This window comes from Eubalaena glacialis, chromosome 3 (assembly GCF_028564815.1).
Source record: "Eubalaena glacialis isolate mEubGla1 chromosome 3, mEubGla1.1.hap2.+ XY, whole genome shotgun sequence".
Lineage (NCBI taxonomy): Eukaryota > Metazoa > Chordata > Mammalia > Artiodactyla > Balaenidae > Eubalaena > Eubalaena glacialis.
In genome coordinates, this window is record NC_083718.1 from 74,582,406 (window position 1) to 74,726,584 (window position 144,179).

The window sequence follows — 144,179 nt, forward strand, 5'->3', positions numbered from 1 at the left end:
TAACCTGGAACATGGTAGTTAGCAACATTTTTGTTTATCTTTCATTATTGACTTGAATATACTCCCACCTCATTTATTCCATATAATTAACTATGAATTCTTTCTCAAATCACCTATTCACTTTCTTAAGGAAAAGTTGACATCTTACTTTACAAAACCAGTCTGGATCATCAGGCATATTCCCGCACACATCTCAGCATATACTCACCGACCCTCTCAAGGTTTTCCTTAATCCTCAAAAATTGATCCCATCTATATAAGAATGCCTCAATGCCAAGTCTTCTCTAAGCAAAGTAAACTATGTTTTATAAAGTATTATCAAACTCTTAATTCATTCAGCTTACTGACATGTACCACAAGATTCAAAGCTGTGCTCCTCATAATTTATATACCTCCAGGTTGCACAATGGAACCTCTATTTGCCCACATAAAAGGAAAGGTACACACACAAGGAAATTTGGTAAAATTAAGAAGTCATTCAAGTTTGTCTTCAACTTTCTCCTCCACATCTTTTAGATATTCTGACTTCTATTCAGCCTATAGTTCCATGAAAATCAGAAAAGTACTTGATACTCTTTGTTTATTTAAAAAACAATTTGCTGAGTACTTACTGTGTGCTAGTACTGGGATTACAAAGATCAATCAAATATCCTATGCAAATCAAGGAGACCACAGTCTAGTTAGGGCAAAGAGTGAAGCAAATTAATAAGGTGCAATAGGGCTGCATATACCAGTTTGGGACCAGTATAGCTGAGGGCAGAGATATTGGTCAGTCCTTTGCTCCTATGATCTGTTTCTACTCACAACACTTCTGACACCAAATATGTGGGGTTTTTTCCCCTTCCACACCAACCATGTCTCCAACTCTACAGACCAACTGAGTGTTCTACAATTCAATTCCAACACTAACTACCCAGAGTTAGTGCAGAACTCACAGGTTAAGGCCCCTTACTTCAGATAACCAGTCTCAAGTTCTAGGTTGCCACCTGTACTTCTAACCAAATGGCTATAAGTTGAGGGTTCCCACAACCCCCTCCTCAGGTTTGATAATTTTCTAGAAGAGCTCACAGAACTTAGGAGAGTGCATTATTTACTATTACTAGTTTATTATAAAGTAAACAAATGAACAGACTGATGAAGAGATACATAGGGCAAGGTCCAGAAGCTTCCTGAACACAGGAACTTCTATTCTCATAGAGTTGGGATGTACCACCCTCTGGCATGTGAATGCATTTACCAAGACAAAATTTCCTGAACTCCACGATTTTTAGGGGTTTTATGGGAGTTCCGTCACAGGGGCATGATTGATTATTAACTTAATTACCATCACCACTCGCCTCCCTGGAGGTTGGAGAGTGGGGCTGAAAGTTTCAGGCTTCTAATCATGGCTTTGTTTTTCTGGTGACCAGCCAGCATTCTGAAACTATCTAGGGACCTGCAAAAAGTCACCTCATTAGAACAAAAGATGCCCTTATCACTCATGAAATTCCAGGGGATTTAAGAGCTCTGCGTCAGGAGGAAAACATGGGTTTTAGGACCACTGTGCTAGGAACTGGGGGCAAAGAACAAACAAATATTTTTTTATTATACCTCAACATTACAGCCTGTGAGGATGTGACAATTGCACCGGGTTCTGAAAAACAGTCAGATGTTTTCAAATGTGTAACATGAGTAGAAAAATATTTCAGACAAGGAACATTGACATGCCTGTGCTTTCAGGGAATAGCACACTGTTTAAACCACGAGGTAAGGTGGGAGAGAGAATCCGAGTCCTTTCTCTGGTCAGGCAATTATCAGATATATTAGGCTAAGGAATATGGGCTTTTTCCTGCAGGTGCTGGGAGGCTGTTTTGTGTGGTATTTGAATCTTGGGAGTGACACAGTCTGATTTGTGTTTTTGAGAGATACCTCTGGTAGAACTGGGATAAGAAGGTAAGAGTCAAAACCAGGAAATAAATAAAGAGATGAGGTATATCTGAACAAAGGCTATTGTAGTGAGGAGGGAAATGAGAGAAGGTAGAGGTATGGGGAAAGAACAACCAACCACAAAGCTCTGAGTGCAAGGGAGGATCATAGGTAGGAACACAGGACAGCAGGTTGGTTTGAGGAGAGCGTTGTTCCTTGGATAGGGCAACATTTGTCTGGAGGAGGAGATGCTTGGAACACTGTACTTTATTCCTCTTTTCTGAATATCACCAAAATTTAATTTAAAATTTTCTGCCTTTACATTTTTTGAAGAACCAGTTCTTTGTTTCTTTGATCCTTCCAGTTGTTTTTCTGGCCTCTATTTCATTTATCTCTGCTCTGATCTTTGTTATTTCCTTCCCTCTGTTAACTTTGGGCCAATTTGTTCTTGTTTTTCTAGTTCTCTGAGGTGTAAAGTTAGGTTGTTTGAGATTTTCTAATTTCTTAATATATATGTTTATTGCTATAAACTTTCCTCTCAGAGCTGCTTTTGCTGCATCCCACAATAGTTAGATATGTTGTATTTCCATTTACATTTGTTTCAAAACAAAGATAATTTTTTCCCTCTTTGATTTCTTCTTTGACCAAATTGTTGCTTAGAAGTGTGTTGTTTAGTTTCCACGTATTTGTAGATTCTCTCACTTTTCTCTTGTTGATTTCTAGTTTCATACCATTGTGGTCAGACAAGATAGTTGGTATGATTTCAACTTTCTTTAACTTGTTAATATTTGTTTTGTAGCCTATCATATGACTTATCCTGCAGAATGTTCCATATGCACTTGAGAGGGAAGTTCATTCTGTAGCTGTGGGATGGAATGTTCTGTATATGTCTATAAGGTTCATTTATTCTAAAGTGTGATCCAATGTTTCCTTATTGGTTTTCTGTCTGGACCATCTATCCATTGCTGATAGTGGAGTATTGAAGTTCCCTACTAGTATTGTTTTCTAAGGGGCCTACAAAGGATGAAAATAGTGCAGCTTTTTAAGGTGTGATTATCTTGAGCAGGTCTCTCCCTATGTGCTTCAGGTCCTCCATCCTTCTAGGAACTCTCCTGAAACACAGTCTTCTGGATGATGATTCACTTTTGGCCAAATTGAGCCTAAGTTATCTGAGCACCATTAATGGAAATGTTCGTGAGGTGTTGGGAGTTGTATACATATACAAATATACATATACAAATATACATATACATACAGTATATTTATTATATTGCCTGTGTTAGTTTTGATTTTTTTGTAAATAACCATGGGCAAAAAATCCAACCCCTAACATTTATTTTCATGACTTAAGGTAAAAATACAAACCACAGACATTTTTTCAAGTAATAATTATGTTTCATGGAAAAAAGTGGGTCTAATTCACCTTCCAGCTCAAACGATTACACAAGTGCTATTCCTTGGGGCAACCATTGTATTTCAGTACACAGCAGAAGTGCTTCATGCAAAATTTCCATTTCATCTTACAGGATATTTAAAAGATATGCATTCAAGGCTTGTTTTAAGAAAATTAATAATTTTACTGCTTACAGTTTTTATAAAGAATATTTTTAAGAGAAATTGACTTTTTTCTGTAAGTGAAGAATATAATGACTACAAGCACAGTTTAGTAATTTGATTCATGCTAAAGTGCTAGAAGTTTTACCTCATATTTCTTTTACAACATCAGTTCAAATGACAACATAATTTTTGCCTGAAAAAAATGACTAACATAAAAAATTTGGCAATTCAGACTTGGGTATTTGGTAGACATTTTCTCAAAAATGAACTAAATGAGCCTATCATTTCATGGAAAAGAACTGACAGTATTTGTTGCCAAAGAAAAAATTGGAGCTTTCAAGTGAAAATTAAAATTTTGGAAAACTAGTATCAGCCACCATGAGCTTAACAGCTTTCCAATACTTAATGACTTTTCTGATGAGATGAGTGGTAATATTAATGGATTTTTAAAATAGTGTATAAGGAAATATGTCAATGTTTGGAAGATCTGCGTAACTCAGGGAACCAATATTTTCCAAAAGACCAAAATCATGCATAGCTAAAACAATCATTCAAAGTGCAAAAATGGCGAATGGATTTTAATGTAACAAAGTGTTAAAATCGCTTTGATATGGTTTCAGAATTTAGGCTGCAAAAAAATCTCTAAGAAATTACCACCCATCAAGTTTTGGTATAGAAGCAAAGAAGAATATCAACAATTATGTTTAAAGGTTATTAAAATTTTTTTTTTCCAACTACATATCAAGTCAGTTTTCTTTCAGAGGCTTCAATCAGGACCATTTATTATGATAGACTGAATGTTAAAGGAGATAGAATCTAGCTGTCTTCTTTTAAACCAGACAATAGAAATATTTGTAAAAATGTAAAACAATACCACTCTTCTCCTTAATTTTTGTTTTGAAAAATGTAGTATTTTTCATAAAACTGTTATTTATGCTAACAGTGATGGGGTTTTAATTGTTATTTTAAAAATATAAATATTTTTAAAGATTTTAGTTTTAAGTTCTAAACTAATTTGAAAACAAAAAACACTAAAAATTTAAAGATGCACTACTGGGCATATACCCTGAGAAAACCATAATTCAAAAAGAGACATGTACCACAATGTTGACTGCAGCACTATTTACAATTGCCAGGACATGGAAGCAAAATAAATGTCCATCGACAGATGAATGGATAAAGAAGATGTGGCACATATATACAGTGGAATATTACTCAGCCATAAAAAGGAACAAAATTGAATTATTTGTAGTGAGGTGGATGGACCTAGAGTCTGCCATACAGAGTGAAGTAAGTCAGAAAAAGAAAAACAAATACCATATGCTAATGTACATGTGTGGAATCTAAAAATACAGTACTGATGAACCTAGTGGCAGGGCAGGAATAAAGACGCAGACGTAGAGAATGGACTTGAGGACACAAGGAGGGAAGGGGAAGCTGGGATGAAGTGAGAGAGTAGCATTGACATATATACACTACCATGTGTAAAATAGATAGCTAGTGGGAGGCAACTGCGTAGCACAGGGAGATCAGCTTGATGCTTTGTGATGACCTAGAGGGGTTGGATAGGGAGATGGGGGAGAGGCTCAAGAGGGAGGGGGTATGGGAACATATGTATACATATAGCTGGTTCACTTTGTTTTACAACAACTAACACAACATTGTAAAGCAATTACACTCCAATAAAGACCTAAAAAAAAATAAAGATACATTAAGTGAGATTGATAGAAGAGAACCCCTTCTAAACTGAAATGGAGAGACTAAAGCAACTCTGTCCAACTCTTCCTTCTTACTGATCTTAAATTCCAAATATCAATGAGAAAACCTTTCCCCCCACCCATAATTTTTCCTTGTTAGTCCTCTCTGTCAAAGGAATCTTGGTGAAAGACAGTAAAGGGGTGCAAATGTGTCATCAGAAGGGTAATAAAGTATGACTAACCTTATTCAGCCTCCATACAGCCTACTCTGAAAGTCAGTCCTGCTTCTGCTGCTGGCTTGGAGTGAGAAAAATAATTCAGTTGTACGTAAGTGTAGCTTAGTGCAGTAATTCATTTGCATCTATCTTCACCTCTGGAAATAACCTCCCCTGAATTCTTCCTCTAACTCCCTCACCTAAATCAAAACTAAACTCCCTTGCCTCTATGCTTCTATAGCACCTTATACTTCTATTAATAACATATAACAATTTTTTCCTTTGTAAGTCTTATTTTTACATGTCTTTCTCATCATTAGATTATCAACTTCTTTAATATGATGACTGTGTTTACATGATTTCTTTCTTCCCAATTAACTGGAATGCATTCAATGTTTGTTGGATTGAATTAGCCATATGATTTCCACTGATTGTAACTGTGAAATTTCTGTGATGAGGATGCTGTTGCACATTAAATTATCTCAAATAAATACTAGAGATGATCCCACCTTGTCCACTTGGCAAATATCTACTCATTCTTTAAGACTCACTCATGGATCTCTACTTCCTCCAGTATAATAAACCACACTGTCCTTTGTACATTTCATGCACAAGGAACTTTGGACCATCAAAGACATTATCTCTCCCTCACCAGGCTTTTACAAGGAATCTTTGTGATGCTAGAATTTAAAGCTGAATCTTCCTAGAAAAAATGCTTTATAACAGCCTTTTGTAGCCTGTATTCTACAGAACATTTGAGCTGTTTCTTGAAAAAGGCATCTATAGTCAGGTAAAATCTGGAGGTGCTGCATATTACATCCCTCTCTTAGAGATTTTCCACATAGAATACTATTGTGTGAAGTTAGTTTAAAGAGAAATAATGAAAACTGTTTAAATTTCTTTGGCTAGAATTTTTTGCCCAAGGATTTTTGTTTTTATTTTTTTCCTTTCCCCTTATGCCTATTAACATACCAAGGAATTCCGGTTCTGTGGAAAACACTCTGGAAAATGGATAGGAGAAAAAAATCAACATTTTTTGTTAATGGTTCTATAGCACTTCCTATTCACACGTCATAACCAGTAGTAATGATAGGACTGAATGTGATCTCTCTGCAAATAATTTGGCAGGTGACTAATCAACTAACCATCTGGTGTGGTTTCCTTTATTTTTTTCGTCATCTCATTAAGCCTTGACTTAATTCTGTTCCCAGGGACTACCAAGAGATGGAGAGTAAAGTATTATTATCTCTATTTTATAGAAAAAAAAAAAAGATTCGCTAGGGTTAAGTGACATCTCCGTGGTCCCCCCAATTTGCAGGTGGCAGAGCCAGGGTTACAGCACTGGCCTTCTAACTCCTAAGGGGCTGCTTTGGGGTTCCATGCTGCTTCCCATATGGGGCATGTCAGTTTGGGGAATGTACATTTTATTTCTTTTTCTTTTACTTCCAGCTTTAATGTCTATTTAGTCACAAGGAAAATCTAGTGTTGGCTTTAGAGTCAGACAATCTGGTTTGAAATCTCAGCTGTTTAGCTGGTGTCTGGTGTATGACCTCTACAAATCATGTCACCTTTCAGAGACTTGGTTTCTCATCTAGAAATGGATGATAGTGTTTACTTGCAGGGATTGTTGTGAAGTTTCAGATCACGTTCATAAACAACTTGTCCAGTTCCTGGCACAAAGTTTCTGTTAGGTAACTATTTGTTCCTCTCCTCTTCTTCCATTTCTGAGGAGTCCTAGACATTATGGGAGTGGAAAGCCTCCTTTTTTTTTTTTTTTTAACATCTTTACTGGAGTATAATTGCTTTACAATGGTGTGTTAGTTTCTGCTTTATAACAAAGTGAATCAGTTATACATATACATATGTTCCCATATCTCTTCCCTCTTGCGTCTCCTCCCTCCCACCCTCCCTATCCCACCCCTCTAGGTGGTCACAAACCACTGAGTTGATCTCCCTGTGCTATGCGGCTGCTTCCCACTAGCTATCTATTTTACATTTGGTAGTGTATATATGTCCATGCCACTCTCTCACTTTGTCACAGCTTACCCTTTCCCCTCCCCATATCCTCAAGTCCATTCTCTAGTAGGTCTGTGTCTTTATTCCTGTCTTACCCCTAGGTTCTTCATGACCTTTTTTTTTTTTTTCTTAGATTCCATATATATGTGTTAGCATACTGTACTTGTTTTTCTCTTTCTGACTTACTTCACTCTGTATGACAGACTCTACACCCATCCACCTCACTACAAATAACTCAATTTCGTTTCTTTTTATGGGAAAGCCTCTTTTAATGCATGCAACTATTTTATATTAAAGCATCTTCAAGCCAAGAAGCCCACTTCTAAACTTCAATACTCTGAAATACTTGAGTGGTGTAGAAATCTGACAGCTGCCTTATCCTTATTGGTAGTGATAAAAGTTGAACATTTACAAGGCAGGGAATGGAGGGGTTGGTTCATATGACGTGAATCCCTCCACCCCCCTCCAGCCTGATGTTGTAATGAAGTCATCCAGTCTATGGATGGGATGAGGAAAAATCAGATTTCCTGAGAATCATAATAGCTGTCATTTACTGAACATTGACTATACTCAGACATTCTTCCAAGACCTTTAAGTACATCATCTCTAATGCCTTTTATTTGGAGTTGTCTTTTTGGTTGTTTGCAAAGACAATTTGACTTTGTCAAGTATTTGGCAAATATGTTTGTTAATTTAAAACAAACTGAAAACAATCTAAGTTTCCATCAATGGGAAATAAATTCATAATTTATGATATATCCATACAATGGGATTCCATGCAGTTATTAAAAAGGAAAGGCAAATTATCTGCATTGATTTGCAAAGAGGCCCGAGATACATTGTTAAATAGACTAGAAAATGGCAGAATTATACATATAATAGACTCCCCACTATGGCACTTATGTATACACATATACATGTTTGTAAATTCCTGTATAACAAAAAGACCTGGATGTGGAACTTTCTAGTAAATACGAATGGCCTTGAGAGAAAGAGTAACTTACTTTTCACATTTTTTGTACAAATGAGCATAATTATTTTTATAATAAAAATAATTATTAGTAACTTTGTAAGATTGGTTTTAAAAACTCACTTGCTTTTTAGGTGACACGGTTTTTAACAAGTCAGCCAGGCTCCCCATTCTACACCATGTTGCCCTGAGCAGAATCAAGACTCTTCTGCAGCATATGGACATTTCCAATGACAGGCTTTGATGGCCTTCCTGCTTTCAGTCAGACAAAGGGAAATCTCTGTGAGAAGTGGGGAAGAACCACTGAAGGGAGGGTGGGAGGCTGAAGAGTTATCTGAAGATGCAGCATCATAAGTGATGAGGTGCACATTGCTTTCTCTTACTGATGGTGATGACATCAAATCTCATTATCTTATAAAACTGAGGCTTTTCAGAAGCTGCATTTCCAAGGCTGAGGTCAAAGTATGTCTGCTGTGAGGAAGAACAAACAGACAGGAGGGGGCAAACCTTCCAGAAAGCAGAAATGAGGTTAGTGCCAGAAGCAGAGGTTAAGTTAATCATGGGCTGATGATTCAGTAACAAATCACCCTTGGGGATTGTCCCACCTACCAGAGGCTGATTGTTTTGCAAGGAACTTCAGGGGCAAGAGAATCACCTGTACTCCTCAGGAGGTAGTAGGGTAAAATCCCTTGCTTTACAAACTTTGCTTCTTAAGAATCCCTAACATCATTGGCCAGACCAGATGCATTTCCTTATAAATTAAATATGAAGTATCATATTTTCTTAATATCCATATAAATTTTAAATTCTATTATATAATTCATCTGTGTTGGTTATAATAAAAATTACTGTTATTCTCCATATTTTCAAGGATACCTGTTGACGAGAAAAATGAACTGTGTACTCCCTGAAACGTGTACAATACTGACTGGAAAGAGGAGAGATCTTGGACCAGGTATATCTGGCTTTGATCTGCTTGTTAGCTGTCCTTGTTCATGACATTTAGTCACTGAGCTTCAACTACCTTATTTATCTGTACAAGAAAAACAGTAATCCCATCTCACATTGTATAGAACAATGTGAGAACTAAATGAAAACAAAAAAAAATGTATTCCAGTACTTTTCACTGCAGTGATATACTAATAGCTAATGCTTACTGAGTCGCTGCAATTAAAGTAAGCATTTAGGGCCCACGATGTAGGTACTTTGTCTTTCATTTTAGGTATGAAGTATTCAATGACAGAAGCTTAAAGAAGTTATGTTAATAAGTAGCAAAGCCAGGATTTGAACCAAGCAGGGTTTCTGCAGAGCCAGCTTACTTAAGTGAACTGCCTACCAGTACCAGGGTTGGAGACTGTCACGTATAATTTTGATGAATTTTCTAAATACCAATAGGAAAGTTTGAACTTTAAAATGGAATGTTGATACAATCAGTTGTGTGTTTAAAGACAGAGGTTTTACTAAAGGGATTGGATTGTTGGCTATCATTTCATTCACTAAAGCCTAGTCAAATACAGTCTCAAGGCTTTATGTCACTGATATTTTGCCCTTGAGGGAGAAACTTCCTTCTGGCTTAAAGGTGGTTATGTATATCCCTTCAATTGTGCATTCGTCATTCACTGTCCATTAAATTTTGGGATTGCCCACTGTGTGCTAAGACTAGGTTCTATTCAAGGCCCTGGGAATACAAAGATAAATAAGGTAGAGTCCCTACCCTCAAAGCTCATAGTCAGAGCACTAGATTTTAAGCAGTTCAACCACAACCCAAAGTAAGAAGTGCATTTTACATGGTAACACTGTACAACACACACACACACACCCCTACACAAATGCACACACAATACAGTTAAATTTCATAAAATAATACTTAATCTTACCGTATGCAATGTGATATTTTCTATTTGTTCTACTTTACTCCACTCCTAGTCTATTCTGTTTTGTTTTATTAAAGGTTGAACACCCCAACTAAAATTATTTCAAGACACTAATGGATTGTGACATGTAACTTGAAAAACACTAGTCTACGGAAAGAGAAAGGAAGTTAAATGAACAAGTTCAATATAATATGGGAATACTCCAAGAGCCATCTAGACAAAGAGCTCTTGGACCTTAATGAAAGAGACAAATTCTTCCTAGGGGATGTTAGGGCAGGTAACTCTAGAATGAAATGAACTGAGCCTTGAGAAATGAGAAGGAAATTGTCAGGTGGAAAATGGGAGGAAGGACATTCCAAATAAATGAAATAGCATGTGCAGATGTGAGAGGAAATGGTAAAAAGTTAAGCAAATGAGGGCAGTTTGCTAGTTTGGATTCATTAGACAAAGGACAACCATGCCATGAAAGAGCCTAAATTTACTGGAGACCCTGTCAGAGTTCAGAAGCAGCCGATTCACACTCATTAGAATGGTTTCCACATCTGGCAATGATGTGCACTGACTAACTGCTTGGGGCTAGTCACTACATTCTGTGCTACACTCACAGAGAAGAGGAAGACTGCACTTTGAACTTGAGAGAGTCAGTTTAAAGAAGGAGCCAGACATATACACAAATAATTCTGATACCACGTAATTAGTTCCGTAATAGCAGTATACACACAGTGTAGTAAGTGTGCAGAGTTAAAAAATATGGGTTCTACTTGTGAGAGTTGGGGATGGCTTCACAGGTCTGAGTGTAGGAACACACGTATGAGGAATTTCAGCTTGTTTTAATTGTCACTGGCTGTGAGAGTGGGAGTCTAAATTAATATAACATTTCTGGAAAGGAACTTGGCAATATGTTACCATAGACTTAAAAATGTTCACAGCGTTTGGCCAAACAATTTTGCTTGTAGGAGGCTATCTTAAATGCAACTCAAAGAGTGACCCAGCCCTCATATAATGGCTTCATCTCACCATGGTGTTGTGTTCAAAGAAATATAATCTGGCAACCAAATATATTTGAAACTGGTCCCAGTCTTAACTACATCTCCGGAAGAACACTAAAGGGAATCCAGCATAGCTGTAGTTAAATCTGCTGTCGCACATTGGAATGATGTGAAGGGGTTTATCTTATCTGTGTATACATCCCGGAAAAGGCCTGTGCTCCAGGCCAGAGTCAAAGCATGGGGAGGGGGAGGCATGAAAAAGGATGGGAGGAATAAAACAATCTAAAATTAAACTAACTTGGTACAAGTAAGAGCAGAGAGCCAGAGCTGGACTGCCATGAGAATGTGATCTCCATGAAAATAGGTCCAACATTGGGGGAAAGGATTTTAATTTCCATATGCTGTAAAAATAGGGAGAGAAAATTTTTTAAAGTTATTTAAATTTTCCCAAGTAACATCTGGATTTCATTTACAAAGATGAAAAATTCTCCAAAAGTTAGAAAGTAATGATTAATTAAATGATATATTCTTATGGTACATTTGCATTTATTGACTGTCATATGGTAGAAATAATTGTTAAGGAAATGGAGAAAGCAGAATATAAGAACATAAAAAAGAATAGTAAAAAGTATACCAAAATACTAACATGGAATATTTTTATTTCATTCTTTTTACTTTTCTGTATTTTCCACATAGCCTATAATGAACATGTATTCCTTTCTGTATGCAGAAATTTATTTTTAAAAACCATTGGTTGGACAAGGAAAATTATTAAAATTTGGGCTTAGGAAATAATTATAGGAACCGGTTTTAACATTCTAGATGCCTGCTAGGTTTTGCAATTGTGTTTCACTGTTGGAGAAACTGGGACCCAGGAAGCTGGCAAGATAATAATAATTATCGAATGTAAAATTTGAGTATGGAAACTTAGCTGTGCAAAGTACTAAACGGTGTTATTTTAAAAGGGTCCTAGAGGGCTTCCCTGGTGGTGCGGTGGTTAAGAATCTGCCTGCCAATGCAGGGGACACGGGTTCGAGCCCTGGTCCGGGAAGATCCCACATGCCGCAGAGCAACTAAGCCCGTGAGCCACAGCTACTGAGCCCACGTGCCACAACTACTACGCCTGCACTGTAGAGCTCACGCTCCACAACAAGAGAAGCCACGACAAGGAGAAGCTCGTGCACCACAACAAAGAGTAGCCCCCGCTCGCCGCAACTAGAGAAAGCCAGCGCGCAGCAACTAAGACCCAATGCAGCCAAAGATAAATAAATTTTAAAAAGAAAATTTAAATAAAGTGTCCTAGAGTCAAGTGTTTATTTGCATAGGTTACATAAAAACAGGACTTCGTGGAGCCTTTGTCATTAATAGTCACAATTACAGCAACTAAACTTACAGCAATCCTGGGAGTTGAATATTGTCTACGTGTTTCAGACAAGGAAACTTAGTCTTGTGGTGATTAAGACATTTATCCAGATCCACAGATAACCGATGGAACCAGGATGCAAGTCTGCACTTGTCCTTTCTGCCACACTTTCCCTTCAACTAAGTAGTTACACTAGAGGAAATGTCAGAGCATTGCAATATGAGAAAAACAAAAGGCCCAGAAATAAGCAGATGTAATATGGGCCAAAATTTCACAGAAAAGCAAATCCCTTACAGCTTCCTTTTTTACTTCTTCCTTCCATTATGCAATGGCACCAATTAAGCTGAAAAATCTATTCTCTAGAGCAGTGTGGAATAAGAAGCATAAAGGTCTGTCTAAATTTTTACATAATCCTTGAGAGCTCCCTGGTATTTTTTTAAATTAATTAATTAATTTATTTATTTTTGGCTGTGTTGGGTCTTCGTTGCTGTGTGAGAGCTTTCCCTAGTTGCAGCGAGCAGGGGCTTCTCTTCATTGTGGTGCGTGGGCTTCTCATTGCGGTGGCTTCTCTTGTTGCGGAGCACGGGCTCTATGCACAGGCTTCAGTAGTTGTGGCACGCGAGCTCAGTAGTTGTGGTGCATGGGCTTAGTTGCTCCGCGGCATGTGGGATCTGCCCGGACCAGGGATTGAACCCGTGTCCCCTGTATTGGCAGGCAGATTCTTAACCCCTGCACCACGAAGGAAGTCCCCTAGTATTTTGTTTTTTAATGGAAAATGTTCTGTTAGCACCACAGATGTTGCAGGCAGGTTCTAAAAGACTTTGTGAAACTCGATAGATTGAAAGTGTAGCTTATAATTCACCTTGGAAGGAGCCAGAGCTGATTATTGCTACCAGTCCCTACCTTCCTAAGACACGCAGCTCTAATCACTGAGGCCTATTCGATTAAGCTCTGTCCCACTCAGTAATTTAAGCATATCATGGCCAGCAAAAAAGAACAGCAACCTCAGCTCACCAGCCAGAGATGCTATCCAGCCTGACAACTGAGAGTCATGCACATGACCACCAAATTGGTTCTCTTTATCCCCTGCCTCCAAATGGTATAGGTCCAGTCGAGTTTGTAAGGTTCAATTCTGACTTACTTTTGTTTTCCAAATTCAGCTTCTTTTCTAGGATTTCCTTCAACTCCAACCTGGCTGAAGCTTGACTTTTTTCTAGCCTCTTCTCAGCCACCACACTCAGCAAAGATTGTCCTTTGTCATTGCTTGCCTGCAAAGGTTCACTGCATGACTGGTATTCCTTTTAGGAAGCTCACACAGTACCAACATCCCTCAAGATATCACTCTCAGCCTTGCCATGCCATGATGTTCTAACACCTGACTTTTAATTTTCCTGCCTTGGAGACCACCTGTCAAGACCACACATTGCTCTAATATGCCTCACCCTAATGATTAGTCCTCTCCTTAGTGGCCCTCTCCAGAAATCTTCTCAATTTGTTCCCTAAGTTTCCTCGATAGGATCATTGCTAATCTCCATTATTGCTTCTCATTCTCACGAATTGGAATTGAGGCATAGCCTTAACTTTCCATAAATATCTTTTGATTTTCCACTCTGATCTAGACATTGTGCTAAGTCCTATGATATGTGGAAATTCTCATGACATACTCTTACCCTTATTGTATGGAATTTATTGACTTTTGAATAAGGAAAATATGGGTAAAAATAATTCTAAGATAATTTGAAATGAGGTATGTGCTAAATAGAGCAATGAGGTTTGGAAATGAAAAGCAAAGAATAATTGTTTTGTCTGCAGCTATCAAGAAAGCTTTCTGGAAAAGGAAGAATTTGAGCTAATCTTTGAAGAAGGAGGAAATTATATACAGGTGGAGAAAGATATTCTAAACTCTGGGAATGAAAAAGATGAACATATAAGACAGTGTATGGTAGGTTTTAGTTTTAAGAATTTTCTGTGTGGTTGGGTGTGAAGGGCTCTTGCAGGGAAATTGGAGGAGACATCTGGAAAGTTAGCTTCATGCTTGATCTTGTAGAAACTTAAATTATGATAAGGACTCTGGACTTTGTTATTTAGTGGAGTTACTGTCAGGTTTTGAGCAGTGGCTGTATGTGATACTGGCCTAATCATTTTCTCTGGCCTTTATACTCACTAATAGGAGTCATGTATAGGTAGGTGACTTGGGATATTGGAGAAGATGGATGGGAGCAAGGGAGAGGAGAGACAGGAAACCCAGCAAGAAATCTGCTCCCTTAAGTGAAATGAGAGGATGAGAGTCTCTATCCAAGCAGAGGTGGTGGGAAGATAAAAGCTATGACTGCACTGGGTAAAGAATCTCTACAGCCTACAGCCTGACTTAACAGATGCTGCAATTAAGGATACAAATCATTTTCCATTATAGTCCTCACTTTTGACTACTCACACTTACTTATCATGGTCCCAATTTCTGAAAGGTAATCTCAGATCCAGGACAGTTTTTGGAAATACTTTGGGAAAAATTCCATTTGCATCATGTCAAAAAGAATCAGAACTGCATTTCAATTAGGAGAAAAAAAAAAAAAGAAAGAAGGAGAAAATGTTATTTTTGTTTAAATATCCAACATCTGAAAGTCTTCTTTTAATACATCACACTCACACTGCCTTAAGCTGGGTACAAAATAAGAAGTAAGATTTGGTGGATTTCATTCCAACCAATAGTTTAAAATAAACAGCAATTTAATCTTGGATTTTGTTGTTGTTTGTTTTAAGACCACTGAAACCTGAACTTGAACAAGTTCTTAAACGACCACTTGGTATTAATAGGACTCTTTCCTTCCCAGAGGAGCTTGGAACTCTCTGGGCTTAGGTCCAGTGTCCCAGATGAGGGATACCCTCCTTTAAGTTAGAACTGCCACATGTTTTAAATCCAGAAGGTAACTTGGTTAGATGGATAAGAGAGATGTGTTAGAAAAAAAGACCCTCCAGCTTGGAAGAACCGTTAAAATCATCAGCTTCAATCTTTTCATTCTAGGGATGATGAAACTCAGTTCAAAAAATTAGACAACTTGCCCAAAGTTCAATATGAATTTATTGCAGAACCAGAGCTAGAGTGTGGGGTTTCTTTATTTCCAGATTGTATCACTCTTATGTTTAAAATTATTCATCACTCCACACCCTCCCTGAAGCTTCTCAGAGCCCAAAGCAGTAGGATGTTGGGAGAAGCACTTTCCACACCGTGACTACCAGTTGGCAGGATGCTGGGAATAGAAGATGTGGATCCTTGAGATCATATGAAAAATGCTGAGACTCCTCTAAATACACACAGTCTATAAAGTTCCTCTCACGAAGTTCCCCTTCCTCCATTCTCATATCCCTTCCCACAAGCTACTTCTCTATGACTTCTTTTGACTTCGAATTGACCTTAATGTTCATTTCCATTTTAACTTGATTTCACCTTCTTCTTCCTAATCTTTCTTCCCCTACTTTCATGCCCAAATCCCACCAAACCAAACCAATGTCTGAATTCTTCCAATTCGAGAGTGACTGCTTGCTTGGAAATCTCTAGAGCTTTTCCCACACTGATGGGAGGCTAAGGTTGTAAGCATTGGGGAAGTTTACAGGCATCAACTTTTTGAGTAGTTTGGAGACTGGCTTCCTAGATGACAGATGTAAAAACAAGAACATAATGAATAGGCTTACATGAATCATTTCTTATAGCTGCATCATGAATTCCCCTGCCACAAACTGTTAAGTACAGAAGGGCCTTAGAGAATACAAATGAAAAAATACAATATCACGCTTGCTCCTTCTTGTTGAGGTGGCAAAATAATATATCTATCAAAGATGGATGAAAACTAACTACATTCCTGTGAGTGGACAAGACAAGGAAATTCATTACCACAATTTTGGTTGTCTATGTTCCTAAATACAAGAACTGAATGGTGAATAAGCAAAGAAACAATGGTATGTCTCAGGAATATGAAGCACCACAACATGCCAAGTTCTGCGAGGTATTTCCACATGCCATATCTCATTTAATATTCACTCCAAATCTTAGTAGTAGGTTCTTAATTATTGCCCTTCACTTTTACAATTATTAGGAAAAAAATCAGGGAAGGGAAGAATTGTTCCTAAGCTGGTGAATGTCAAAGAGGAGAGTCAACACTCAGTTTATTTTATTGAAAATTCCATGTTCTCTCTACTATACTCTGATGCCTCCTAGATCAATTCTTTAAGTACAAACTGTAATAGTTATTGAGCACTTATTACAGTCTAGGCACTAGACTAGAATGTGCTTTGAATGTTCAGTTCCTTTCATCTTCAAAACCACCCCCATGAGGTAAGTACTATTATTTTCCTCATTTTACAGATGAGGAAACCAAGGCACAGGGTAGTTGAATAATGTGCCCCAATCACACAGCTATTACATGATAGCCACACCATGATTTAAAACCAGCTACTCTGGCTCCGGAGTACAAAATCTTCACCATAAGCCATAACACCTCACTTAATTTTCTTCTGTTTTGTTCTTTTCCATTCCTTTATTTTCCATTTGTTCTTTTCCATTTTATTTTTCTCCCCACCCCTTTTACCTTCCTGCTTTCCTTCCACCTCTCTTACTTTTTGCTTCCAAACAGTCACTGAATACCTACAATGTGCAAGGGGATCATGCATAAGATGAGTGATCTAAGGTTAAGGAACACAGAGGGAGAGACATGTAAACATATCATTTTAATGAGTGTCATAAATATGAATGCAGAAATCTATACCCAGAGATACATTATACACATGCACAGCTGGAGTTACCATCTGATTTCCTGCTCTTTTTTCCTCCCACACGAAGCCATAGTTTACTCCTAGAAGAGCAACAAGAGCTATTCTGTTACAATGCTAAGTCAGATCACGCCACTTCCTCTCTTCAAGATTGTCCAAAGCCTTCAGATACAACTTAGAGGAGAAGCCAAACTCTTCAGTAGCTGCAAAGTCTTGCAAGATCTGTTCCTCATGACTACATCCCCTGTATCTCTTGCTGCTTCAGCCACACTGGTCACCTCGATATTCCTTGTACATGTGAAGCCTGCTTTGACCTTAGGGCCTTTGCCCTTGCTATCCCCTGGAATGCCCTTCTCCCAAATACATCTGCATGGTTTATTCCCTTCCCTCCTTTTAGGTCTTTGCTCAAATGTCAATTTCTTAGTGAGGTCCTTTCTGATGAAAGGTCTTCACTGAGAAAGTCCTATTTGAATCTAAATTCCACCCTATCCTAGTACTCTATTACACTTTGCTGCTTTATTGTCTTATAGAGCACTTACCACCATAGAATTTATTATTTATTTTGTATCTTGTCAACATCCACCCCACTTCATTCCCCATAGAATATAAATAATTATATTTTATATATATCCTATATAAAATCCCTAAATAACAATGGGATTTTTATCTGTTTTGTATATTTATGCATCCCTAGCACCTAGAATAATGTTTGCCATATGGGTGCTCACTAAATTATTTATCGAATTCATGAAAAAAATATTTAATAGGAGAGGAGAGGAAGCAGAAATAGTTAGGAAATTCTTCACAGAGATTGAGACATTTGAATTGAGTGTTGAATGATGAGTAGGAAATCTGTTGGCTAGATAAGGGTGAGGAGGAAGCACTTATATAAAGACATGCAAATAATAAATAACATGGCTGACTTAGGAGACTGTGAGTAGTTTGGCATAACTGGATTTGAGTATGGAGTAGTAGGAACAGAAGTGAGAGAGAGAGAAAGAACAGATGATGAAAAGCCTCATACATGATGGACAGGAACACCATTGTTGTGTGATGGGGCATTGTCAGTGAGTTGTAATCATGGGAATGACATGATATGATTTTTACATGTCACAAGGTAGAGCCTATGTTTTTTCTAAATATAGTTTTTTAAAATATTATAGTAAATGAAGAAATACTAGCATAGCTTAGGAATAAAGAAAACAACATATATTTTAGCGCTCACAATGTGAACTAGGGAAAGGACAGTGGAAATCAAGTGAAAAGGAGTTGATTTGACCACCACTGAAAAGAAAGAACATTCATGAAATCGTGACCAATCAGCAAGGAGACTGTGTAAAGAGGAGCCAAAGGTAATGCCCAGAGTTCAGGCTTGATAACCTGATGGACCTAGAAAGCAAGAGGAAGAGGGTCAAAGTTAAGCATAATTAGCTCGGAGTGAGGCATGTTAAGATGGAAGTTCTTGTGGTATATTTAGGATAAGAAGGAGTGAGTACAGTTTTCTGATTAATCAAGAATGAACTGAGACCCACTACAAATAACGCAGCCCCATTAATTCACCTTCTACTGGGTGGGAATTGCCTAAGTCCATTTTGGAAGACTTTCAGTTTTACTGTATCTAGATAACTTACATTAGAATCACCTGTGATGCTTGCTAAAAATGCACATTCAGTAGGTCTGGGTTTGAACTGGCATTGTTAACAAGCACTTTTAGGTGATTCTGATGTTTGTGGTCCATGGGCCATACTTAGGGAAATGTTATTTAGACAAAACTGAAATCACTCATAATGGCTCAAGTCTGACCAATTGCAGGGCAATGTGTGACTCTTCCTCATCAATCTGTATCCTGCTGTCTATCAAACCTTTCTGTCCATTTCTAATACTACCTCCTCATGTTTAATTAGCATCCACTGAGCATACTTTGCAGTAATTGTCACATTTAATTCTCACAGCCATGAGAGGTAGATATCATTTGCTACATATTGAAGATAAAGGAACTGAGCTCAGAGACTTTCAATAACATGCCTGAGATCCTTGAATTAATCAGTAATAACAGAGAATCATACTTCCATCATCAGATTCTAAGGCTTGCACCCTTTCCACTGTAGTACAGCATCTCTTCCATAAAGCCTTTACAGGTGAGTCACTTCCCTTTTTAAAAACTTTAAGTGCCACAGTGTTCAGCACTATTTAACATGCAGTGTACTGTGGTGTATTATTAACTAGCTGGTTTCTACATATTAGAATTATACCCTTAACTCTACAGTCTACAGCCACAGACTATCCTTTAGCTTTCTCTCTACCCCAAACGGCCTGGCACTCATAATGGTATTTAGTAGGAGCTCAACAAACACTGTACTTAATTCCCCTGAGGGGCCAGCTGCTCCAAGGAGGTGGCAGATGTGTACTTCCTGTGTGCTCTTGGGTGATTCACTGTCTTAACATCCTCCTCTTTAACATGAGGAAACTCATACATTTTTTGGCACTTGAGTCACAGGAATTTGGGGAAGAGTAATGATATGCCATGGCCAATCTGCAGTGTATCAGGGTAAGTAGATTAATTTGCAAGTACAATACTAACCAAGGAAGGAGAGTGTTCTTTCCAAAAAAAAAAAAAAAAAAGGAAAGGAAAGAAAAGAAAAAGAAAAAAAAAAAAGATTTCTAAAATCTCTCTGCCAGAAAATTAATAGGCACTTCCCATTCCCAGAAAATCCATTTACTTCCCCCAGGACCAGGATGTGTATAGTGTGCTGGAATCTTTTCATGAGCAAACCTAGGTCTGCTACAGAGACAAAGGGTCAAGCTTCGGGGTGGTCATAGAAAACAAATGCTAGGATCTTGCAGGCCCAGAGGCTGGCATCTCACTCCTTGTCACTCAGCCCAAGGCAGAATCAAAAACCACCTGTATCATGAGAGATGCGTTCAGTGTCACTATTGACACAACAACAACCTACCACAAAGCTTCCACCCTGGCTCACTGAGGGCTTGCTCCTGAGAAGGTAACAGGAATAAGGACCAAATTATTTTTGAATCAGGACCAAAGAGAATGATTAGATGATCTCATTAAAAATTGAGGAACATTAAAAAAGATCAAGAGATGAGAGATGTACAATTTTGCTTTATGTATAAGGAAACAAGACCTAAGGAAGCCTTCCAACCTCCAATCAATCTGGAAATCATCCCTCCAAAATCATAAGAAATTTTTTAAAAAAACAGCTAGGCAAAATATAGAGGTGGCAGCCCTATTATACGTAGAGGAAAATGGCAAGTTTTAGGCTCATGTAAATGGGAAGAGAAGCCGTCCAAGACGGTAATTACTTTATAGCACTAACCCCATCAAGAGGGCACCACACTCATGACATCATTTTAACCTAACTACCACCAAAAAGCCCTACTTGCTAAAGGTGTCACATTGGGGGTTAAGGCTTCAACATATAAATGGAGGGGTGGTGGGTACAAATATTCAGCCCATAACAAAAACTGAGTTTATGGGGGGCCATTTTGTTCAAAACTGGAAAGTCAGCAACATTTGAGGTGCAGAAAGAAATAGTTATCTGCAATGAATAGTATATAGATTTATGGAAGAAAATAGCTACCTTGGACCTATGAGCAGCAAAAAAGAATGACATAGGAAATTCCATACACCAGTGACATGACAAAGCAAAGAGCGTTCCCTTATCTGCAACTGGCTGAAGGTTCTTATTAATGCATTTCAAAGCAGAGCCCCATTGTATATTACTTATAGGTTGTTAGATATGATTATACTTTACTAAAATGCTTTTTGTTGTCATTCCATGGTGTGGGTTGGTCCTCCTCCATCATTTCACATTTTTATCATTACCATTGCACAATCATGAGTCTATAAGCATTCCAGGCATTAACATTATTTCATACTGGAACCAACTGAGCCCTGCCTGAAAATTTTAAGTGACATTCTGGTGTGTTGAATGGACAAACCAGGTACACAATATCCCAAACAACCCATGACTTTGGCCAAGCTTATTGCAACTGGAACATCCAACATCCAACACATTAAACTCATATTCAAAGTAAATCCTTTCAAGATGAACAGAATACTAATTCAAAAGGAATTCAAGATGCTGTGAAGTTTTAGGAATTCAAGACAATGGGAAATACTAAAAACAAAAAAGGATCTATTGGCTTGGCCAAAAAGTTCGTTCGGGTTTCTCCATGCCATCTTATATATCCAACATGATGGTTTAAAAGACAAACCTTAGAGAGAACAGATTTTGGATAAGAATGCAAATAAAATGAAATTACAGAAAAGTGCGTCCTCCATTAGAAGGTGGCCCAGGAGACTTGTCCTCCTTTAGACTTACTGCCTATAATTTAAGAATAATTAACATGTAAATTTCAATAATTATTATGGGGATGTATGAGTGTAGGTCTCTATGTGTGCTGTTTGTGTGCGTGTACCTGTATGTGCATGAATGTTCTTTGCAATAAAGAAGAAAACACAAAGAAAAGTGACCAGAAAGGAAAAAAAAATTGAGAGGCAGAAAATTTTTAACATTTAACAAATCTTCAAATAGGTAAATGATATATAGTCATCGTATCTCTTCATTTTGCACATTTGATGACAAAATCAGTATTATTTGATCCTAAACAAGATATGATCAAACTTTATCAGTCTGTCATAGAAGACTATTAACAGATATGTAGCAGGGTGAAAAAAATTTTTCCATCTGACACCAACATGTTTCTTAGGAAGGCTACAGTCTTGGTTTAAAACAAAAACAAACAAACAAACAAACAAAACCCTCTGATAAATATTTGGGGAAGGAAGCTAAAAATCTTACGGCATGGCTTGCTAAAAGATAAAGGATCAAAGCATATACTTAAACTGCTTTTAAGAATAAACAAACAGAGCAGAAATTTCAGAGACAAGAGAAATGGTCAAATGTCTGCAATCAACTTGGAAGAAAAGGCCTTTAATAAAGGCCATTATTAAAATTAATTAATAAATTTTATTGCTTTAGTACAGTTTTAGATTTAGAGAATAATTGAGCAGATAGTAATAGAGTTCCATATATTCACCTCTCACCTCTGCATGGTTTCTCTTATTATCAATATCTTACATTAGAATAATGTCTAGCATTTGTAATATTTATCATTAATGAACAAATATTGACACATTATTATTAACTATAGTCCATAGTATGTATTAAGGTTCACTTTTTGTGTTAAACATTTTTTGGACTTTGACAAAAGCGTAATGATGCACATTCATCATTACAGTTCCATACAGAAAAAAGTTTCACTGCGCCCAAATCCCCTGTGCTTCACCTATTCATCCCTTTATTCCTACCCTTCCTCCCACCCCCTCCCAACTTTTTACAAGTGGATATGGTGTCTTACTCATCTTGGTACATCTAGTACGCTTAGCACTGAACCTGATTTATAGTTGCCACTCATATGTCCTTAAAATGAATCCAACTCAATTAAACAAATGCAGGCTTAAGGCAGGTCTTGAACAGTGACAGTAAATAACACGAGGGAATTTGAACACCAAAGGGATCAGAAATTGCTCCAGGTCAGGTCCTCTGGAAAGCAGATGCCAAAACAAGGTAAAAGTGCAGTAGATATATTGGGAGGCAATGCCTATGAACGATTGGGGAGAAGAAGCAGAAGTAGGCAGGAAAGTGTTTAAATCACAAAGAAGGTTCATTACCTGTGAGATCAGAGAGAGTAGGAAAGAAGACTAGATAGGAAGAGCCTCAGACTGAAGTGCAGCTCTGGGACCCCAGCTAGCCCAACATGGAGCTCCAGAGCAAATAATCCATCAAAGGATTTCCACATTGAACAGAAATGACCAGGCCCTTTACCTTCACCACGCTTATGCATTGGTTAGCGCTGCTTAGGGAGAGTGTGCCTTTGGCTCCAAAGCTGCAATGGATCCTGAAGGCAATGCAACAAGATGCTGTCAACTGACTATCCTTCATTTGACAGGTTCTCTCTCAAAAAGAGATCTGAGAGGCACCTCACCTTGACTGCCGCAGACACTTAGGACAAGAAAGAAGAGCTAGGCAGCTTCGTCGTTACCCAAAGGCAATTCTTCATGCTGTGGTTTCATTGTGCTGTTGAAAATACCTTGGATTTCAAAAATTTCAGAATAATACATTGTGAAAGTTGCAATATAAAAATATGCTCCTTAGCTAAATATGAATGTATCTATTGTTTTGAATTATGACTTCCAACCTCCTTAAAATAGAACATTAAGAGCTAGTTGCCTGCCACTCAATTGCCAGGCAGTTTTCTCACCCACACTGCCTGAAATCTACCCATTTATCTATTCCTTCATTAATTTTTATGTGTGGGAACTTCTCTTCGGTGTTCACTTTCTAAAAATGGAGCTGCATAAATTTACTTGAAGATTTTCAAAGTTGAATATTTATGAAAATATGTCAATGCAAAACATGTATTATTAGCAGGATTTAAACTAGAAAGAATGATTCCATTTCTATTGAATAGATAACATCTCTTAAAGTTCCTACACAAGGAAAAAAGAAATCACGTAGTTTTTCCAAGGAAAGCACGTGGATAGTGCATGCAATCTATGAAACTATATTTCTTCTATTTTAGCACTTCTTACATTTCTGTTTTTCTACCAGCTTTTTTAATACTAGATATGCCTCAAGACACATGCCTAACTTAAAGCATTTTCTTACAAATGTTTCAATGGCTGTCATGGAAACTGCTGAGAACAATTCATTGTAAAGATCTGGCGTTAATGATCATATTTGAGGTCCCTTGCCCTGGAACCTCACGAAGGTATCCTCCATTCGAGCTACCATCTTTTATAAAATTCCTTTGAATAGGATCATTTGGTTGAAACCGTTATATAACACAAGACTCTAGCTCATTATACAAACTCAACAAATGATTAAATTAGTCTAAGCTCATTTATATTAACTGATCTCAAAACACATATTAAAAAGTAACTTTCTAGAGATAGGTTCAAGATGGCAGAATAGAAGGACATGCTCTCACTCCCTCTTGCGAGAACATCAGAATCACAACTAACTGCTGAACAATCATCGACAGGAAGACACTAGAACTCACCAAAAAGGATACCCCACATCCAAAGACAAAGGAGAAGCCACAATGAGATGGTTGGAGGGGCGCAATCACAATAAAATCAAATCCCATAACTGCTGGGTGGGTGACGCACAAACTGGAGAACACTTATACCACAGAAATCCACCCACTGGAGCAAAGTTTCTGAGCCCATGTCAGGCTTCCTTAGCTGTGGGTCTGGCAACGGGAGGAGGAATTCCTAGAGAATCAGACTTTTAAGGCTTTAATTGCAGGACTTTGACAGGATTGGGGGAAACAGAGACTCCACTCTTGGAGGGCACACACAAAGTAGTGTGCACATCAGGACCCAGGGGAAGGAGCAGTGACCCCATAGAAGACTGAACCAGACCTACCTGCTAGTGTTGGAGGATCCCCTGCAGAGGTGGGGGACAGCTGTGTCTCACCATGGGGACAAGGACACCGGCAGCAGAAGTTCTGGGAAGTACCCCTTGGTGTGAGCCCTACCACAGTCCACCATTAGCCCCAACAAAGAGCTCGGGAAGGCTCCAGTGTTGGGACACCTCAGGCCAAACAACTATCAGGGAGGGAACCCAGGCCAACCCATCAGCAGACAAGCAGATTTAAGTTTTACTGAGCTCTGCCCACCAGAGCAACAGCCAGCTCTACCCACCACCAGTCCCTCCCATCAGGAAACTTGCACAAGCCTCTTAGATAGCCGCATCCACCAGAGGGCAGACAGCAGAAGCAAGAAGAACTCAACCCTGCAGCCTGTAGAACAAAAAGCGCATTCGCAGAAAGATAGACAAGATGAAAAGACAGAGGGCTATGTACCAGATGAAGGAACAAGATAAAACCCCAGAAAAACAACTAAATGAAGTGGAGATAGGCAACCTTCCAGAAAAAGAATTCAGAATAATGATAGTGAAGATGATCCAGGACCTCGGAAAAAGAATGGAGGTAAAGATGGAGAAGATGCAAGAAATGTTTAACAAAGATCTAGAAGAATTAAAGAACAAACAAACAGAGATGAACAATAAAATAACTGAAATGAAAAATACACCAGAAGGAATCAATAGCAGAATAACTGAGGCAGAAGAACAGATAAGTGACCTGGAAGACAGAATGGTGGAATTCACTGCTGCAGAACAGAATAAAGAAAAAAGAATGAAAACAAATGAAGACAGCCTAAGAGACCTCTGGAACAACATTAAACACAACAACATTCGCATTATAGGGGTCCCAGAAGGAGGAGAGAGAGAAAGGACCCGAGAAAATATTTGAATTATAGTCAAAAAATTCCCTAACATGGGAAAGGAAATAGCCACCCAAGTTCAGGAAGCACAGAGAGTCCCATACAGGATAAACCAAGGAGAAACACGCCGAGACATATTGTAATCAAATTGGCAAAAATTAAAGACAAAGAAAAATTATTGAAAGCAGCAAGGGAAAAATGACAAATAATATACAAGGGAACTTCCATAAGGTTAACAGCTGATTTCTCATCAGAAACTCTACAAGCCAGAAGGGAGTGGCATGATATACTTAAAGTGCTGAAAGGGAAGAACCTACAACCAAGATTACTCTACCCAGCAAGGATCTCATTCAGATTTGATGGAGAAATCAAAAGCTTTACAGACAAGCAAAATCTAGGAGAATTCAGCACCACCAAATCAGCTCTACAACAAATGCTAAACGAACTTCTCTAAGTGGGAAACACAAGAGAACAAAAGGACCTACAAAACCAAACCCAAAACAATTAAGAAAATGGTAATAGCAACATACATATCTATAATTACCTTAAACGTGAATGGATTAAATGCTCCAACCAAAAGACACAAGCTTGCTGAATGGATACAGAAACAAGACCTATATATATGCTGTCTAAAAGAGACCCACTTCAGACCAAGGGACACATACAGACTGAAAGTGGGGGGTTGGAAAAAGATATTCCTTGCAAATGGAAATCAAAAGAAAGCTGGAGTAGCAATACTCATATCAGACAAAATGGACTTTAAAATAAACAATGTTAGAAGAGACAAGGAAGGACACTACATAATGATCAAGGGATCAATCCAAGAAGAAGATATAACAAATATAAATATATATGTACCAAACATAGGAGCACCTCAATACATAAGGCAACTGCTAACAGCTCTAAAAGAGGAAATCAACAGTAACACAATAATAGTGAGGGACTTTAGCACCTCACTTACAGCAATGGACAGATCATCCAAACAGAACATTAATAAGGAAACACAAGCTTTAAATGACACAATAGACCAGATAGATTTAATTGATATTTATAAGACATTCCACCCAAAAACAGCAGATTACAATTTCTTCTCAAATGAGCACGGAACATTCCCCAGGATAGATCACATCTTGGGTCACAAATCCAGCCTCAGTGAATTTAAGAAAATTGAAATCATATCAAGCATCTTTTCTGACCACAACGCTATGAGATTAGAAATCAATTACAAGGAAAAAAATGTAAAAAACAGAACCACATGGAGGCTAAACAATATGTTACTAAATAACCAAGAGATCACCAAAGAAATCAAAAAATACCTAGAGACAAATGACAATGAAAATACGAGGATCCACAACCTCTGGGATGCAGCAAAAGCAGTTTTAAGAGGGAAGTTTACAGCTATACAAGGCTACCTCAAGAAACAAGAAAAATCTCAAATAAACAATCTAACTTTACACCTAAAGGAACTAAAGAAAGAAGAACAAACAAAACCCAAGTTAGCAGAAGGAGAGAAATCATAAAGATCAGAGCAGAAATAAATGAAATAGAAACAAAGAAAATAATAGAAAAAATCAATAAAACTAAAAGCTGGTTCTTTGGGAAGATAAACAAAATTGATAAACCATTAGCCAGACTCATCAAGAAAAAGAGGGAGAAAACTCAAATCAATAAAATTAGAAATGAAAAAGGTGAAGTTACAACAGACACCGCAGAAATACAAAGCATCCTAAGAGATTACTACAAGCAACTCTATGCCAGTAAAATGGACACCTGGGAAGAAATGGACAAATTCTTAAAAAGGTATAAACTTCCAAGACTGAACCAGGAAGAAATAGAAAATATGAACAGACCAATCACAAGTAATGAAATTGAAACTGTGATTAAGAATCTTCCAACAAACAAAAGTCCAGGACCAGGTGGCTTCACAGGTGAATTCTATCAAACATTTAGAGAAGAGCTAACACCCATCCTTCTCAAACTCTTCCAAAAAATTGCAGAGGAAGGAACACTCCCAAACTCATTCTATGAGGCCACCATCACCCTGATAACAAAACCAGACAGGGGCTTCCCTGGTGGCGCAGTGGTTGAGAATCTGCCTGCTAATGCAGGGGACATGGGTTTGAGCCCTGGTCTGGGAGGATCCCACATGCCGTGGAGCAACTAGGCCCATGAGCCAAAACTACTGAGCCTGTGCGTCTGGAGGCTGTGCTCCGCAACAAGAGAGGCCGCGATAGTGAGAGGCCCGCACACCGTGATGAAGAGTGGTCCCCGCTTGCCGCAACTGGAGAAAGTCCTCGCACAGAAATGAAGTCCCAACACAGCCAAAAATAAATAAATAAATTAAAAAAAAAAAAAATGGGAACCTAACTATAAAAAAAAAACAAAACTAAAAAAACTAGACAAAGACACTACAAACAAAGAAAATTACATACCAATATCACTGATGAATAGAGATGCAAAAATCCTCAACAAAATACTAGCAAACAGAATCCAACAACACATTAAAAGGATCATACACCATGATCATGTGGGATTTATCCCAGGGATGCAAGGATTATTCAATATATGCAAATCAATCAATGTGATACACCATATTAACAAATTGAAGAAGAAAAACCATATGATCATCTCAATAGATGCAGAAAAAGCTTCTGACAAAATTCAACACACATTTATGTTAAAAACTCTCCAGAAAGTGGGCATAGAGGGAACCTACCTCAACATAATAAAGGCCATATACAACAAACCCACAGCAAACATCATTGTCAATGGTGAAACACTGAGCGCATTTCCTCTAAGATCAGGAACAAGACAAGGATGTCCACTCTCACCACTAATATTCAACATAGTTTTGGAAGCCCTAGCCAAGGCAATCAGAGAAGAAAAATAAATAAAAGGAATACAAATTGGAAAAGAAGAAGTAAAACTGTCACTCTTTGCAGATGACATGATACTATACGTAGAGAATCCTAAAGATGCCACCAGAAAACTACTAGAGCTCATCAATGAATTTGGTAAAGTTGCAGGATACAAAATTAATGCACAGAAATCTCTTGCATTCCTATACACTAATGATGAAAAATCTGAAAGAGAAATTAAGGAAATACTCCCATTTACCATTGCAACAAAATGAATAAAACACCTAGGAATAAACCTACCTAGGGAGACAAAAGACCTTTATGCAGAAAACTATAAGACACTGATGAAAGAAATTAAAGACGATACCAACAGATGGAGAGATATAGCATGTTCTTGGATTGGAAGAATCAATATTGTGAAAATGACTATACTACCCAAAGCAATCTACAGATTCATTGCAATCCCTGTCAACTTACCAATGGCATTTTTTACAGAACTAGAACAAAAATCTTAAAATCTGTTTGGAAACACAAAAGACCCCGAATACCCAAAGCAGTCTTGAGGGAAAAAAAACGGAGCTGGAGGAGTCAGACTCCCTGACTTCAGACTATACTACAAAGCTACAGTAATTAAGACAATATGGTACTGGCACAAAAACAGAAACATAGATCAATGGAACAAGATAGAAAGCCCAGAGATAAACCCATGCACCTATGGTCAACTAACCTATGACAAAGGAGGCAAGGATATACAATGGAGAAAAGAGAGTCTCTTCAATAAGTGGTGCTGGGAAAACTGAACTGCTACATCTAAAAGAATGAAATTAGAACACTCCCTAACACCATACGCAAAAATAAACTCAAAATGGATTAGAGACCTAAATGTAAGACCAGACACTATAAAACTCTTAGAGGAAAACATAGGAAGAACACCCTTTGACATAAATCACAGGAAGATCTTTTTTGATCCACCTCCTAGAGTAATGGAAATAAAAACAAAAATAAACAAATGGGACCTAATGAAACTTCAAAGCTTTTGCACAGCAAAGGAAACCATAAACAAGACGAAAAGACAACCCTCAGAATGGGAGAAAATGTTTGCAAACGAATCAATGGACAAAGGATTAATCTCCAAAATATATAAACAGCTCATGCAGCTCAATATTAAAAAAACAAACAACCCAATCCAAAAATGGGCAGAAGACCTAAATAAACTTTTCTCTACTGATGGCCAAGAAGCACATGAAAAGCTGCTCAACATCACTAATTATTAGAGAAATGCAAATCAATACTAAAATGAGGTATCACCTCACACCAGTCAGAATGGGCATCATGAGAAAATCTACAAACAACAAATGCTGGAGAGGGTGTGGAGAAAAGGGAACCCTCTTGCACTGTTGGTGGGAATGTAAATTGATACAGCCACTATGGAGAACAGTATGGAGGTTCCTTGAAAAACTAAAAATAGAATTACCATATGACCCAGCAATCCTACTACTGGTCATATGCCCAGAGAAAACCATAATTCAAAAAGACACATGCACCCCAATGTTCATTGCAACACTATTTACAATAACCAGGTCATGGAAGCAACCTAAATACCCATCGACAGATGAATGGATAAAGAAGATTTGGTACATATATACAATGGAATATTACTCAACCATAAAAAGGAACGAAATTGGGTCATTTGTAGAGATGTGGATGGATCTAGAGACTGTCCTACAGAGTGAAGTAAGTCAGAAAGAGAAAAACAAATATCGTATATTAAGACATATATGTGGAACCTAGAAAAATGGTACAGATGAACTGGTTTGCAGGGCAGGAATTGAGACGCAGATGTAGAGAACAAACATATGGACACCAAGGGCGGCAAGCCGTGCGGGAGTGGGCGTGGTGGCGGGATGAATTGGGAGATTGGGATTGACATGTATACACTAATATGTATAAAATAGATAAGTAATAAGAACCTGCTGTATAAAAAAATAAATAAAAGGAAAAATAAATAAAAATAAAAAATATTAAAAAATTTTTAAAAAGTAACTTTCTAGAATGAGTTTCACAAAGTAATGAGAAAAATAAGCTTGAGGTTTTATTCAAGCTGGTAGTGTGTTAGTACTCACTTTGTTTCTTTAATACTTATATATAAAAGGTATCCTTGATTAAAATGAAACATATCCCTCAAGTAATTATTAGTAATTATATGAAAGTTGTGCTTACTGATACCCCCCAAACTTGATTCTCTTTTAATGTTTTCCCTCTCAATAAATGGCATCTCCATTCAGGAATACCAAGTTCTATTAATTTTATCTACAACATATATAACTATACTCTCTTCTTCACTGCCACAGCTCAGTCTAAAAAAATATTATCTCTTTCCTGGACTGTTGCAATCATTCCTTAGATAATCTCATACTCTCTTGCCATATAATTTCCATATAACAGCCAGAGTGAAAAATTTTTAATGCAAATTTATCATCTCACTATTGTTCTTCAAATGCTTCTATGGCTTCTGTTTACAGTTAGAATAATCTGAAATCTTACTCTGATACCATGCCCTGTGTTGTCTCCAGCATCCTTTCCCACCTTTCCAGGTAATCACTAGTCTCTTGACTAGCACCCCCATTTTTTTCTCCTCAAGCCTTTGCCCACCCTATGTTTGCTGCTTGAAATTTCTTTCTCCCTTTCTTTTCTGTAATGACTGCTATTTATCTTTTAGGTCTCAAGGTAAGTATTGCTTCTTCAAAAAGAAATTCTTCCCTAGCAAGGAAGATTGCATTATTGGCCTTAGTTATTCTTCCCTCTCTGCATCCATGCCCTTGCTGTATCCTCACTGTGGCAGAGAGCATTCCCCTGCCTTTGACTTTGGACTTGGCTATATGACTTGTGTAATAGTGACCGTGTTTCAGCTGTGAGCCTAGGTCTTAGGAGGGCTCAGTGGGTATATCGGTCAGGGTTTTCTAGAGAAACAGGACTATTAGAGAGAGAGAGAAGTTTTAAGAAACTGGCTTATGTGATTGTGGGGTCTGTCAAGTCCAAAATCTGCAGGCTGGAAACTCAGGTAAGATATGGTGCTTGTCTTAGCCCAAAATCCATAAGCCAGGCCAGTAGTCTGGAAACTCAGGCAGGATTTCTAAACTGTAGTCTTGAAGCAGAACTTCTCCAGAAAACTGCAATTTTTGCTCATAAAGCCTTCAGCTGATGGTTGAGGTCCACTCATGTTATAAAGATTTTTTTTTTATTAGTAGACCTTATTTTTTAGAGTCTTTTAAAAGATAGACTTTATTTTTTGTGTTATTTAGATTGACAGAAAAATTGAGCTGGTACTACAGAGTTCCTATATGCCCCTCAGGCCCCGGTTTTCCCTTTTATTAACTTCTTACATTAATGTTACATTCTGGGGTAGTTTGGGATTAGCAGATGCAAACTATTATGTAGAATGGATAAACAACAAGGTCCTACAAGGATAAAAAACAAGGTTCCTGTATAGCACAAGCAACTATATTCAAAGTCTTGGGATAAACCATAATGGAAAAGAATATGAAAAAGAATATTTGTATGTGTATAACTGAATCACTTTGCTGTACAGCAGAAAATAACACCCCATTGTAAATCAACTATACTTCAATAAAATAAATTTTTAAAAAATGTGCTGCATTTGTTCCAATTAACGAACCAGTTGAGGCATATATTAACTTAAACATGAGTTCTCATGTCTCCAACTCTAACCTCTTATCACATGAATCATTCTAGCCTCCTCCCTTTGTTGTAACCTCCAACACCAACAGTGAGAAACCCATCTCCCACCGTCTGCTGTCTATAAGTGTTCACTTCCAGTATACGTGAACAACAGTTATCAGAATTGTTAACCCGTACCCCCATGGGAGACAACTTTATGAACTAAAGTGCTTATATGCAGTACTTTTTGCCTTTAGTCTTACAAACTCTGTTTATTTCTAAAGTTGCTTAGGTTAGACTTTTTACCCACCCTCCTCACTGAGGTTTTTTCATGCATGTGTAACGCTTTACTGTGTTCTTTACTAGAATTGCCTGACCTCCAAGTAATTTTTTTTATTTTGCACACATTAAAGTTCATTCTTTGTGTTGTACAGCTTTAAGGATTTTGACAAATGCATAATGTCATGTATTCAGAATTACAGTATTATACAGAATAGTTTCACCACCCTAAAATCCCTTATACTTCAACCTATTCATTACCCTCTGACTCCATCCTCCACTGAACCCCTGGCAAACATTGATCTTTTTATTATCTCTATAGTTTCTTTCTTCCAGAATATAATATAATTGAGATCATACAGTATATAGCCCATTCAGCCTGGCTTTTCTCACTTAGCAATATGCATTTGAGTTTCCTCCATGTCTTTTTGTGGGTTGACAGCTCGTTTCTTGCCGCCGAATAACATTCCATTGTATGGGTGTACCACAGTTTGTTTATCCATTCACATATAAAGAACATACTGTACTTCCACTTTTTAAGTGATTATGAATAAAGCTGCTATAAACATTTGTGTACAGGTTTTTGGGTAGACATAAGTTTTCAACTCAATTGGTAAGTATTTAGGAGCAAAACTGTATGATAAGACTATGCTGAGCTCTGTGAGAAACTGTCTTCCAAAGTGGCTGACCCATTCTGCACTCCTGTCAGTGGTGAGTGAGAGTTCCTGCTGTTCTGCCTTCTTGTCTGTATTTAGTATCATCAGCTTTTTCAGATTTTAGCCATTTGAATAGGTGTGTAATAGTATCTCATTGTTGCTTAATTTGCAATTCTCTAATGAAAAATTATGTTGAACGTCTTTTCATATGATTACCTGTTATCTGTATATCTTCTTAGGTGAGGTGTCTGTTCAGATCTTTTGCCCATTTTTAATAGGGTTGTTTGTTTTCTTATTGTTGAGTTTTAAGAGGCCATTATATATTTGGGGTACAAGTCCTTTATCAGATATCTGTTTTGCAAATATTTTATCTCAATATATTGCTTGTTTTTTCATTTTCTTAAAAGTGTCTTTCACAAAGTGAAATATTTTAAGCCTGACTTAATTTTTTTTCTTTCATGGATCATGCTTTTGGTGTTGAATCTAAAATTTCATAACCAAGCCCAAGGTGACTTAGATTTTCTACTATGCTATCTTCTAAAAATTTTATAGTTTTGCATTTTATATTTTTGTGAATGGTGTAAGGTTTGTGTAAATTTGTTTATTTGTTTTTATGTGTAGATTTTCATTTGTTCCTACATCGTTTGTTAAAAAGATTATCCTTTCTCCACTGAATTGCTTTTGCTCACTTATTGGAGATCAATCAACTATATCCATGTGGGTCTATATCTGGGTTCTCTACTCTGTTCCATTGGGCTTTGTGTCTATTCTTTTGCCAATGTGGAATTTGGGATTATTTTTAACTTTTAATTCCAGTATACTATACATTAAAAGTGAACAAATCATAAGTGCACAGTTCAGTGAATTTTCACTAAGTGAACATACCTGTGTAATCAGCTCTCAAATCAAGAAAGTGTGTATTACCAGCACCCCAGAAGCTCCTTTTGTTCCTCGTTCCAGTTATTACACCTTCCCAGGAAAACCACTATTCTGACTTCCAATAGCATAGGTTAATTATGCCTGTTTCAAATTTTAAGTAGAATTATACAATATGTAGTTTTTTGTGCCTGGTGTCTTTCGCTCAGCCTTATGTTTGCAGGAGTAATCCATATCCATGTATATCATTTTAGTTCATTCCCATTGCTCTTCAGTATTATGGCAGTGGTATTTGATTAGTTTTCAGTTTTGACCTATTAAAACAATGCTGCTATGAACATTCCTGTACATGTCTTTTGGTAAACACATGTATGCATTTCTATTGAGTACATACCTAGGAATGGAATTGCTGATTCATAATGGATGCATATGTATAGCTTCAGTAGCTACTGCCAAAAGTTTTTCAAAGTGGCTGTACCAATTTACATTTGCCTCTTTAGTGTACAGTTGGCAGCTGAGCATAGGGCTTCATAAAACCTTCCGAGACCTCTAATGTTCAGCCAAGTTTGAGAGCCACTGTTTTAAGAACTCCCCAGAAGCCTTAACTGATTGATCCAGATTCTCCATTCTATACTGTTTCTCAAGAAGTTCCTGAAAATCTTCACATCAATTCTTGGCCTTTCCAATCTTGGTTACCACATAGCTACTCTTTGTCACTTGTCACACACACATACACACACACACACACCACCACCACCACCAAGTAGTTACATATTTTTTAAAGCAGGACAACATCATGTATTTCCTGATTTTAGCATCTCTAAGGATCTCCACCTTCATTTATATTTTATTACATCTATCCTGTTTCATGGGTTTCCCCTCAAACCTCTATAGATTTAGGTCCAGACACAGTGTAAATTTTCTAGTAAGTTCAAACAACCCCTCGGTCTGCCACCTAAAGTTGCTCTCAGCTGCCGTAGGGTTTGCCAGTTGGGACCCACTGGCCCTCATACAGATCCTGGTAGACAAGGATTTGCTTGTATTATATTTTAGAAGGGCACAGATACAAGACTGGATAAACAATCATTGATTTTTTGAAAACAGCATTAGGCTGTGTTCTCCCTGTGGCTTAGCAACAAGACCATGCACACGTGGAAGGAGCATCACATGGAGACTGAATCCCGGAGCTTGGAGACACAGCTCACAGAAATGAGGAAGAAGGTCAGATGCTGCTCAAACTCCATATAATAAAATTTTGTTTTAATGGTTACATTTCTAGGAATCACGTCCTTGTTTTGCAACAGCTGGGGACCAATCTATTTCTGTGAAGTGAATTAGCAAGCAAAAAGGAGTATTCTTATAGCAAGTGGAAAATGAAAATGATAAGCAGAAGCCCCCATACCTAAGCTTTTTTCCCCCTATACTCTTTGAGGGGGAGAACAGATAGCTTTTTCTACGGAGATAAATGGTATGTTGGAGCTGGAATGGGGTAGATAGACTACATGGAATATTGTAGGACCAAGTAGTACTGTTCTAGAGTCCAACCTATTGACATCAGTGCAAAAAAACATACAAAATGTATTTATATCCTCATAAGCAAATTGTAAGAGTGTAGTACAAACTCTTGCTCCCAGTTTAGTACAAACCCATAGCTTTCAAGACTGACTTGAATATGAGTCCATTTGCCCTTCCCCTATTTATCCTTCCACCCGCTGTGTCATCCTGTCTCACTATTCACTTTCCCTAAACATGCTATAGATTTCATGAATTTGTGACTTTTTCATGCTATTCCCTTCCATTGGAATGCCTTCCTCCCTCTTATGCTTCATTTTTATTTCCCAATCTCTACTTTTAAAAACCAGCTCAAATGCCACCTCTTCCAGGAAGTCTTCCTTAAATTTTCTCAGTATTACAAGGCATGTATTTCTTTTTTTCCCCAATAGTATTTCTTTACAGTTCTGTTTAGTACTTATTGTATTTGGCCTCAGTTTATGTTTAGCACATTTATAAGTACCTTCATATATTACATGGTAATCTTTTTAGGGGCAAGATTCTGTCTTATTTATTGAAACCTTATATTCCTCATATCACCTGGACAATACCTTGGACATAGTTAGTGCTATACGAACTTGAATTATATTTGTCCAAGAAAAAAGAGAAGGATTTATGGAGGTTAATCGTCTCAGAGAATGCCTTACAAAAACAAAAACAAAACAGGAGAACACGAATCATCTATTGGAGTTCGGGAATGGCTTCCGTTTATAGTTACTTTCATAACCGCTTCTTGTAGCCGTGGGATTTCACCTATGCAATATTTTTTCTTTCCCGAGTTTCGACTCCATCTCTCACCAGGATCACCTAGTGCCTGGCAACTCCCGATTTCATGAGAAAAAGCTTTTCCCAAGGCTGAATATAAAAAGAGAAGAAAAGCTGGCATGGCTCGAGGGAGGGGTGATGGAGAGGAACTGAGATAATCCATCTTCCCCATGATCAGAGAACACAGAGGGGAGACTTGATCAAATGTGTTTTAATGGGATTTAGATTTCTTTTGTCTTGATTAATCCCTGGAGGAAATAGGTTTCCATTTCTGTAAAATAATGATTTTCTTTGCAGCACCTGCTGCCAACAAGCAATCCACACGTGCAAGGACTCTCACATGGAGAATGGCCCACATCTCCTTCACCAATTCCCCCCCTCCACCCTCCACGTCCATGTGAAAGAACAGGCACCCAAAGATTCCGTGGCCTAAATCTGTGCTATTTTATTCCAAAGAAGGATTAGGGCAATAGCTAGAAAATTTCCACTGTATCTGGATAAGTATTAATGAGAGAGAATTACAGGAGTCTGAGTAACTGTTCAGTGGCTTATTTCCTTAAAGGTAGGTTTTATTGTCTGTTTCTCTTGCACCTGGGAGAGAACATTGCTCATGATAGGGACTCTACAGAGTTTTGTTAAAAGTATTGATTTATTTGTTTTTTGAACATTTATTTCTCTGTTGATCTGTGGATTTATCTATTAAATACTCCCCATCTTTGTCTGTCTAAATTGCACCCATTATTCAAATTACTTTTTCTTCATGAAATCCTCTTGCCTGATTCTTAAATCACTTAAGGAAGAATTCTATAACTTAGTCCTTAACTGAGCAAATAGAATGAGGTTTGAGGTTCTATTTGACCTCTCCAATTGCCTCATTTATCTGCCTGTTGCATCCAAACTTTGAGGAAATGATTGATTTGGACCAGTGATTCTCAAACTTGACCACATATTGGAATCACCTGGAGAATGCCAACCCCTAGAGTTTCTGATTCAGCAAGTTTGGTGTGAGGTATGAAAATTTGCCTTTCTAAAAAGTTCCCAAAGGATGTTAATTCAGCTGGTCTAGAAACTACTCCTTGAAAACCACTGATTCAGAGGAACCTTGTTACAGCACTAAAGTGTGTCAGCTCAATTCTTCTTTCTAAATCTCTCTCTTTCTCTCTCTTTCTGTCTCCTGCTTATCAGACCCATAAGATCCTGGATATATATAAATCTTCCTACTAGAGCGTCACATTCCTCCCCAGTCTGGTTACTGCCTACCTTTGCATTTCTGGGCAGATGGTCTCCTGCTACCCTATCCAATCCTACACCAAACCCTACCCTCTAGCTATGCTGTGCTTTTTGTGGTTTCCTGAACATCTGCAGGGCTATTTCAACTTCTTTGCACATGCTGTTTCCTCTAGCTGGAATGCTCTTTCCTGCCTGACAAGTTCTTTTTTAACCTTCAAAATTCATCTCTTACTGCATCTTTCCTAATGTTTTTTTCTAACCAGCATCCCTGTCCCACCTCCCTCAACCCTGTTCCTTCTGACCCTCTCCACGTTTGCTCACATGCAGTTGACTGATTTGCTTCTGGCTGCCACATGATAGTATCTACCTCCCTTTGCACTCAACACATTATTTTGTCATTTTTTAAAATGCCAACAGTCTCCAACTGAGTATGAGCTTTGGGGGGGCTAGGGTGATGTCATAAATTTGGGAGGGGGGAATAGTCAATAAGTATTAATATGAATGAACATCTGAGGTTTGATATGTGTTCCACTCTGCTCTCGTGAAATAAGATGATGAGGGCAAAGGAGTCATGATGATTAATGGGCAAGAATCCTAGAAGGCCTGGTTATGAAGATTAGGCAAAATGTTGACCAACTCCTTGAACACTCATGGTTGTAAAGGATATAGCTATAAAGTGTGAGACTGTGAGAACAGTTTAGAGAAAAGTATAATGCCTCGAAGGACACTGGAAAAAGCAAGGTCCTCCTTGTTCTGTGGAGCTCTATGATGGCTCCTTAGTAAGCCAGAAGCCCTGTGAACTGTATTGGATTCTCTCCAGAAATCACCTTTCTTGCTTCACTGACAAGCTTTCCATTGATGCAGTTTTCTTGAAGGGAGGCTTGGCAAGTGCTTAAAAAGAGTGCCCTCACCTTGGCTCCAGAAAACCCACTGAGAAATGACACACAAAGAGAATAAAGATGGGCAGAGTGCACAAACTTGCAATACTGGATTTGGGACAAGGGCTATTTGTCTCTTCAGAATTCCCCGGGTTCTTCAAATGCATATTTAATGATATTAAAAAGAAGAACATTTCCAGTCTTTGGAAAATGGAGAGCTCCCAAGTCAGCAATTTTCCTTTTGGTGTGGAAAGTGCCAAAGAAATAACAACACTTACCAGAGGTCCAAGAATTTCTCCTCAGCTTAAGACCACTTGTCAAAAAGGCAACATAGTCTTTTTGTCTTTTCAGTAGAATCCTTGTTGAAAAACAGCACTCACATTGGAGCCATGTTTGGCTGCATGGCTCATGGCAAGACTGGAATGGGGAGGATTTGGCTGAAATGGGGAGGATTTGGCTGGAATGAGGAGGATTTCTGCGGAGGCGTCCACACCCAGTTTGTGGATCTATTCCTGCAATGAGTTTACTAAGACTGAAACACAGTTAAATTCCTAAGCTGCTGCACGCAGTGACCTTTTAATGCATACGCTTTAGTCTGAAGGAAAAATCTGCGCAGGGAGAGCCTGAGAGCAGATTTTTAGATGGAGCAGGGCAGAGGACAAGTGAATATAGCTTGGAGAGGAAGAAACACTATTTGCGAGAAAGCTCAACCAGAGGTTGGGATTAACAGAGGGAAGTGTTGTAAGTGGTCCTAGGGGTACAAAGGGCCCATGCTTTCTTCTAACATCCTCCAACTTCCTATTTGAAAACTGGCAATGATGACCATCCCCTTACCTTTTCGATTTCAGAAAATTTTTTCTTTACACAGGGAATTATCTTCTCCACTATTGCCACCATTTTTCTTCCTGGGACCCATTTTAACCATTAAGTTCTATAATTCACGATTCTTCAGGAGAAAAAAGCAAAGGAGGAAGAAATATTAAGTATGGGCCAATTCCTTTTGCTTAGTTGAATTTTGGTGGTGGTGGGAGTTTGTAGGGGATTGTAAGAGGTACATAGGATATTATAAGCGATAAGGGTTTTAGCTCTGTTCTAATCTTCCACCTTTACATTTTATAGATGGTTTCAGAAAAGGATATGACTTATTCGAGGTTACTGAGTAAATAGTGGCTGCACTTAAACTAGTCAGGGAAAACCTTGGACTCAGTATCCTGTAAGATTTGCATTAGAACTTTAATTTGTATTGGCTTAGAGCATTCCACAGCAAGATGGCTTTGAGGAATGGGGTGAAGGGACCTACTGTGTCCCATTTGGGTAGTTGTTTCCAAAGCCAGACTTTGCATTCCCTTTGTCACATCCTGCTTCCTCCACTTCAGACGGGACTGCCCTGGTGATGCTAAAGGAAGAAGTCATTACAAGTTCACCACTTACGGGGGGTGCTCTGCTTTGGAAAAAGTCCCTTTAAAACTCTCTTAGGTACCTGGTTGGTATTAGATCAGGAGCACTGCTGCCCTTAAATTTCTCCCATGAAAGTAAAGGAAGTGATTAATCTATCTCCCCTCCCATCTTTGGAGTGTTGGGTTGAGGCTGTTTAAAGACCATATAGTTTCTAAGCAGCTTAGAGTTCCTGCTCATTTCTCTCTCTTCCACCTTCTGAGCATCCCTGAAATCCAAGGTAGCTGTACAGACTGCTATTCTGTCATGATGCACGTCTTCCCTACCTGATTCACCAAAGCCCAGTGCCATGGTTGTGTCACCTGCCAAGTCTGCTACACCTGCTCTTGCTTGCAAAGAGCAACCTGGCTTTTCAGATAGCATAGCTCAGTGTGCTCACGCACATACACACACATCTTTCCACAAGGCATGGCTCCTCCAACTTGCTTGACCTTCTTCTTCCAGGATCACTTTAGGGGTTTGGGAATGATAATTGCAGTTGTCCAGAACGAATCACAAAGATGGCTGTACCTGGGAGCTGTGGCTAGGGCCCAGGAGTGAGCTATTTGGAGGATCCTGAACCCTCTGCTCAGCAGCCAGGTCCAGCTCTGTTGTGCAGGAGTAGAAGAAGGAAGGTGGTTAAGACACTTCACCATCCTCTTCCTTCTTCACCCTCAGAAGTCATTCAAGTTCTCCCACACAGGAAATTTTCTCAAACTAGGGCTCTAAAGTGGGCCCGTGATATATTTTTAAGATATATCAAAAATATCAAGGGTTAGCAGGTGCTTCATCTGCAGTATCAGGAGAGAGTTCATTATCATTGGGGTGGTGCTGGTACTTGTGAGAATTCATCAGAGGAGAAGCTGGAGAAACCCTTCTCCACCCCACAGCTATTGAAAAGGTCTCCCTTCTTTGCCTGAGACAGACCATAAGCACCATGATCACTCCCAGGGCTGCCAGCTTATTTGCCTCTGGCCCACAGGATGACTGTGATTAAATTTCATTATAAGTTCAGTTTCCAACTCTGGAAGTTTTGGGCTTTAGGTAGACCATAAGCTTCAGCTCCATTAAAGGGTTTTGACTAATGTGCACTGGTACTGAATCACAGTAGATTTTCACACATTCATAATTTCTCTTCTGAAGCAGCACATACTCACTGTTATCTCTGGATAAGAGGAGCAGGGAGAATGACAATGTAATTTAATTCCTTTCTTCTAAGAGATGGAAGCAATTTGTGACCTAGTTTTTTAAGTATCCTGAACTTCCTTGAGGCCAAAGAAAAGAACACAGTCTTGAAAGGCTGCCATAATGATCAAACAAAGAAAGGAAATCTATCTCCACAGCCCCCAGACCACCCCCCCCAATACCTGTGAGCAGAACTGCAGGTAAGGGCCAGAGTTTGCTTCACTGTGCTAGGCCTACTTGTATACATAAAAATACAAAGAAGTATGCATATAGGAGAGTTGACTGAATCCTTTTATTATACTGGCTTAGTTTGTTATAAAACAGGTCATTTTGGTTCTCAATATGCCTTGAGTTCCTTGTTAGTGAAACTAAGCAAGACCTTACTGGGCTTTCCCAGGGACAGGGAAAGACCCCTGTGTCCCTCCCCTCTTTTTTATAGAAAAGCTTTAGTATCCTAGACCTTCCTCCAGTTCCAAAGGGCAAATTTAATCAGAGAAGTGAGAAAATGCAGAAACAAAAAAAGACAGTCAAACAAGACAAAATAATAATAGTTTAGCCATAAAACAAAGTCAAGGACCTTTAGTTCCTCCTCAAGGGCTATAGATACTATCCTGAGCCATATCCTTGAGTTGTTTTGCAAATATTAAAAGCCCTGTCAGGGAAAGAAGTTAACTGCATGATGACCATCAGCACATAGACCCCAGAATGGTTGGAATCAAAGATTGACAGTGTTAACTCTTGAAATGCCACCTGGTTACCCCACCACCAACCAATGAGAAGAATGTCCATGAGCTGATCAGACACAACCCTCCCCCCAATGTTGCCTTAAAAACACTTCCCTGAAAACCATAAAGGAGGCTGGGTCTTTTGAGCATGAGCTGCCCATTCTCCTTGCTTGGCCCCACGTTGGGCACCTTGCAATAAAGACTGTACTTTCCTTCACCACAACCGAATGTCAGCAGATTGGCTTTGCTGGGCATCGGGCAAGTGGACTTAAGTTTGGTTCGGTAACTTTAGGAGGATGTCTAACTCACGTGTCAGTTTCAAATCATGGACACCAAATAAAGGCTAACAATGAAATTGAGTTTCCAGAAGAAGCACAAACCCATTTAAGATTTGGGGGGAAAACTTAGAAAGCTCCTCCTAGATCTATGTCAAGCCAGGGATAAAATAGACAGGAAACCTGATATTTCAATGAGTGACCAAGGAAGCCCAAATGATGGGACCTACATCCCATACTCATACCATTCAATATCTCAAGCCAGATTTACATTTGAGTAATTGATTTTCCAAACATCTAAATGCAGCAGGGCATTTTCAGCTGGGGTACATATGATCTTTATTGCCCCTCTTCCACATACATTTCCTTCTCAGTTAAGTCTGCTTCTGTTGGTAGACATGGGAGTTTTTGCTGTGTAATGGAATAGAGGGAGAAATTTCATTTAGAGAAACAGGGGCAGGGGAAAGAGAGAGAGAAACAGAGGGGATGGTGTAGAATCTTATCTTTTATTTCTTCATCTTTAAGAAGGCATACTCTGACCTCATCAACTAAGATTTGCTGTTTTAGAGTCAAGGGATATTACTACCTGTAAGGAGGCACTCCAGCAAAATCTATCCTTTTTTTTTTTTGGCTGCATTGGGTCTTTGTTGTTGCACGGGCTTTCTCTAGTTGCGGTGAGTAGGGGCTACTCTTTGTTGCAATGCACGGGCTTCTCATCGTGGTGGCTTCTCTTGTTGCAGAGCACAGGCTCTAGGCACGTGGGCTTCAGAGTTGTGGCATGCAGGCTCAGTAGTTGTGGCTCACAGGCTCTAGAGAACAGGCTCAGTAGTTGTGGCACACGGGCTTAGTTGCTCCACAGCATGTGGGATCTTCCCGGACCAGGGCTCGACCCTGTGTCTGCTGCATTGGCAGGCGGATTCTTAACCACTGTGCCACCAGAGAAGTCCCACAAAATCTATTCTTATCTTTCCATTTTGCAGGAGGCCTAGAAAGAAGGAGGACTCCATGAAGGTCAGATAGCTCCTCAGTCAGAAACCAAAGTTAAAAGCGTCTTCAGATTTCTACTTGTGAGCCCTCTCTAAGGCAGCATCTCTCTTCTCAGGTGCATTTACAACAGAAATAGGGACTCTCATAGGCCAGAAAATCCTTCAAGCTCCAAAGAAATGAAATAAAAACTATGGGAGTTCGATTAGTGACAGAATAAGGCAGAGACATTCGTATTCTGTCTACACTAATGCAATTTAGTAGTTTCCTAACGTGCTAGTGAAATGGCAGCAAAACCCTCTGGAACAAGTTGTTCTGTCTCTACCCCTCTTCCACTCCACCCCTCCCCTGAGTGTGGGTGTCTGCAGGTGTGTGTGGACCACCTGGGTGTGGGTGGCTGTAGGTGTGTGTGTAGTAGTGATGCTCACCACTCATTCTTTATTTAGTGTTATTAGAAACTCCTTTCTTTCATAGTCCCTACTCCAACAGGGGTGTTAAGGAAGGTGAACCCCAGCCTCTGAGTCAGGACCCTTCACACTAATGTTTAATTGACTATGGATTAAAAGATGTGTGTTTTTACAAAACCAAAATATATATGGCCTGAACTAGAAAACAGCATTTTTGAACCCCACAAATTCTAATAAATTTCATACAAGGTGAGTAGCGATGAAATAACAGACGTGCAGCCAACTAGTTATTTCTACTTGAGGATGGTCTCACCACTCCCTCTCCAAACCAAAACTGTTCAGTGTTGGTAAAGCTAATTTGATCTGAGTTGCTATGGGAACAGAGAAAGAAGTTGTTAGAAATGCAATAATTGCTGTCATCTAAAAGGGCAGCTCTCTACTTCAATATCCTCCCATATGTTTTCATTAAGCTGGTGTTAGCAAATGGGTGTCAAAAGTCATTCTCATGCAAATTGCTGAGAGGAAAACTTGAAGTGTTGGGTGTTGCTCTACTGAGCTGACTTGCTAAAGGAAAAAATTTCCACTGTTGTTTCTGGATTTGAATTCTTTTTGCAGTCCTGTATGACTGGGCGGCCTGGCAGAGGATCCAAACATTCACCTCTCTCCAAACACGATTCTCTCACAGTCTGGGTCAGGCTAGAAGCTGTAAATTTGCATGTGGTCAGAGTGTATAGCTTGGTTTTGCATGCTTGACAGACACCTGACAGACACTGGAAACTCCACCCACTGGCAACTTTACTCAATGAAATGCTTATAGTTTAGAGGAGGTAGTGGGGGAAAGGGTGTCCATGGATACAGAGTTCAAAGAATCAACAGAATCAGAATCACAAACCTGAAAAATAGCCTTTGGGGATCAACTGACCCCTTGCTATTCAACATATGGCCCATGCACCAGCAGCATTGTCATAACCTGGGAGGGGGTTAGAAATGTGGAATCTCAAAGTCCACCCCAGACTTACTGAATCAAAATCTACATATTAACAAGATCCCTAGGTGATTAGTTTGCATATTGAAGCACTGGTCTGGTCCAACTTCTTAATTTTACAGATAAGGTGACTAAAGTCCTGAAAAAGAGAAGTGACTTGCCCAAGTTCTTGCTGAGGACAAGTAACAGAACCAGAACAAAATTCCAAGATCTCTAAGGGTGAGACTTTTGCCACTACTCCACATAGCTTCTCAGAGGCTGTGGTTGCGATAGGATGTTAGAAGTGGCATCTATGAATTTCTAGCCTTGTCCCTAGTTGTATGCCATCCTAGGCACTGTCCCTTCCAACCTTAAATTTGCATGTATTGCTGGTCCTGGTGTACCCAGATTGGCCAGTTTGAACACCAATTTTGGGAGTGCTCCACTGGCCTATGAAAGTAGCTGGTAACAGTTCCATTCAAAACTGAAAGGAAAGGCTAGCTGTAGTCTTTGCCCTTCCTCTCTCCTCTCTCAAGGCCCCTATCAGGGGACAATTGATAAGTCATTGTGAATTACTCTAAACAGGAACACTTCTCTCATTTTCTGAAAGCTGGAAGCAAAGCTTTTTCCAGATAATCATGTGAATAAACAAGTGAAAATGACAAGCACATAAGGAGGTGTCAAATGCTTTCTGCCTTCTCAGGACTCACAAAACAATGTTCTCTCTAGGCTGGAGAAAGTCTGGGCTCGTTTTCCATGTTTCCTGTATGAATCAGTTGGGTATCGGTGGGTACACACTGTCATTGTTTTTGTCCCTCCCCTAGCACGCCTACTGCATCTCACCCAAAGATGAGTCTATTAGAAAGTGACATGTATCCTGTTTCTGCATACTAGAGCTGCCTGAGAACATAATAATTTCCCGTAATTCTCAAAGCCTGGCATAAGCTTTGCTTCCTCGTTTTTATTGCCCCATTCCTCACACACGTTTCTGCATTGACTGTTCTAGCCTAGTTAATCATCACACTATTCCCTGCACACAATTTATTAATTCCCAGCTCCCTACTTTTGTTCTAGTCATTTATTTCTGATATCTATTGCTCCATAACAAATCATCCCAAAACCTAGTGGCATAACACAAGAAAAGTTTTATTATCTCTCATGGTTTTATGGGTTCACTGGGTCTGCAACTGCACATTTATACTTCACATTAAGTCTGTTGGGTCTGTAGGCATCTGGTATTTTGACTGGTAGCAGCATTCAAGATGGGTCATTTTATATGCTTTCGCAAAGGTGGATGGAGAGCTGGGCTTTTTTGGGGTGTTGGTAGAACTGGCCATGCCCACCGCACCCCCCCCTCCTCTCTCCCTCTGGCTTCTCCAAGTCTTCTTGCTGGTAAGGTAGGCTTTTTACATGGTAACTCAGAGCTCTCCAAACCACAAAATTAAAGACACCACACCTTTTTAAGGCTTAGTTCCTGAACTGACACAGCACTACTTCCACCATATTCTGTTGGTTAAAGTGAATCACAAGGGAAGTGCAGACTCTAGCAACCACAGTGTTCTCACAAAGCCCTCTGGAAACACCCAGTTTCCTTCTTTTTGCCAATGGCTGTATCTTACCTTCTTCAAAACTAAGAGTTTTTACAGGTGAATTTCAAGAGAGTCTATCAATATTCAGAAATTGTATTTTTACACAAATTTTGAGTCTTGATGCATATGTACACTTCTCTGAGGTAGGATCCCATGCTTTCATCAGATTCTCAAAGGGATCCTTGATCCAGAAAAGGCTACATCACAGGAAATCCTATACATCCTTCCAAGAGTGAGTCACATCTGATTCTACATACCATCTGCTCAATATTTATGCCTTGATGTGAGTCTTTGGAGGATACATTGTAAGTGTTCATAGTGTATCTCATTAACTAATTTTGAAATTCTACTGGGCAAGAATCATATCTCTTATTTATTCCCAGAATCCCTAGTTTTTAGCACAGTCTTTTAAAAGGATAGATGCCATATGAAGGTTGTAGGTTGATTTCCTATGAAGGATTTTTCTGGATTTTGATGTAAGCAGAACATAGATGTAACACCAACCACCACTAGCATCTTTCTCATTGACTATTTGTGTCATTCTTTTCAGTGTAAAAAGCTTTCATCTTTTTATTTTATACTTATCTAATTTGATTCTACAAGTTCAGTGGAGCAGATGTTATCATAATGCTATTTTGCACTAAGGAAACTGAGGCTTGCATAATCTGTCTCAAGAACTTAGAGCTAGTTAGAGAACAAACAAGTGCTGAAGTCCAACTTTCCTGATTTCCACTCTCCCAGGCTGTGTGGCATAAACCTCGGTGATGAGGAGGAGGAATGACAAGAGAGATGATGTGAAAAGCTAGAAGGGTAAGAATTCAGACGTTTGGAGCAGAGAGGTAACTTTGGAAATTGGCAAGTGGAATATAGTTTAGTCTTCCTAAGAAAAACCAGAGATGGTATTGTGTGTGGACAGAGCTGACTTCCCATCCCTTTTCTGCTCCATCCTGGCTATGAGGCCTTGAAATGTCACTTCACCTTTTTGTGCCCCAATTTTCTTAGCAGTCAAGCCAGTAGAATGAACTAGAATAGTGGTTCCCATACTAACTGAGCGACAGAATCACCCAACTTCTTAAAATTATACATGTCCAACTCCTACCTCAGAGATATGGAGTATAAGTCAGCAACTGATATTTCTAAAAATCTCCTAGGTGGTTCTGATGATCTTGGGAACCCTGTACAAGATAACTTACAAGGTTCCCTTCAGTCTAGTGACTTGAGAAATGTAGAAACCCTGGTGTGGTAGGAAGTGGTTAGCTGTGCACCAAACCCATTTCCTTTTCCTTCTAGACACACAACTAGACATTATTTCCCAACTTCCCTGCCTTTGCTGCGCTTAGATGTGACCATGTAACTGATTTCTGGCCAGTGAAATTTTGCCTAGTCCACAAAACTCTCCTGGGACACCCTCCACTTTTTATTTCCCCTATCTGCTGGCTATCGCTCTTCCTCCGTAGTCAGTGCCCAAGTCAACCCTGGAAGCCATGTGTTAAAGGTGGAAGACATTCTGTTGGCCTGGGTCCCTGATTGACTTGTAGAGTTCCTCTGCAACCAACTGGGATTTTTAATGAATAAAAAAAAAGACTTGTGAAATTTTAGGATTTATTTGTTACAGCAGCTAGTAATTAGTTACCTTAACTAATACACAAGAGCATCTTAATATAATCAAATTTTCCTTAATAACTGTTTTGATTTGCATTTTCCTGATGATTATTGATGTTTAACCCTTTTTATGCACCTGTGGCCATTTGTATGTCTTCTTTGGAAAAAAAATATCTGTTCAGGTCCTTTGCCCATTTTTTAATTGGGTTATTTATTTATATCATTGAGTTATGTAAGTTTCTTATATATTTTGGTTATTAACCTCTTATCAGATATGTGGTTTGCAAATATTTTCTCCCACTTTGTAAGTTGCTTTTTCATTTTATTAACCATTTCTTTGATTTGGGGCCTACCAAGCCTCCACAATTCCTTTATATCTATCTATCTATCTATCTATCTATCTATCTATCTATCTATCTATCTATCTATCTATCATCTATCATCTTCTATCTATCATCTATTTATCTACACATCCTGTTGGTTTTGTTTCTCTGGAGAATCCTGACTAGTTCAGTATCCTTGGTGCCTATTGTAATGTGTGGCCCATGGTAGATACTCAATAAATGTATGTTTGAATTGATGAAATAGCTCATTAATTAACTGTACGACATGGGTGACAGCCGGCCTTAGGGCCTTAAGAGGAAGTGGGCAATAAATGGAATGAAAGAGTCATGGGTGAGTCTATGGGAGGCCCTTGATCAGGAATCAGTGCCAAGGTTCATATGCCTCTAACCTGATAGTTTGGGCCCAGAAAGTTTGCCACACACCCTCTAAGCTTCACCTCAAAAGCCCTGGCTTGGTATCACATCAGAATCCTGGGGTTAGGCTCTAGATTCTCGTACATCAGTTTACAACCATGTCTCTGTAACTTTCACTACATGGCTGTACCTACCTGAGTGAGTTTTCTCTGTTGGTACTTCCCACTTTAATTCTCTATAGGGCTGGAAACTTGATCAATTCTGTCATCTAGGTCCAAACCCAATGTCTAGGTCTTCAAGTCTTTTTCTTCAGTGAATTTCCCTCCTCCCAATTCCCTTAGCCACTAATTGGGATTCTGAATTAACCCACATGGACCCTCAATCCAAACCAAAAGTCATTATCTACTAGAAGGTAAGTAATGAGACTGGATATCTCATGTCTTCTCAGATCAGATTCTGTATCAGCATACTTCTGAATTTGACCAAAGGTTGCTAACACAGCTCTTTGGACACTGTAATTTAAAATACTGACCTCTTTTTAGGGAATCTCAATTCCTCCACTATATAAGGAGTCTTCTCTCTGGGCCTTGGGATTGATATGGTCTAAGTCAGTGGTTCTCAAGCTTTAGTAAACATGAGAATTACTTAGAGAGTTTATTAAACAACAGGTTGTAAACCCCACTGCAAGAGCGTCTGATTCAGAAGGTGGGGACTGTGGATTTGCATTTTTTGTAAGTTTCTAGGTAATGCATATGCTTACTGCTATGGTCTGGGGACTACATTTTGAGAGACCCTGATCTAATCTGTGGACACATATGATAATAAAAATTTATCTGAGCCTACAGTTTCCATTTATATTCTGTTCAGTAATGTCCAGGGTGTGATGTCATCCATTTCTGTTCTGTACTTTTGACCCAGAAGAGAGAAGTTAGGAACCCCATCTCCCCATCCTAACCAAACAAACACACCACACTTAGATACTCCTCTCTTCTCCAAAATGAAGGAGAGACTCCTGGCAGTCAAATGCCATATCAGCCCTCTACTTTTCATTGCTATTAGAAAACTATGATGGAAGAGTTAAACAGAAAGGTCAATAGAGTGGACTTTCTAGAATGGGGAAATGAGTGTAAATGTTACCCCCTTGCCTCTGACACGAAATGGTTGACTGTATCAGAATTTGACAATTGTGCTCATGTCAGATTATTTGGTTCTTAATAATAATTTAACCAAATATATCAAGAGCTAATTTTCTTAAATATTACATCCAAACACACTTAAGCACCTGGAAATAATTTTATTGCCAACTCTGTAGAAGAGATGGGTTTCTTTATTCCTTAATAAGCATATTTAGTTGCTCTCTTATTTTTCTAAAACTAGGGCTTGCAAATCCCTGTATTTGAATTTTAAAAATTTCCTGAAAGTTTTGTTAGAGGCTTGTGGACTGATAGACTCTTCACGAATAAAAAGGAGGAAGTGAAATGGGTCCAGTGACATGCCATTATGGGACTTTTCCTTTTCAGGCTTAAGGTCATCTTGCAGTGCACAGAGTATGCTTTAGGGGTAGTTATTGTCCCCTGCCCCTTTAAGGGCTCAGACTATCACGAGATTGTTGAAAGTATTTATCATTTGCATTGGGAAAGGTTAATGTATTCCTTCCAAATATAAGCTCCTGTTTATGCAAAAGCATGTCTCTCCCATTAGCCCTGCCAGAGCTCTGGTCCAAGCTTGGATTTGAAAGCTGATGAATTCAGGTAGATATTAAAGGATTTCTGGGGCAGAACATGCTCTGTTAATGCAATAGGCAGAAGTCTTATGTAGTCAAAATCATCTGGAAGTGAATTGGTCTTTATCAAGTAGAACATTTAGATTCCTATTAAATGTTCCTGCGCATTAGCGGAATGGCAGTTCTGCCAGATAGTTATTCAAGCAGGGACTCTTCACTCTCTCTTATGTAGGCACCTAGGACAAGGGAGTCTGCCAGACTTGTATGATTGCTTGTTAACAGAGCTGTCAGCCAGCTCAGAATGATTTGTGGTCCTTCATCACACAGGTCCCCTTCCAACAGTCCATGGATAGAGAGAGGGGGCAAAGGAGCCTGACACACACTTTACAGATGGGAAAACTGAGGCATGGTGGAACAGAGATGATTTCAAAGCATCAGTTATGATTTAAGATAGAGCCAGCTACCATAATTTTTGTCAATTGTCTCTGACAATAAGGATTTGAGAACATGGTCACTTTAAAGGCATGTAGTGAAATCCACTCAACAAAGTAAGAAACTAAGGTTTATGGAAATTAATTCACAGTGCTTAAGACATATGGCTAGTTAGAAGTAGAGTCTGGACTAGACTTAGCTGTCTTGACTTCTAATTCAGTGCATAATCATCATTTTTCTTTCTCTGGGCTCAAAAAATGACCATGTGAAAGTTATTCCCAGTCACGAGAAGGACTACTGTATAATTAAAGAGACATCTTTATGATGTGATTTAAAGAAGTGTTGGGTAAAACACTTGCCCCAAATACCTATCCTAATGCTTCTTAGTTCATCACTGGAGTTTTACCCTTGAGGTCTCAAGGCCTTCTGTTCTCACGTCTCTCTATGTCAAAACTTTAGGAAACCCAAGTCTTATCAACTCTTACCTTAATCTCTGTTAATAATCAGCTTCAAGAGCAAGACTCTAAAGGAATAAAATTGGGACCAATGAGGGACACCCAATCAGAGCCAAAAAAATTATAAGTGGGGCCCAAATAGACTCTTCAAGTTCTGTCAGGATTGAACAGGTCTTCCCTGGTTCAAGCCCAGGAACTTCATGGGATGTGAGAGTCCCTGAGCAGAGCTTACTGTAGACAACTCTCTCCCCCCACATATTCACATACATCCTAGGGTGTAAACTGGTTAAATTATTATCAGGAATATCAAGGGAAAACACTTGTCACTAAAGAGCAATATGAGTTGTGGATGTGGGAAAAAAAGGGCAGTCTTTTGCTGGCGGAGCTTGACAAGGTGTTTATAGACTATTCAATTCTGTTTTACTACAAATTAACTAACTCCTCTTTTCCCCAGCTGGATGCCTCTCTAAATCCAGTTACCTACAGCAAAAGTATCCCATCAAGTCACAGCACAGAGCATCACCCCAACTGGCTATATGTTGGATTTGCTGGACACATGAGCGCTCACATATTTCTATAGGATGGATCAGGATGTTAGGGACACCTTTCTCTTTCTGATTAAGTCCCCAAGCATTCTAAACATTGAGATGACATAGTAAGAGGCAATGGCAAGTAATAATATAAGCATAAGAATGTAGACCTGGGTTCAAGTCCAGAATCCTCAACTTATTAACTTAGTGATCTCACTCATGAACTTCCTTCAGTTAATCCTTATAAGCACTTAAAATATCAGTCATTGTTCTCAGTACTAGTGCCCAAATTGACATATCTCTGTTTTCTCATGTGTAAAATGGAAATCATTTATCATTTTATTATTACTTTGCAGTACCATCTAGGGATTAAATGAAGTAACGTGACATCTTGATCTATAGTAGGCATACAGTAAGTGATAGCCATTATTTTGGTTGGGCACATTATTTCACCCTTAAAAGTGTGTGTGTGTGTGTGTGTGTGTGTGTGTGAGAGAGAGAGAGAGAGAGAGATAAGGGATGAGACTATCAGAGGGGGTATTTGTGGACTCTCCATCAAATTGTCTTCTATGCCCAGGTTGAACATTTATTTGGCAGAAGCCATTAAATAATTCTTTCTAGATCATTGAAGACTATTTTCTATTCCATTTTTATCACATGTGATTAACCAATCTGAAAGCCCAAATTGAGGATTTCAATGGGATTTAACTCACTTCCAGATCCCTTGGGTTTTTAATGACTTTGTTTCTGAAAATGGGGACCCAGCCTGCTCATTTCCCATCATCTGACTCTCTGGTTCTTACTATTAAGTAATGAAACAACCTGGGAAAACACCTGTGATTCTGGTCACAGGCAGAAGACATCTGATTCCTTCTTGTTTGGATCACTTTCTCAGCATCCAGTTGATTTCCAGGAGCATATCTGTTCCAGGATGTGCAAGACCCTGGGACAGAGTATTCTCTCTCATCGCCCTGCTAATGAGGTAAGTGCAGCAAGTTAAGAGGCAGCCACAGCAATAACAACAAACACTCCAACATGCATTTCCTCTAATTATCCATGTTTGTGTTGTTGCCAATTTGAGAGAGATTTCTGTGATGAAGCAAGGTCCCATTGCTTTTCCTCTCTTCCCCTAACTCCAGCCTTCTAAGGAATATCTATAACATTACCTCCTCTACTGGCAGGTTTTTGCCACTAATTAAACCATTTTTTACTGAAGGCATTGTGGGCTAACTTGGCCATCTGGATCCCATCTGCTGGCCTTCCAGAGACCTAGATGGCAGAGTGGGGGGCCAGAGTTTATCACTGACCTTCATCTCTGATACTTTGCATCTTAGTGAGAAGGTCAGAGATAGAGAGGACACTATTTAATGTCACTTGTGGGGCAGTAGACGCACTCCTGGCATTTTTATATTTAATCAATTAATACAAGTTTTTACAATAGTCTAATGTCATGTAGATCCTAAGGGTGGTATAAAAACGATATACGGCATGGGGACTGGCAGACAGATAGAGAAAAAGAATAAGTACAAAGCCTCCAGGAACAAGCACAAAGCCTCCGAGAACAAGAGGATCTGTGTGGTTTTACTGCTATGCCCCCTATTGGGCACCTTGTAGAATATATTGTAACAAGAGTTTTACAATATATATTCTTTATTAACACCTATCAAATGCCAGGTAATTCTCATAGATTTCTTTAATCCTGTAAACCTAAATGTCAGCCCCTGACTGTCTTTCAGTTCTCCAGCTTGCTGAATGCTTGTCTTAACATTAAGAAAAAATGACTTGACTATCTATCTTAAGTCTATCAGGAAATTCAGTCCTTCTCAGTATCTCTAAGGATTCTTGAGGTGTTTCTATTTCTTCCTGGTTCTGAGTTCCTTTTCCCAAATAATTTATTTGCTATTGTCTTGCATTTTATTATGAAAATTAGCAAAAGTATGCAAAAGAAAAGAGTAACAAACTGTCAGGGATCAATCACCTAGCTTCAGCAATAGCCAATTCTTGGCTAAATTGATTTAATCAATATCCCCCACTTCCTACCCTAACTGAATCATTTTAAAGAAAATCCCAGCCATAAGATTATTACCAGAAATAGTATTGTATATATATATAAATACATATATATATAATGTTTTATTCAGTGTGTATGGTAAACAGACTCTAAGGTGGCTCCCTTGATTCCCATTTCCTGGTGTTCACACCCTTGTGTGATCTCCTTCCCTTGAGTGTGGGCAGGATATATGATTTAATTCTAATCCACAGAACATGGCCAAAGTGACAGATTGTACATGATTAAATAATGTAAGATTATAATATCCATCTTCCTAGGAGACTCTCCCTTGCTGGCTTTGAAGATGCAAGCTGCCATGTCATGTGCCTTCCTGTAGAAAGGGCCATATGGCAAGGAACCAAAGGTGGTCTCCAGCTGACAGCCAGCAAGACACTAAGACCCTCAGTCTGGTGACTTGCCAGGAACTGAATTCTGACAACATTTACATAAGCTTGGAAATGGACCTTACCCCAGGGGAGCCTGAAATGAGACTCCAGCCCTGGTGGACACCTTCATTATAGCCTTTCAGAGAACCCAGCTAAGCTGTATTCATATTTGACCTACAGAAACTGTGAGCTCATAAGTGCATGTTGTTTTAAGCCTCTAAATGTGTGATAATTAACACATTATCATATATATAGCACTAGTTAAATAATACAGCATGCATTTCTAAAAGATAAAGACTTCTTTTTATCACCACAATAACATTACCACATCAAAAGATAATTCCTTAATGACATTCCTTGATGACATCATTCCTTAATGTGATTAAGTATCCAATGCTCTCCAAATTTCCCCAGTTATAATTTTCTTATACGGTTGATTTATGACAATCAGGATTTAGAGTCCACATGTTATTTTTGGTGGTAATGTTTCTTAAATCTCTTTTATTTTGGGGATTACCTTTCCCTCTTTTTTTCTTTTCTTGACATTTATTTATTGAATAACTGGTCATTTGTCCTGTACAGTTTCTCACTTTTGGAATCTTTAAAGCCAATTGCTTCTCAGCAGTGTTAACATGGTCCTTTAGCCCCTATATTTCCAGTAAATTGATTCAGAGGAATGATCATATTCTGATTTTTTTTTTTGAGGGTGTAGGATTGCTTCCTACATAATACTGTGTATGTCTGACTACATCATCTGGGGAAATCATAATGTCTAGAATCCACTTTTTTGTGATGTTAAGAAAAATCACTGGGTTCAGGTGTTGTCAGCTTGATCCATCCATAATAGTTTTTACCAACATTTTATTTAAGAAGTTTAGCTGCCATTGATGATCATTGCCTAGATTCATTATTGCATTATGGTCCCAAAACAATAAAAATAAATTATTGCTCTTCACTCCATTGCTTTCTTTTTTCATGTACTTCTCTTTTCTGCATCGCTTTGCTCTCTTTATAGGGTACCATCCCAGTGCCTTCATTTCCCATAATCCTAATGACTCACCGTTGTGAGTGTATAAAACTTCAGTGAAAGTTCAGGGTAAGATTGGTGGAAGAGGAGTTAAATTGCAGTTCAGCAAAGCAAATAGCTTAAAATTAGAAATTAGGTATCTCTGTTCTTAAAGCCTTTGCTGTTACCTTATTCACTGTTTAGCGATGGTCTCAACCTATCAATAACCAATGTTGTAGTTGGACCAGCCCTTGTGGTTCTGATAATGATTGAAAAATGCCCTTCAGCAGTAACCATCAGGAAACATTGAAAAAATAGAGGTTTATTGCTTACAAGGCTTGGGGCCACACAGCAAGGTCACAGGTAGAGAGAGCTAGAGAATGCACATGGGCTTGGCGTTCCACTTTTATTGGATTTGACTGTAGGGGAATAGAGTTTCATGGACTCACTCTTTTTTTTTAATTGAAGTACACTTCATTTACAATATTATATTAGTTTCAGGTGTACAAGATAGAAATTCAATGTTTTTATAGATTATATTACTTTGTTTAAAATTATTATAAAAATAACTATATTACCTGTGCTGTACAATATGTTCTTGTATTTATTTTACATATGGTAGTTTGTACCTCTTAAGTCCCTACCCCTATCATGCCCTTCCCCCTTCTCTCTCCTATCTGGCAACCACTAGTTTATTCTCTGTATCTGAGAGTCTGTTTCGGTTTTGTTATAGTCATTCATTTGTTTCATTTTTCAGGTTCCACATATAAGTGGAATGTTATTATACAGTATTTGTCTTTCTCTATCTGACTTATTTCATTAAGCATAATACCCTACAGGTCCATCCTTGTTGTTGCAAATGGCAGATTTCATTCTTTTTTATGGTTGATTAATAATCCATTGTATACATATACCACATCTTCTTTTTCCATTCATTGGTCGATGGACACTTAGGTTGCTTTTATAACTTGTTATTGTAATTAATGCTGCTATGAACATTGGGGTGCATGTGTCTTTTCAAATTAGAGTTTTTGTTTTCTTTGGATATATGCCCAGGAGTGGAATTGCTGGATCGGGAAAGGACAGTCTCTTTAATAAGTGGTGCTGGGAAAACTGGACAGCTACATATGAAATAATGAATACAATTTTTCATGCCATATACAAAAATAAACTCAAAATGCATTAAAGACCTAAATGTAAGACTAGAAATCATAAAAATCCTAGAAGCAAACATAGGCAGAACACTCTTTGACATAAGTTGTAGCAACATTTGTTTTGGAACTGTCTCCTAAGGCAAAGGAAACAAAAGCAAAAGTAAACAAATGGAACCTAATTAAACTTAAAAGCTTTGCACAGCAAAGGAAGCCATCAACAAAATGAAAAGACAATCTACTGAATGAGAGAAAATATTTGCAAATGATATGGCCGATGAGGGTTAATATCCAAAATATATAAACAGGTCATACAACTCAATATCAAAAAACAAACAATCCAAACAAAAAAATGGGCAGAAGACCTGAATAGACATGTTTTCCAAAGAAGACATATGAAAAAGATGGCCAACAGGCATATGAAAAGATGCTCAACATTGCTAATCATCAGGTAAATGTAAATCAAAACCACAGTGAGATATTACCTCCCACCTGTCAGAATGACTATCATAAAAAAGACCACAAGTAACAATGTTGGTGAGGATGTGGAAAACACTGAACCCAAGCACACTGTTGGTGGGAATGTAAATTGGTGCAGCTACAATAGAAAACAGTATGGAAGTTCCTCAAAACATTAAAAATAGAACAACCATATGATCCAGATCACTCTTTATGGGTGAATTTAAAACTTAAAAGTGGGAAATTAAAACACAGGAAGAGAAAAAACAAGTAGTTCAAATGGTCAGTTTTTGAAATCAACCAAGATCTCTAAAAAAAAAAAAAAAAAAAGGAACCACAGTGTGGGCATGTTGCTGGCAAGGTGTTTATTCGAGATAGCTTTTTTTGAAGGGGATGCCTTTTTGAAATCAATGTCTCAGCAATTAAAGCTTAATCAGGCACTTGCATTACACACACACACACACACACACACACACACACAACTGTCAGGACTTAAACTACAATCCACTCTGTGATGCCCAAACATTAGAGTCAATGGTGAGGACACTAAATGCCTGGGTAGTTGATATGCTAAAAGCTGGGGTAGGGGCATGCTGTAACCCAGAAAGTACACATCTACATAGATTATTGTAGCAAATTTTGTAATAATTATACAGGCAATAGTCTGAAATCCAGTCTGTAGTCATTATTCCAAACTTGAAAGTGTTTAGCCATGAAAACTAAGTTAGTGATCTCCGGGGCCCTAGGAATCTAATCAAAGATTTGGGTAACATTGTGGAATATTTTAACATCTTGGGTCATCTGGTGTGAGTAGGTTTGAACCTGTCCTGAGTTAGTGGATCACTCCATATCTCACTGAACCAATCTCTTAATTCTGAGAATAGGTCAGTTTGGTTAAACTTATGTCTCACTTCAGAAGGCAGTGATGCAGGTGGGCTCCCAAAGTTAGACATATATGGTAAAGTATTTACTTCAGGTTATTTAATAAGAGGCATTTCTATGGAAACAAACAAACAAACAAAAACAATGGTTAAATGATTGGAGCAGACCATAATCCCAGTTTCTGAGTTCTGAAGGCAGCCAGTCAAGAAGATTTTTAGATGCCTGGCTTGAAGAGTTTTCAGATGGAGTGAGGGCAGGGAGTGACAGTTTGATAGACTTCTGTGATTTGTAGTTTGAATGTCTCTGGTGATCTTAGTGGTCCACATAGCAACAACCGTGAATATTGTCCATAGATGAGCTATTGTGGAGATTGCTTTGAAGTTTATCTCAAGTTGTTCAACTTTACCTTGCTTGGTTTTGGAGAAAAGGTAGTTTTAGTTTTGTAGTAATTCCAAGTCAGAAGGTTGGGAGAGAAAAATTGGAAATATTAGTTTGGATAATGGTAGTGAAATATTGCAGGAAATTAGAAAAATGCAGGACCCAGTCCAATTTACAGGTAGACAACAAAACCTCAAGACAATTAACAGAACTAGAATCTGATATCCACAAGTGTGCCTTATAGTTTCTACTGAAACATAAGTTTTCTCTCTAAAATTATTTCTATCAAAGATAGCCATAGTAAGACTACTTTGTTTGCAAAATGTTTAGTTTCAATAAACTTGGCCTGTTTATTTACATAAGTACAGCAAGAATAGCTTTTGACCATATAGGATCTTATATTCCGCTTTGTTGAAATTTTTCAGATTAGACTTTTTTTTTTTGCAATTAACTCATTGTTTAATGTCTGTCTCTCATCCCTCCACTGCCCCCAGAATATAATATAAGCCCCTTGAGAGCAGGGCTCTTTGGTTCAGGTAAATATATATATACCAAGAATATAGGATACTGTCTGTCTTATAGTTAACACCAAATAAATATTTTCTGAGTGAACCATATTGTCAGCCTTTTGGGTTTCTATTGCTGGACACTCTGTGTTCATTTTCTTTGCTCATTTTTCCTTTGAGTTTTCTACCATTTCCTTGTTGGTGTGTATATTATAAATATGAATCCTTTTCAGATTAGACTTTTAAATGCCTCTTGAGGCTAGAAAGCCAAGACAAAGACTTGCTATCAGACTCACCTGCAATACCTAGGCAAATTTCCCTCTTCTCAAAGCCCCCCAAATATCCTGAGTTTCCTGCACCTGCCAGGAAGTGACCTTCCTTACTCACTTGATAAGGCTGCTGGGAACCCTCTAAGCAAGGTACCAGGCTGTTTTTCCAAGGGGCCTTATGGTTCAATAAAGTCAACCTTACTTCCTAAAAACTGTCTGGTCATATCTTAGTCTACACAAGTCTCTCTCAGAAATGACGTCCCAAACAAAGCCTTGGTAATATAATCTGTGTTTCCAATTGTGTCCTGTTAATGGAGCAGACTTTTAAGATTTGTATTTGTTCTTGACCAGCAATCTTAAGGAGGATGTGGTATAGAGTTTGGGCAAGAGAGCCCTTCTAGCAGTTTGTATTTTAAAAGACCTTTCCCTCTCTTTTTTTCCCTTCAATTTCAACAGAGTTTTAGTTACCCCCTGGGGTGTTCACATTTCAAAGACATGATAAAATTTACATTTTCAAGGAACTGAGAAAGAAAATGGAAGTTTTCTCCTAGGAGTTTTAGTGCCTTTTGAATGGTTTTGGCAGTCCCAATAAAATGCACTAGGGTCTCTCTGTGATTGGGGGGGGGGGGTGCCCTGTAAAAATGATTCTCTGAACTCAAGGTCAAATGGGGCCTCTTCAGGGCTGGAAATGAAGAAGGAGTCATTTGGGTCACTGTGAACATGGAAATGATAAGGCAAATTGAACCAAATTGAATTAAATTGGTTCATGCCAATTTTGTGCAGCAGGAGATGGGCTTCACCTTTATGTTTTCCATTCACCGTGAGCTTTAGCGGTGATTATTGTGATGGAAGGATGGTCACATGCCAGGCAATAAATATCCAGGTGAGGAGAGAGAGGGCTCTGGCACAAATATCAGTGGCTCTCGGAGACTTTGTCTTCCCATTTCTCTCTTCCTCCTCACTAGAAGCCTTGATAACACTGTCAGCTTTTCCCATAGCAACAGGCATGCCTTGTGATGTGTGTTGTTTAGTTTTGTCCTATTCAGGGGAAAGCCAGGCTTAGGATCTCTGGTATCTCAGAGGCAATACGTATACAGCTTAAATGGATTTTTTTTTTTTTTAAGTTATAGAATTTAGGGTCTTTAGAGATACTGGTCAGTTGATGCATTTTAGCAGCTATTCAGAGCCCATTCCAAACAAACAAAACCCCTGCAATAGCCAATTAGTTCCCCTCTCTCCTTCCTGCTGCGTAAAATATTTGACAGGTTTTAATTTCAATTAAAGTATAGTTTCTGATCTTAGTTTCTGTTTTCTGATTTTACCCTGTTACCTTAATCATATGTAATGTTACTGTAAATTTTTGGATGAGGTCACTGTGAGTCCTCTTTGTAGGTAGCCACCTTCCTTTCTCAGGAGTCCCAGGATTGGGGTTTACCTACACTACTGTGATATGCAGCAACATCACACGGGAGACTGGACCCACAATATCCCATCAGGTCAGGGCATGAAGAGTGACAGTAGTGAGTGAAGTGGTGACACAGAAACCATAGACCACTGTTATATTTGTGTGGTGTCTTAGGTTTCTGTCTGCAAGGCTATTTCACTGTTCTGTGTTAGGTCATATCATGTGGGCATAGCCGGCTGACTCAGTGGTGGCAGGTGGAGGTCTCCCATCCTCCTCTCCTCTAGGAATCTTTTCTTCCTGCCTTTAGCCCAGAGCCTCTCCATGGGCAGTGACAATAGCTTTGCAATCCAACCCACACTCCTTAGCTCCCTGTCCTTGAGGGGTGGAGGACCCTTATGCACATTAATAGTCAATTAAGGCATTTTAGGCCATATGGCCTTGATCACACTGATCTGGGGAGATTATGGGACTATTATGGCATCTGGCACTGTTGGGGTTGGATACTACAGGCAACACGTGACAGAGGCAACATGTAAAAGCACAGAGCAACGTGACAGATACCCAGCAAGTAGTGTTCCTTTCCCAGGTGGAGTTGCATGCCTGGCTGAGGTGGTATATAATCAAGTTACAGGTAAAGGACATTCCCTTCAGTTAATTGCAAGGGCAATGATGTAATCCTGCTGACTACGTCAATTGTTTTGTGCTCGTCTCAGCCTACCAATAATCAATGTTGTGATTAGATCAGCTCTGTAGTTATTATTATTATTGTAAGATGCCCTTCATCAATAACCATGAGGAAACTTAAAAAAAAAAAAAATAGAGTTTTATTACTTACAAGACCTGAGTATTACACAGCACATCTGGGACCTCACAGGAAGGTCATGGAGAAAGAGAGAGAGAGAGAGAACATGGCCTGGGGTTCTGCTTTTATTGGGGTTGATGGTGGGTGCCTAGGGTTTCACAGGCTCACAGTTAGTGAATTTAAAACTTGAGAGTGAGTTTTTAAATCATGGGAAGAAAAAAACCGAGTACCCCAAATGGTCAATAATTGAAATCGACCAAGATCTCTAAAACAAAGGAGCTTCACTTGGGGAAGGCAGCCTAGCTCTTTATCTAGTTGTGAGGTTGCCTCTTTGAAATGAGTGCCTCAGCAATCAAAGCTTAAGTAAGGCACTTGCATTACAAAAAAAACAAAAAAATGGAAAAACAAACAAACCTGCCAGGGCTTACACTACACCCACTTAAGTTCCTAGCTCCTGCCTTGGCACTACGGTGACCAACTTGTCCCAGTTTTCCTGGGACTTTCCTGTCTTAGCACCGAAAGCCCGGAAGCCTGGGAAATCCCTCAGTCCCAGGATTGGTCTTCATACCTGCTGCTGATACCTCTTCTCTCTCCTTTAATTGCCTCTCCTCCCTTTATTTTTTATCCTTATGCCTCATATTCCTTTTCATTTCTTAAGTAAGGTTTAGCTATCCTAGTTTCACTCTAGCCCTTCCAAGTTATGTCCAGAGGCTCATCCTCAAACTCCACCCGTAATAATCGGCTTAAATTATGAGAGTTCCCACACTAAAAGGAATTTTAAACTCAGCTCTGAAAGTTAACAACTTATTACATTCCTGCTAAGTTTTTAACCATCATGGAATGTGGGTATTTGTGTTCCCATTTTTCAGATGTGAAAACTAATTCAGGTAACACGTACAGAGAAGTGACAAATAATAGTGGGTTGCAAAAATGGTGAATATTTCAGTGCAAAAAAGAAAGTGGCAGGAGATAAAGCTAAATTAAAATGGATAGTGAAGGGTCTTTTTTTTTTGATGAAGACCCTCTTTTTTGTTAAAGAGTTTGAACTTTACTGCTGTGAACTGAATTGTGTTTCCCCCAAATTCATATGTTAAAGCTCTAACCCCCAATGTGGCTGTATTTGACCATAAGGTTTTTAGGGGTAATTAAGGTTAAATGAGGTCATGAAGGAGGATCCTAATCTGATAGGATTGTTGGCCTTATAAGAAAAAGAAGAGAGAGAGAGAGAGATCTCTTCCCAGGCATGCACCAAGGGAAGGCCATGTGGAGTACACAGCAAGAAGACATCTATCTGCAAGTGAGGAAGAGGGCTCTCACCAAAACCTGACCATGCTGGCACCCTGATCTTGGACCCCCAGTATCCAGAACTATGAGAAAACAAATTTCTACTGCTTAAGCCACCCATGGTATTTTGTTATGGTGACCCAAGAAAATTAAGAAGTCTACCTTATAAGTAATGGTGAATTACTGAAAGATTTTAATAATGAAAGTAGCATGATCAGATTTGTATTTAGGGAAGGAGGATTGGTGGCAATGTAGAGGGTGAACACAAGTTGGGAAGAGTTAAAGGCAAGAAGATAAGTGAGTAGCCTAAACAAACTGGCCACATAAGAGACAGTGGGGCTCTAGAATGACTATGCATCTTTTTCTGAAATGTATCCCTTAGGTAATAGATCACTGGTACCCCACATCCAAGTACTGGGGCGGTTAACTAAGGTATCAGAACCCATCTCTTCAACACTTCTAAAGAGAAAATTTGCAAAGATACATCTCATCTGCCTCCCTGGACTGTTAGTAGAGATTCAGTTATCACAAGAAAAACTTCTACAGCGTTCACAGTAACATCTGGTCAAACTCCTTATTGTATAGTTGGGAGAAAAAACACTTGTTGAAGGAAGGGACTAACTCAAAGTTAGAAATTGGAACCAAAATTCTCATTTCAGTTCACTGGTCTCTTTACTGGAACCGTTGTCTCCAGCCTCACAGAAGTTTTGGGGTAAAAATAGGTCCACAACAACATCAACAGGCAGATGAGTATGCCTGACCTGGCATCTGGAAGGGTATTTTTAAAGAGGCCAGGAGGGAAGCTGGTTAAAAGGCTCAGGGTTTCAAGCCTATCCTCACTCATGATTCATCACCCCATCATCTTTGCTGTAAGGGGGAGGGTATCTAGAAGGATAAAGGAGAGTGTTAGTGATAAAAAGGAACTTGCACTCCAGCTAATTCCATCCTCCACTTTACTGAGGTTCAAAGAGGTACAGAGACTTATCCTTGGTTTTGTACGCAATTTATGGCAGAGCTGGGAATTGTACCTCCGGAAGCCCAGACCAGCATCCTTTCTGCACATGCATTCTAGACTGCTCTCTTCCTGTCTGATTCTCGGGGAAGAGATGCACAATTTGAGCTACTGTAAATGTGATTGGCATTCAACTTCCCCAAAGAGACTTAGTCTCTCTTATCTTTTCGTGTTCCAACTCCTCATGCAACAGACACACACACACACACCATGAAGACTGCCAGCCAGCTATTTTCTGTCTTAAAAATCTTTTATGGTAAGAGCTTCCTGATTAGGGAAAACATTAATTCATACACAAAACACAAATTATTGGGCTCTTTGACTTCTTCAGAAGATTTGTGAATCCATTTAAAAATTGTTCTCTATTGCTAAGTCACTATTATACTCTATCATATGCAAGAATGTGCCAAGAAGTATGAGTTCTCGGTGACTCACAGCTGAATTGAAGACCAGGTGCTGGGCATCTCCCTTCACCAGAGGCAGTACCATAGCTAGTTAAGTACATGGGTTCTGGTCAGTGGAAACAAAATGCCTGGTTTCCAGCATCACCAGTTACCAGAGGTGACCTTGGACATGTTACCTAAAATCTCTATACTTTAGTTTTTTAACTGTAAATAAGAATGATTTTTTAAAACAATTACCTATCTTCTAGGGCTATTGTAAGGATTAAATAAGATAACCCATGTAAGGCACTGTGTACAGATGTGGCATTCAAATCAGTAGAGTTTATTTCTCTTTGATTGTTAAAAAAAAAAAAATGCAGAGACAGCTTCCTACCGATAAGGGCAAGAATCAAGACTGAGTTTCTGTAAAATATTGAATACTTTATATTCAATATATATATTGAATGTCATATATATATTGACAAAAATGTCATGGCAATAAATTTAATACATTCATGGCAATTTATTGTCATGGCAATAAATTTAATACATTTAATTTTAAAGTAGAAAATTGTGTAGGAAAAATATTTATCTTCCAGGGCTTAGTCCCAAAGCTCACATCTTCTCTGAGTATTCTCCAACTCTTAGTATAGGGGGAATTGCCAGAGACTGGATTCAATGATGTCATCTATCATTACCATGGTAACCACAGGCCAATAACTTGAACTTAGGTCATAGCAGCTAAAAAGAAGGGTAATCAATTTGGAAATAATTAAACTGAAATCCATAGCTACTTGAGGCTCCACCAAGATTCTTGGGGATAGTTTGGAATCAGCTTAAATCAAGATATATCTCCTAAAAGAAGAGAGAGTAAAAAATCAAAAACAATTAAAAAATTAAATCATCCTAACTCTATGGTGTATTTAATATTCCAGTGAGTCATAGGAAAATAGTACCCCAGAGCACAGAGACAAAGACATAACCTAGACTCCTTTCATTCAATGGGCTTTTGATAAGTCTCAAACCTCTTTTTTTCATTAAAACAAGGCAAATTCACCCATTTTCATGTTGGAAATATTGATACATTATATTTTTCTTTCTGTAGTATTATAGATTTCAGAATTATAGAATGTTAAAATTAGAAGAACTCTTCCAACATGATTTTATAGATTAAGGAAAGGCCAATATTTGGATGGGTGATGTGACATGACCAAGGTCCCAGTATTCAGGAAGGATACAGGTGAGATTAGAACTCAAGTAATTTCTGAGTCATAATTTTCTGTCTTTTCTATTACACTAAACTAACTTTACGGAGAATCTGATATTTCATCATGTTCCGCTTCAGTAGAATTTTTCTTTGTAGTGAGGGGGTAGAAGATATTATTGAATCACTTTTCAGCTGCCCCACATCCTGGTAAAAACAAATAGTGATGTGTGGGGTTGACAGCATCTCAGAAGTTTCCCAAGATGCCTATGATCTGAGGGATGCTACAGTCCTTGTTATCTCCCACTCCAGGGTATATTTCCATTCCACAGTTATTCTCCTCCACCATCTAACTCTTGCTGATAGGGGGCCCTTGCAGTTAACCCATTTTCCTGCCAAATTTTCTCTTTTCTCCCATTACATTTTCAAGCATCTTGCCAAATAGAAATGCTGATTAAGAGGGTCCTGCCTGTTCAAGAGTTGTTGAAAGGCTCACACTTGATTCAGACCTCTTTCCCTCTGAGCCACAGAGGACTCCCTGGAGCCTGCATTCTTCATTATGTTTCTTACCTAGTTCTGCAAACCTCAGTTTGGTTGGCAGATTCAAAGAAGACCTTTATGAAAGCCTCTGTTTGCTCAAGATTCACTGAACGGAATAAGAACTAGCCTAGGCCAAGAAGCAATCTCAATCTAACTCCCAGAGGCCTGCCTTGCCCCAACTCTGGCCTGGATTCTGGATGCTTTATTTTTCATACTTATACAGTACTTAGAACTGAGGCAATATCTTCCCTGATCTCTCCACTTGCAGTCCCTTGTTTGTTCATCATCTCCACACTTCTAATCCATCCATCCCACAATCATTAAAATAGTTTTTGTCAAGCCCGGTTTTTCATTGTCTCTCCCTTCCTCTTTGCTCAATAACTAAAATGTTTCCCAACTTATTTTGATAAAATACAAACACGGGATACACCCCTCCTCCCCAGTGAAGCTTACTGATTTGTTAGTCCCTCCTACCTGGCTCACTGCCACACACCCCTTTGCTTTTATCATTCCTTCCAGCTACAAACATCTTCCTATCAGGACCACTTCCTTGCCCCAGCCTCTCTCTTCAGCTGGGCCCACTTAGCTCCACACCAGAAATGAGGATGCTCAGAGTGAGGCTGACAACATTTAAACAGCACTGTCCCACCTCTCCATCCCCCTATAAATCCCAGCAGTGTACTCTCTGATCTGGGCTGGTGGGGCTACCCATAACTCACGTCTTCTCACCTGCCGTATTGGCCCTGTCCCTAGAATTCATCATTTGTCTTGGTCTTTGCTCTTAGGTCCTGGCTGAGTTATCCTGCTCACAAGATTCAGTCACCCCTCATTTTTCCCTGTTCCTCAACTTCAGCCAATACCTAGGGATCTACTGTCTGTAGACTGATCTCCAAGGCACCAAGTTCCTCCTCAGCCTGCAGACTGTCACCTAATCCAGTGCACTTAACTAAAGCTGTTTGATGCTCACAATAAGGGCTTCCATCCATTATGTTTATTTGTTAATTTAATACTTCATTTATATTATTTATTTAATTTATGTGTAGATGTTTATTTATGCTTTAATTACATGTTCCCTAACAAGTATTTTATCAACATTATCCTCTTTAAACCTCATGATAACTCTGATCAAAATATATTCATATTTGAATTTTTCACATGAAGAAGTCAATGCTCAGAGAAGTTGAGTAACTTGCCCAAGGTCACATAGCTTATGAGTTATAATGACCTTTTTTCTAATTTAGCCTAAAGTCCACCTCTTAGGTGAAGGCTTTCTCAATTAGTACTTTGTGCCTCGTGTGCTCAGTTTGTGCACTAACTTTATGGCTTCACTGTTTCACGTGCTTTTACTATTTGTATCTCAACACTTACAGATCCTCAAGGACAAGTACAAAATAATGTTGACTTTTCCAAAAGACAGAGAATAGATTCATAGAAAATGGTTTTGGCTGACTCGTTCTACCCTCATGCACCCATGGGTGAATTGGGAGGCAGAATGATATGGTGTTCAGAAAGATGGTCTAACCCCCATGGATAGCCTCTCTGATCAGTGACTCAAGCTTTATTATTAGATGGGCACAGTAATGCCCAAGTCCTTGCTGCCTCATATGGACAGAGGATATCCCACCAGAAAAAGCACACCATTTCTTATTCATGACAGCTTAGGTAAGAACAGCACTCTACAGCCCCCAAACAGGGAATATTTGATCCTCATAACAAATCTTTGTGATAGGCAAGCATGTCAATCACCATTTCAAGAAAAGAAGATGGAAGTTCATAGCATTTAAGTCATTTGTTCCAAGTCATTCATTAAGAAAGAGGCAGAATTAGTTCTCAAACCCAAATACCCTGATTCACATCAAGTGCTCTCTCTGTTACACCACATGGCTTCCTATTGCATGAAAGAATTCAGTGATTCAAGATCCAGATATAAGAGGAAAATCAGCATAGAAATTTCCGTTTCTAAACATAAATAGATGCCAACAACTTCCAAGTTCCTTAGCTAAAAATACTTTGAAAAAACTGTGATTGGACCACATTCTAATACAGAATTGATGGAAAGATCACATTATTCTTCGGGCTCCTAAACCTGAAGGTTCTAGTAAATGTGCATCTCCCTTTTCCTTATTTCCCCTGAGTCACAGGAATTATACAGACAGTGGCTGAATGACTGAGGGCACCAGGGATCTATAATAATTCAACTACACAAAAATGAGGACTAATTTTAGACCTTCCCAGGATAATGGGCATTCTGGGGGTCTGAAGTGCTTCTGTTTGGGTTGCTGGGTCTATGACTTTTTGCTAATTATCAGGGTTGGCTTAAAGGTCACCCAGAGCGGTCAGTCCCATCATCTGGAATGGAAGAAGGGCTGGGTAGTAAAAATAACTCAAGCTATGAATTGTATTTGGAAATTGCAGGTTTACTAACAGGCAAAACTTCTATATATCTTGCTGTATGAGCTCTGACAAAGGAGTTTCATTTGCTAACCCTTCAAAGGACAAGGAAAACCTGTTTCTTAATTGTAGAAAGGGTGAATGAGCCTCTGCTTCCCTGCAAAGGGGCAGGCAGGCTATCACACCAAAAATATCTTCCTTACCTTCACATTTTGACAATGCTGCTACAACATAAGAAGCCAGAACAGTAGTGGTGGGGGTGTTTCTATTAGAAGAGAAGGACCCTATATATACGAATACTTACCTCCAGATAAAGAGAATCTCCAGGGAAGGAGCATACAGTGAACAGAAGGGAAGTATCCACAACAGCCACTACCAGCCCAGCAAAATAAGTACCCCTGAGGAGTGTCAACACAGGCCATGATAAGTATCCATTTAACACATTTTGTTAAACCTCTATCATATGACAGAAACTGTAGTGGGTAGTGTGAAAGCAAAAAGAATCAGTCACAGTCTCTGTCTTCATAGATGGCATAGTCTAAGGGAGAAACCAGATATATACTTCCAAAAAATATTGCAATGTTATTTATAAAATGCTCTGGGAGTACAGAGGCAAGAGTAATCAGTTCTGTCTGGGGTTGGATGAAGAAATCAGAAAAGTCTTCACCAATAAGGGGTCACTTGAACTTGGCATTGAAGGATGCATATAAACTCATTCCAGGCACAGAAGAACAAGGGGACAGGCAGTCCAAACAAAGGAAAGGTATGAACAATGACAAAAAGATGCAAAAGTACATATTTAGAGGATAATGAGTACTCTAGAATAGCTTCAGCCAACAAAGGGTCCTAAGCAGGAGGAGGCATGTGTTCGGCTCTGCATTTTAGAAATGGGATTCTGATGGTAGTGTGGGAAACGGATGAGAAGAAGTAAGCATCTGAGCCAGGGATGAGCATTCAGAAAACTACTCCAGTAGACTGGGTGAGAGGAGATGAAGACCTGACCAGGACAAAGGCCATGGGGATGAGTAGAGAGAACTCCTGTGTGATGTAGACACTGGATTCTTTGGATAGATTTTTTTTTTAATCATATTTTAAAAATGAACTAAATGTTCATATGGCTTCACAGTTTGCAAAGCACTTCACTTTCATGATTTTAAAACTGAGCAGGACACTGCAGGGCCCTCCCAGGTACAAAAACCCCTCTGTGTCTCCTGTTTCTCTTTTTGTAGAAAAAGGTTTTGGTCTCCCATGCCTTCCCTGAGTTCCAAAGAGCAGACTCAAGTAGTTACTAATTAGGGAAATAAAGGAACGCAGAAACAAAGGAAAAGGTCAAGAAACAATAGTTCAATGATAAAACAGTCCTACTTCCTCCTCAAAGGATATACATAACAATCTGACACATATCTTTGACTTGTTCTGTAGGAACTAAGACCCTTACCCAAGTAGAGGATGGTGACTGTGTGCTGAGCACAAACACTAGACCCCAGGCTGGTTGGAACCAGGAGGTTGATGATTAAGATTCCTAAATCACCACCCTGTTACCTCACCACCAATCAATCAGAAGAAAGTCATACACCCTGCAGCCCGCACCCCAAATTTTGCCTTTAAAAACCTTTCCCTGAAAGCTATTGGGGAGTTCACGTCGTTTGAACATGAGCCACCCATTTTCCTTTCTGGGTCCAGCAATAAATGCTGTACTTTCCTTCACCAAAACCTGGTGTCAGTAAACTGGTTTTACTGCACGTTGGGTGAGTAGACCCAAGTTTGGTTTGGTAACAATTTGATATCAGTCATTCCCTAAACTTTTTAAGATAGACAGAAAAATTATCTAATGATGTTAATTTAGAGAGAAATGCTCAGAAGAAACTGAAAAAAACAAACAAAAGGAAGAGGTAGTCCAAAGCATGGGCCATTACTCCAGATAGCCAACCTAAGAGATAAGGACAGAGCAACGATGCCTCAGGGTAAGGGGATGTGGCAGCATCAGGAGAGCAAAGAGATAATCAGAAAAGAAGACGGGATAAACTTCTTCTGACCACTGCATTAATATACAAAGATACTACTGTGTTTCCAATCCTTAAAAGAAAAAGAAAACCTCTCTTGACCCCACTGTCCCTATGTGCTAACATTTCATTATCTATACTTGCTGTCTCTAAATCCTCTCTTTGCATTTTCTCTTGAACCTGTTCTAAAAAGGCTTTCTCCATCACCACTCCATAGCAATTCTTGTCAAGGTCAAGAAAACATGTGTTTCTAAATCTAATGATCAATTCTCAGTCTTCATTTCACCTAAACTATCTGCAGCTTTTAACACAATAGATCATTTTCCCTTATTTTGCTCCATTTTCTTCAGTTGGCTTCCAGGATCCCTCCCTCTTTGTTTTTCTCCTACTCACTGGTTACTCCTTCTTAATCTCTATCGCCAGTTCTCCTTCTTCTACCCAACGTCTTCATGTTGGAGTAGCCCAGGGCTCAGACTGTGGTCATCTTTTCTACTCATATTCACTTCCCCAGTGATCTCAATCACTAACTTGGCTTTAAATTTTCTTCATATGCTAAACACTTACAAATTTAAACCTGCTATACCTTCAAGTAGACAGACCTCCCTTCCAAATTCTAGACTCATAAATAAATCCAGCTTGCCATTCAACATCTCTCTTTGTTTTTCTAAATGAATATCTCAAACTTGATATATCAAAAACTAAACTGCTAACTTCTTCTTTCTTCAAACACTTGTTTCACTTTCAGATAGCACTATTTTTCCATCTGCTCAGCAAAATCTTTTAAGGCCATCTTTGTCTTTTCTCACATACTTCGCATCTGACCTAGAAGCAGTTTCTGTTGGTTCTACTTTCAAAATGCATACAGAGTCTAACCATTCCTCAGTAGCCACCCTGCTACCACTTACTCTAAGCCTCCACCACTTTTTATGGAGATTACTGCATGTTACAAGTTGAATTTTGCCCCCATTCTGAAAAAAAATATTAGAGCCCTAACCCCTAGTACCTCAGAACCTGACCTTATTTGGAAATAAGGTCCTTGCAACTATAATCAAATTAAGGTCAATTGGATGGGACCTTAATTCAATATGACTGGCATCCTCATAAGAAGGGCAAGTTTGGACACAGAGACAGATGCACACAGAAGGAAGATGATGTAGAGACACACAGAGAGAGAATGGCCATGTGAAGACAGAGGCAGAGATTGGAGTTATACTGCCATAAGCCAAGTAGCACATGGAGCTACTAGAAGCTGTAAGACACAAGGGAAGAATCCTAGATCCTACTCTAGAGGCTATGGAAAGAACATGGTCCAGCCAACACCTTGATTTCAGACCTCTAGTCTCCAGAACTGTGAGAGAATACATTTCTATTGTTTAAAGCCACTCTCTGACTGTGGTACTTTGTTACACCAGCTCTAGGAAATGAATGCACTGCAACAGCCTCCTAATCGGTCTCCCTGCTTGTTACTCTTTCCCTAAATTTATTCCCAGCAGAGCAGCCCGAATAATCCTTTAGATGTAAATCATACTCTGTCACTTCTCTACACAAAACCCTCCAATGGAGCTCTATCTTACTCAGAAGGATATTAAAGTCCTCATAATATGATGATCTATGTGGCTCTACGTGTCTCCTATTACCTCTGACCTCATCTGCTCTCTCCCTCATGTACTCTGATCCAGCCACCCTGCTGTTCTTCAAACACGTCCGGCATTTTTGTACTTTAGCAACCAGGCTCTAGTTGTTTCCTGTTCCTGGAAGGTTATTTCCCCACATATTCACATTCTTCAAGTCATGGCTTAAATTTCTCCTTGAAGTGTCCTATCCTGACCATTCTATTTAATACTGCAATCCGTCCTGCCCTCAAAATCCTAATTCCCCTAATCTTAATCTACCTCTTCTTTTATTCCATAGCACTTGGGATCTCCTAGCATACTTTATAATTTTCTCATCTATTGCATTTATTTTTATTGTCTATGTTTACCCACTAGAATATAAGTTTTAGGAAGCAGAGATTTTTGTTTCCTTTGTTCACTGTTTTATCCTAAGCATCTAGAACAGTACATAGCACACACTGGAGCTTCATAAATATTAGTTGAGGGACTTCCCCTGCAGTCCAGTGGTTAAGACTCCATGCTTCCACTGCAGGGGGCACAGTTTTGATCCCTGGTCAGGGAAATGAGATCCCGCATGCCGCATGGCATGGCCAAAAAATAAATAAATAAATAAATATTTGTTGAAACCAAATGAATTTTTTGCCTCATTATTTTTCTTAGCGACAGTCCTAAGTTAAACATTGACAGAAACAGTGGTGTGCGTGTGTGTGTGTGTGTATGTGTTGAGGAAGGGATGCAATTTGATTTAAATCCCAATACTGCCAATTTTTAGCTGGATAACTCAAAGTGAGTCACATCAAATGCCTCAATTCCATAATCATAGAATGCACAGAATAATCCCTACATCACACAGCTGCGAAGACTAAATTAAATAATATGTATGAAAGTACACTAGAAAACACTCTAAAAATACCATATTTAGTAGCATTTTGTGTGTTGATTTTTTTTCTTTATAATTCTATTTGTTGTCAATGCTCTCTGATTAACCTGGGAATTTAGTTAGCCAAGAAGACATGATGTGCAAGAAAGGGAATCTGGTTTGGCATTAGGCCTATGTTTTGGCTTATAAACTTGAACTTGTGGATAGAGCATTTAAAGCCCCTGCCATAAAGGAAGACAATGAGGTGCATGTAGAACAAAGCTAACTAAGTAGGCAATGTAATATTGGCCTGTGCTTCCTCTTACTTTACCTCTGACGTGCACAGAGTGATTATCTTGATCCTTGTATTTTTTTATAGCACTTTTGACTCATTGGGTATGAACCTAAGCAAACTATTTCTATCTGTGCTTTTACTTTGCTTCAAATTCAGACATTCAGACTAAATAAACCTTTGGCTGAAGTGAAGGATTCATTTAAAATCATGTGTTCTGAACATTATCTTGCTCAACTATATTCTTACCAGACAAGGGAGAAAGTCATACTGATAAGGAGGACCAGTGCCAAAGAGTTCCAGACCCAGAGTTAAGATTATGGTACTAGTTCTCTTTCCAAAAAGTTGTCTTCAAATAATTTGCCCTCTTAGATTAGGTATGTTTGATCTTATTTTTAAGGATGAAAAAAAAGGCTATATTCATTTTCTCTAAGTCGTGAGTTTGCCATGCTGGCAGTAAAGTCTCTTTTTGAATTTGGAATCTTGGCAAATTCCACATGAATATGGCTCAGCGATGTGGGTTGGATAACAGGAACTGCAGAAATATGGTCTAGGCAACCAGCTTTGAGAGGCCATCGAGATTTGATCGAGGGATCTCTGAGCTGGATGACCTCCTGCTCTAAAATGTAGTTCCTTCTTCTGTAAAATAGAAAAATAACACCCACTCCATTACAGAAGGATCAAATGATGCAGTATGTGTGACATATCCATTACAGGGCTTAGCACATAGCAGGATTCCCCAGAACGGTAGCAATTATTGTAATTGAAATGACCTTGAACTCACATTTGTAATCACCATTAACCAAAAGGGCCATATTAATTAAAAGAGATAAAATGGTTAGGAATATTTTTTTTTGAAAGAGGTGAGTCTTGTATTGGACCTGGAGGTTATATAGGATTTTTATAAGTAGAAAGAAGGAAAAAGGCCCTTTAGGTGGGACAATCATCATGAACAATGCTGTGAAGGTAGAGAGGAGAACAGGGTCTTTCAGAAAAAAAAGTAGAAAATCAAATGATTTAGAGGGTAAGTAATAGAATGATTAGAAGATAATATCTGATAGTGTGGTAGATATTTACTGTTATTGTCCATCCAGCTCCCATCCCAACCCTTTAGTCAAGTAAAATAACCCTCCTTATTTGTGAAAAACCCATCTCATGCTATTCAGGAAGGAATGACATCTCCCTCAAGTTAAACAGGGATTATAAAATACAAAAGTGAGCAATCAGCTATCACAAAACACTTGAAGAAATTAAAACCATTAAAGAGGCAAAAATTTCCCCAAATTGAGGAACTAAATAGTTGAGGAGACAGAGTAAATATGACAAACTGAAGCAGTCATTAGAATAAATACAAATATCTCCAGAGAGATATGAAAGGGTTATATATTTATAACAAATAAACTTTAGAGAAATTGGACATTAATAGTTTTAAAAAATGAAAGAAAAAACTCAATAGATAGTTAAAGAGGGAATTAGGGGGTTAGAATATTAAGTGAGAAAAGTCTCTTAGAAGACAACACAAATGATGGAAAAGATGACATAAAAGTGGGACTATTAACCAAACCAGGCCAATTAGAATCATCATTAGAACTTTTCTAATGGAGCTTATAAGAGAGAATTTCTAATGGGTTTGGATCTTGGGGAGGATGAAATCCATAGCTTGCCACTGTCATTTGGTCCATCATATGGAAGGACGAAGCCAAGCAAATAAAAGGAGGACTAAGCAATAAAAAAGGACAACACTAGGGAGAGGGTTCAAGATGGCAGTATAGTAAGATCCTGAACTCACTTCCTTCCACCAACACAGCAAAGTTGCAACTACACGTGGAATAATTTCCATGGAAAGGGACCTGAAAACTGGATTAACAGAGCTTCCACAGCAAAGGGTAAAAGGACAACATTGAGATGGGTAGGAGAGACAGAGATATGGAAAAACTCACACCCCAGCCACAGCAATCCACCAGCAGGAGGGATCACAAAGACATGGATCTTTTCCTTGAAGAGTGAGGGATTCAAGCTCCACATCAGGTATCCCAGTCCCTAGATCCTGCACAGGAGAGATGAATCCCCAAAACACCTGACTTTGAAACCCAATGAGGAATACACCCAGGAAAACTATAGAACTGCAGAAAACAAAAAATCCACTCTTAAGGACTTGTGCACAGACTCACTTGACCCAAAAACCAAAACAGAAATACAAGATTGAAAAGTCCATGGACCATAAGTGAAGGGGATTTACTTATTAATCTTAAGACATCTACCAGAGTCAGGAAGCTCCCTGGGGACTGAGTCACTGGCAGTAGTCTTTTATGCAATCTCAGGCTACCTTGCTAATATTGGCACTGGTGGACTTCTCTACCTAACCAGTTAGCACTGCCGAGAGCCCTGTCCACCCCAGTACCTTGGCTGGGCTTAACAGCCAGTCAAATGATAGCCCCGCCCACCAGCACCCTGCAGCAGCCTTGACTTGACCACAATAGGAGGGCACACACAGCTTACACAGGGCATAGCTTTTGAGTGTCTGGCTCTGGTGATCAGGTGGGATTGTGCTTCTGAGCCCCACAGAACATCTCTTAAACAAGCCCTCTCCTTCAAGACTGGGAAGGATAGCTGATATACCTAATACGTAGAAACAAACACAGAGAATTAAGCAAAATGAGGAGACAGAAGAATATGTTCCAATCAAAAGAACAAGATAAAACCTCAGAAAAAGAACTAAACAATAGGGAGATAAGCAATCTACCTAACAAATCGTTCAAAGTCATGGCTGTAAAAATGTTCACCAAACTCAGGAGAACACAATGAGAACTTCAACAGAGAGATATAAAATATAGGAGAGTACCAAACAGAAGTTATAACTGAACTGAAAAATACACTAGAGGAGTTTAACAAAAATTATTAAGAATTTCAAAATGGCAGCAGCAGAGCATTCAACCAAGTGCAGGACCCTTCTGAGTGCTACGCTCTGTAAGACTAGGTTGCATACCCACGATGGTGGCCCTGCTCCCACACATTAGTTCTCGTTTGAAACACTGTGCCTGGGCTTCCCTGGTGGCGCGGTGGTTGAGAATCTGCCTGCCAATGCAGGGGACGCGGGTTCGAGCCCTGGTCTGAGAGGATCCCACATGCTGCGGAGCAGCGAAGCCCGTGCGCCACAACTACTGAGCCTGCGCGTCTGGAGCCTGTGCTCCGCAGCAAGAGAGGCCGCGACAGTGAGAGGCCCGCGCACCGCGATGAAGAGTGGCCCCCGCTCGCCGCAACTAGAGAAAGCCCTCGCACAGAAACGAAGACCCAACACAGCCAAAAATAAATAAATAAATAAATAAATAAATTTAAAACACTGTGCTTAACAGGCAAATCTTTGGGCAACGGGGATGTGGCTGGAGGAGAGAAATGGAGACCATCAGGGGAATCTGACCCAGAATTCTGAGTGACACTTTACAACACTTACTTCTGCTTCTATGTGTCTGTATGTGTCAGGGTCTCAGAAGAAACAGACAGAATCCTCCCACAAGGGTCGCTTAAGAAAATTTAATGAAGGGGCTTTACACATGAGTGGGGCAGAGTTCAGAGAAAGTGGGAAACCATTACCCTTCCTGGGCCTGAAAGAGCAAGGAGAAGCCATGGTTACTAGAACTCAGCGATGCCTGTAACGGTAAGAGAGGACCAAGGAAATGACCAACTGCATTAAGTAAAGGAAATCAAGTCCCTGCCAATCAAAGGCCCTGGGAAGGAGGATCATGAGAAAAATACCCCAACCCCTCTCCCCTCCTGCCCTCAATTTCCTGCCAGGGCTTTCCACTGGTGGAATTAGAAGCAAGAGGGCAAGGGACCTGGACAATGCTGCCCATGATGGTCTGCCTTCAGGGCACAGAACAGAATAGAAAAGGGTTCTGGAGGGACAAATGGTACCAGTGAGACAGCCAGGGCAAAGGTAGCACTCAGAAGCTTCTGAAAAGAGCTAGAAAAGAATATCAAAATAACTTCTAGGCCATAATAGTCATAAATATACAACACATTCTCCTTCCTATCTTAAATTATACCCAATGTCCAACTTAGCTCACCATGAAGGTTATACACTGAGCACCAAATGGCACCAGAAATCAAATAATATAATGCCAGCAGGGTAAAAATGCCTCAGATTTAGACAATACAAGCTCCCTTCTAGAAACAAGGAAGTCAGGGCCTAGAATTAAATGGCATGGTGAGAGGGAATAGCACCATGGGCACATCCACCTGAGAAAAGGTGAATTCAGGGGATCTCTCAGCTAGCATGACCTCTTTAAGAAATATTTAAGATGCAAGGATGGCGGAGATTCCCAGTAGATGATTTCAGAGAAGAGTAGTCAATTAAACATTTCCAGGGGCTTGACATCATTCTGCATCCTATAAACACTGTCAATGTTCCCCTATGTGGTAAAAATCTGTGCTGAAAAATCTAAAGCAATTACTTTTGTCCTCCCAACCTTTTGAGCACCTACTTCAATCAGATGAAAAGGTTAAAACAGGAGCTGAATATGTCCCTTTGTCACCATGAGGGCAGTGCTGTGCTTAATAGAAGCATTCATGAAGCCAATTCATTCAAGTCTTTTTGGAGACAGGTGACAAAGGTGGTCAATTGGGACACTCAAAAACAGTAATTGCCCAAAGAACTGGGGACAGGAACATTTGAAATCAATATCCCTTGAAAAATAAAGTGCAGCTCATTGCGTTCCTATTATAATTTTACTTTGCCTCTATTTTAGTCAGGAAACAGTAATGACAGCTGAAAAACATTTATTTTCTCATTCTTTCCCTCATGGTATTTTGTTTTGTTGCATTTATTTTGCTGCCTTTTCATCTCTAGCTATATATGGGACATTTTTATTATAAAAGTCAAGGGAAAACATTTCACTGTAATGTCATCCTTTAGCTGTGTGACCTCAGGCAAATCAATTCACAGAAAAATAGCCTTTCAAAGCTGAAATGAATTTTAGCATCATCTCCAAACACTCACTTTACCAATGGGACATGGAGAGGTAGGGAATACCAAAGTCTTCAAGACAGTGAAGATAGAACTTTAACTTTACCCACTCTAGAATGACCCCCTCTTCAGTGATGACTAGGTTCAACTCATTTTGGTCCAACTCAGTTCCATTTGTTTCAATGCAATTAACATCTAAGGCGTGTCAATCACACACAGGGAGCTCTTTTAATTGACACAAGAGATTTAACAGTGATGAAACACGTAAGAGATTTAACAATGATGAAACAGTCCTTATCATAGCAGAGTAGAAAAGGTGTGGATTTTGACGTCCAAATCATTTCCAATCCCAACTCAGCTGCTTATGAGCTGGGGGACTATTGGAAATTTACTGGATCATTCTTAGTTCAGTTTTCACATTTGTAAAGTGATATTCAAACCACCTACCTCACAGAGTTGTAAGAATTTGATGAAATAACGGATGTAAAATCCCAGTGCCATGCTAAAATGATTGTTTTGTCTAATCCCATTTTCCTCCCTATGGGCCTCCTGGTTGGCCATTCTCCTTATTCCCGTAACACTTTGGGATACCTCTATTATAACATCAATGAAACCATCTGTCAATAAATCTGTAGTGCTTTAAGGGGAATACAGATGTTTTATTTATTATTGGTGATTGAAAGTGATAAGATATACGAAAGTGCTTATTTAACTATAAGACACCTGTGGTGGTTAATTTCATGTGACATGAAACTTTGGACTGGCAAACAGAGGCCTGAGGCGGGGGGGGGGTGAGGGGAGAGTTAGTGTGCCTTAGTTTTCTCCTCCACAACAACTGAATATTTATAGTATCTGAAACCAGGAAGATATTTGATGGCAAAAATGTAGACTTTGTCTCCCTTCCCACTTCCTAAAGAAAACAGGAAGAGGGCAGGCTGCACCTGGTAAGAACGATGGTTCGTCCCTCCTCCCTCCATCCTTTCTGCAAGTCTCGGGGCCTCAGTGCCTGCAACAGCTGACTTTGGGCAAATAAAAGGCTAGGTTGTTTACTAAAAACAAATGAACTCTTAAAAATACAACAGTGTATAATTTAGTGCAAAAGCAAGAGATACTGATGATAAAAGCTACAAAACTCAGAGAAGAAATAGAGAAATGAAGACTGGAATGTGCATTCATGCAACTAATACTTGTATTGAATACGTTCTGTGGGCCCAGCAATATAAGATAATTAAAGCTGTGACTAACCAGTAAAGGCTTCGACAGGTGAGAGGTTTGAGGTGAACTTGTCAAGACAGGAAATGTTTAGTTAGGCATATAAAAGGACAGTGACTTTCTGAAGAAGTAAAGATTTTAAACCAGCAAACTTATTACAGATTTATGCACTTAACGTATATTAATCATCAGTTGGCTAGGCGGTAGTACCCAGTAATTTAATTAAACACTAATATAGGTGTTGCTGTGAACATATTTTTACAGATGTGGTTAACATCTTAAGTCAATAGCAGTTGACTTTAAGTAAAGGGGATTATCTTCCATCATCTGGGTGGGGCTCATCCAATCACTCATCCAATCCAAGGCATTAAGAGGAAAACTGAGGTTTCCCAGAAGTAGTAGATGCAGTGTCAGCCCTTCCCTTGAGTTTGCAAATGGCAGAGCTGCCCTACAGATTTAGGGCTTGCCAGTTCCCAGTATCATATAAGCCAATTCCTTGAAATAAGTCTCTTGATATGGGTATAGATAGATATAGATATAGACATAGATATATATGGTATTCCACATACATACATACACATATACATATGCATACACACATGCATATATATCCCACTAGCTCTGTTTCTTTATTAGAACCCTGACTGATACGGATTTACCCTGACTGATAGAACATCACACAAATATCTCTTATTACCTAAAGTCCTTGTCCTAATCTGTGACCTAATCCTAAATTCAATCTCTTCCCACTTCTTATTACTGCTCAGTAAATCTTGTTAAGACACTCATTTCATCGAATTACCCTCATCGTGCCACAAACTGTATGTATGACTTTTAGCAACTTATTCAAATTTTCAAAGTCTCAGTTTCTTTATATGTCAAATGAAATATAAATAGGATAATGTAGGCAAAGTATTTGTAAAGTGTATGGCCCTTAATGAGTATTCAATAAATGTTTAGCTTATGTTTTATTATTATTTTTATTGTTGTTGTTGGCTAGGGACAATGGAGTCTGTCCAGAGTGTCATCTTTCTGACTCATATTTTAAGCTGCGGATCTCATCTACTGGAAAGAATGTCAGGAAAGACGTGATGTTACGCCAGTACCCCCAATAACCAACAGTAATAATTTGTGAGAGCTTCAGACAGTCACTTAATGTCCTCATAGCTCAATTCCTCAATGTGGTAATTGCTGGCCCCAACTTTTTCATCATTCTAAGGGTCAAATAAGTCAATGTAAGAGTATACCACAAATACGCACACACACAAAGACAGTAGATACTCAAGAAATACTTGTCGATTGAATGAAGGGTCATATGAATGACTATGATAGGACTTTTACAAAGTAAAAATGAGGCATCAATTCATCATGGAAAACAGGTCATTCACTCTAAGGGACACTCCAATGCAAATCATGGAGTTTGAAGTCAAGTGTTCCCAGGCAGATGCAGAAGTAGATACCAAAATCACAAGACTACACAATGTCATGTTTATTTATATAATTGATGCTATAAACATCCAAGGAGGGAATCAGAAACAACATGGTTGAAAAATAAGAGGTTGAAAAGAAAACAATGCATTTTACCACATGAAAAAAAAAAAAAAACAGTTTCCTCTGTGATAGGTTTTTTCATTGGCTGTATATAGAAGGGGCAAATGACACAGAAAATACAATCCTTAAGGAGGGGAATTAAAATGGTGATTACTTTTTACAAAATCCAAAGTAGTCATATTCAGGCTCTTCTCTGCTATTTTAAATAAAATTCACATATGCACACACACAAACGTGCACAAATGCACAGTAGGTGCCAGCCAAGCTAAAAAAAACAATCAATAGAGCCATAAATTAGGCAGCTCCAAGCTCTGTACATAGTGTCACAGGCCAGATGTGGAGGAGCCAGGAGTAGAAACAAGGTAAACCCAGAGAATAAGGCAACTAGAAAGACTCCACTCTGCGCCATGGAAGGCAGCTCAGCCAACTGGATTTCTGGAGCGTATGACACAGTGGATTCAGGCAAACGCATCAGGAAAGGGCAGCAAGAGACACAGGTAACATGGAGGTGGATAGAAGGTGAAGTATGGGAGTGGGGAGATAGATGTAGGGTGCTGAGGGTGGGAAGATGAAGAAGGAGGATAGGGAGAAGTCAGTACAAGTTTGAGTTGGTATCTCCTGGTAGTCCTGGCAACAGAACATTAGATTCTTTCCTGAATTGAGAATATCAGTTTCTTTGAGAGATCAGACTGTCCCTATTTCTTTCTCTCCCAAGCATTCATTGTCAGCCACTTACTACTCTCACTTTATTTACTTCTCCTGTATTCTCATCTCCTTCCAGAGTGGCAGCTATCACCTACAAGCCCATTGCTCACATATCTATCATTTCAATCCAGACCTACCTCGTGAGAATCAGATCCATCTAATTGCCTACTGACCATTTTCACTTATAGGTCTTGCAGTCATCTTAAACACACCGTTTGCAGTGCTGAATAAGTCCTGCTTCTCCTCCAACTTCTTCATTTTCTGTCGGTTTGGACATCACCATCCACTTACTTACTTCAGTCTGGGTCATTGCTATCTACTTCATTTCCTTCACCACTTTTGGTTCCCTCACATATGCACTAGGTCACTTCACCCCCAGAGACATTTCTATTGTAACACTTAATGCATTGACCTATATTATTCATTTGTTTGTTTTTCTCCCTCACTAGTCTATGAGCTTTTCAAAGATAGAGAGTTAAGCATGTAGCAAGCACTTTATGAGTGATTGCTAAATACAACCCCAGATTTTACTGGGGGCTCTAAATGGCTCAGAGCTGAATTGGTTGACACTGAGGTGCCCTATGTAACCCCTGATATAGAGCAGTTAGGGTTGCAGGATACCATTCCTGTCATCATTCCTTTTATCTGCTTGACAATAGACAGCAAAGTCGTCAAACCTGCCTCTCTAGGTTCCTTCATGCACCAGAAAGCAGGCACCTGACAAGCAATCAGACCAGCAGTGCCCAGTTGAGTGCATAACAGCCCCAGACCGTTTGGCCCCATTCAAGTTCCTAATTAACGTAAAACCTCAGGGAGGACTGTGAGACCTGAGGAGTGTCTTGCTAATCCAGAGATGTTAGAGTTAAAAAGGACACTTTCCTTAAAATATATTTAGCTGAATAATCATATACACTGGCAATTGATTTGTATTCCTGTTAAGATACAAATCTGTTATTTGATTCAAGATATATAATCTTACTTTCTTCTGCCTCAATATCTCCATTTAGTAAAAGGAATAATCTGTGCACATTATTTAACTTAGTATTTCCTATCACTTGGTTTACTCTCTTCTGTAAGTGTAAGACCAAGTTCAACATCAACTTTGAAACAGACTACAGATTTTCTATGAGTTGGAAGCAGACATGTGGAAGTGTGGAGAAAATGTTTGTTTTCATCACAGTAAGTATATCCTAGAAGAGCTTTCTTTTGAAGGAAAGCAATGTATATTGCTAATAGGAGAGATTTGACTAGGTCTAAGATAAACCTCTCAGCTCTAAGAACCAAGGTTGCTCAACATTCGGGAAGGACTCACCCAAGCCATTGTCAATTTTTGAGGCTCCCAGTATACTAAAAATTAAATATATCAAAATAAGATTATAAATATTGTGACACTTTTATATTTAAGATTCCAAATACATTAACACAAAACGTATAATATCTGCATGTAGAACTGCATTTGATCATATGCTTTGTGAACTTGATAACTGAGTCAAACAGCCCTTCTCCCCCTCTTTCTTAGCTCACTCACTGCATAGGAGGTTCTGCTAAAGATTATTGCATCTTTTTAAAGAGCAAAGGAGTCTGATCCTCTTTTTCTTCCTTATTTAGTTCCCTATTAAAGCCAACTAATGTAGCAAAAAGAAACTAAATTACATGACATTTATTTAATGTACATAATTTTTTAAAATAATTACTGTTACCACTTTCCAGTAGATTTTGAAACCTAGCCACCTCCAGAGATTTTTAAAACCTTTTTTCTTTTTTTTTTTTTTGAGGCCATATTCCTTTTGTCTTTCACATTTAAGAATGTAAACAAGACTTCCTCTCCTGGCTATGATGGAGTATAATGCAAAAACCTAATGCTCTCAGAGAGAACAATTAGAAAAGCCAGAAAAACTTTTTAAAAATAGAAAAATAAATCTCTCTTAAAGCATTAGACAGCTACATCACTAAGGCCAATATCCCAGAGAAGAAGGAAAGCTCATCAAAGTCAGCTCAACTTTCTTCCTGCCCCTTTTCCCCTTGGAATATCTGTCAACTTTTGGCTCTGGATGGAAAGCTGAGGAGCTAGCAGAGGGCAGCTGCTAAGAAGCAGAGAAGCAGCACAGCTTTCAGAAATTGTAGGAGGTTGAAAAGATGAAAATGGGAGCTCTTGGCTGTCAAAAGCAACCAGGACTTGAGGGCCAAAATGTCTGAGAGAAGGGAAGTGCAGAAAAGCGAGTCCAACACTTACCACCAGTTTTCTCCCCGAGGAATTGTGTGATTCTTAAACTATATAAGGCAAGAGACCAAGTCAATAGAAAGTGACTAAAAAGCATGGGAGAGTTTGGAGTGGGGAGGGAGTCTCATAGTACTTTGAAGACAAAAATGAGAGCTCAAGACACGTTCCTGAATGGGAGTAAATAGCACAGGCTCTCATGTGGGATCCCTGGAGTGCTACATTCTAGGAGTGGGGGTGAACTGAGGCTGACCACACGTTAAAAAGATTGAAACCTGGCATTGCTACTTCCCCCTAGGGTGCAAAAACATAATGTTGCTTCCACACTAACAGCAAGAAAAAACTGAAGAAATTGCAAAATTACTTTTCCAAGCCCATTATGGCACTAAGGTCTCAGAGCAAGCAAGTGGCCTGAATTTCAAGATGGGATAGACCCCTTCAAAGATAAATAAGATATGGGCTGGGTCACCTGTGGCAGAGCATGAGGGGAACGGGTGGCTGAACTGTTGGAGGCCACTGTGGACCAGTATGTTGGTCTAAAATAGCTGATGGCCTCAGACTCAGTAGGAATCCATAGTCACTCACAGGTTCTTTTTCATGGGCCTCCACTGGGTGCTCATGGAAAAGATTGGGGAAAGGGGTTGGAGCTGGGCCAGAAACCAGGGAGAACATCTCTAATTGGTGCAGGTCTGCAGAAGTTAATTGGTTGTCACTTCAGAGCCTCCCCTTGCTGCTGAATTCTTCTCTTAAAGAGAGGAAAATACTTAAGCTTACTTAAGAACTTAAGTTCTTACTTAACCAGAACTCTTCTAGTTATAGATATACATACTATCAAACAATATTAGTAAAGCCACTTTGGAAAACTATATCTAATAGAGCTGTATATATGTATTCTACTCTGATCCAACATTCTACTTCTAGATAAATACTCAATAGAAATGGATACATAAAGTGTTCACCAAGAGATATATAGAGAAACGTTCAAAGCCGATTTACTAATAATGACCAAAAAGTAGAACTAACCCAAATAGCCATCAACTAGAGGTCAGTATATTCCATGGTGTATTCCTACAACAGAATGTCATATAGCCATAAGAATAGACAAATTATTATTATATGCAACCACAAGAATGAATCTCACAACATAATGTTGATTAAAGAAGCCAGACATAAAATAGTATATATTATATGATTCCATTTACATAAAGTTCAAAACTAGGCACAACTAATCAAAAGTGATGGAAGTCATTATAACTTTAGGGATGGGTATGGGGATGCTAGTAATATTCTACTTCCTGATCTAAGAGACAATTACACAGGAATTTACTTTATAAAAATTCACTGAGCTACACATTTGTAATCTGTGCACTTTTCTGGTGTATATCTTACTTCAACAAAAATCTACATTAAAAATGTTTACAAGCAGAAAATAGTATTTACAATTTTAAAATACAGATAAATACTATTTTTAAACTTTAACAAATTTAAATTATGCTTACATTGAGCAGGCTCTATTCTAACTGCTTTATGAATAGTAACACATTTAGTCTTCATAGCAACCTTACAATTTATTGTCTCCATTTTACAGATGAGGAGATTGAGAAATGTTAGGTAACTTTCCCAAGTACTCAGCCAGCAGGTGTCAGAGCAGGAATTTGAGCCCCAGACAGTCTGTGCTCTTAATTAGCACCTTTTGCTGCAGGAGAGACTTATAGCCTCTTACCTTATTCCTGCTCTAAATAAATGTGCTCACTTGAACATTTTTTAAAAGTCATTTTATATATGTGTATATTTAGATTATAATGTCATCAATATTACTAATAGCTGCCATTTGTTTTTTTAATCCTCCTTCATAATATTTTGGAGGTTCTGAGATAATAAGTAATGGGCTGATAAACAGTGAATGGAGGAGCTTCAAGATGGCAGAAGAGTAAGATGCAGAGACCATCTTCCTCCCCACAGATACATCAGAAATACATCTACATGTGGAACTGCTCCTATAGAACACCCACTGAACACTGGCAGAAGACCTCAGGCCCCCCAAAAGGCAAGAAACTCCCCACATACCTGGGTAGGGTAAAAGAAAGAAGAAAAAACAGAGACAAAAGAATAGGGACGGGACCTGCACCAGTAGGAGGGAGCCGTGAAGGAGGAAAGGTTTCCACACACTAGGAAGCCCCTTCGAGGGCGGAGACTGCAGGTGGCAGGGGGGGAAGCTTCGGAGCCACGGAGGAGAGCGCAGCCACAGGGGTGCGGAGGGCAAATCGGAGAGATTCCCGCACGGAGGATCGGTGCCGAGCAACACTCACCAGCCCGAGAGGCTCGTCTGCTCACCCGCCGGGGCGGGCGGGGGCTGGGAGCTGAGGCTCGGCTTCGGTCGGATCGCAGGGAGGGGACTGGAGTTGGCGGCGTGAACACAGCCTGAAGGGGTTAGCGCACCACAGCTGGCCGGGAGGGAGTCCAGGAAAAAATCTGCGGCTGCCGAAGAGGCAAGAGACTTTTTCTTGCCTCTTTGTTTCGCGGCGCGCAAGGAGAGGGGATCCAGAGCACCGCCTAAACGAGCTCCAGAGATGGGCGCGAGCCGCGGCTATCAGCGCGGACCCCAGAGACGGGCATGAGACGCTAAGGCTGCTGCCGCCGCCACCAAGAAGCCTGTGTGCGAGCACAGGTCACTCTCCACACCGCCCCTCCTGGGAGCCGGTGCAGCCCACCACGGCCAGGCTCCCGTGATCCGGGGACAACCTCCCCGGGAGAGCGCACGGCGCGCCTCAGGCTGCTGCAACGTCACGACGCCTCTGCCGCTGCAGGCTCGCCCCGCCTCCTCCGTACCCCTCCCTCCCCCACCCCCCACCCCCCACCCCCCGCCTGAGTGAGCCAGAGCCCCCGAAGCAGCTGCTTCTTTAACCCCGTCCTCTCTGGGCGGGAATAGACGCCCTCAGGTGACCTACACACAGAGGCGGGTCCAAATCCAAAGCAGAACCCTGGGAGCTGTGTGAACAAAGAAGAGAAAGGGAAATTTCTCCCAGCAGCCTCAGAAGCAGCGGATTAAAGCTCCACAAGCAACTTGATGTACCCTGCATCTGTGGAATACCTGAATAGACAACGAATCATCCCAAATTGAGGAGGTGGACTTTGGGAGCAAGATATATTATTTTTTTCCCTTTTCCTCTTTTTGTGAGTGTGTATGTGTATGCTTCTGTACGTGATTTTGTCTCTATAGCTTTGCTTTTACCATTTGTGCTAGGGTTCGGTCTGTCCATTTTTTTTGTTTTGTTTTGTGTTTTTAGTATAGTTTTTGGAGCTTGTTATCATTGGTGGATTTGTTTTTTGGTGTGGTTGCTCTCTTCTTTCTCTCTTTGTTTTTTATTACTTTAAAAATTTTTTTTTAATAATTATTTTTTATTTACAAACTTTTAAATTTTATTTTACTTTATTTTATTTTGTTTTATTTTATCTTCTTCTCTCTTTCTTTCTTTTTTTTTCTCCCTTTTATTCTGAGCCATATGGATGACAAGCTCTTGATGCTCCAGCCAGGCATCAGGGCTGTGCCTCTGAGGTGGGAGAGCCAAGTTCAGGACACTGGTCCACAAGAGACCTCCCAGCTCCATGTAATATCAAATGGAGAAAATCTCCCAGAGACCTCCATCTCAATGCCAAGACCCAGCTCCACTCAACGACCAGCAAGCTACAGTGCTGGACACCCTATGCCAAACAACTAGCAAGACAGGAACACAACCCCATCCATTAGCAGACAGGCTGCCTAAAATCATAATAAGGCCACAGACACCACAAAACACACCACAAGACGTGGACCTGCCCACCAGAAAGACAAGATCCAACCTCATACACCAGAACACAGGCACTATTCCCCTCCACCAGGAAGCCTACACAACCCACTGAACCAACCTTAGCCACTGGGGACAGACACCAAAAACAACGGGAACTATAAACCTGCAGCCTGTGAAAAGGAGACCCCAAACACAGTAAGTTAAGCAAAATGAGAAGACAGAGAAACACACAGCAGTTGAAGGAGCAAGGCAAAACTTCACCAGACCTAACAAATGAAGATGAAATAGGCAGTCTACCTGAAAATGAATTCAGAATAATGATAGTAAAGATGATCCAAAATCTTGGAAATAGAATGGAAAAAATAAAAGAAACTTTTAACAAGGACCTAGAGGAACTAAAGAGCAAACAAACAGTGATGAACAACACAATAAATGAAATTAAAAATACTCTAGAAGGGATCAAGAGTAGAATAACTGAGGCAGAAAAACAGTTAAGTGACCTGGAAGATAAAATAGTGGAAATAACTACTCCAGAGCAGAATAAAGAAAACAGAATGAAAAGAATTGAGGACAGTCTCAGAGACCTCTGGGACAACATTACATGCACCAACATTCGAATTATAGGGGTCCCAGAAGAAGAAGAGAAAAAGAAAGGGACTGAGAAAATATTTGAAGAGATTATAGTTGAAAACTTCCCTAATACGGGAAAGGAAATAGTTAAGCAAGTCCAGGAAACACAGAGAGTCCCATATAGGATAAATCCGAGGAGAAACACCCCAAGACACATATTAATCAAACTATCAAAAATTAAATACAAACAAAAAATATTTTTAAAGGAACAAGGGAAAAACAACAAATAACACACAAGGGAATCCCAATAAGGTTAACAGCTGATCTATCAGCAGAAACTCTGCAAACCAGAGGGAGTGGCAGGACATATTTAAAGTGATGAAGGAGAAAAACCTACAGCCAAGATTACTCTACCCAGCAAGGATCTCATTAAGATTTGACGGAGAAATTAAAACCTTTACAAACAAGCAAAAGTTAAGAGAATTCAGCACCACAAAACCAGCTTTACAGCAAATGCTATGGGAACTTCTCTAGGCAGGAAACACAAGAGAAGGAAAAGACCTGCAATAACAAACCCCAAACAGTTAAGAAACTGGTAATAGGAACATACATATAGATAATTACTTTAAATGTAAATGGATTAAATGCTCCAACCAAAAGATATAGACTGGCTGAATGGATACAAAAACAAGACCCATATATATGCTGTCTACAAGATACCCACTTCAGACCTAGGGACACATACAGACTGAAAGTGAGGGGATGGTAAAAGATATTGCATGCAAAGGAAATCAAAAGAAAGCTGGAGTAGCAATTCTCAAAACAGAAAAAATAGACTTTAAAACAAAGACTATTACAAGAGACAAAGAAGGACACTATATAATGATCAAGGGATCAATCCAAGAAGAAGATATAAAAATTGTAAATATTTATGCACCCATCATAGGAGCACCTCAATACATAAGGCAAATACTAACAGCCATAAAAGGGGAAATCGACAGTAACACAATCATAGTAGGGGACTTTAACACCCCACTTTCACCAATGGACAGATCATCCAAAATGAAAATAAATAAGGAAACACAAGCTTTAAATGATACATTAAACAAGATGGACTTAATTAATATTTATAGGACATTCCATCCAAAAACAACAGAATACACATTCTTCTCAAGTGCTCATGGAACATTATCCAGGATAGATCATATCTTGGGTCACAAATCAAGCTTTGGTAAATTTAAGAAAATTGAAATCGTATCAAATATCATTTCCGACTGCAATGTTATGAGACTAGATATCAATTACAGGAAAAAATCTGTAAAAAAATACAATCACATGGAGGCTAAACAATACACTACTTAATAACCAAGAGATCACTGAAGAAATCAAAGAGGAAATCAAAAAATACCTAGAAACAAATGACAATGAAAACACGATGACCCAAAACCTATGGGATGAAGCAAAAGAAGTTCTAAGAAGGAACTTTATAGCAATACAATCCTACCTTAAGCAACAAGAAACATCTCAAATAAACAACCTAACCTTACACCTAAAGCAATTAGAGTAAGAAGAACAAAAAACCCCCAAAGTTAGCAGAAGGAAAGAAATCATAAAGATCAGATCAGAAATAAATGAAAAAGAAATGAAGGAAACGATAGCAAAGATCAATAAAACTAAAAGCTGGTTCTTTGAGAAGATAAACAAAATTGATAAACCATTAGCTAGACTCACCAAGAAAAACAGGGAGAAGACTCAAATCAATAGAATTAGAAATGAAAAAGGAGAAGTAACAACTGACACTGCAGAAATACAAAGGATCATGAGAGATTACTACAAGCAACTATATGCCAATAAAATGGGCAACCTGGAAGAAATGGACACATTCTTAGAAAGATACAACCTTCTGAGACTGAACCAGGAAGAAATAGAAAATATGAACAGACCAATTACAAGCACTGAAATTGAAACTGTGATTAAAAATCTTCCAACACACAAAAGCCCAGGACCAGATGGCTTCACAGGCGAATTCTATCAAACATTTAGAGAAGAGCTAACACCTATCCTTCTCAAACTCTTCCAAAATATTGCAGAGGGAGGAACACCCCCTAACTCATTCTATGAGGCCACCGTCACCCTGATACCAAAACCAGACAAAGATGTCACAAAGAAAGAAAACTACAGGCCAATATCACTGATGAACATAGATGCAAAAATCCTCAACAAAATACTAGCAAACAGAATCCAACAGCACATTAAAAGGATCATACACCATGATCAAGTGGGGTTTATCCCAGGAATGCAAGGATTCTTCAGTATACACAAATCAATGTGATACACCATATTAACAAACTGAAGGAGAAAAACCATATGATCATCTCAATAGATGCAGAGAAAGCTTTTGACAAAATTCAACGCCCATTTATGATAGAAACCCTCCAGAAAGTAGGCATAGAGGGAACTTACCTCAACATAATAAAGGCCATATATGACAAACCCACAGCCAACATCGTCCTCAATGGTGAAAAACTGAAACCATTTCCACTAAGATCAGGGAGAAGACAAGGCTGCCCACTCTCACCACTATTATTCAACATAGTTCTGGAAGTTTTAGTAACAGCAATCAGAGATGAAAACGAAATAAAAGGAATCCAAATCAGAAAAGAAGAAGTAAAGATGCCACTGTTTGCAGATGACATGATACTATACATAGAAAATCCTAAAGATGCTACCAGAAAACTACTAGAGCTCATCAATGAATTTGGTAAAGTAGCATGATACAAAATTAATGCCCAGAAATCTCTTGCATTCCTATACACTTATGTTGAAAAATCTGAAAGTGAAATTAAGAAAACACTCCCACTTACCATTGCAACAAAAAAATAAAATATCTAGGAATAAACCTACCTAAGGAGACAAAAGACCTGTATGCAGAAAATTATGAGACACTGATGAAAGAAATTAAAGATGATACAAATAGATGCAGAGATATAACTTGTTCTTTGATTGGAAGAATCAACATTGTGAAAATGACTATACTACCCAAAGCAATCTACAGATTCAATGCAATCCCTATCAAACTACCACTGGTATTTTTCACAGAACTAGAACAAAAAATTTCACAATTTGTATGGAAATACAAAAGACCCCTAATAGCCAAAACAATCTTCAGAAAGAAAAACGGAGCTGGAGGAATCAGACTCCCTGACTTCAGACTATACTACAAAGCTACAGTAATCAAGACAGTATTGTACCGGCACAAAAACTGAAATACAGATCAAAGGAACAGGATAGAAAGCCCAGAGATAAAGCCACACACATATGGTCATCTTATCTTTGATAAAGGATGTAAGTATATACAGTGGAGAAAAGACAGCCTCTTCAACAAGTGTTGCTGCGAAAACTGGACAGCTACATGTAAAAGAATGAAATTAGAACACTCCCTAACACCATACACAAAAATAAACTCAAAATGGATTAAAGACCTAAATGTAAGGCCAGACGCTATCAAACTCTTAGAGGAAAACATAGGCAGAACACTCTATGACATAAATCACAGCAAGATCCTTTTTGACCCACCTCCTAGAGAAATGGAAATAAAAACAAAAATAAACAAATGGGACCTAATGAAACTTAAAAGCTTTTGCACAGCAAAGGAAACCATAAACAAGTTGAAAAGACAACCTTCAGAATGGGAGAAAATATTTGCAAATGAAGCAATTGACAAAGGATTAATCTCCAAAATTTACAAGCAGCTCATGCAGCTCAATACCAAAAAAATAAACAACCCAATCCAAAAATGGGCAGAAGACCTAAATAGACCTTTCTCCAAAGAAGATATACAGATTGCCAACAAACACATGAAAGGATGCTCAACATCACTAATCATTAGAGAAATGCAAATCAAACCTACAATAAGGTATCACCTCACACCAGTCAGAAAGGCCATCATCAAAAAATCTACAAATAGTAAATGCTGGAGACAGTGTGGAGGAAAGGGAACCCTCTTGCACTGTTGGTGGGAATGTAAATTGATACAGCCACTATGGAGAACAGTATGGAGGTTCCTTAAAAAACGAAAAATAGGACCACCATACGACCCAGCAATCCCACTACTGGGCATATACCCTGAGAAAACCATAATTCAAAAAGAGTCATGTACCAAAATGTTCATTGCAGCTCTATTTACAATAGCCAGGACATGGAAGCAACCTAAGTGTCCATCAACAGATGAATGGATAAAGAAGATGTGGCACATATATACAATGGAATATTACCCAGCCATAAAAAGAAATGAAATTGAGTTATTTGTAGTGAGGTGGATGGACCTAGAGTCTGTCATAGAGAGTGAAGTAAGTCAGAAAAAGAATAACAAATACCGTATGCTAACACATATATATGGAATCAAAAAAAAAAAAAAAAGGTCATGAAGAACCTAGGGGCAAGACGGGAATAAAGACACAGACCTACTAGAGAATGGACTTGAGGATACGGGGAGGGAGAAGGGTAAGCTGGGACAAAGTGAGAGAGTGGCATGGACATATATACACTACCAAACGTAAAATAGCTAGTGGGAAGCAGCCGCATAGCACAGGGAGATCAGCTCGGTGCTTTGTGACCACCTGGAGGGGTGGGATAGGGAGGATGGGAGGGAGACGCAAGAGGGAGGACATATGGGGATATATGTATATGTATAACTGATTCACTTTGTTGTAAAGCAGAAACTAACACACCATTGTAAAGCAATTATACTCCAAAAAAGAAGTTAAAAAATAAAAAAATTTAAAAATAAACAGTGAATGAGTTACTTATATCATTTCAGACAATTCCATCCGTCTTAATGCAGAGAGATGGATGTTGATTTTTCATCTCTCCTCTAGTTCTATGATTTTATGAATCATGTCTCAGAGTAGGTCATTCCCAGTGTAAATGAGTTAGGTCTAGTCTGAAATCATTGACTCATTCATTTATTCATTCACTCAACAAATAGCATTTGGCTACCTGCTATGTTCCAGGCACTGTTTGAGGTATGGAGGATATTGTGATAAATGGGACAAAGAGTTTAGTCTCAGGGGAGGATGCACTGGCCAAATAACAACTAAATATATAACCTAATGCCAAATAGTAATAGCTGTCAAGGAGAAAAATATATCAGAGGGAGGGCATAGAATGTGACAAAGAGATTGTGCAGACAGTGCTGAGCTATTTCATATAAGATGGCCAGGGAAGACCTCTCTGAGGAAGCAGTCTTTGAGTGGAAGACTAAATAAAATGAGAGATTAAAGCTTTAACCTCTACTCTTAGGTTAGATAGAGATGGATACACAAATCTGATTTGTACATACATCCTAGATTTGTATCTCCATCTCCATCTCTATCTATCTACCTATCATCTATCTATCCAACTGGATTAAGAGTGGTCCTGCCAGAGAGACCAGAAAGTGCAAAGATTCTGAGGTAGGAAAAACTTGGCAGTTTAGTGAAACAGCAAATAGCCCAATGTACCTGGGGTGGAGTGAGCTAGGAAGAGAGAGGTGGGGTGAAGTTGGAGAAGTCATCAGAGGCCAAATGCTGTAGGACTAGTGTAAACTCTGATAAACTTGGTATTTGTTCAAAATGTGATATGAAGCCACTTGGAGATTTTGGAGCAAAAGTGAGGGATGGTCAGATTTTTATTTCCATAATATGACTCTGACAACTGTATAGAAAATATACTACAAGAAAGAGGCAAGAAGTAATAGCGATGGCTACAGTGATTCATATGGTCATCAGGCAACATCCGTTTGTGAATGTTTTAATATCTGAAGTTTAGTTCAACTCCCCTAAATACCATGTTATTGGGCTGGTCTCACTCTGTGAACTGGGATTTAATTCTTTCCCTATATGAGTGAATAGATTCCCTCTTCTCGAAACAAAGCAGTGGTGAGTTATTCCTTCAAAATGGCACCACAGAGAGCCTTACTATACTAGTTTGCAAGGGCTGCGGTAACAAAGTACCACAAATGGATTACTTAAACATCAGAAATTTATTGTCTCATAGTTCGGATGCCAGAAGTCCATAATCAATGTATCAGCAGGGTTGTTTCCTTCTGAGAGCTGTGAGGGAAGAACTTGCTCCCGGCCTCTCTCCTCAGCTGTAAATGGCTGTCCTCTCCCTGTGTCTCTTTACATTATCTTCCCTCTGTGGGTGTCGCTTTCCCTTCACATGATGTTCTTTTTATAAAGACACCAGTCATATCGGATTAGGACCCACACTATTGACCTCATCTAAACTTTACTAATTATATCTGTATCAACCCTATTTCCAAATGGGGTCACATTCTGAGAGGGTTAGGACTTCAACATATGAATTTGGAGGAGACACAATTAAATCCTAACACTTGTAATAGTCAAAGAATAGAGACTTAGGGAAAGAAAGACCTCAGATATAACCCCTTCTCTCATGTGCCTTGCATTGCATGCATACAAGCCTTGTGTTACTGTCTTTTTGCAGACTATGGTGGTGAAATCTACCTTTAACATAATCAGAGTCACTTCCATGACTTAAGCATCTACTATTGGCGAAACACTGTACAGTCTTGTACATATATTATCTCACTTAGTCTATACACACTCTCTGTGGGATAGATTCTGTTACCTACATTTTACAGATGACAAAACTAAAATTCAGAGAATATCAATAACTTGTCCAAAGTAACTACTTTGGGCAAAATAAAATGCCAGTGTAAATTCTTAGCCACAGCAGTATTTTTTCTTTAAATTTGTCATTAAATTAAAAAAAATAATATATAGCAATTACAACAGAAAGTATGAACACTAGATAGAATCATTAAGAATGTATATTTCAAATAGTATTAAGCAAATAAGAAACAGAATACAAAATCATATACATGCTCTAATAATATTGATGCAAAAAGTATCTGTGTGTCTAAGTGAACACTGAAAGAAATCAGAGGGTAAGATAAACTTTGGAAGTGTGGGTAGATAGTTTATAGTATGATTTTCTTCTTAATGTCATAAATGCTAATGTTAACATTTTAAAGGTAAAAGTGTAATTTAAAATTTTAATATATTAATCCACTTTCCATATTAATTAACTAGAATTCAAATGCCAGCATGCACCTCCTCAATGAAATTATTTTGGGCCTTCAAGAATATAAAACTATTTTAATCTCAGCATCCAAACAATTCATAATGTTGTTTTTTCCCTTCACCCTGACTTTAAGGTCTACACTGGAAAATCTAAAGGTCTTCAAGGGCTGCCTGCTCTATGAACTCTATAAGTATTGGAGATCAAGTCTCATGAATGAAATTGGCATAAACCCACACCTAATTAGATGTTGCAGGGAGGGCAGCCAGCCGTCTGGCTTGGGTTATACACATGCAAATCCAGCTGAGGTACAGTATCAACTCAGGAGGCTGCCCAGCAGAGTTTGTTTCATCTCTCTTCATCCACCTTCACCCCTTCCTCTCCTCTGTCCCTTATGGAGAGGGAGCTTGCAAAGAGAAGCAGCACTCCTTTCCGGAGAACTCCACTATGGCTGTGTGAAGATCTTTTTACCATTCACTGAATATTCATGGAAATTTCCTGAATATTAATATTTATGACAATTCCCTGAATACATGTCTGGTGTGTGACTGTGAAAGAATGATAGAAATTAATTATTTTCTTTGAGTTACCACCCATTAGATCAAATTTGCATGCTGCAGGAAGAGCTGTTGGAAGTCGGCCTCTGGCAGGAAGCCGCATCTAACACCCCAGGTCTGATTCATCTCCCTTAAGGGTATAAGCTAGTTGTAGTTGATAATGATGTCTCTAAAACTTGGGTGGAGGTGAGCTCCCTTAGCCTCATCTGACCATTGCTTTACAAGATAATTTCTCCTTGCATCAAGGGGATAGGGAAACTAGCATGGTCACATCATTAGGATAAGGAGAAAAGACTCTAACAGGGTATGGGAGAGTGGGTCATGGGGAAGGAAATGTTGGAAGGACTGAGGTGTACCTAGTCAGCCTCAGAATTGTCAAATGATGACAGAAGGAACATTTGACAATTCTGAGGCTGACTGGGTATGTCTCAGTCCTTCCAACATTTCCTCCCAACCAAAATGTCAGTCTTTTTCTTCTGCACCCATCCAAATTCCACCGTCTTCAAAGTCTAGGTCACATCCAACATTCTCCTCAAGGTCTCTCCTTATTGCTCTAATCTATAATGAACTCTTCGTGCAATTACAGCAGAGGAGACATCTGCATGGAAAGACAAAGTTGGTCCGTGAGCATGGGATCAGAACAAGTTAGTGAGTTCCCTTCATGGTTGACAACAACACTAAGAGCCTGGGACATACATCTTTGTGTGGTTCGTTGCCAACGGGACTGCATTAGCCAGATAGGGCAGCCTATCCTCTGCACTGGGATGGAGACAATATAGTAAATTATTTTTCTTTTCTCTAGGCTCCTAATAAACCACTCCATTTCTCTAAATATGTTCTTCTTCACATAAATTCTAACTCTTTTTAAAAATTAATTTTTATTGGAATGCAGTTGATTTACAATGTTGTGCTAGTTTCTGCTGTACAGCAAAGTGAATCAATTATACATATACAGATATCCACTCTTTTTTAGATTCTTTTCTCGTATAGGGCATTACAGAGTATTGAGTAGAATTCCCTGTGCTATAGAGAAGGTTCTTATTAGTGATCTATTTTATATAGAGTAGTGTGTATATGTCAATGCCAATCTCCCAATTCATCCCTCTCCCTCTTTCCCCCTTGGTAACCGTAAGTTTGTTTTCTACATCTGTGACTCTATTTCTGCTTTGTAAATAAGTTTATTTGTACCATTTTTTAGATTCCACACACAAGCGGTATCATATGATATTTGTCTCTCTCTGTCTGCATAAGTTCTAACTCTTGGACTGATAATGTTATCAAAGTATCACCAAGCACCTTATGCAAAATACTTGTCAATATTATTGATTAGGTTAACGTTTTCCCTGACGTTTTTCCCTCTTGGCTCCTTGTGACTATTCATTGTGATTTGCTAAGGAACATATTTCTAGACAGTATCTCAGGGTGAATTCTTTTAAGTGTAGCTCACCCTATCAAGAGTTTAATTCTACTCATCCCATTCTCAGACTTAAGTTGATTTTTTTTAATTCTGAAGGCATCTTACTCTAGCTCTCTCTTTTCGTGAACTTCTACATCTCTAGTGATTTTATCACTCTACTTAGAACTTGGTTTCATTCTATGCTGTTTTGTTGAGTATTGGTTCTGTACAAGTAAACACTTACCTCCTCAGTTTTATTGTAAACATACAGAGGCAAGGACATGACTGGCACATCTTTGCTCCCCTACAGGGACTAGTACACCTGGGCACCAAAGAAATATTTAATAATCACTCAGACTTAGGTTTTTGTCTTTAAGATGGGAGTGCCGAGACCATTGACAAATAGCTCTGGACAAGAGATGCCATTCCAGAAAAATTAATTAAATTGTGTGAACATCTCTTTCCTGCACTCCTTTCTCTGCTTACCTCACCTGCTTCACCAGTTTTTATCCTCACCCACATAAAATTTGGAGCATAGGTTTCAGTATGCAACCCTGGCTACACACCACAATTTTACTTCTTAGGTCTCAGCCTAAATCTGATATTTGTTTTTTCCTTTCTTTGTATATCCCTGCTTATCTCTGTTGTCATTCTGCTAAGACCCAAATCACACAAGCCATGATACCATTTTTTTAACTAAAAAGTGAAAAATTAGCAGCTGTGACTGAATCAAGTTCATTTCTTTATTGCCTGGTATCATTACTTGCACATCCTGCAGTTCTCCACAAACATGATTGAATAAGCAAGGAGATGAATGAATGATGGGATGATTATTCTTCTTGTCCTGAGCACTGAAGATACTGATTACAATTTCCTTAAGATCAGGTCTTTGGGTCCTGAAATCAACACCGTCTCAAACGCACACACACATGGAGTTGTCCTTCTAAGCCATCTTTCCAATGTTCACTGGTCCCCTTATCCTCATCGCTTGCCTATATAGTTTTCCACAGCTGCATCCCTGACCTGCTTTCTAAAAGTCCATCCTACAACTGTAGATGCCTAATGAGTCTGATTACCCGTTATGCCATCATATGTAAAATGGGACTGATAAAAATGCCTAGTTCTTATTCTAATTTTAAGGATAAATAATAATTCTTCAAAAATCATTGAGTTCCATACCTGGCACATTTTAAGTGTTCAAAAGATATTACCAATGCTCTTATTTGTATTAATTTATTAATACCTACTTTATAGATGCAGCTATAACTTAAATCTAATAAAATTTAAAATAAATTCTTTATTGTCCTTCCTAAAGATAGTCTACTGCTTCTCCATTTCTGCCACTGTCCACTCAGACCTTAAAAATTAACACCACTTTTGATGTCTTCTCCTGCAATTTTAGTCCTCTTATCTCGCAATCCTGCCCTGCCTTGTTTTTCAAGCTGCAGGCTCTATTCCCTCCGGTATATGCTGATATTAGATCTAACAGAATTTTCCTAAAATACCACTCTGATTATATAACTCCCTTCCTTAGAAAATTTTCATAGCTCCTCACTGCTAATAGAAAAGTTCAAATTCCTTAACTCAGCATCCTAGTCTCTCCATTATAAGGCTCTGACTTCCCCATCTATCATCATTGACTCCCCTAAATATTCCATAGTTACAAGAAAATGGACTTACCCTTAACTCCTGCAACAGATTATGGTATGGTCTTTCCCCTGCCTGAATTGATTGTCCTCTTTCGACTTAATCTAAAATGCATTCTTCCCTCAGTAAGCTTTTCTAGTTCACCACAGCCCATACAAGCAATCTGTTTGACCTTAATGCTTGTATATAGTAACCAAGCACTCATTTGGTAAGGATGTTTTACTTCTAGTGTTCTTCTGGATACAAAAAAACCTTGTGATTCATGTCTTCATGAGAAGTATTTAGTTGAACATATGAAATTGACATTTATTAGGTCAAAGATGGCCAAATAATGACAATTTCATATGATTTAATACCCAAATGCAATTAAAAATACAAATCTAATTCTATTATTCCCATATCCAGTGTTGCAGACACAGAATCTGTGTTTCTTTCCAGAAACATTTTTTTTTAATTCACCAAACAATCCTTGCAGATTTTCTAACCATGTCATGGTGAAAGAGTCTAGTGAGTGCTAATATCTTTTTCTCAACAACCTTTGTTAATCCAATCAAGAAATATATGTCTGTAACATGCCTGAGTCCCTCTAATCAACACATTATTCTTTGGTTCTGAATTGCCCCTGAATTTCTCTATTCCTGAGGGTCTGCAAAATAAATTTCTCAGAAAGTGTCTTAGTCTGTTCAGGCAGTTAAAACAAAATACCACACACAGGGTAGCTTATAAACAATAGAAATTTATTTTGCACAGCTCTGGAAACTGAGAAGTCCAAGATCAAGTCATGGTTTCATTTCGAAGGCTGTGTCCTCACAGGTGGAAAGGGGGAAGCCTCTTTTATAAAGACATTAATCACTTCTCAAAGGTCCCACCTCCTATATCATCACACTGGGTATTAGGATTTCAACGTATGAATTTGGGGGAGACACAAACATTCAGACCATAGCAGAAAGTAAGTGTCTTCTCAACATCATCGTTGTCTATTTACAAGAGTCAAAGACCTAATGAAAGAAATGTTAGCTCAGACTACTGTATCCCCAACATACAGGAAGGAGAAATACTGTCACAGCCTTTCATTGTCAGCTCCTTGAGAACTGAGGCTGACACATTCTGTTCCAAAATGTAACACAACACCTAGTTCAAAGAATTTTTGTGAGCTGAAAAAATTAGTAGCCCTAGAACGGGATACTAAGTTAAAGGACTTCATTGTGTTTCATTTTGTTCAATTACTGTCATAAATATACTTTTGATTGGCATTCTTTGATTATTCAGTTTTCAAATTCTGTCTCTACTATTTTCTATTCTTAAGTATACTTGTATTCATGTTTTTCTTGAATTTTATGCTGTTTTTCAACCATTGGATATTCAGGCTTGTGTATAAGAATAATTTGATAGATTTCTAGGAGTTGAGAAAATTCTTTAGTTAATTGATTGGGTTTTTTAAATAACTTTTCTGTACTTGTAGTGATTTTTCTGCATTATAATGGTTTTTGTGTGTTTGCTTTTTGGTTTTTTTTGGCTGTGTGGCTTGGGGCATCTTAGTTCCTGGACCAGGAATGGAACCCATGCCCCCTAGAGTGGAAGCACAGAGTCCTAACCACTGGACCACCAGGGAATTCCCTATAATGCTTCTTTTAATACCCTAAAGGACAGGAATCATGTAGCATTATATTTTTGAAAATTTAAAATAGAATTTTGTTTCAGGTTTCTAGACCTAATAGATGATAGTTGAATATTTTCTGCTTTTAGGGGTTATTTTCTTTTTAAGAGACAACAATAATTTTCAATACTTTTAACTATATATTTTTTAACTTCTACATTCAAAAATAAATCTATTGATCTGAAAATCATTAATGATAATTAAAGCTAGTTTACTGAGCATTTATAAAATTCCAGGCATTGTTCTAAATACTATAATATATATTTACATATTTAACCTTTCTGAGTCTAAGATTTAAAGTGGTTAATAACTAACTCAAGGCACTACAGCTATTATCATCATAGTTTGGGTAGCTCTTTAAATTCAAAAGCTGTTCTTAACCACTCCACTATTCTAACCTTCAGGTGTTCTGAGGGCTCCGGAAGTCTATTTGGCTGCAAAATAGGTCTGTGCATTGTGCAATTGTCCTTGAATGACATTACTGTGGTTTGTGACTTTCTGATACCCTTTGCCAACAGAAAGCATGGGATTGGAAGTTTCTGCTCCCATGGCCACACAGAGATCTAGTTAAAAATTGTGGACTTCCCTGGTGGCACAGTGGTTAAGAATCCGCCTGCCAATGCAGGGGACACAGGTTCGATCCCTGGTCCTGGAAGATCCTACATGCCGCGGAGCAACTAAGTTCGTGTGCCACAACTACTGAGACCACGTGCCGCAACTACTGAAGCCTGCACACCTCGAGCCTGTGCTCCACAACAAGAGAATCCACCGCAATGAGAAGCACACTCACCACCAAGGAAGAGTAGCCCGCACTCTCCGCAACTAGAGAAAGCCGGCAACGAAGACCCAATGCAGCCAAAAATAAATAAATAAAATAAATTTATTAAAAAAAAGCTGTTACATCTGTTGTCTCACGTAGATTTTGTAGACTTCAGAATTAAAAGATGGTGTGCTGAGGAGTACATGAAACTACAGATTATCATGATGCCTCTTTCTAGTTTTAAAAACATTTTCATTTTAAAACAGATGTTATTTTGTGGGAATGGAAACTTTACACAATTTTTAAAGATAAAACATGGAACTTCAAAGAAATGTCTTGCTCTTGACCTACTCTCTTCCAACCCCCTGGAGTTTCCATTTACTTCCTCTGCAGTTAGGAGAGTGGAAAAGCTTGAGATATGCTCTTTGATCTATTTTAAAGTCTCTGCCATTACACAATGACATTTGGCTCTTAGGAGCTAGTCAATTTCTTTGAGAGAAAAGAGAATATTTATGAACGGAAAACCTCTGCAGGTAAATTGTGCACAATTAGCACCTTTTCTGAAGTTTTACAAAGCTACTGCTGTGTCCAAAAAAAAAAGTCTCCATCCATTGTATACAGAACAACCCGTTTAAGTCTCAAGCTAAACCAGAAACATCTCATGCCAAGAACTTTTTAGCCCAGGCAGAGAACCTGAGACAAGAGAAATGTTAGCAGTCAGTGCTGGTTCTTCTTTCCAAGTGCCGTTAATTGGCTTTATGTGGGAAGCTGTGTCAATAAGAATACTCTAGATGGCTATGTCCTTGTTATCAAGTGATAAGGAGAATGGTGAGAAGCAGCAAGGTATAAGCAAAAGCTCAAGGGCTGAAAAGTCACACATGCCTTGACTGAACGCTGGCCCTGCTACTTGTTGTTTGTTCTTCAGAGAGTTACTTAACCTCTCTGAACCTCAATCTCCTTGTCTGTAAAATGGATATGATGATAATAATACTTCATAAAGTAATTGGGAATACTCAAGAGGTAAATATATATGAAGTACCTTGATCAGAGCTGGGCACATAGCCAGTTACCAAAAGAAAAAAAAAGCAACCATCACCATCATCATTAATTAGAAGGTATTAAGGAAGACCTTCCAGGCAGTCAGCCAGTTTCCAGTCACTCTCCTTCTCTATGTCTTATACACAGAGAGTAAAATGATCTTTTAGCACTTTATCTTCCCATGTCATAACCATGTGCAAGACCATGAGGTAGATCCCCAAAGCCAGGAGTATCAATCCCAACATCTCAATTTTAACCTTAAGACCCATCAGTAACTTCCTCTCCCAATGCTTCAACTTCTTATTTCTCCGTTTTGAACTCAGTGTTTCTGCTAATCAATTTTTCTTTTTGTCTTTTGTTTATGACTTATTGCTCTACTCGTTTTCTAGTACACCTGAAATTCCAAGATTCCCTTTCTGCCACTTCTGTGAAAGCCGCACCCTTTGGGAACAGACTGGGTTGGAATCCATGCTCTGGTCCCTAGTAGCTGTGAGACCATCCTTGTTTAATTTTCCTTTTTAACCTTCAGTTTCTTAATACTAAAATGAGAACTGCAATATTAAATTCCACAAGATTAACGGACCTAAATGAGATGACATACGTGCAGCAGCCAATAGACACATAATAGGCACTTGGTAAATGTTAGTTATATTCACCTTCATAACTATCAAAGCTTAGTGCAAAATTCTTCTCTTATATGAGAACATGTGTCCTCATTATTCCAGTCATATTTGTGGTCTTTAGCTTAATGGACTCGACTTGAGGGTGGTGGAAGATCTCCATAGATATTGAAGTTTGAATTTCAGCTCTAGAACTTATTCATTATGTGTGACCTTGGGTAAGTACTTCAATTTCTCTGAACCTCAATTTCCACATCTCTTAAAAAATTACAAATCACATACTGAAGGTGTGAAAATTAAGTGAGAGTGTGTATAATCATAGCATAATATTTTAGAAATGTATTTAAAAAATAGTACCTACCAGTTATTCGTTTTCACCAAGGATATTTTGATTGCAGGTATACATTCTGTCCTTGCAGCTTGATCTTTTCAAAAGTATGGGGTTTTGTTTTACAATTTTAGCACAATTTTAAGATTCTTACAAGTGAGAACCCCAAGTTTTATGGTAATTCTTAATGGATAAAAAGGATGTGTTCCATTAAAAAGGATTGTTGCTGATTTAGAACTAAGTAAGGATACTTCTTAGAATACTAGGATACTAGATACTAGAAGAGAAAGTTTATGGAAGAGCCTAGACAATGGTCAGTAGAAAAAGCAAGAGGAAAGAGAAATCTGCCACTATCCATCCTCCTTGCAGAAGAGATGGGCTGAGGTTCTCTGTCCTCCCACTCCAGGTGTAATTGCTCTCAAGTTCCTCCTATCAGAATTCCATGACAATGTAGACCTCCTCTTCCAATGCCATCCTTCTTCAATGCCCAGGCCTTCTGGCCTCCACAACTGCAGCTCAGATAACTGGAAAAGTTTCTGTTTTAGCCTATTGTGTTCAACAGAGACCTAGGCATGCCTGCTCATGGTGGGAGGATTGGTCATAGGAGCTGGGCTGAGAGGTCTCCTTGGAAAGAACCAATCTAAGTCAAACTCCAAGAGCATAGCTCAAATCCTGGGTTATGGGAGGGCAATGACTGAGTGGGACTGGAAGCAGGGCTGGTCCATCACAACAAATATGGAGATCTTTTTTCTTTTTTAACCAGCATTCCTTTAGTACTCCTTTAAGCAAAAAATAATCAATTAAAATCTGAAAATGAAGCTATTGTCACCAGAAGCTTCCATTCTAAGAACCATAAGATCTAAATTCAGAATCTAGATTCTCCCTCTGAACTTGAGTATATCCTTTAAGTTTTCATGGTTCTCAGCTTCCTCCTCTGTCAAAGGAGAGGATTCAACTGGATGGTTTAAGTCTCTCCCAAGTCCAGTGTTATCAGGCCATAGTCTCTTACTCAGACAGACTAAGGATAGTTACAGACCTACAGACCCTATTGGTGGAAATCGTGGCCCTGTAGTATGCCTCACATTTGCTCTGTGAATTAATTATCTTGGCTACTTTGGTCTTCCATGATTTTCCTCCTCTCATGTTTGGGCTCAGAGACAATGTCTTCTGTAGTTGCAAATGCTGATGCCAAATGTGACACTTACGTTGCCAGGACCCACTACTTTGCCACGCACATAAAGCTGACAGTGACTGGCTTTGTGGACACTGAAATCCCTCTGGTTAAACCACCTCTGTCCCTATTACCGTCATGGGAAATACCTTGTGTTACTGGTGAAGGTCCAGGCACCAGTGCTCCTGATACCTTGGGCTCCCAGGGCACCACAGAGATTTTAGGAAAATAGCTATTCTACCCATACTTTTACTATATCCAGTTCACTCTAAGACTCAGGCTTGGTTCTTTGTGGACTAGGGTGGATTGCAGCCTGCACCTCTCAGAATCATGCCTCTCTCCAACCCTGGCCCTCTGGACTTGAAAAAGATGTGGAAAACACTTCTCTCTCTTTTGCCATTCTATTGTATTCCTTCTCCTCCACTTTTATCCCTCTCCTGGGATTACTAAAGAACCATAGCCTGCCTGTTAAGAAATATTTTCTTCCGGAATTCTGAAATATCATAATTTATTTTCTTAAGTATTTCTAAGTAAGAAAACCAACAAACCAATTAGCATTTCATCAATGTTGCTACCACTAGATAAGGCAAAGCCTCTATTTGTCCTGAGCTTCAAATCTCATTAGGATTTACCTTCTCAATGTTAAGCAAGTGTTCACTAAGATCAAAGAGCAGTTTCTCTCATTACTCTTTTCTAATTAGTCACTCTTCCAGTATAAATCCTTGATGCCCTCATCCCAGGAGTGCTTGATAATGCCCCTAGGTCTATAGGTCAAAGTGATTCTTAACAAGATTCTCACATTATTCTTTTTCATATTCACCTCTGCTTACTCCCAACATAGCTCCAAAAGACCACACACACACACACACACACAGATACACACATGGTATGTAACATATGCAAATACACATAAATTATCAACTGTGAAATCTTGTGGTGCAACCTTTGCTTGTTATTAGAGTTCAGAGAAGAGACACATCTGGAATACTGGGGAAAATGGAAGAAAATGTTTCAGGATAGTGTGTTCAAGAAACATGTATTAGGGGGAACCTTCAAGATGGTGGAGGAGTAAGACGTGGAGATCACCTTCCTCCCCAAAAATACATCAGAAGTACATCTACATGTGGAACAACTCCTACAGAACACCTACTGAACGTTGGCAGAAGACCTCAGACTTCCCAAAAGGCAAGGAAATCCCCATGTACCTGGGTATGGCAAAAGAGAAAAGAAAAAACAGAGACAAAAGAATAGGGCTGGGACCTGGACCTCTGGGAGGGAGCTGTGAAGGAGGAAAAGTTTCCACACACTAGGAAGCTCCTTCACTAGCAGAGATGGGGGTGGGAGGGGGGAAGCTTTGGAGCCACATAGGAGAGCACAGCAAAAGGGGTGCAGAGAGCAAAGACAAGAGATTCCCTCACAGAGGATCGGTGCCGACCAGTACTCACCAGACTGAGAGGCTTGTCTGCTCACCTACCAGAGCAGGTGGGAGCTGGGAGCTGAGGCTTGGGCTTTGGAGGTCAGATCCCAGGGAGAGGGCTGGGGTTGGCTGCATGAAGACAGCCTGAGGGGGCTAGTGTGCCACAGCTAACCAGGAGGGAGTCTGGGAAAATGTCTGGAACCTAAGAAGCAAGAGACCATTGTTTCCTGGTGCGCGAGGAGAGGGGATTCAGAGCACCGCCTAAACGAGCTCCAGAGATAGGCGTGAGCCGTGGCTATCAGCATGGACACCAGAGACAGGTATGAAATGCTAAGGCTGCTGCTGTTGCCACCAAGAATCCTGTGTGCAAGCGCAGGTCACTATCCACACCACCCCCCTGGGAGCCTGTGCAGCCCACCACTGCCAGGTTCCCCTGATCCAGGGAAAACTTCCCCTGGAGAACACATGGCGCACCTCAGGCTTTTGCAACATCACGCCAGCCTCTGCTGCTTGCAGGCTTGCCCCACATTCCAATTATGACTACCGTACCCTTCCTTCCTCCAGCCCTGAGTGAGCCAGAGCCCCCTAATCAGCCGCTGCATAGACCCCCTCCTGTCTGGGCAGGGAACAGATGCCTGAGGGCAGCCTACACACAGAGGTGGAGCCAAAACCAAAGCTGAACCCCAGGAGCTGTGTGAACAAACAAGAGAAAGGGAAATTTCTCCCAGCAGCCTCAGGAGCAGTAGATTATGTCTCCACAATCAACTTGATTTACCCTGCATCTGTGGAATACCTGAATAGACAATGAATAATCCCAAAATTGAGACAGTGGACTGTGCGAGCAACTGTAGACTTGGTGTTTGCTGCCTGTATCTGATTTGTTTCTGATTTTATGTTTATCTTAGTTTAGCTTTTAGTGCTTGTTATCAATGGTAGATTTGTTTATTTGTTTGGTTGTTCTCTTCTTTTGTTTTTTAAATTATTAACTTTTTTATGTTAATTTTTTTTTCTTTCTTTTTTACTCCCTTTTCTGCTAAGCTGTGTGGCTGACAGGATCTTTGTGCTCTGGCCTGGTGTCAGTTCTGAGCCTCTGAGGTGGGAGGGCCGAGTTCAGGACATTGGACCACCAGAGACCTCCTGGCCCCACATAATATCAATCTGTGAGAGCTCTCCCAGAGATCTCCATCTCAATGCTAAGACCCAGCTCCACCCAACGGCCAGGAAGCTCCTGTGCTGGATGCCCCATGCCAAAACAACTAGTAAGACAGTAACATAACCCCACCCATTAGCAGAGAGGCTGCCTAAAATCATACTAAGTTCACAGACATCCCAAAACACACCACCAGACACAGCCATGTCCACCAGAAAGACAAGATCCAAATTCACCCACCAAAACACAGGCAACAGTCCCTTTCACCAGAAAGCCTACACAAGCCACTGAACCAACCTCACCCACTGGGGGCAGACACCAAAAACAACGGGAACTAGGAACCTGCAGCCTGTAAAAAGGAAACAGTAAGTTAAACAAAATGAGAAGACAGAGAAATATGCAGCAGATGAAGGAGTAAAGTAAAAACTGACCAGACCAAACAAATGAAGAGGAAATAAGCAGCCTACCTGAAAAAGAATTCAGAGTAATGATAGTAAAGATGATCCAAAATCTTGGAAACAGAATGCAGAAAATACAAGAAACATTTAAAAAGGACCTAGAAGAACTAAAGAGCAAACAAACAATGACGAACAACACAATAAATGAAATTTAAAATTCTCTAGAAGGAATCAATAGCAGAATAACTGAAGCAGGATAATGGATAAGTGACCTTATCCAATAAGGTAAATTCCACTAAGATAAAATAGTGGAAATAACTACCACAGAGCAGAAAAAGAAAAAAGAATGAAAAGAATTGAGGACAGTCTCAGAGACCTCTGGGACAGCATTAAACACATCAACATTCGAATTCTAGGGTATCCAGAAGAAGAAGGGAAAAAGAAAGGGAAGGAGAAAATACTTGATGAGATTATAGCTGAAAACTTCCCTAACATGGGAAAGGAAATAGTCAGTCAATTCCAGGAAGCACAGAGAGTCCCATACAGGATAAATCCAACGAGAAACATACCAAGAAACATATTAATCAAACTATCAAAAATTAAATACAAAGAAAAAATATTAAAAGCAACAAGGGAAAAGCAACAAATAACATACAAGGGAATCCCCATAAGGTTAAGAGCTGATCTATCAACAGAAACTCTGAAAGCCAGAAGGGAGTGACAGGACATATTTAAAGTGATGAATGGGAAAAAGCCTACAGCCAAGATTACTCTACCCAGCAATGATCTCTTTCAGATTTGATGGAGAAATTAAAACCTTTACAGGCAAGCAAAAGTTAAGAGAATTCAGCACCACCAAACGACCTTTACAACAAATGCTAAAGGAAATTCTCTAGGCAGGAAACACAAGAGAAGGAAAAGACCTGCAATAACAAACCCCAAACAATTAAGAAAATGATAATAGGAACATACATATCGATAATTACCTTAAATGTAAATGGATTAAATACTCCAACCAAAAGACATAGACTGGCGGAATGGATACAAAAACAAGACCCATATATATGTTGTATACAAGAGACCCACTTCAGACCTAGGGAAACATACTGACTGAAAGTGAGGGCATGTAAAAAGATATTCCATGCAAATGGAAATCAAAAGAAAGCTGGAGTAAGAATACTCATGTCAGAGAAAATAGACCTGAAAATAAAGACTGTTACAAGAGACAAAGAAGGACACTACATAATGATTAAGGGATCAATCCAAGAAGAAGATATAACAATTGTAAATATTTATGCACCCATCATAGGAGCACCTCAATACATAAGGCAAATGGTAACAGCCATAAAAGGGGAAATAGACAGTAACACAATCATAGTAGGGGATTTTAACACCCCACTTTCACCAATGGACAGGTCATCCAGAATGAAAATAAATAAGGAAACACAAGCTTTAAATGATACATTAAACAAGATGGACTTCACTGATATTTATAGGACATTCCATTCAAGAACAACAGAATACACATTCTTCTCAAGTGCTCATGGAACATTCTCCAGGATAGATCATATCCTGGGTCACAAATCAAGCCTTGGTAAATTTAAGAAAATTGAAATCATATCAAGTATCTTTTCTGACCACAACATTATGAAACTAGATATCAATTACAGGAAAAAAAACTGTAAAAAATACGAACACATGGAGGCTAAACAATATGCTACTAAATAACCAAGACATCACTGAAGAAATCAAAGAGGAAATCAAAAAATACCTAGAAACAAATGACAATGAAAACAAGATGGCCCAAAACCTATGGGATGCAGCAAAAGATGTTCTAAGAGGGAACGTCATAGCAATACAATCCTACCTCAAGAAACAAGAAAAATCTCAAAAAAACAACCGAACATTACACCTAAAGCAATTAGAGAAACAAGAACAAAAAAACCCCCCAAAGTTAGCAGAAGGAAAGAAATCATAAAGATCAGATCAGAAATAAATGAAAAAGAAATGAAGGAAACGATAACAAAGATCAATAAAACCAAAAACTAGTTCTTTGAGAAGATAAACAAAATTGATAAGCCATTAGCCAGACTCATCAAGAAAAAAGGGAGAAGACTCAAATCAACAGAATTAGAAATGAAAAAGCAAAAGAAACAACTGACACTGTAGAAATACAAAGGATCATGAGAGATTACTACAAGCAATTATATGACGATAAAACGGGCAACCTGGAAGAAATGGACAAATTCTTAGAAAAGTACAACCTTCTGAGACTGAACCAGGAAGAAATAGAAAATGTAAACAGACCGATCACAAGCACTGAAATTGAAACTGTGATTAAAAATCTTCCAACAAACAAAAGCCCAGGACCAGATGGCTTCACAGGTGAATTCTATGAAACATTTAGAGAAGAGCTAATACCTATCCTTCTCAAACTCTTCCAAAATATAGCCAAGGGAGGAACACTCCCAAACTCATTCTATGAGGCCACCATCACCCTGATACCAAAACCAAAGTTGTCCCAAAAAGGAAACTACAGGCCAATATCACTGATGAACATAGATGCAAAAATCCTCAACAAAGTATTAGCAAACAGAATCTAACAGCACATTAAAAGGATCATACACCATGATCAAGTGGGGATTACCCCAGGAATGCAAGGATTCTTCAATATACACAAATCAATCAATGTGATACACTATATTAACAAACTAAAGGATAAAAACCATATGATAATCTCGATAGATGCAGAAAAAGTTTTTGACAAAATTCAACACCCATTTATGATAGAAACTCTCCAGAAAATAAGATAGAGGGAACGTACCTCAACATAATAAAGGCCATATATGACAAACCCACAGCCAACATCATCATCAATGGTGAAAAACTAAAACCATTTCCTCTAAGATCAGGAACAAGACAAGGCTGCCCACTCTCACCACTATTATTCAACATAATTTTGGAAGTTTTAGCCACAGCAATCAGAGAAGAAAAAGAAATAAAAGGAATCCAAATCAGAGAAGAAGAAGTAAAACTGTCACTGTCTGCAGATGACATGATACATAGAGAATCCTAAAGATGCTACCAGAAAACTACTAGAGCTCATCAATGAATTGGTAAAGTTGCAGGATACAAAATTAATGCACAGAAATCTCTTGCATTCCTATACACTAACAACGAAAAACCGGAAAGAGAAATTAAGGAAACACTCCCATTTACCACTGCAACCTAAAGAATAAAATACATAGGAATAAACCTACTTAAGGAGACAAAAGACCTGTATGCAAAAAACTATAAGACATTGATGAAAGAAATTAAACACATACAAAGAGATGGAGAGATATACCATGTCCTTGAATTGGAAGAATCAACATTGTGATAATGACTATACTACCCAAAACAATCTACAGATTCAATGTAATCCCTATCAGACTACCAATGGCATTTTTCACAGAACTAGAACAAAAAATTTCACAATTTATATGGAAACACAGAAGACCCCGAATAGTCAAAGCAATCTTGAGGGAAAAAATGGAGCTAGAAGAATCAGGCTCCCTGTTTTCAGACTACACTCCAAAGCTACAGTAATCAAGACAGTATGGTACTGGCACAAAAACAGAAATATAGATCAATGGAACAGGATAGAAAGCCCAGAGATAAGCCCACGCACATATGGTCACCTTATCTTTGATAAAGGAGGTGAGAATATACAATAGAGAAAAGACAGCCTCTTCAATAAGTGGTGCTGGGAAAACTGGACAGCTACATGTAAAAGAATGAAATTAGAACACTTCTTAACACCATACACAAAAATAAACTCAAAATGGATTCCAGACCTAAATGTAAGACCAGACACTATAAAACTCTTAGAGGAAAACATAGGAAGAACACTCTTTGACATAAATCACAGCAAGATCTTTTTTGATCCACCTCCTAGAGTAATGGAAATAAAAACAAAAATAAACAAATGGGACCTAATGAAACTTCAAAGCTTTTGCACAGCAAAGGAAACCATAAACAAGACGAAAAGACAACCCTCAGAATGGGAGAAAATATTTGCAAACGAATCAACGGACAAAGGATTAATCTCCAAAATATATAAATAGCTCATTCAGCTCAATATTAAAGAAACATACAACCCAATCCAAAAATGGGCAGTAGACTTAAATAGACATTTCTCCAAAGAAGACATACAGATGGCCAAGAAGCACATGAAAAGATGCTCAACATCACTAATTATTAGAGAAATGCAAAACAAAACTACAATGAGGTATCACCTCACACCAGTTAGAATGGGCATCATCAGAAAATCTACAAACAACAAATGCTGGAGCGGGTGTGGAGAAAAGGGAACCCTCTTGCACTACTGGTGGGAATGTAAATTGATACAGCCACTATGGAGAACAATATGGAGGTTCCTTAAAAAACTAAAAATAGAATTACCATGTGACCCAGCAATCCCACTGCTGGGCATATACCCAGAGAAAACCGTAATTCAAAAAGACACATGCACTCCAATGTTCATTGAAGCACTATTTCCAATAGCCAGGTCATGGAAGCAACCTAAATGCCCATCGACAGATGAATGGATAAAGAAGATGTGGTACATATATACAATGGAATATTACTCAGACATAAAAAGGAACGAAATTGAGTCATTTGTTGAGACGTGGATGGATCTAGAGACTGTCATACAGAGTGAAGTAAGTCAGAAAGAGAAAAACAAATATCGTATATTAACGCATGTATGTGGAACCTAGAAAAATGGTACAGATGAACCGGTTTGCAGGGCAGAAGTTGAGACACAGATGTAGAGAACAAACATATGGACACCAAGGGGGGAAAACTGCAGTGGGTTGGGGATGGTGGTGTGCTGAATTGGGTGATTGGGATTGACATGTATACAGTGATGTGTATAAAATTGATGACTGATTAAAAAAAAAAAAAGAGATCAGAGGGAGACAGGCAAGTGAGCCTCGATATTTATTCCATTCCCTTGTTTCTCTTAGTGGAGCTATCACTATCCTTCAAAGTAGGTTCTTATAGACTTTCTCCTCTGTTCCAGGAACCTCTTAGCAATTTCTTGTTTCCCTGGGTTCCTGCACTATCCCCATGGGTTTCCATTCATATTATTCACTCATTTGTAATTAGCTCCTTTGTAAATAAACCTCTTGGTGTTGTTCTGATTTGAGGGCTCCACCTGTTTCCTATTGGGCTCAAAACTGACATGTTTCTTTTCTATTTATTATACTACATTTCTTTCATGTATCAAAGTTTTGAATAAAGTTATATCATGACAATTAAAAGAAAAAAAGAATAAATTCAGCACGATACAATTTATGCAAAAAAATCACAGAGGGTACCATATATTTTATGGACATATTTATGAGCATGTGAAATAAAAAGAGGTCTGGAACACTATCAAACTCTTAGAGGAAAACATAGGCAGAACACTCTATGACATAAATCACAGCAAGATCCTTTTTGACCCACCTCCTAGAGAAATGGAAATAAAAACACAAATAAACAAATGGGACCTAATGAAACTTAAAAGCTTTTGCACAGCAAAGGAAACCATAAACAAGACCAAAAGACAACCCTCAGAATGGGAGAAAATATTTGCAAATGAAGCAACTGACAAAGGATTAATCTCCAAGATTTACAAGCAGCTCATGCAGCTCAATAACAAAAAAACAAACAACCCAATCCAAAAATGGGCAGAAGACCTAAATAGACATTTCTCCAAAGAAGATATACAGATTGCCAACAGACACATAAAAGAATGCTCAACATCATTAATCATTAGAGAAATGCAAATCAAAACTACAATGAGGTATCATCTCACACCGGTCAGAATGGCCATCATCAAAAAATCTAGAAACAATAAATGCTGGAGAGGGTGTGGAGAAAAGGGGACCCTCTTGCACTACTGGTGGGAATGTAAATTGATACAGCCACTATGGAGAACATTATGGAGGTTCCTTAAAAAACTAAAAATAGAACTACCATACGACCCAGCAATCCCACTACTGGGCATATACCCTGAGAAAACTATAATTCAGAAAGAGTCATGTACCAAAATATTCATTGCAGCTCTGTTTACAATAGCCAGGACATGGAAGCAACCTAGGTGTCCATCATCGGATGAATGGATAAAGAAGATGTGGCACATATATACAATGGAATATTACTCAGCCATAAAAAGAAATGAAATGGAGGTATTTGTAATGAGGTGGATGGAGTTAGAGTCTGTCATACAGAGTGAAGTAAGTCAGAAAGAGAAAAAGAAATACAGTATGCTAACACATATATATGGAATCTAAGGGGAAAAAAAAGGTCATGAAGAACCTAGTGGCAAGATGGGAATAAAGACACAGACCTACTAGAGAACGGACTTGAGGATATGGGGAGGGGGAGGGGTGAGATGTGACAGGGTGAGAGCGTGTCATGGACATATATACACTACGAAATGTAAAATAGATAGCTAGTGGGAAGCAGCCGCATAGCACAGGGAGATCAGTTCAGTGCTTTGTGACCACCTAGAGGGGTGGGATAGGGAGGGTGGGAGGGAGGGAGATGCAAGAGGGAAGAGATATGGGAACATATGTATATGTATAACTGATTCACTTTGTTATAAAGCAGAAACTAACACACCATTGTAAAGCAATTATACTTCAATAAAGATGTTTAAAAAAAAAAAAGAAATGAAAAGAGAGGTAAAGTAAAAAAAAAAGAGGTCTGAAAAAAAAAAAAACTCTATGACATAAATCATAGCAAGATCCTTTTTGACCTACCTCTTAGAGAAATGGAAATAAAAACAAAAATAAACAAATGGGACCTAATGAAACTTAAAAGCTTTTGTACAGCAAAGGAAACCATAATCAAGACGAAAAGACAACCCTCAGAATTGGAGAAAATATTTGCAAATGAAGCAACTGACAAAAGATTAATCTCCAAAATATACAAGCAGCTCATGCAGCTCAATATGAAAAAATCAAACAACCCAATCCAACAATGGGCAGAAGGCCTAAATGGACATTTCTACAAAGATGATATACAGATCACCAACAAACACATGAAAGGATGCTCAACATCACTGATCATTAGAGAAATGCAAATCAAACCTACAATGAGGTAACACCTCACACCAGTCAGAATGGCCATCATCAAAAAATCTACAAATAGTAAATGCTGGAGTGGGTGTGGAGAAAAGGGAACCCTCTTGCACTGTTGGTGGGAATGTAAATTGATACAGCCACTATGGAGAACAGTATGGAGGTTCCTTAAAAACTAAAAATAGAACTACCATACCACCCAGCAATCCTACTACTGGACATTTACCCTGAGAAAACCATAACTCAGAAAGAGTCATGTACCACAATATTCATTGCATCTCTATTTACAATAGCCAGGACATGGAAGCAACCTAATTGTCCATCGACAGATGCATGGATAAAGAAGATGTGGCACATATATACAATGGAATATTACTCAGCCATAAAAAGAAATGAAATTGAGTTATTTGTAGTGAGGTGGATGGACCTAGAGTCTGTCATACAGAGTGAAGTAAGTCAGAAAGAGAAAAGTACCGCATGCTAAAACATACATATGGAATCTAAAAAAAAAAAAAAAAAATGGTTCTGAAGAACCTAGGGACAGGACAGGAATAAAGACGCAGACATAGAGAATGGACTTGAGGACACGGGGAGGGGGAAGAGTAAGCTGGGACGAAGTGAGAGAGTGGCATTGACATATATACACTACCAAATATAAAATAGATAGCTAGTGGGAAGCAGCCGCATAGCACAGAGATCAGCTCAGTGCTTTGTGACCACCTAGAGGGGTGGGATAGGGAGGGTGGTAGGGATATGCAAGAGGGAGGGGATATGGGGATATATGTATACATATAGCTGATTCACTTTTTTATACAGCAGAGACTAACACATCACTGTAAGGCAATTATACTCCAATAAAGATGTTAAAAAAAAAAAAAGAAACGTGTTAGCAAAGGGAGTTAAGTCTGGAGAGTAAAGGTGAGAAGTGGAAAGGCCTTTATTGCTAAGATAAATGTTTGACTCAGGATTAGGGCTTGACCCAAGGAGCAATATAGTTCAATTATATTTAGGAGACTGACAGAAACTGACTGCATTAATACAGTCCTGTCATACAGAAGGCCTGAATTAGGATTGTAGCAGGAGCACAGGGGAGATATGTTATAAGTAATCAAGAAAACAGAAGGAACAGAAAAAGGAGTAAAACACAGATATCTCCACTGTTTTCAGCCTGGTACTTTAAGTCCCCTCTGAGGCAGCTGCTGCCAATTGTCACATTATAGCCATTCTTGTCTTCTTCCAATGAAGAGGGCTCTTGACTTTAGCTACACACATGACCTGTTAGAATATAGATTACATTCTCCAGCCCTCATAGGCCCTAGGAGTGGCCATATGATGAAGTTTTGGCCCATGGAATGGAAGTGTAAGTGAGGGAACAACTTCTAGGTCCTGCCCCTAAGAGAAGGATAGTGCCCTCTGTTCCTTCTCCCCTTCCTCCTGTGCAATGGGATGTGACAGAAGGCCGCCGTGGACTGTGGAGACAAGAGCTACACCCCAGGAATGAAGATTAACAAAAGAGGAACCCTGGCCCCTGTTTTTCCCAGAATGGAGCTGCCATACTAGCTCTAAGAGTGAGAAATCTAATTTTGTTTGTCACTGTAATTTTACATCTGTTTTTTGTTACTGAATCTATATCCTAACTAACACACTTTTCTATCTCACAGGCATGAAACATTTCAAAAGCTTTTAAATTAATGTAAAAATAACAGATATTGTAAAAAACAAGGAGATTTTATACACCAGGAATTATCCCGGAGACACCACTATCTTATTTTGAAAAAAGTCTTGAAAAGTGTTAGTATTAGTTGGTAAGCCTCAAAATCCTCACCACCACCCCACACACACACCAGCTTTTCAGGGATCAGTGGAGGCCAAAGCTTCAGATAAGGAGGAAGTAGCTTTTTTAACGGAGAGAAAAGAATCTGGAGTTCTTGGAGGCTAATTCAAGAGGGATAGAATGGGAACAAAGATAGGAGAGATAAAAGAATAAGAAAGTCAGCATTGTGCAATGTGATGCCCTCTCTATGATTTCTCAGAAAGGGTGATAAATCCGAGAATGTCTGATATGAGTGCCTTTTGGGGGACAGACCTATTCAGAGACTGAGTGTCAAGTCTAGACTGATGGAAAGTGAAGCAGACAGAAACTTTGGGCGGGGGGAAAGGCAGGAAGCAGAGAGAAATATGAGAGTATAAACCCCTAGGTGTTAACAGAAATCTGGGGGAAAGGGCTGCGTATTCCACAGTGTATGGATAAAAGCAACAACACCTTCTGGACCTCTCAGAACTGGTCTTCCCAGCAGACCTCTGGGTCACTCTATAAGTGTAAGTTCTTGTTATTATCATTGATCAAAACAAGAAAAGTAGGTTGGGTTTTGTTCTGAAGTAACATGATGTAAAATCCAAACAGAAACATCTTAGACACAGGTAAAACTAAAGAACTGGCACTTAAGTGAGGAGGCCCATAGAGCAGGTTTTTCAACCTAGGCGCTATTGACATTTTGGGCTGGATAACTCTGTTGTTGGGAGCTGTTCTGTGCATTGTATGATGTTTAGCAGCATCTCTGGCCTCTACCCGCTAGCTACAGTAGCCATTGCCCCCAGTGTAACAATCAAAAATGTCTCCAAGTGTTGCAAACTGTCCCCCAGGAGGCAAAATCACCCCCAGCTGAGAACCACTGCTATATAGATTTATGGGTCACCAATATGGAGGTCATTGTTAAAAGTGGGAGTCAGTTTTATTCATTGGCGGGCAGAAGAGGAAAGGGCAGCAAACTTAACCTTGGAGAATTCTCAAGAAGAACCAGCTCAAAAAGATGCACTCTAGATTACTCAAAGACCATGCCATGAGATTTATTGCCTGATAGCTTAAGATTATTCTGTCTGCAGAAGGAAGAAATGTTAGAAAGAGAGAAGCAACAGGGCATCAGTGATTAAATAGAAAGGACAGAGAACAGGGTTATATTCTACCTGTATCTATTTCTTATCTGGCCAACTCTTTCACATCTCTAGGTGGCCTTTCCAGAACCCCATCCCCCAAGCCTATGTAAGGTCTTCCTGCCATGTACTTGTATACCTTTTCCCTTCAATGGAGAAATTATTTTACTTTATGGCAACCGCCTATGTAATTATCTCTCATCTAGATCTATGAGAAGAGAAAGCATACCTGCTTTATTTACCATTGTATGCCTAAAGATAGCACGTGCCTGGGACATCACAGATGCTCAAAAAACACTTTCAAATGAATAAATGCACAAATCAACAACAAAATAAACTAATCTAATGAGATACATTTTACCACCTTCACCTTATAGTTAAGGAAACTGAAACTCATAAAGGTTAAGTGACTTTCTTATATAGGGTAAGGCAAATTACTAGTCAATAGCAAAACATGACTGAAACCCAAGCTTGTCTAATTCTAAATTCCATATCCTTTCCATGGCACTTCACATATGTCCCATTTGTATAATGGCATTTTGAGCATCTCCATGGCCTCTCTACTGCAAAACTCCAGGAGATACAATTCTCGTTGAATACACTGTGAATGGTGTCCCTGCAGATGTGCAGTGCTGGAACCCTAGGCCTCTCGCTTTTAAAACCTCCAACACAGGTGTTATCTCTGTTCCTGAGAATCTGGGTCATATCAAGTTCTGCTCTGCTATCCAAATATGACTCACATTCCAATTAAAATTCTGTGTAGACATATAGCTGAGTCCTTTCAGGGTATTCTCTTCCCTGAAACTTCCTCCTAACTGAAAATTGGGTTGAGAAGTAACAAACAAAAAGTACAAGCAGTCTGATTAACTAGCTATATTCCCAAAAGTTATTTAAATGGGTTGTTTGGAATTTAGAATATACTTTTTTATTTAAAAACACTATTATAAGGAGTAGACAGGTTTCCAGGGTAGACCACTGGAGATAATCTCATGCAATAGGAAAAATAAATTTCAATACAAGCCTTTATTCAGGCTCCTGGAAGTTGGAATAAAGTTTCCTAAGTGAGGGAATAGACCTGGAAAAAGCCTTAAAGAAGATATTTGAAATTCTCTTACCTTGTCCTGTCCAGAGAACTAGAATAAAGACTCAACATCCTGTAACAAAACTACTGTTAGAAGGAAGGACTTACCACTGACTTCTCTAAGACTCAAGTCATAATTTTTAATAGACATTCTCTAAAATGTGCTTGCCCTATCCCAAAGTTCAATACTACATATAAATGTTTCATTATTTAGGATTGCATTTTGCAGAAAATTTGGCTTGGAAGTTTGGTAAGAATGTTACATCGATTGATGATTATCTTTCTGCCAACTTGCCATTTCACAGGTATATCTGATAGGCATCTAAAAATGTATCAAGGCCAAAACACATTTTTCTCCTTAGTCCCCTCCCAACCCTGGCCAAAAATCTTTCTTTCCAAAATCTTCCCCGTTTTCACAAAATGATACATTATCTACTTGAGTTGCTCAAGCCAGAAATCTAGAGTTCAGAATTAATTGCTCTTTTCCTTCATCATCCACTCTTCACAATCAAAGCATGATAAAGTTTTGTCCATTCTACCTTTAAAAATCTGTTCTTAATATGGCTACCTTTCTTCAAAGTCACTGTTACCAACACAAATACCATCGTCTCTCATATAGACCATTGGGAAAGCCTCTTAACTACTTTTCATGACCAATTTTTCCTCTGTTGTCTATTCTCCATACATCAGCCAGTATGGAAGAACACAGGCTTTGAGGTAGAGATAATCAGCCTAGGACACAGCTTCCCTTTACTAATTATATAGCCTTAACAAGTCCTCTTGGCATTTTCTGTTGCTTCAATCTGGCCCAGGGAGATGAGCATTGGACCCTTCACTTCATAAGGTCAAATGGATATAGTCCTGACTCTCACTGAGAGCTACCATCCTTCAGGTTTTAGGTTACTCAAGTGTAAGCAATCTATCAATCCTTTTAAAATATATGACTTAGGGACTTCCCTTGTGGTGCAGTGGTAAAGAGTCCGCCTGCCAATGCAGGGGACATGGGTTCGAGCCCTGGTCCGGGAAGATCCCACATGCCACGGAGCAACTAAGCCCGTGTGCCACAACTGCTGAGCCTGCGCTCTAGAGCCCGCGAGCCACAACTACTGAAGCCCGCATGCTTAGACCCCGTGCTCCGCAACAAGAGAAGCCACCGCAACAAGAGAAGCCCACGCACCGTAATGAAGAGAGGCCCCCGCTCGCCACAACTAGAGAAAGCCACGCGCAGCAACGAAGACCCAATGAAGCCAAAAATAAATAATAAAATAAATTTATAAAATATGTGACTTAAAGTCAAGGGTGCCATTACTTTTCAAACATAGAATTATCTTCTAAATTCAAACGCTCCTATTATAATCAAGTTTTATAAGTATATTTGGAGGATAACCTGATGAATAAAAACATTATGAAGTAACATTTGATTGGAAGGTCCCAGTCTCCACAGAGCAAACTGTTTTAGCCATTCCTTATCAAAGCAGCCTTCCAGGATCTTGCTACAGATCTTTAAGAACTTGACTCACATTGACAATTCTACTTTTCTGCTTTTTTCACCCTGATAACTTCAGACAGGTTACTCAGACAGGGCTCTACATGGCCCCAGGGACCCAACCTCTATTTCTGGCTTACTCCTTGCCCCGCTTACTCAGCCCAGCTTGAGCAGTAAGAGGAAAACCATTTGATTTTCACCAATTTATTTTCACTAAGCTAATTTATCTAAATTTGATTGAATTAATAAGCATTGATGGCCCTTTAACTCTTCCGGATATACTGATACTTCTAAAGAGACAATCTTTACAATTAGTGGGATCTTAGAAAATATAACAACTTCTCTGATAATGCGTAGAAAGTTTTTTGGGGAAGGAAACCATCATCTAAGCAGTTTAGCTCTATCTAGAATTCTAACCCCGGAGTTAGATCTGCTAAGTCATTTTTTGCTTTATCTTCTGAACCCTGACTACTATGATGTTTGTAATTTACTTTATCATAAGGTTTAGGTGTTGGTTAGTTTAAGTTATGCTTTAGGAGCTATCAGTTGCATTAGTTATCTATTTACCTGAGAACAATCAGCTAATATTTAATTTAGAAGGCCAACCTTCATAGGAAACTACTACCAATAGTTCAGCTCATCATTTCTTATTAACATAAGAGACTTTGCTAATCAGCATAATGAATGATAAAAATAAGTTTTAATTGGTGAAAATACTGGCATTTTAGTTTGTTTAACAGATATTAGAAATGAGTTGTTATTGATGAAAATTTGTGCTCAAAGCCTCTGGATTGTCTATAATATTCTAGAAATACTCCCCTCACTTGTATGAAATGAGGTATAATAATCAAATGAGACCTTAGGGATAGTGAGGCTTGCTCCCTAAACAATCCTATGTTGAGCCATTTGTCTGAAAAATTCTGGTTACCTAATGCTGACTATAATCCTGCTTCTAATATTGCTGGTGCAGACACATCATCTAAAAGAACAGAGGCTGGATCCTGAATGAGCTTACGGAACAGGTTTTATGAACTGTTGTGCCTTCTTGCTAATAGATGTTTATTTAATACTGTAAATGTGGACAATTCAAACAGAATTTGGTCTACTTTTTTGCTTTCCTTATCATATGGTAGCATGATTATCAAGATATAGTTAATCTCAACCCCTTCTCACCATTAATGCCTACTATTCATAGCCAAATTGGCTTAGATACATAGCAATATAGAGAGTTTATAAATATTTCATGTTAGTCCCCATGCCCCAACTTCATAACACAAGTAGCACATGAGGGCAGCAGCAAAGGTTCAGGAAATATATTAGATTCACTCTAGTAGACTGGAGGGTCATATGATAATTTGTAAGTCAAGGACTGTCTGTAGAGAGACAGGTCACTGAGAAACTAGTGAAAGGCAGGGGGTAGGGAAGGCTGGCTAAAGCTGGTGGTAGAGGCAGAAAGGAGACAAATGTTGTTGAATAAAGCTTGATGAAAGATTCTTTCTGTATAAGGTGGCAGTAGGGGATGCTGCTAAACTGGGGGCTAAGGATAAAAAGAAGAGCGCCTATTAAATATTACATTCCAGTCATGCACACAGCACTTGTTGAATCAGCCATCCCTGTGACAGAGGTCTTAGTGACACACATGCATGTGCTGGCTGCTCCATTCAAAGAACAGTAATACAGAAGTGTTGTACTGATGTGTTGTGTTTTCCAAACAACAAAGGATAGGTACACGTGCTCACGTGGGCCCGAGCTCACGTACGCACACACACACACACACACACACACTATTCATGCTGACTTTGGCAGAGCAAGTGCATGGGTTTGAGCCAAGTTTATGTGGAAGCTTAGAGACCCCTTGCTACTGAAGATTTAAAACAAACCCAAAGAGTTCAACAAAGCTTTAAGCTAATGAATTTATTCCTTCTCCATCCCCTGCCTTCCACCCCCATTATGGAAAGATTTTCAAATCCTGAGACATTCAGGAAAATAGAGCAGGTCTTTTCTTAGCTTGTGCAATTATTTCTGTGTTTTACCCTCCATGGCACAAACGTTCTCCATGGTAGCCTACAATCAGAATTCCTGGAGAAAATGTAGAGAATGTGTACTAGTAAAAAGTCCCCCAAATGACTCAATTCGATAAAGTTTAAGAACCAGAGGCTTCTGTGTATGCCTGAGGACTTGCCTTCGATCCTCTTCTGAAAGTCTTGGGGCAGAGTCAATCAACCTTCTCTCTCTTAGGTCCTTCTCCCCACAGAGTAAAAAGGAAGACAGGCATGGATTGCCAAGTTCATGGGAGCAATTAGGGGCCTTTGCAAACCCCTTCACTTGCTCCAGTAGAACCACAGAAGCCACCACTGAGCCCCTATGACCAGAAAGATGAAAAGATGAGAGTTGGGAGAGAGGTAGGAGGAAGTAGGTGAGCAAAGTTTGGCAGCAGAGAGAAAACGGAATCTGCAGAAAAGTTGTAAACATTTCTGCCTCCATAAAACTGGGAGTTGAATTCACCTCTTATCAGCACTCTGTTCCTTTGCCTGAGAAAATAACCCAAAGAGGCCCTTTAGACGCATGAGTTTTACTAGAAATGTAACTTCACAGTACGGACGAAGTCTGGAAAGTGCTGTTTATTATAAATGGCTTGGTTTTTTATTGAACTTTTTGAGCACTACGTTCAGACATAAATATTTAGCATCAACTATTCAGACAAATGAAGTTTTAAAAATGTAAAACTTCATATTCTATAATGATAAGATCAGCCTCAGAAACAGATCTAAAACTTTCGCCACCAGTGAAATGCAGAAAGATATTTTTATGCAGGGGGAAAAAGAAGGAGCAGAGAGATTTTGCGTTTGGACACATTTTTACTAGCTAGTCACAGAGCATTAACCAGGCTTTTACAGATATGGAGAAATTCATGAGATAAAGACTCCCTGATAATCAATAGGAACTTCAGATGTGGTTGTAGATAGTATGTGTACTTCAAAATGGTCCCTAGTGCAGGCAACAGAGGAAATATATCCTAAGCAGACGTTTAACTGGAGCCATAAAGGGAAGAAGAACGAGGAGGAAAGGAGGGAGGAGAAAGAGGTACCTGGTCTCTTGGTGTTCCTACAGTACTCAGTAAATTGTAGAAGATTAAAAAGGAACAAGGAAACCAACATAGCACGTTCAGAGGTTTGGACATTGATAGGCAAAGGGGAGTCATGGAAAGGGTTTTAAGTAGGGAAATAGATCGGATTTATGTTTTTGGTTGATTGTGTGGGTTGCAAAGTGGAGGACATCTACTCTCAATTCATGAGAAAAACATTTGGGTCATAAGCATTATTATAGTCTTTTTACTGTTTAATGGACTATATAATTATGTGTGTGTGCACACACATGCACATGTACGCGTGTATGTAAAATTTGTTATGTTATATAGTACTTTGTAGTTTGTTAGCACTGACTAGCACCAGGAGTCTGTGATGTAGGCAGGCATTATTATCTCCATTTAACAGATAAGAAAACTAAGACTTGAGAGATTAGTGACTTGTCCAAGATCGCATAAATGATGAGGGATGAAGTCAGGTCTATAAACCAGATCTCTTCACCCCTGGTCTTGCATTTTTCTGTGACTCTATATTTTCAATAGTGCAGTCTTCTAATATACTCTACTGAATCCTTTAAAACTTACAGGATCAGGAGGGAGTGGGGAATCACTTTGTTTTATCACAGGAAAGAAGTGGATGGGAAACACGTTGAGTTTTTCCGGCTACAGAGGCAGAATGAACAGAAGCCTCTATGCCTCCATGCCTTTGCACATGTTGTTCTTCTGTCTGGAACACTTTCCTTCCTCAAATATTTTCCTGTCCTCCCTGTGGCCCTACATCTCACAGTTATCCCTTCCTCCAGGAAGCCTTCCCAGATCTCCAATGCTGGGAACATGCTCTTCCTCTGCATCTAATAATATTCAAGGGTCACATTTATCATAGCACCCACACCATACTGTAATGCTTATTTACTGCTGTCTTTCCCACTAGACTGTGAGCTCCTAAAGATAGGAAATGTACCTCTTTTACTCCTATAACCCCAATTCCTGGCACAAGGCTCAGAACATTTATAAGTACTCAAAAAGTGTTGGTTGGAATTTGTTGAATAACATTTGCTGAAGAAGCTGCATGCAACCTACCAAGGTTAGAAATGAATCTGTTCTTCACTGAGAAAAATCCCTGCACCTTGCACCAATCCTATCTCTTGTAAGCTCTAATCTCCTATGCATGATTTATCACCAGAGCAGCCTTCTGAAAATGCTCTTTCCTTATCTCACAGGGCCATCATAAAAGCTGGTTTGCTTTAAGCAAATGGCATTTATTTTCTCCTTCTATTTTTTTCTCTTGCTATTTTTTTTCCTTCTAATTACTTATCTACTGGCAACAAGAAAAGAAAAATGACTCTGATCTCTGTTTAGATATTTGATATACAACATGTTTAGATAGGGATAACTATAAATTGTTAGTTAGGCACAATTTGACTATCTAAAACCTGTTTGTTCTATTTTGGATTCCATTATGTCAGAGCAAAGAAGAAGGAAAAAAACACACACACCACAAATGGGTAAACTTAAAGGTTCAAATTTTTATTATTTCCAAGGCAATGTTGGAGATCATGATCAACATCAATCACCGAAAGAAATGCATTGTACACCAAGAAAACTGGAAATTAGCAGCAATCTTCAGAATTCATTGCAATCAGCCTTGGTTGAGTTGACCACTAACTGGGTGTGTGAGCCTAGGCCAGGTATATGTCTCTCTATGCCTCAGTTTTGTCACTTGTAAAAAGGAAGAATTGGGGTTAGATGAGACCTTGAAAGATCCAGTTCCACTTATTTCTCCCAGGAGTCATCCCAACACATCTATACAGTTTGATATTCCACTGAGCTATTTGGTGAAATCACATGTTGAGTGACCAGGCTCCAGTCCCATCTCTCTCTACCAGAGACACCTACTCCTTACCTGGAAATGCTCTGACACTGTTTACAATACAAATGTGCTTCCGGCAACCTTTCCTTTTTTCTTTATGAAGCGGAACATTAATATTTCACAAATAACCCAATTTATTCTGCATCAGCCACTTCCTAATCACAGGTGAGCACAGTTTAAGAAACACATTTCCAAAGCTGTAAATCAAATTATTGACTTTTTATTTTTTTAAAAAGGATTCCTTGAAATAACAGCTTATCTTAGTGCATTTAAAATATTTGATTTTGTAAATGAGTTTGATTCTTTAAATGAGTTTGATTTGTGACATTTGATGTTCACACAGTTATGGAGAGATACATGAAATGCAGTCAAGCACTGACTTTGTGGAGTCCTCCAAAATTTCCATTCCCAAATGATAAATAGGTCTTCCACTTACTCATCCAGAGCTGAATATCTATTAAGCAGCTCAAATACTCTCCTTCATGCCCACATCTTATGACTCAAAAATGTTCCTTGACCTCTCAGCTCTCGCTTCACAATCTGGTCTTAATCTACTTTCCAGATAGATCTTCTACTAATGCCTTCTCTTTCCACCAAATTGAATTAACCTATGTTCCCTGCTTTCCTTGCACACCCATCTTTGCTTAAATACCATTCCCTCTACCGGTGTTACAGAATGTTGTCTCATTCTGCAGACTTTTAAATGGCATAATGTATATGACCACTCTTAGATCTGTGCCTGGGCTAATGTAATAGGCCCTCTATAAATGATGCACCTTAATTCACTCATTCATTCATTTGTGGTTGTCTTACACTGTTGACCAACCTAGGCTCTGGTACACTAGGGTAAATAAGAACAGAGTGGGCTACATAATCTGTAGGCCCAGTATAAAAAGAAAATACAGGCTCTTAATTTTAAAATTATTAAAAATTTTAAGACAGTGGCAGTGGAGCATTACAAGCACAGGGTTCTTCTAATTACAGAGCCCTATGTGACTGCACAGGCTCCATACCCACAAGGTTACCCCTGAATAAGACTCAGGCTCTGACCCCAGGAAGTTCATTATGAGGGTGGAGGTAGTCAAGAAAGTAAAAGCAATTGTTATATAATATGATAAGTGCTGTGAAATGTGTAAGTACGGGGTTCAGTGGGAACCTGGCGATGAAGCATTCAACCCCCACTGGAGTAGAGATGGAGAGTGTGAGGGAATCGAGAAAATCTTATGGAAAGAGACCAGTGCCTAGACTGAGTTTTGAAGCTCAAATCAGAGTTGGGAGGGCAAGAAAGAGAGACTAGTAACACAAGGGTAGCTCAAGAAATGACATAGCTGAGTCACAAAGAACAGGAGCTCAGAGAAACATGTCCAAATCCTACTCATCTTTTAAGACAATGGCTTTCAAACTTTTTTTTGACCATGAATTACAATGAGAAATGGAAATTTTGACCTAGTATACACATTGAAATGAAAATTTCAGAACACAATGCTTATTCTTACCATGTGTAGTTTCTCTTCTTTTTCATATTTTTAATAAATTTACAAGCTACAGTCTGAAGGATCTGCTTTAAGGACTATCTCAAATGTCACCTTCTTGGCAAACCTCCTTAATCCATTCAACCCTAGGCCATCTGAACTACTGTAGTGCTTTTCTTTGGGCACTTTGCTTTCTAGTGCCTATGACGTGCCATGCATCTCCTATTCAACTATAATTTGAAGGTAACTTCAAATGACTTGCTCATAGTTGGGTCCAATAAATGTTTATTAAGTGACAGTGCAAGCATTCCATTCTCTTCTTCAATCCTGACATCAGACATCTTTCTCAGGACCACCAATGCTTTGTCTTACCCTCATTTCCTTCCAGTTAACTAACATTTTCTTGCTCAAGAATTAAAGATGAGTCCTTGGGCTCAAGTTAATAGCCCCTCATCTTTGGTCTGCTTGGTCACTGACATCAAATCACTCCTCTGATTCTGCATCCTCCTCTGATTGCTCTTCTATTAATCTAATACCAAATTCTGGTTACAGAGGCCTAAGACTTCATTGTGCCAGAGCAGTCTCTATATATAATACATTCTCTTAAAGCGTAATCTCTCTTGACTTTTTGCAGGTTTTTAAATATTTCATGGAATTTAACCCTATCTTTTTGTAACCAAGTTCCAGGAACTTTCATATACATTTTATCATAAAATCCTTAAATCAATCTGTGAATCAAGTATCATTATTATTTTTAGTTTTTATTTTATAAATTCACACAGATTTAAAATGTCTGATCCAAAGACCATGCTCTTTCCATGATGCTAATCAGATTAAAGTAGTGACAAATTTTTTTGATGGATTCACACTTGGCCAACAAAACAGCTGAACATAGCAGCCAGCAACGTGACTCTGGGCATGAGCGTAAATTCGTCAGAAGAAGACTTGCAGCAAACCCCAGCTCCTACTGTCTGAGTTTTGTGTGAGGTCCAGCCCTCCTGCCTCCATCCTTATCTTAGTACTGACGGCCTTGCTCTACTGTTTTGTCATGGACACTGGCTATTTCCACACTTACAATGGATGGGTCATGTCAGATCTAAAGTTTAGCGATCCTATTTTTGTCACACCACTTTGTTGATTTGTGGAGTTGGTTTGTTTTCTTTCCCCTTTGGTGACAGGAGCAAGAGAGAATTTCCCTGCTTTCCTGGGAGGTATGTATAGGATTTAATGTAAGTTAGAATTAAGTCTAAATGTTTTCAGAGATTTTCCCTTGGCACATTGATTTACACCCACTTCTGGAGGAGGAAGGATCACTTTCCATTACAGAGGTCAAGTCTGCACACTGCTTGTGTCTGCAGATGCAGAGACACCTCTTCAATGTCTCTGCCCCATCAAGATACTTGAGACAAAAGTATCCTATAGTATAAACCCCCAATAAGAAAAAATTATGGGCTAGAGATAATGTGAAGCTCATTTCCAAACTATAACAAGAAAATGTGTGCCAGGAGGCAGTGAGGAGAAATGGAAGGAGACTGATGAGAAGCAGAAGGCCTGGTTTCAACAATTGCAGAATGAGGTCTGATTCATACAGATGACCAAGAGGCACATGAAAAGATGCTCAACATCACTAGTCATTAGAGAAATGCAAATCAAAACTACAATGTGGTATGACCTCACACCAGTTAGAATGGGCATCATCAAAAAATCAACAAACAATAAATGCTAGAGGGGGTGTGGAGAAAAGGGAACCCTCTTGCACTGTTGGTGGGAATGTAAATCAATACAGCCACTATGGAGAACAGTATGGAGCTTCCTTAACAAACTAAAAATACAACTACCATATGACCCAGCAATCCCACTACTGGGCATATACCCAGAGAAAACCATAATTCAAAAAGACACATGCACCCCAGTGTTCATTGCAGCACCATTTACAATAGCCAGGACATGAAAGCAACCTAAATGTCCATCAGCAGATGAATGGATAAAGAAGATGTGGTACATATACACAGTGGAATATTACTCAGCCATAAAAAGGAACAAAATGGGGTCATTTTTAGAGATGTGGATGGACCTAGAGACTGTCATACAGAGTGAAGTAAGTCAGAAAGAGAAAAGCAAATATCATATATTAATGCATATATGTGGAATCTAGAAAAATGCTACAGATGAACCGGTTTGTAAGGCAGAAATAGAGACAGAGATGTAGAGAACAAACGTATGGACACCAAGGGCGGAGGGGTGGGTGGGATGAATTGGGAGACTGGGACTGACATATATACACTAATATGTATAAAATAGGTAACTAATGAGAACCTGCTATATAGCACAGGGAACTCTACTTCACTGTACAATAGAAACTAACACAACATTGTAAAACAACTATACCCTAATTAAAAAAAAAAAAAAAGAATGCAGTCTGATGGATGAAAGTGTTTTCTGCACTGTAAAAGTACCACCACCAGGAAGAACCATGACTTATTTTTGACTCTTGATACTGAAAAGTAACTTGGGGAATCATCTGGTCAGCAATTTCATTTTAGGAAGCTGAGATTCCAAGAGGAGAGTTACCCAAAGGGTCACAGTTGTCTATGACCAAGCCAGGGCTGCAGCCTAGACCATCTGGTCAGGCTTCCCATGATGCACATCACCTCTAGGTACTGCTTATGTGTAGCTCATAGTTTCCAGGTGACACCTTTTTCTATTAAACTAAGGACCCATGTTAAAATAAAAATTACAGTGCATTCAGGACCCTATACAGATATTTGGGAATCCAGTTCTGAGGGAACCTGATGTCAGCAAGGTCACTTCCGAGCTTTCAGATGAGAGTCCATGTCTACCTCCTCTGAGAGGAAGGCTCATATGGACCCATGTCTTTTCTAGGTATTATGTAATCCTAAAGGGCCTTAAGGGCCTCCTTCCATCACTCTAATAATGCCAATAATTCCATATCTCTTCTCAGCAGCTAGTGCCCTGCCTCAGCAGATACCAGCTCCAATGTGAAGAACCCCATGATTACTCCCAATGTTAGAACCTACAGGAAGACCAAAAGCAGTTTCTTTCTTCCAAAGTTGTTGCTTCCTCCACAGACTAATTCAAATTAAGCCCACAGGATCTATAGCAGCAAACCCCACATGGAGTGAAGGCTAGCTTCACGGGCCTGCAGCTCGTGCCCGTGCTCAGAAGGGCCCTGTGCTTGGTTTAATGCTCTGCTGTTGCCATCCTAAAATGCTTGATTGTTTTTAAACAAGGGACTCTGCATTTTTATTTTGCACTAGACTCAGCCAATGATGTAGGTGGTCCTGACGGAGCTGAAACTTTCACGTCTTCTGAAAATGCCACACATAACCTCTGGCTTTCCCCATGCCCTCCTGAAAACGATTTGATGTGTGTGGGTTGAGGTGGGGGTAATTACACAAAGTTCTCACACTCCCTTTCTTCCATGACTTAAGCACATTCAGGCAAATGGGCTTCCGTAATGGAAAATATGCAGGAGGACACCAAGTATTCATCCTGGATTAAATATGAATTATTAATGTTGCATTTTCTACATAATTCATCACATTCAGTGTAACTCATGGATTCTAATTCAAACAGAGTGCATGAGTGTTTTCTACCTGTCTAGTCATTTTTTTAATGTTTTTTTTATTGTGGTAAAAGTCACATAATATAAAACATACTATTTTAACCACATTTAACTGTACAGTTCAGTGGCACTAAGTACATTCACATTGTTGTGCAACTCTCACCATCATCCATCTCCCAAATTTTTCACCTTCCTAAACTGAAACTCTGTCCCCTTTAAATACTAACTCCCCATTCAGAAGAGAGGTGCAAATTAGTGATGGTGTGGAGGGGCTTGAGAGGAGAGAGACAGAAAATGACTAACCTGTTTTTTTGCTTTGTTTTAAGGTTTTGTTTGTTTGTTTGTTTTTGATGTGGGCCATTTTTTAAGTCTTTATTGAAGTTGTTACAATATTGCTTCTGTTTTATGTTTTGCTTCTTTAGCCACAAGGGAGGTGGGATCTTAGCTCCCCGAAAAGAGATTGAACCCACACCCCCTGCATTGGAAGGCAAAGTCTTAACCACTGGACTGTCAGGGAAGTCCCACTAACCTGTTTTTTAATGGATAGAAAAATTATCAATCCCTGTGTACAGGTCTGATACTGAAAATCTACCCAGCTTATGCAGCAAGATGCTAATTGAAATGGGAGACTGATCAAATCTTCCAATATTGAATTTAAATTATGTAATTAAATCATGAAAACACACCTTTATAGAAATTTAAGCTGGAAATGCTGCTGGATAATTCAGGAAATGGCAATCCTAGGAACAGGCAAACAGGAAATTTAGGATTATACATAAATTACTAACCTTATTTTGAGAAAACAACTGATTCATCCACATAAGAAAAAGCAAGAGGTTGGAGATTTGACACCAGAAAGTGCATGGAGCTCAGATTTAATTGTGAAACTACATTTGTTATGAGACTGCACAAGGTTAGATTAGATCATAAGCCTCTTGTGTTCTGAGACCCCATTTTGAATGTGTGTTTGTGCAGGGGAAGATTTCCCACACAATCAACAAATAATTCTCTGGACACCAGCAGGGTGCCCTACAGTTCAACTCAATTCAACTCAGTTCTAACACCATCTACCCAGAGATACCATCAGATTCTACAGGTTAAGGGTTCAGTCCTACTAGGCTGTTACTCCCACTTCAGACACTAGTGACGGGGTTCAGGGCAGGCTGCCCCAGAATGTGCCACTTTGTCATGTGGATTATTGCAAGCTGAAGACAATCAAGGCCCAACAGACTTAAAAGCTTTTTACCTCTCCCTTAACTGCCTAAAAGACTTTAGACAGGGGACTTGTACCAGGAAGAGAGCTTATCAGAGTTAACTTTCTACATCAGAAAGACTTACCTGCAAGGCACGGCAAACATTTGTTTACCAAACATTTGCTCTTATCATCTTCCTGTGAACTGTCTTCCTCCCGTTTGAAGCCCCAGACCCCTACTTCCTTCTATTTAGCTCAGGATGGCATATGGGTCTCAATTGCCTGACTGTCTGGGAACCTCATATCTTCGGGATTCCCGTATGTATGAAATTAAATTTTTTTTCTCCTGTTACTCTGTCTTATGTCAATTTAATTATTAGGCCAGCCAAAGAACCTAGAAGGGAAGGGAAGAATGTTCCTCCCCTACACCAGTCACAAGCCCAGACTTTTACCTGTACTTCTGACTGACTGTCTAGGTTCAATTAGTTCAACTAATTTGCTAGAGCAATTCACAGAACTCAGAGAAACATTTTGCGTACTAGATTACTGATTTATTATAACAGGGTATAACTCAGGAACAGCCAAATATAAGAGATTTACAGGGCAAGGTATGGGGAAAGGGCACGGAGCTCTATGACCTCTCTAAGTACCATTCTTGGTAAACTTCCATGTGTTCACCAACCCAGAAGCTCTCAGAACCAGTCCTTTTATGGAGACTTCATTACATAGTCATGACTGATAAAATCATTGGCCATTGGTGATTGATTCAACCTCCAGACCCTCCCCTCTCCAAAGAGGTTTGGGGCTGGAGGTTGAAGAGGGGGTGAGTACTGAAAGTTCCAAACATCTAATCACTGGTTTGTTCCCCTGGCAACCAGCCCCCATCCTTGGGCCACCCAAGGGTTTCCCAAGTCACCACATTAACACAACCAAAGTCACCTTTGTTGCTTTTATCAAAGGAAAATCCAAGGGTTTTAGGAGCTCTGTGCCTAGAATGAGGTCAAAGACCAAATATATTCCTTATAGGGCCCAGTATCGCAGTAAGGTAAATCAGATGCAGAACTGGTGGGTTGTACAAATTCAGAGAACATCATTCATATGAATATCTATGTAAATGGCAGAAACAATGTAAATAATATACCTGGACAAGTGCAACACAGCACTAGTGACCAGAAGTGAAGAAATCTGAGACTGCTATGCTTAATTAATTCTGAGCAACAGTATTGTGCAAATCTGGAAATCTTGTAGGATGACCTTTCCACAAAGGACAATCTCAAAAACTGTCTGCTACCATTTTTTAGTCTGTCTATGTGTTGGTTGGTTGGCTGGTTGGTTTCTGTTTTTGATTACTTGGGAATGATTATAAAAACAACTTTGAACTGAGAGCTACCTGAGTAAATTTCCCCTGAACAGGAATTTTAAGCCTAACAACTCCTTTGTATATAGTAGCCCAGAACGTTTGCTACCCCCTTTTAGCCCACTCAATTGTGTATTAAAATGCTTTGTAAACTGAAAAGAGTTTATTACTATTACTATTATTTCCATTAACCAGAATCTAATCAAAAATAGTTTAGAACATTTTGAGAGCACATTAGTAGATGAGAACTACACACATACATACACATACCAGAAAGAAATCAGAAGGTAGAAGCAGTTCTCAAAAAGAACAAGAAGAAAACCCAAGACTTACTTCCAGAGGGTGAAGTTTATGTAAGATGGAGCTGTTACAACTGGAGTTTCAGAGGTAATGATCAGAAATGTCAAAATAAAAGGGCAACACTGTGAGGGTGGTCACAGTGGGGGTCACAGGAAGATGGCACATTGTCCACCTGGGGAAGCTTCTGTTAAGATGGTGCATAGATTCAGAAGCAACATCACACTGCAAGTGACAAAGACTTTTCACAGAAATTGATTTAGTGTGAAAGAAAAGCTCCATCTGGCAACCAGAAAATGCAGCACCATGGAAGGTGTTGCTTGCAAACATGAGGGATGTCCTGTATGTCCTAGACTTGTAGAGAAGGCAAGAACATTAAATAGGGGTAAAGGTTATGAAAGGCAATAATTTGAACCAAAAAGAACCGCACAGTAAACCCTAAAGTAAGTCTTACTATTTTGAGAGGGCCTAAGTAAAAATATTAGTATCTTTCTGAACCATGAACCAAGACAAAGTTTTTGTGTAGTTTTACTTTTTAATTGTTTTGTATATGCACATACACAACAATATCAAGCTAGTAAAACAGTACTTAAAGCAGGTGCTCCTAAGTTATGAGTGTCTTTTCTTCACTCTTCCCATTCACTTGTTGAGATAGTCTGGCTTACCCATTACAACATAAATACCCATTAAGGGTGCTTTTTGAAGTAAAGGAGGCTATTTCCATCCATTGCCCTAGGGTCTGTGAAATGAACTAAGAGCACCTCCTCACCTTCCATTAGGCCTTCAACAACCACCAAAGGTAAACAAACTGAAAATAATTCTAACTGCTTTGGCAGTCATTTTGTCACTGCCTTTTGCTGTGCCTGGAACGGGGGCCCTTGTGCCTGGTCCTCCTGGGCTGATGTGTTGATGAGGATGTGGAGAAAAGGGAACCTTCATGAACCGTTGGTGGGAATGTAAATTGGTACAACTACTGTGGGTATGGATTTTCCCCAAAAACTTAAAAACAGGACTACCATATGCCCCAGCAATTCTACTTATGTGTATTTATCCAAAGAAAACAAAAACACTGACTGGAAAAGATATAGGCACCCCACCGTTCACGGCAGCATTATTTACAATAGCTAAGATATGGAAGCAATCTAAGGGTCCGTCAATAGATGAATGAATAAAGAAGATGTGGAATATATATACAATGGAATATCATTCAGCCATTAAAAAAAGAATGAAATCTTTCCTTCAACAACATGAATGGACCTAGAGGGTATTATAAGTGAAATAAGTCAGAGAAAAACAAATATCGTATGATTTCACTTACATGCAGGATCTGAAAAACAAAACAAATGAACAAACATAAGAAAACAGAAATAGACTCACAGGTACAGAGGATAATCTGGTGGTTGTCAGAGGCAAGGAGGTAGGGGAATGGGTGAAATAGGAGAAGAGGATTAGAAGTTACAAACCTCTATCATAAAATAAGTCACGAGGATGTAATGTACAACACAGAGAATATAGTCAATAATATTTTAATAATTTTGTATGGTGATCAATAGTAATTAGACTTATTATGGTGATCATTTCATAATGTATAAAAATATCAAATCACTGTGCGGTACACTTAAAATGAATATAATATTGTAAGTCAATTATACTTCAATTAAAAAAAGAATTACAGGATAACTGGAAATACTAGGAGAAAAAACACAACATTTCAGAATATTATTCCACTATATTATTTATTACTACAACAATACAATAATCATATTCATTTTAATGGATAAATATTATTTAATGCTTACCAGAATTTCTAATAAGGAACAAGGTATGGATGAGAAAAAAATGTATAGAATGTTAAAATGGGAAAGATCTTAGAGATCATTAGTTCATAATTTGGTTCCAAATCTTATCACCAGGAATTCCTCGGAAGTCTCCTCTCTCTATGAAGTAGACACTTTGCTCTGAAAAATCTTATCTCTCTGCCAATATGTGTTATCAATTGCTTGATTTCCTCATTACTGTTTGATCCAAAAGTCTACACTGCCTACTGGTCTTTTAATTCAGCATGAGCTAGCCTTTTAGGGCGAGACCTGGACCATACATAAAAAGGAATACTGGTCAGAGCCAGGAGTCTAGGAGAGACATGAAGAAGCTGCTCTCTTCCCCCTTCACACCTTACATGGCCCCCATTTCCATACTGACCACTCTGTGCATATTTGCAGATGGCTACCTGCCCATTCCCTCTAGAATTAGCATTAGATTTTTCTGCTCCTTGGTGTATAGCTTCCTCTGGCATATGTTGCAGGTCTTCCTGTAGCCATCTTCTCTGCAGGGACCCTATGCCCTTCTTCCCTGATTTGCTCTTTGGGGTAGTTCTTACGAGCAAGACTTCAAGTTCTGATCTACACTTCTCTCTGGCTTGGGCCCCTGAGGTCCAAAGCCCAGCTATGTCCAGTTGACAGAGTTGATACTTTGATAGAACGTGGTAGGGGATCCTCGGCCTCAGAATAATTGGTTTACTTGATATCTCTCCAATAATGCTGTACAGATTCCTAATACCACAACCTTGCTTATTTTGTTCCATTTTCCCAGAATTCTCTTACCTTTGCTCTCTGCCTGTCAAAATCTTCCTGAAATCATTTCTGTCTCTTGTACTTAGAAGAGATTTTGTCTTTCAGTGAACTGTTACACCACATGTATCACTCAGCTGGCATCTGTCCTTAACTCCATTGGGAGAACTTGTGACATTGTAAAAGGGACATGGACTTTAGAGCCAGATGAATCTAGATTCACATCTTAAAGTCACCATGTCCTAGTTCTGGGATCACCAGCAAGCTACTTAACTTCTCTGAGCTTACATTTCTTTATCTGCAAAGACTGATAATAATACCTAGTTCACAAAGTTGTGAGGAGAATTTTAAAACTACACATGCTCTGGCCTCTCTGGTGCCTGCTGACTATAATGGAGACAATGTGACATTTTCAAAATTAGCTCTTTATTGGTGAGGACAGAACTGTATTCAGACTTACGGTGGTTTGACTTATGATCTCTCAATTTTACGATGGTGTGAAAACGATGTGCATTCAGTAGAAACCATACTTTGAATTTTGAATTCTGATCTTTACCTCAGCTCACAATGTGCAGTACAATACTCTCTCATGAGGCCGGGCAGGGCAAAGAATCACAGCTCCCAGTCAACCTTGTGATCATGAGGGTAAACAACCAGTACACTTACAACCATTCTGTACCCATACAACCATTCTGTTTTACACTTTCTGCAAAAATTATTTAATAAATTACATGAGATATTCATGGCTAACAATAATCAAAAGAGAGCTGGAGTGGCTAAACTAATATCAGACAAAATAGGCTTTAAGACAAAAATTGTTACTACAGACAAAGGACCCTTTATATTGATTTTTTTTAAAAAAGTCAATTTATCAAGATATAACAATTGTAAATATACATGCACCTGACAACAGAACCCAAAATACATGAAGCAAAAACTGACAGAATTAAAGAGAGAAATAGGCAATTCAACAATAATAGTTGGAGATTTGAATACCCTACCATCAATAAGGGATAGAACAAGTAGATATAAGACCAACAAGCAAATAAAAGACTCAATAACAATATAAGCCTACCAAACCTAATAGATATTTATAGAGCACTCCACCCAATGACAGCAGAATACACATTCTTCTCAAGGGTACATGGAACATTATCCAGGATAGACCATCTTTAGGCCATGAAACAAGTCTCAATAAGTTTAAAAGTATTGAAACTACGCAAAGTATATTCTCTGATCACAATAGAATGAAATTATAAATCATGTGAGGCTTGGAGGTGTATTTATTCTGAAAAATCATTTAAAAATTGCAGACTATATCATGGGGGGGAGGGAAGGAGGATAGATATTGGGGGACATGTGTTAATTTCTGCCATATAAGGTTGTTGTTGGGAACAGATACAATAATATGTGAGCAAGACTTTGGTCATTCATAAACCATTATACAAGGTGACTCATTTTTATTGCTCTTCTGATCAGGTTGGCAGGGATACCAGCCATCTCCAAGGCTGAAAGAGTTGTTTTTTTGAATTCAACATTTACTCTCCAAGATTTCAAACTCTCAGTACAAGCACAGAAGAGTATTTCTCCACAAAGTAGATTAGAGAATAGCCTTTGCTGCCAAAAAGTTTCCCTGAAACCCAGGTCCTCTGGTCACTGGCTTCCTGGGAGCAGGGAGTCAATTTATAGCAGTTAAAGTTGTGGGTATTGTCAAGCACTGGGCAATTTTAATTGTCCTTAGATGTTCTTTCTCTCTGATGACCTTGTTTTTATTGAACATTGTCATGATTTCTGATTCTTCTAAAAGCTTTTAGGTAATTTGACTTTGCATGAAAGAGAGGCAGGGAATTCAGCTGACATGGAATTGAATTAATATAAGTCCTGAGCCTATTGATTTATAAGTACAAGCAGAGATTAGAGCACCTGCACACTCTTATCTTGAACCCATGCCATCTGATTTAAGTAAACCAGCCACAAAACACTCCTTTTTTCCAAATCTGGCATCCACATAGCTCTATTCACAGAGGAGTTAAAAAACAACCCCATGGCAATATCAGAGTCCAAAATAGTTTCTGTATATTGGAGAAAGAATTAAAAATAAATAAATACTCTTACGTGCCCTTCCCAGAATTTCCCATTAAGGTGTCCCTATTAAAGTAAATCATAATATATAATATCTCTGGCATGTAACCCAAAATGCTCACCATAAACTAGCAATTTCTTTGGAATCTTATATTTTATTGTAAAACTTTATGTGAATTTTGCATTTTGCCTCATGGTTTTCATGTTAAAGTATTTTAAATTGTATATCTTCAAAAAATAATATTTCAAGGAGAATCACCATATATAACATATAGCTGCAGCCCCTGCCCCACACACGCAGAGCATTGCACCCCTTTTTAGAAGTCTGGGGATAGGGCAATGCCAGGGCTAGTGATAGTATTATGGGGCACTCCCACAGGGCCTTGTGCTGATTATTTGGGAGACGGCACATCTTATTCACCTGTTTTGTTCACTAATGTGTCCTAAGTGCCTGGAACAGGATTGAGTACATGGTAGGTGCCATATTAATATTTGTTGGATGACTAATATCTTCTAAGGATCTCATTTGTCAGATCTTTTATTCCAGAAAATGAATAATGTGTCTGATATCACAAAATAAAATATTTAATGGATGCTATTACTTACTGAGTGCCAATTTTGTACTGGGCATGTAAATATATTTCAACTCTACAAGAGAATTTTTTTCATTCCATCTTTCATGGATGAAGAAAACCGGTTCAGGAGATTAAGTAACTTGATCCAGGTCACATAATTAATGTAAGTTTTGTCCGGATTGAATTTTTTCCACTAGGTCTCACTTACTTCCACTTTCAGAAGGTGCACACATTAAAGGCTAGTTACACAAAGGCACCCTTTGCTTACATGAGATATGTCAAGTGTTATTGCATGGCTTGATCCAAAGTGGTTTTGGAATTTGAATACCTAATACTTAGTCTAGTCTACCTGGGGCTCATTCATTAGTTTCATTAATATTGCTCTGTGCTGAGGGAACTCTGCTCAATACTCTGTGAAAACCTAAATGGAAAAAGAATTTGAAAAAGAATAGATACATGTATATGTATAACTGAATCACTCTGCTGTACACCTGAAACTAACACTACATTGTAAATCAACTATACTCCAATATAAAATAAAAATTAAAAAAAATATATATATATATATATTGTTCTGTACTGTCCTGTATAGTAGCCACTAACCACATGTCTGACTAAGGAGCACCTAAAATGTGGCTATTCCCAACTGAGATGTGCTATAAATGTAAACACACACCAGATTTCAAAGACCTTGTGTGAAAAGAGGAATGTAAAATTTCAATAATTTTTATATTGATTACATGTTAAAATGACAGTTATTAAAATTAATTTTTATTGTTTTATCTCACTTCTTATAATGTAGCTACTAGAAAATTTAGAAACTTTAGATGTGTGGCTTGCATTAGGATGAGCTCAAGCTGGAGAAAAAGGGATGATTATCATCTTGTTACTAACGGCCACAAAGCAACACTTGGAGTTTCCCAAACACAGCAGGCTGTGGCCACTTCTTTCCTCCATGGCTTTGCACATGCCTAAAATGCCCTTCTTGGGCTTGACCACCTACCCTGACCTGCAGGGAGCTCTAATTCCTCTGTCCTTTTGATCTCCATGGTCTCTTTGGATCTCCCTTCATTATAGCCTCTAATACAATATTTGGCTCTTCGTTTCAAGTTGGCCTCTGACAAAACAGTGAGCTGGTTGAAGACAGGAATGTGTCTTACTGTATTACTAGCCCCTGGCCTGACTTATATTTGTTAAACAATGAAACTGAATTGGGAGTTGGTGCAGTCTTTCTGGGAATACTCTGTGATTCTATTCCTTCTCCTTCTCCTTCCCCACAATTCAGTTCCAGTACCTTCCCTTACACAGATATCTTGTACTTTGAGGAAGCTCCGAAGTACAAATTCTTTGAACTGAAAAGTTCAAAGATGTAAGGTTATCAAGAGTCAATGGAGAGAGCTCTGATGAAAGATGACAGAAAAACTGGGCTCCAGTTCCTCCTCTGCCCTCATGGGCTGCACTGAACAAGTCACTTCATTCTCCTCTGAAACCTGAAGTGAGGTCACTAAAATCTAGAATTTCTGAATTTAGTAGAGAACAAAAATTCATTTTAGATTAATGAGCCAAAAAATAACCACTACAAAGTGTTCCAAGAGAGTCTCAAGCAAAATACTCTTTGTAAATCAAATACATAGAAACACACAAAAATTCAATGCAGTAACAAACACATCAGAGGGATTGTTTCAAGGGAAAGTGGAGGGAAAGGGAAATTAATCTAAAAGGAAGTAAAGAAACAAAGCACGTGGAAGCCCTTGCACAGACCAGTAATGACAGTTTGCCATAAATTAAGGTGTATTCAGCCCTCTGCATGTGAGGTCCAAAGAAAGGTAGCAGTTATTATTTATGAAAATTGGCCAGATTGACTGAAGAGTGGGAGAAAACTGGAAGCAGGTAATTAATTGTGACATGCAGGCAACAGCAGGGAACAGGATGGATTAGAAAGATGAAAGGAGCATATATGTACCCCAGGAAAGTGACAGGATGAGGAATATGAAGCTCAGAGAAAAGCAAGTGCTGCCCAAATCCACAGTCTCCAGACATTCAGTCCAGTTCCTTTTCCCTGAGCCGGGCTAAAAGGCAGAAAGATCCATCTAAAGAGCTTTCTCTGACTTAACATAATGAGACACTATGTAAAGAGTGAACTTAATTTAGGCAATGGAGTTGACCAGAACAAACAGCAATAAAGCAGAAATGATTAAAAACACGTCTATCACATTTATCCCTCAGAGCGTACGATGTTTACACAGTCTCCCAATCAGCTGTGTTACTCCAGCCACCAGATCCGCTAAACTGGCCTCCTGGTGTTGAAAAAAATCCAACAGTAAAGGCCTAAGCAACCCTTGCATTTCCGAAAGTACAATAAGAGAGGCACTTCTGTCACCACTACCTGCAAAAAATCTGCTCATTTTGCAGGTAATGGAAGAACAATCATGACAGCAAAAGGTTATCCTGAAATTTTTTCTGAGGAGACCTGCTATGGATTGAATTGTATGTCCCTCCTCCATGCCCCACAAACTCATATACTGAAGTTCTAGCCCCCAATACATCATAATATGACCTTCTCTGGAAATACAGTTTTTGTAGATGTAATTAGTTAAGATGGGGCTGCACTGGAGTTGCGCGGAAGGTCCCTAAGCCAATATTAATAGTGTACAGATCTTCCTCTACTTACGACGGAGTTATGTTCCAATAAACCCATGGTAAATTGAGACTATCATAAGTTGAAAATTTATTTAATACACCTAACCTACCAAATACCAGTGCTCAGCCTAGCCTATCTTAAACGTGCTCAGAACACTTATGTTAGCTTACTGTTGGGCAAAATCATCCAACACAAAGCCTATTTTATAATAAAGTATGGACTATCTCATGTAATTTATTGAATACCACACTAAAAGTGAAAAACAGAATGGATACAGAATGGTTGTAAGTGTATCTGTTGTTTACCCTTGTGATCACTGGCTGACTGGGAGCTGCAGCTCACTGCTGCTGCCCAGCATCATGAGAAAGAATCGTACCACATATCACTAGCCTGGGAAAAGATCAAAATTCGAAATTTGAAATACGGTCTCTACTGAATGCATATCACGTTCACACCATTGTAAAGTAGAAAAATGGTAAGTGGAACCATCATAAATTGGGGACCTTCTGTACTTACAAAAAAGGGGGAATTTGCACATGCACACACACACACACTCTTATACATGATGCCATATGAAGATAAAGGCAGAGATTGGGGAAATGCTGCTACAAACCAAGGAACACCAAAAATTGTCAGCAGACCACTAAAAGCTAGAGAAGAAACATGGAACAGATTCTTCTTCACAGCTCTCAGAAGGAACCAATGCTGATAACACCTTGATCTTGAACTTCCAAACTCCAGCACTATGAGACAATACATTTCTGTTGTTTAAGCTACTTACATCCTTTGTTACTGCAGCCCTAGCAAACTAATACGAGTCCACAGCTTAATGAATAAGGAATAATACCTTACATTGGCTGTAAGGTATCATGGCCGGGACCTCAGGCTCTCTGCCTAAGAACCACATTGCCTAAGGATAGAACCTGGATCCATCACCGAGAAGCTAAGAAGCCACAGAACATTGCTCAACTTCAGTACCTCAATTCCCTCAACTGTGAAACAGATATAATAATAGTCCTACTTCATAGGATGAAATGAGCTAATACTGTTTTGTGTATAATATGTACTCAATAAATATTAGCTACTGTGATTGCCATAGTGCACTGTAAATTACAAAGCACTTTCACGTATTTCATTCCATCTTCCCTCCATTCTATGAGGGTAATGTTTCTATTTACATTTTACAGTTGGAGAGTCTGAAACCCAGATGTTTTAATTAGACAATATGGGGTAGGTTTGGGATTTAGGTGGATCTGGGTTGGAATCCCTACTCTACCACCTTCTAGCTATGTAACTTTGGACATATTTTTTAAACCCCTTCCAAATCCCTGTTTTTCCAGATTTCAAATGAAGAATTTTGAGAAAGAGATATATATGGCCAGTGTCTGGTTTATACTTGGCCTTAGATAAATTGTTTTCACTCTTATTAAGTAATTGTCCACAATCACACCAATTATTGGCAGAGCCAGGACTTGAACAAGCTTCACATGTATTCTGCTACACCTCACCATCTCCCTAAGAACAGATGGTAAACATCAAAATCAGGAAAAGTTTGTAAGATATAGAGGAACAAGTTATTGTGACTTAGAGAAGTCGTATATTCCCTGGTCCTAAAATATGAGAACTGCAGAGTTAATCAGGAGGTAAAGAGCAGAGGAGAGAAAAGGCTAGAAGAGAGGAAGAAAAATAAGAAAATGTTGGGTCTCACCTCTAAATATCATTTGTCCCAATGTATTTGAAGAAACCCAATGGCTGATGGTCAAGCTCCAGTTGAAATCTTAAGATCTGAGTCTCATGAAGGGAGTAGTTGTTTACTAGGACGGCATGTTTTCTTCACATTTAAAAATAGCAATGGAACAGCTGTGAAACTAAGCCAGGTGGGATGGTTAAGAGTCATTAAGCAAAAACTGTCTCAAGGTCTTTCTAGTGAGTGGATTCTTGCTCCAAACTACTAAAAAAGTCATGCAGCATCACCTACTCTCATACTTTTCACTTATAAACCAAAGGGAAGAAGAGAGAAAGGTGAAGGTAATATAAACAGCATTTATTAAAGGTGTTCTATGTCAGCCACTGTATATATCAGATATTATCTTATTTGATCTTCACAAGAACCCATTATTCCCATTTTACAGATGAAAAACTGAGGCTCAGAGAAGTTAAGAAACAACATGGTCACACATCTAGGAAGTAAATAGCAGAGCCACAATTTAAATGCAGATGTCTGATTCTAAAGTTCATGCTCAGTCCACAAAATTCTGATTCTATCATGAGCAAAGCATTGAACTTCTGAAGACTTGACTATCCCATTTTTTAATGCAGAAAAAGCAAAAGTAATCATACAGAATTATCAGAGGCAGGGACATCCTTTAGTGGCCAAAATATATAAAGTAATTTATAAATTTGATCACTGTGATGCTTATGTGTTTTCAGAGTCATAACATGAGACTCAACATTTGATGTTTTTCCTATGATAACTTATTTATAGCACAGGAAACCAACATGCTCTATAAATAGAGGATAATAAAATCTTATTTTAAAAGTTCATCAATTTAAATTTAATTAACTATGAAATATGTTTGTGTTTCCATCAATGATCAACTATTCAACTATTCAGTTAAAAACAATGCAAGTCTGATCCAATAACCAGAGTCAGACCTACAGCAAAACTCTCACATAGGAGAAGGAAGCTGGTGGTGTCCCAGTCTTTGCTCTCTGTGCCCTTTTATCCTTCTAACTGCTCACTGCACTTCTCTATCTCTTTTCTTTTGCCCACCAAAACCTGTTCTCAAGAGGCCTAGCATCAGGTATCTACAATTTAGGATAAATTTTAAACAGTGTGCTACTGGATATTTAAATTATTGATCTCTTTGCTGCAGGAGGTACAGGAGCAGAGGAGAGGAAACGATGGAGGAAGGAGAGGAAACTGGGCTTTGTCCTTTATGCTGATTGTGCTATTATTGTTAAATCAACCACCAATAGCTGAGAAAGATAAAGAGCAAGAGAGAGAGGCATAAGCTTTTCTTTTCTGTCTATAGAAAGATGACAGGCATTATTCAAGAATGTGGGCTAAAGACAACGTGGTGAAATGGAAGAACCACTAGCCTTCAAGTCCTAAGACCTAGGATTTAGTTCTCACTCTGTCACTCTCTAGTTTCACACTTCAGGCAAATCACTCTTCCTTTTCGGAACTCCATTTCTTCAACTGAAGATCTAGAAGGCTGAAGTAACAATTTCTAAGGACATTCAGACTTTGATTTTCTATGATTCTAATATTTGAGCATCCTTGATATCACAGCATGTGGATTAATGACTATTATGTTTATAATTTATAAATAAGTAGGTTTATACAACAAGAAGAATATTTTCATCCCCAAGCTCCAAAAACATACTTTCCTTTTTTGGTACATAGAATAAGTCCTTTTATGCTGAAATTAAATTATCATTGATTTTTCACCCAAACTCTGACCTATCAGTACATGTCATTTCCACCACAACCTGGGACACCTCCTTTTGCCCATAGATTCCCCTTCACCTTCTTCTCACAAGTGCCCTCCTCTCTTCACTGGGCAGTAAAATGAGATGAATTCTTCCTCTTGCCAGTTGCTTGACATGAAACAAAGCATTGGGACACTGAATATGATAGGGCCTCACATCTCACAGGATTACTGGGGGACTAAATGAGATCTTGTATGCAAAATTATGTGCAGATTGCAAAACCTACACAAGGGGACTTAAGAAGTAATGATGGTGACACAAGGGAGAAGATATTCCATGAGACTTTTTACTCTTTTTTTCAATCAATACCCCACTGTTATTTAATGTTGATATACATTTTATTAATCTTTTACACATCACAGAGGATTTTATACAATGTTCCTGATCCTTTGTGTCCTTTTATCCCTTTTTCCCCCATTATCTAAGATGAGAGCATTACCTTTGTATAGAAATTGGGTGGTAGCCGTGTGAATTTACTGCTTGAAATAAAAGCCACATTTGCTTTTTTGATTCCACCGGGCAAATATAGACATCTCACCCCTGTAGACAAAAATACTCAGTTATTCTTTCAATCACTCAGGCAGTGTATTAGGATGCCCTTATCATGGTCCCAAGTCTCATGGAGTTGTAGTCTGATGGGAGAGGAAAAACAAATAAACCAGCAGAGGTGGTAGGAGATGGCAGTGCAGTGTTATATCCCATTTCTTCTCTTCTGATAAGTACTTAACCTCTCTATGCCTTAGTTTCTCTTCTTCTATAAACTAGAGATAATAATAATATTACCTACCATGTAACATTGTGACAA